The sequence below is a fragment of the Opisthocomus hoazin genome, chromosome Z, assembly GCF_030867145.1.
Source record: "Opisthocomus hoazin isolate bOpiHoa1 chromosome Z, bOpiHoa1.hap1, whole genome shotgun sequence".
Classification (NCBI taxonomy): Eukaryota; Metazoa; Chordata; class Aves; order Opisthocomiformes; family Opisthocomidae; genus Opisthocomus; species Opisthocomus hoazin.
The window spans coordinates 10,625,140-10,728,796 of record NC_134454.1 but is presented as its reverse complement, the minus strand read 5'-3'; the positions used below and the strand labels follow the sequence as shown (position 1 = coordinate 10,728,796).

The window sequence follows — 103,657 nt, the reverse complement described above, 5'->3', positions numbered from 1 at the left end:
GGCAGTGTTCAAGCCCAGGTTGGATGGGGCTCTGAGCCAAGCCAGTCTAGGGGAAGGTGTCCCTGCCCATGGCAGGGGGGTTGGACTAGGTGATCTTTAAAGGTCCCTTCCAACCCAAACCACTCTGTGATTCTAAGAGTCTTTATTTGGCTGTTGAGGATCTCCGCAGATACTGGTGCCAAGATTTAGATCTTCTTTTTTTTGTGCAGGCTCTGGCTAGGATGGAATTACTTGTCTTCGCAGCAGCCTGTACAGGGCTGTGTTCTGGATTTGTGACTAGCAGTGTTGACAGCACACCAGTGTTGTGGCTGTTGTTGAGATGGGTTTACCAGTATCAAGGGCTTTTTTGTGCTTCTTTCTCCCCTGTGCCCCCTGCGAGTGAGTAGGCTGGAGCGGCCAAGAGGCTGGGAGGGGACACAGCATACAGCTGACCCCGGCTGACCACAGGGATATTCCACACCGTATGGCACTGTGCTCAGCACTAGAAGCTCAGGGAAAGAATGAGAAAGGGGAAGGCGTTTGTGGTTACGGCCTTTGTCTTCCCAAGTAACTGTTAGTGCACCAAGGCCCTGCCTGCCCCAGGGAAGTAGGGAATAAATTCCTTATTTTGCTTTGTGTGCACAGCTTCACTTTACCTGTTAAACAGTCTTCATCTCCATCCACAAGGTTTCTCACTTTTACCCTTCCAGTTCTCTCCCCCATCCTGCTGGGGTGGGGTAAGCAAGCAGCTGGGTGAACCTGCCACGTTTTTCTAGATCACCTGAGTCCCAGTGGGAACGCTGCTGGTTTCCATAACTGGAGAAGAACCTATGAAAGCTGGGGCTAAAGCCCCCAGTGACCCCCTGGGTAGATTAAGCAGCAGACTGAACACAAACCAGGGGTTAAGATGGGACACTAGGTAATTTTGCGTTGTGTAACCGACTGCAAAAGCCCCTGAGCGCTGTGGATATAAGGTTAGCTGCAGCAGCAGGTCTCCTGCCAGAGGCTGGTACACCATGGTAGGCCTGGGGCCAGCAGTGATCTCCGGGCGGCAAGATAAAGTACAGAACTGTCAGTGCTCAGGGTTTCACTGGATGCACAGCACTGTCATTGCCTTACGTGTAAGGCAAGACGCCTCTGCCAGGAACAGGAGCTTCCCCCGAGGCAACAGGGTGGATCTGTGGAGCACAGAAACTGTTACTGCAACGAGGACGCTGCCTGAAGCCCAAACCATCATCTCGTTTCGGCAGGTGTCAACGCCAAAGGGAGAGCAGCAAGAGGACACAACCTCAAAAATAAGTTATGTCCCCATAAAGGTGGAGATGATGCTGTATCTTCAAAGCACTGTGAGTAGTAAGAGCTCTCACTCCAGCCCAAAAGGCAGCTGAAGGGAGTGGGTGGATTGACCACCTACCACAACTTTTCCCAGAGCTGTGTTCACCTTACAAGCAGGGTTCACGCCAAGGATGACAATTGTCCAGACAGTGCTGTGTCTAAACGCGCCTGGACACACTTGAACGCTCCCCTGGGAAAGCAGGCGGGCTCTCAGCTGTCCTCTCTTCTGGGCACCGTTGTGCCAGCTCTGCAGTGCCCACGCAGGGGCCCTTGCTGGCACACCCCCCCGTCCCAGCGCCAGGCTGCTGGTGTCTGCGTAAGCAGAAGCTGCTCTTCCCGTCAGGAAGATTAGGTAAGACACATCTGAAGCCATCTCACTACACAGGATTTTCAGCGTGTATGCAGGGAAACACCAGCCCTTCAGTTCCCTGAATGTTCTCACACATACGAAAGGGTAACCTCCGCTTCTGGTACAAAACCTGTAGTTCGGAGGAGACGGAAAAAAAATGCACACTGCAATGTACATCCCGTTGTAGACTGATGGACATTACCAAGGCCAGTCATGGAAGATGGACTACGGGTGACGAAAAGAGGGGGGAGAGGGAAGTTTTTTACACCTTTCCAGGATTTGTAGTGGGGTACTGACTACAGGCTTAACCACTTTGCTGTTAACCTGCACTATGATATTAAAAGCACTGGTAGGAATTTGAAATAGTTCTTGATGTGGTACTGATGGGTTCTTTCACTCTTCCAGCTTAACCTGTCTTGCAAGAATATACAGTACTGTATATTTTGATAAAACCACATTTTCTGGTGAAAGCAGTGTTTGAAGTTCAGGTAGCAAGTTCAGAGATTAAAAAGCACCTTTGAAACTTTGGTTTTGGTGGACATGTGAGAAACTGCCAGAAGTATAATTCAACAGTTTTCTGGAGACAGGAGAAATGCCCCAGCAGGGGGCTGCAGTGAATTAGTTCTCCTGCTTGGGCAAACTGCATAATTCAGCTTTGAGGAGAACGGAGTACAGGCTTCTGCAAACAAGGCGGGGAAGGCCCGGTGTCACAACCCCACTGTGTTCAGTACTGTAGGCCAGTCGTCCTTCCCTTAACCCTCTTATGTTGCCTGCTAAGGTATGTCACTAAGTCGTGAAGTGAGCTTAAAATATCACAATTAAGCCAATACGTTTTCCATTGTTTTACTGAAACTGAAAAAGTAGCTCTGTACCAAAATGTACACAATTCAGTAATAATACAAAATGTTAATTCTGCAAGACAGAATGTCAGTGAAATCCACCAAAATGAACACTGACCCACCATTTATTGCCAGATCAGCGTTACTTTAAATAAGATCACTGAATGAACATAGAAACAAAGTAATTCCAACTTTCCTTAAATAAAATGGTAGCTATTAGCAACAATACTGCAGGAACATAAACATTCATATTTACATGCTATCATAACATATCTAGCATGTAGTATGTCTTCATGCTTGCACATTAGCTTTATGAGCTCATTACAATGATATTAATGTATTGATGTACTACAAAACAACTCATCATAATTTATATCAAATTAGCACATCAGAGGAGCACCTCTGCTGATCACCCCTTTAGGAATGCCGCCGCATTCCTGTAAGAAACACAGTCCAATCCACTGACTGTCTCCCCCCCCAACAAACAAAAAACCCCAAACCAAACAATCCCCATCATCAAGCATATTAACAATTCTCCTCCTGTGATTAACTAGGCAGGGTGATGCATTTAGCAATATTGCCAAAGGTGAATCAACCAGAATACACCTGGGTTTTCTGTATTACATTAAGAACACCTGAGACTGCTTCACTGGTCCAAGTACAGTATTTTAATACAAAAACTGCCTGTTGCAATAACATGTCATTTCACTGAATCCCCTTAATTAGTACTTTTCATTGAAAAAAAGGATAAGATTTCTTCTTAAAATAAATATCCCCCCCTCAAAAAGAAAGTTTAAAAGGTATTAAACCATAAAAAAACCCCTAGTGTTAAAGAACAGTGTGATTTTCTGGCTTCATTTTATCTCAACTTAAGCAGTGGATACACACCTAATTCCTGGGAAATAAGTGTCAAACACTTAAAAAAAAAAATAATGAGGAATATACAAACACACTGTACCTTAAGAGACATCTTCTAAAAGAAGTGTAAACATTTGTTCTTGAGTCCTGCTGTTTGAATGCACTCCTATCACAAAAAGTTTGAGAAACTGCATTTGCTTAAAATTGCTGGCTTGTCTGACACATAATTGTTTTCGGAGTTAGCAGTTTCAAAATCTATTTTTTCTACCTGAACAAAATAACAGAACAGTTCAAGACACTGTTTTTCCCTGCTTCAGTACAGATCATATTTAACAGTTCAGAATTTTATAGGTCACAAGTTTTTTGAAAAGGAATAACCTAAATTGTGGAGTTAAAACTGTGAATGCTGCTTAGCTGCTTCATTAAGTACTAGACAGAGACAGATGTTTCTAGAAAACTAGTATGATTCAATAATATTCTTATAGCCTAAGACTTAAGTTTTACATGTGAACAAAATTAAAATTTGGAGTTCATGGAAAGTGTTAGGCTTTCCAGCACTTTAAAAAAACATGCTTGTCTAACCAGAAAACAAAGATGGCAAGGACCAGTGCATTCAAGCCAAGTTTAGACCATCTTTTTTTTTTTTTTTTTCATGTACAAAGTACAGTACATCACTTTTCACCTTGGTAGTTACCAGGAGCTTACCAGTCAAAACAATCTCAGCTGTAAAAACGTAAGACTGACCCTTCAGAAAATGATGTGTAAGAGTAAGAATTCCAAAGCCATATTCCAGTCATCTGACCGGACTTCTTTCATGAAGCCATCTCTAACCACTCAAGAAGGGCAAAGGCGTAAGTAGTCTGATGCAAGTCCGTTGATCTGTCAGTCTGTCTTACATAGACATGACTGAGTTGAAAGTGACTTTCATTCTAAACTTCACAGTTTTGGTTTCTTTTTACCCCCCTGTGCACCTGGTCAGTTGCTGGAACAATTCTTCATTTCAAAGCCGTTTCAGTATTCAAGCCGCCTTCTTAGTGCAAGTCCCTTGAAGATCTTGTAGATTTATTTTTGACCTAATAAGAACAGTAAGATGACTACACTGGATAGTTAAAACATTACACTGCTATTATATGTTGCAATTATCCATGTAATTATTATTGAATTTTGTGTACTTTGAAGAAGGGCAAAACAGCAGAGAAAGACAAGAATTTTTCCATTTCCTACCTGTTGTGGATCATGTGGCTTTTGACTAGATGCCCAGCTGCAAGAGCTGCCATTAGTGATAATTCCCCTGCCATCACTGTAGCACAAACAATTTTAGCAAGCTGACGGGCATTTTCACCAGGGTTATCCTGGCTTGCACCTTGAACCCCTAACATCTGGAGAGAAAAATATGCAACATTATGCTATGAAATCTAAGTAAATTTACGCTAAATTTAGTACTAAAGTAATTCTTTCCAAGTTATCTCCAATCAACTAGCTTTAAGTCTCTTTAATATTAAACACCTTAAGCTTTAGAAAGTAGATACGTGGAAACAATTCAGTAGGTAATTCTAAAATTTTCATTTGAAATCCACCAAGTTTCACGAGGCCCCATTCCCACAACATTACTCAGACACAACATACACAACATGAAAGCAAGCTTTCATTTAAGAAGCTAAAGTGCTTTAAAATTTCTGATTTATACCTGCAAACAGGCCTGCTGTGGGAGCAAGTTAGTGCCTCCTCCAACCGTTCCTATTTCTATAGAAGGCATTGTGCAGCTGATGTACAGGTCTTCATTGGTGGAACCAGTTCGCTCCATCAAAGTGATGCAATTAGAGCTGCCCACGTTCTGTGCAGCATCCTTCAGATCAGGAAAGACAAGCAAAACAAAACCAGAACAGTCAACTAAGTGCTCGGTTAAGAATTACTGAACTAAGTAAAACCTGAAATGGTGTAAAACAAACCTACCTGACCACAGGCAATGTAGATAGCTGTCACGATGTTTGCTGCATGTGCATTGTAGCCACCTATGCTACCAGCCATCGCAGAACCCACCAAATTTTTGTTTATGTTGACTTCAACTATATCTTCTGTAGTTGTCTTCAATACCTAGACAAAGTGATACACTTAGTGCACGTTCCTCAGGCAGGAGTAGAAATACTCTGTTTGCAGTTAATAAGACCTTGCCCCTTGTCTGCTTCCACACGGAATTTGACTCAGTCATTGTCCTAGATACCTATTTCTATTTTTGTTCAAAAGGACTCCTTTCAAATGCAAGCTGCGTTGTCCAGGTAACAATGAGAAGTCAGTGCGAAGGGTCTGGACTTGCACACGCCTTTAAGAAAAACTCACCAGCTACCTTCTTCATTTCAAATTCTCACTTATTTTCAGAATGAAACAAACAAGATCAACTTGGCAGAAATAGTCTATTAATTCACCTTGACATGATAGCAACATTCCTCCCAAGTTGCTCCAGACACTAAATCCTTCCCAGTTTTGCTCTGCATAAGAATACGGAGCTAAACTGAGGAGTTCAAACAGAAACCACCGTGCTACGTTGGTAAAACACTGTGCACAGTAATATCAAATGAAGTAGCACATTTATACTACACGGACTATATTTTGAAACCTTCAGATAAGATATTTACACTGAGTTTAGTATAAAAATGATCAAAGAAAACAAACATAGCACTATGCACATAATTTGAGATATTCCAGTGTAGTAGGAATAGCAACTGATCACAGAGAGCTGCACAAAAAGTCCACAACATTGACAAAAATTTTAAACTTTATGTATTAAGAGCTCAATGTAAGCAAATGTAGTGATGTGTGTGGTTGGGGAAAAACATCCCAAATTTAGCTAAAAACTACCCATGCCCGTTACGAAAGGGTTGGCTTCCCATTACTACTCTTGAATATGCATCACTAAGTAGATGCACATTATGCCAGAAGAGACAATGAAAGGAAAAAATATCCACCGTCTCAGGAAAAATGGCTTATCCTACAGCAGTATCTGAAAACACATCGGAATTACCCTTAACTGGAAAACAACTTCCAGTTAATATTTATGATGCAAGATGAGTTTGGTAAAATGTATGTATTTTTATAAACAAGTAAAAGAAAGCAAACACTTACTTCTCTAACAACCTTGGCTGGAATGACTGCTTCGCAGACAACAGACTTCCCTCTTCCTTCTATCCAGTTTATAGCAGCAGGTTTTTTGTCTGTACAATAGTTACCACTAATAGCTATAACCTGGAGATCAGGAAACTCTTCGTTCAACCTTGACAGCGCTTTTTCAGTACCCTGTTAGAACAGAAACAGATAAAAGGCGAGTATTTCATTATGCCTGCAAAATAAGTTACTCAAGCACAGTGGAATAGCAAGATTAGGTTAAATCTAATCAGATCATCAGTTACAGCTGAAGAAAAGAACATAAACTCAAGAAGGAACCTGAAACAGGACCCACAACCCAATTACCACTATCTTTTTTTCTAACCACTTTGGGAATTCTATGTCGAATAACTGGTTCTTCCCAGCACATAGGGACTCCCTGGATACATTCTAGGTGAATGGGCATATGCTTACCATACTGAAGATACAACATCAACCAAAGTCAACACTGCAGGCATGAAATGGATTTATTTTGGATGCAGTGGAAAAAGCTTCTCTACTCTACAAAATCAGACAAAAGGTCTACTATAATTTAGGACCTGACTATGACTAGACCCATTTATGTTATGGTTCTGATAGACTTAAATTTTATATAGAATAGGCAACTGTTATTACCCTCAAGCAGCACAATGCTTCCCCCCATCTATGGGTCATCTCTCCTTCCACGTTTGCATAAAAAAAAAAAAAAACAAACAAAACTAGAGAACACCCTTCTGTTGCCATTGACTAGATTCCTAATCCTTCATTTACAAGGAAGTGATAAACAAAGTAATAGATTAATTACTGCTGGACAAAATCCTTGGCCCAAAGCAACAGAGCAACCAGCTTAACTTCCATATTATCAAGAACAATTTCTTTAAATAATAATAATAAAAAATTAAACTACACGGTTGTTTTTTTCTTTCATTGTTCTCATCTTATTCTTGTTTACACTTGACAAGGTGAAACATTTTTATTGTTTTATAGCACTGCAAACAGGACTATGTCTTACCTTTCTGTCTTCACATGCCACGTAGGCTGTAATTTATTTATTTTTAAAAGAAATACACATTTATTAAAAAGACTTAAGGGGACAGGTCCTTACTTTTGAAATCATATTCATTCCCATTGCATCCCCTGTTCCAGACTGAAAACGGATATAAAGGTTACGACCAGCCAAACTGATAAGAAGTTTTTGTAGGCGGGCAAACCTGCAAGAAAATGTAACTACTACTTATGGTCCTCAAAGGAAAAGATTGAATTAATTTTAAACAGCAAAATGACAGTAAATCATTCCAGACAGTGCTATTAACTACACTCTGTTCCTCCTCCCTCAACACAGGAAAAAAAACCTTCAGCTACCATGCGCATAGTTCTCTTGAGTAAACACTTTAAAAATGTTGACTGTAAAACTGTTCACTGCCTTTTTAAGTTTTCTGTTGCTGGACTTTATGAAATAAAGTACCCTGAAGTGCTAACATAAATTTAACTCATTTTTGTTCCTTAAAACATCTGACTACCAGGTATAAACCAAAAATAAGACATTTGGAAATTATTATGTCAGTTTTACATCAAGGCAAAACCCACACTATCTTCAACAACAGCACAAGCTCCACGAGTCAAACAAAAAACAAGAAATACTGCATTTAAACAGCTGCATGAGTTGATTCTGGCCGAAATATACATATATCCTTGACTGACACTTGTAAGACTGCAAGAAACAAAACTGGTAAGGAAAACTCTCTCTGAATCTTCCTAAATAAAGCAGGCAATCATAAGTCTTAGAAAAAAAAGACCCTAGGGCTTGAAATAGATTTATTCTTAATACTGTTTTACGTCTTTTAGCATTTCGGTTCTAGCATTAGTTTATCCTATATTCTCTGGAACCTCACAAATTAATTATTAACATTAGTAATATTATCTGAAAGGCTAGATTACTTTTTGCATAGCAACTACTAAAAATCCAAATAAGCTTTTATGTTGATTTTTAAATGCTTAGACAAAATAAATAATGTATTAAGTATTATGCAATGGTAATGTATTTGTTGCTAAGATAAAGTTGTTTACCACTTATCACTGGAAAACATTTATGACTAGCCTTGGTACATAGCCAGGGTGACTTCCGTTCTTTTAGATTCACACTACATGGAATAGCCAAAATGAATATGTAACATCCTGTATTGCAGTATGCGAAAAAAAAACAATTAGGAGCTTTCTATAATCCACAGAAGTCTTATATCAGGAAATAAGGCTGGAATAGCCATTGTACTAACCTACTTGTGCTGTCAAAAGCTTCCTTCATTATTGTAAAGCCTTCAGGGCTTTCAAGCCAAACTTTCACTTCTGCGGCCTGGCAGGCAGTGGGCAGCCTCACCACAGGTCCTCGAGTCATCCCATCTGCCAGAATGCGGCTACTTGCTCCTCCACCAAGCTAAAAAATCAAAGCAGAAGAGAAACAAAGTAAGATTACTGAAAGTGAATTTTAATTTTTAAAAAGTCAAAAACATGCCTTCTATCTCGCCAACTATGTTTTATAATATAGAAAGTTTTTCAAGCCAGTCAAACAAGACTTACACATATTGCTCTACATCCTCTGTTTGTGCTTGCTACAAGACATCCTTCTGTTGTTGCCATTGGCACCTGAAACTCCTTGTTATCCAAAAACAGTGGTCCTGCTACGCCTACGGGAATGGGCATATATCCAATCACGTTTTCACAGCAAGCTCCCATAACCTTACAAAAACAACACAGAAGGTATCATTAAGGTTACACTACAGTGATATGGTAAAGCACATTACATACTATGCCTGTGACTACAAGAAGTCATCTTAGCAAAAAACCCACAACCCTACCCACAGAGCAACCCATCCCCTCCTCAAAAAGTTAACAGCTACGGCTACCAACAGTTAATACTGTTCAAGTCTAGTATTTGGCACATGTATTAAATATTATTAAGTCTCAAACACTATTAAAAAAAAAATAAGTTAAATAAACTTCCATTTTAACTTGAGCTCAAGGTAATATTATCATTCAGCTGAACTCAGGCTCCATATTATTAGAGTTCTGCATTTTGGAGATAAGGCAGCTGCATACGTTGGTAGGAAATATTTTCTGGATGAGCTACAAAACTTACCCACCTCCCTAGGCTTAAAAACATCAAGAGCAATAAAAGGTACTGCCTTACGTTTGCCATTTTTGCTTTTTCCCTTCTACATCAGTTTTGACCAAGCTCATTGTTAATACCTATGTATCACTTGAGCATGTATTTCATGTATTTGGAAAATGGTTTTACAGTGAGTTTTGCTTGCCTGCCTTTTACTTACCAAAGAATAATTGTAATTCCTATAAGGAAGATATTGCAATGATGAAGGTTCAGGGAGTCTCTTAGACAACATCTGTCTGCGAATGGACACACCTCGCTCCTGAGTTTCCATCAGGGTTTCCAGTTTGTAAGCAGGAATATGTTTAGCATTAACTAAGCTGATAACCTCAGCATCAGTAAGGAATTTTGCTCCCTTCTGGAAATGGAAAGGGTGGTGAGAGAAAGTACAGATTCTTTTGGTGAAAATCCTTTTAAATGTTTCCAGGCAAAAAAGGGTTAACAACTTTTATTTGACATTATCAGAGTACATCTCAAGGAACCAACTGCCAATGTCAGGTTTTACAGTAGGCCAGGATATGATAGAAAACTTCTTATTCAGACATCCACTTATACATGTACACGATGAAGCTCCAGTGACTCGGTATGTCACGAATGATGAAACTGCTCCCCCACCCCCTCCGCCCTGCCTGACTGGAGAAGTCACTTAGGAAAGTTTTGGTTTAGTCATGACTCCCCATCCAAGTTAATAAAGCCATATAATTTTCTGAACAATTACATTACAATCAATATGATCATTTAAAAGCTGGAAAATCAACTGTAAGAATTCTTAAAACAGATGTTGCAGTACAGGTTAAAAAAAAACCCCAAAGCTATTTTTCCATACCTCTGCATTTCCAAGTATACGAACACACTCCTCAACAGAACGTGGTTCTTTAGGTAACTCAATTTCTTCCTCTTTTCCACTAAGAAATGAAGAACTTTCAAAAAGGTTGCAACTGCCAACTACAAACGTGGGCTTGGTTGATGACTCTGCTAATACAGGTTTTATGACTTCGGCTGCATAAAGACAATTAAAATGAATTTTGGTTTACAAAATTCTTAAGTTATTATTCCAATTACAACATGCTAACGCAGATTTCACTATTTGTTCTGTATATTTAGGAACAGGTTCAGACTTTAAAAAGCTAAAAATTACCATTTCCGTCTTTGGGAACTAAAGCTTCTTCTACTGTGTTAGATTTCTGATGGTTTTTCAGAAGTCCAGACTGCTTCCTGCAACAATTCTCAGGGACTTTTTTCTGGACCATCACTGGAGATGTTATGGGATTTTTCAGTGAGAGTGTGGATTCAGTCTCTGCTTGCTCAAAGAAAATATATTTCACAGCAAGGAGAAAGGCTAATCCAAGAGTGATTACTTGTTCAATGTCCATACTGGCCATTCTAGAATAGAAAAATGAAATGGTAAATACATGGTATATACAATTTGTTGTTTATAACAGCATTCAGACATCCCTTTGCTTTAGAAAGGGTAGTAGTTTCATCATCATTTATACAGAAATTCCATTCAAAAGACCTTTTCTACCAGGACACTCAAGTATGCTACATCAGGGTAGAGAAATCATTCTTTCTATTATTAACAACATAAGAATTTTCACATCATTAATATTTACTAAATCTCAGCAAAAACGCAGTTCCGGTAAGAGAAATTACTGTAAAATAATTACCATGTAAAAGCTACATCAAATTGATTTAACACCTAACTGTCAACGATGAAGCAGAAAGTTTCAATTATCATCCTCTCTACCTATAGCAACTACTATGATGCAAGCTGAGCTGCTAAGGTGGGAGGGGGGGGAACTAAAACAGACAGTTTGAGTTTTCAGAAGTAACACGGAACCACAGGTGCCACTAACTTCGATTGAGCTGCAGGAAAAGCAAAAGTGCACTTTTATGTGAATGGTCAGAAGTTCTGCATAAATAATCAGGGCAGTCAGAAAATTTATTTTCCAGTGTGCTCTGAAAGGTGTCTGAGAGCTAAAGAGTTGGGCAGAGAGGAACCTGATTAAGTTTAACAAGAGCAAGCACAGGGTCCTGCATCTGGGGAGGAACAACCCTATGCACCAGTACAGGCTTGGGGCGGACCTGCTGGAGAGCAGCTCTGCGGAGAAGGACCTGGGTGTGCTGGTGGATGACAGGTTAACCATGAGCCAGCAGTGTGCCCTGGCTGCCAAGAAGGGCAGTGGGACCTGGGGTGCATTAGGAGGAGTGTGGCCAGCAGGTCGAAAGAGGTTCTCCTTCCCCTCTACTCAGCCCTAGTGAGGCCTCATCTGGAGTCCAGTGCTGGGCTCCCCAGTTCAAGAAAGATGAGGAGCTACTGGAGAGAGTCCAGCGGAGGGCTACAAGGATGGTGAGGGGACTGGAGCATCTCTCCTATGAGGAGGCGCTGAGGGAGCTGGGCTTGTTCAGCCTGAAGAAGAGAAGGCTGCAAGGGGACCTAATATATACTTACAAATATCTGAAGGGTGGGTGTCAGGAGGATGGGGCCAAGCTCTTTTCAGTGGTGCCCAGCGACAGGACAAGGGGCAATGGGCACAAACTGAAGCAGAGGAAGTTCCGTCTGAACATGAGGAAGAACTTCTTCCCTCTGAGGGTGACGGAGCCCTGGCACAGGCTGCCCAGGGAGGTTGTGGAGTCTCCTTCTCTGGAGATATTCAAGACCCACCTGGACAAGGTCCTGTGCAGCCTGCTGTAGGTGACCCTACTTCGGCAGGGGGGTTGGACTAGATGACCCACAGAGGTCTCTTCCAATGCCTACTGTTCTGTGATTCTGTGTCAGTGCTAGTGGGAAAAGGCAGTATTTTGGTGCATATAGGACAGCTGGCTCCTGATCATGTTCTTGATTACTTCAACGAGATTAGACAAATGGCATGATATCAAAAAATTTCTTATGAAATGTCATCTCTGGTTCCAGGAAATCCTAGATTGGTCAGATCTGCAAGTCTGCAAGTGTTGTACCCTAGGACGATAGGTTGGCAGCACTGGAGAATACACCCCAGTCAAGGCAACGCACTCTTCTTCTGTGAAATCGCCTACCGAGAAAGGTAGAACTGCCATAACGAAACATTAGGTTCAATTCTCTTCGGTGCATTCTCATCCAATCCCACTGAATTTTCTAGCGTACTGTTTTGAGCAGCTGGTTCCGCTATCCAACGACTGTGGGCGTGAACAAGAACCAAACCCAGTGACTGCATTAAAAACACAAAACAACACAACAAGTATTAATTTTTCAACAGTAACTAGGTGTCTAACCTACTAAGACTAAACATTTTCTTTTGTCTGTTCGGTTTTTTGGGGTCCTTTTTGTTTCCCATGCCTCAAATGTCTACAGTCAAAGACTGATTTTCCACACCTCTCATTAACACTCTTTCTGGCCTGTCAGAACACTCATAGTTTTGAACCCATCCTACCACATCCCTCCTCTTGCTCAAGTACTCAGCAAAGGACGATCAGGGTACTGTAGGGGTAAGAGGGAGGGAAATAGTACACATGAGAACGCCCTGAGTGTTTGGAACAGCACTGGCACAGGCAGGAAGACTTTAGGGGTAGATGCAGGGGATGTTACTAAAAATTACCATGGTGAACTATATTAATGGGATGCAGAATACAAGTCTATGGAAAACAAAAGCTTTATTCATTGCACCAGAACACCTTACTGATTGCATAACCACAGGTGAAAGAGAGACACAAACCATAATCATTTTGACCCGCTGTGTTACAGGATTTGGTTTATTTTCTTCTTCTTCCAGAACACGAGCAAAATGGCTAAGCTGCCATATAGGGCGCCCTTCACGACTCTCTCTCGAAAGCTGCAAAAGTAACAAAATTTAAGAATGGGTCTTATTTAGTACACATTAGAAGAACCAAGAAGTGAGCTTCAACATTGTACTTTTATTTGGTCATTAAGAAATTACTACCAAAGGAGTTAGCCTGCAGTCTACTGTTTAGCCAACATTATACTTTAAATAGTGAAAAGCCCTGGAAAGCCAGTAATTTACAATATAATTCATTTACTTTGCTTTACAACACAACTCATACTGTAGAGTGTGACTCATTTACAGTGGCATTAACAAGTTACTGTTATCAGCTCAGCCACCATAACTCTTTTTATGCATTCCTTCTGTTCACTTTGTGAGGAAGACAAACATGCTGGCCTTTAACTCCGTGAAGAAAATGTATAGCCTACACGCAGCACAGGTCTGCATACTAAGCTTGACGCTGTCTTGAAGTTGCTCTTACCTCTAATACCAAGGACACACAAGCTGGAAAGAAGGTCATGAAGACAAAGTAGTTGGCAAGAACAGACATACAGCCAAAGCAGCACATAATTTCAAGCTGTCGTACACCTACATAAAAAAGAATTTTTTTTACATTTGAATATGGAATGGACTCTCTATATACTTGAGGAATTGCTGCAGAAGTAAGAAAGAAACTGTTACAGTGACACTGCAGATTACAGAAGGAACTCTCTAGATTAATGAAAAAAAGGCATGTTAAGCCATAGTCATTGTGTACTAGCTTATTCTATGGTATGGCATTTACAGAAAACTTTTAAAGTCTCATTGTAAACAAATACAAATTATTACAATTCACCAAGACTTTATAGCTTCACACTGAAAGCTTGAAACTCCTCACTTACGTAAGCAAAGAACAATTATCCGACATTATGCATTGAAATCCCTTCTGGAAGATAGCCAATTACATGTTCAGGCAGTAAGAAACAGTATATACCCCACCTGCTCTTTCACAAGCTTGGTATCCAGAAAAGGTCAAATAGCCATGTCACGCATGCACTACAGAACTGCTTTAGTAAACATGGAAGAGCTAACAGTATAAATAATTAAAAAAAAAAAAACCAACAAAAAAGCTACACCTAAAATGAGAGGTTTCTTCCTAGATGTGAGCAGGAAAACAGCTTATTAATACACAATAGCCTGAAAAGGTCCAAAACAATTTGAAAAGCAAATGCTTTGAAAGATCCCTTTAAAGCATGCAAGATAGTTCAAAAAAACACCCACAAGACGTTAGCAGGAATAACGGGAATGACAGAAGGTCTCAATTTTACAAAAGCAGCTGCACAGGAGCCTGTTCCTACCACACAATGCTCGAGGAAAATTATTATCTTTATTTCAAATGTCTCTTCAACACGTACATATTATTCATATCTGCAAAATACTAGTAATATAGGCTAGTAAGGAAGGTAAATAAATACCTAAATAAATAGATTAAGTCACTCCACTCTCATGGGTAACACCCATTATCTGAAGCTCTCAATATCCCAATGTCTTTTAAATAATCTTTTTTAACTGGAAGGATTTAGATCCTGGGACTGTATTTCTTACCTGACATAGTACCAACACCAATCACAAGACACTCCACAAGTGCATCTAGTGTAAAAGTAGGGCCTAAAATTGCCATTCCACGTGAGATATTTTCTCTTACTTCATCCTAAAAAGAAAGATTTCTGTACATTACCATAAGGACAAAAATCAAATTAAAGAAGTACATGTAACACAATTAGTACAAGATCAAATTGAGTAATATTATGGTGATAAGGCCTTATAAAACATACACTGAAAATTAACTATGAGAGGATACATTCTTTAATTGCTTTATTTCCCATAATTGCTTTATTTTCCCATATTTTGACAGTCTTTATTTACACAAGATTATTTATTTTGACTCATTTCACTACCTTTGGCTCATCAGTATTCCAAGCTCCTACAACACTGATGCGCCCAGACTAATTAAGTACATTCAGAAGCCACTTATGTCATGGCATTTCAAAAGTTCTCGCAACCACATATCTGTACCCTACCTTCTATTATTTTTTTAATTTGATTATTTAACTCTCTAGAGTCAGCTGACAGAAAAGAGGACATAAAAGACACTAAAACTTTCCCTGAGGGGGGAGGGAGGGGATGTCACCCAGAAACCAGGCATGACAAACTCTACAGGGTCTTGCTGCTGTTTTTTTGTTGGCAGTGGTTTTGGGGGGAGAGAAGCTATAGGGAAAAATGATTTGTGAAATACTTTCTTGAACATGAATAAAAAACTCTGTACTTGCAACTATAAAACAACATACAGCACACTATAATATTATTGCATATATAGAGAATGTGCAATATACTCTCATACACAATATATTAAAATATAATATACAATATTTTTGTCACAATTAGTACGCTCAATTACCCTATGCAGTATTTTGCAGGTATACATTAATTTCACTAAGTGTATTTGTATTTCACAACTTAGAATATTAGGAAGAAACCATGACAGTGTATGACAAGCAAGATGTCCTGCCAATCCTTCCTGTTGTGCTGTGTTAATCGCACTAGAGCATGAATGCTTCTGTCTACACATATGCTATGTTTGTTCTGCTAATATTTTGTCTAGAAATATGCTTTTTCCAGTATCAGCATTTAACATTAGATATTTCTTTATATGCTGCTCCTGAGTCCTCGAAATGAACTTTCTTCTGTCAAGAGGTCTTCCAGGGAAGACTTTGGTCTGGGAGCTCTAGCCTCCTTAACACAGCTATAAGTACTGCTGGTTTGAAGTTCTGACTCTATGAAGTACTCATACATACAATTCACTTAGTTCATCTGATTATTCACACTAATTTTACACTATTATTATTCTCTTGAACACCCATCTGGATTGAAGACAAGAGAACACAGAATCTGGATAAAATTTGATCCTTTTTATGTATCAACAATATGGTATTCACCTGTATGTCCCTCCTGCATTATTATACAACGGTTTGCCTTGGAAGGAACCTTAAAGATCATATAGTTTGAAACCCCCCTGCCTTGGGATAATGTTCATCCTTGATCATTAAATTCAAAAGGTCCATTACAAAAAAAACCCCAAACCAAAAACAAAAACGCAAACAAACAAACAAAAAAAACAACCCCCCTGACCTGTGAGTTGGAACTGAGCGCAAATTTGGCTAACGCACTTGCTCTTGACAGATCAATCAGGAGCAGGAAGAATGGTAAAGCTTCACTGAAAAGAAACAGAAGTATGTTAAAATTTAAAGTTTATTGTACAGGAAAAAAAATTCAAGGAAGAAATCCAGAATAACAAATCATTACTTACTTTAAACCTGTCAGTTCTTTATCCAAGAAGTGAATTACTACTGTACTAAAAACAAAACTTGAGAAGATTGTGAAGAGGCCAGCAATACCTTTAAAAAAAAGAGAATTGGAAATTTTTGTTTTCTATATATATATACATATATATATATATATATAAGGGGACGGGGGGGAATAAAAAAATGTATTCTTGGGTCAATCCTAGAGCAAACAAATAACAATTCTCATCTGTCAGAGTGCATTAACAGCAGTTGAGAGACAAACTGAAGTACACAGTATTTTTCTACAGATGTTTAAATCTAAAATTTGTACTGCATTCAAAGATTCTAAGAAATAAAAGCCACAAATCTTCTCATTCATTATCAGCAAAAATTAAAACTGGCTTAAACTGCTCTGTATTTTAAGTGTTTCACACAATAAACAATTATTTCCAAGAATTACATTTCCACTGTTTATATAATCCTAAAGAATCTGTCTTAAAAAAAATGCACTTTGATCTATGCAGAACATTTATTCTGCTATCTAGCAAATAATTAAAATAACTCTGTTCTGTACATAAGTATTAAAATTCTAGTTTTATGAACAATTTATATTTAAAAAAAAACACTATTAAAATTCATACAGCAAATACAAAAAATCACATACAGTACCTAAAATGTATTTTGACCCAAGCTGCCTTAGGTTCTGAAACTGGAAATATATATAAAGGATTGCTATACAGCGCGTGATTGTCAGGATGATGATGTCACTGCTTAAAACATCCTGTTTGAAATACAAAATGATTTAGTTAGCTTTTACATTAAGTAGTGACTTTTTGTTAAGTTTCAGCAAAAAAAAAAAAATCCATCATCAGCTGCACTAGAAAACGAAGTTTCAGAATAAAATAACTACCACTGCTAGTCTGCCTTAAAAAATTAAAATACTGCAAACAGCATTAATATAAAACCCTTGTTCATTAAATACTGTGCAACTGGAAGTTAGATTTAATGAAAACCTGTAGTGCATCACTGCTTGCATACAGTTTTGAGATCCACAACAGGAAAAGAAAGCAACAAAGAAGTTTCTGCACGGTTACTCTACCCCCAACATCACAACCCAATCTTATTCTGCAGAAAACCCTGGCTCTACTGATTTAACAGTAAGTACTATAACATGAATGTAAATTCTTACTTCTTCAAGTTTGGGGCACTCATAATTCCAGCCACAGATCTTATCATTCCCAGTGAACATCTTCATGGACATCATAGAGATGGTGAGGGTCACTGTTCCCACAATGACTTCCCATGGATGAGAGGCTACAAAAAGGCCATGCATTCGAAAGAGTCTGGACAACATTTTCAAGACTGTTTTTCTACAATTAGAGAACCTGCAACAGAAGAATATTTTGTATAAGCAAGTACGAGATTCAGGGAAGAAAAAGACAGAGCTCTATAAATTTCCGCAAGTCATGCCTCAGAAAAAAACACCCAAAACCAGTTAAGTAACAGATGAGTAAGGAAACTAATCTTCACCTTTCAACCTTCCACATAAAACACACTTCCTTCTAAACTTCTGAAATATAATACTATCTGCTCCTGCATTCTCATTTTTTTTTAATACACATCTCCCTTGTTTCTTCAAGGTCTTACTAGTAAGTCTCCATCACCCTCACAACGTCTCTTAGTATCTTCCTGTCACACAATTTTGATACCACTATGACTCCAGCTTTTTGTTTTCACCACCTACGTAAGCACTTACTAAATTCTGTTCCTTTCTTCTGCTCACTATTCCTATAAAAAATATTAACTTGATTTTAACCATATAAATTACCAGCTAACCATCGTTGGTTATGCTCAGCTTCAACAGCAGGAATTGCAATGTTATGTTCCTCTGACTGTCTTCTCTACTTTCTGCTCAATACTCATCAGTGGTTCAATTTAATCACCCTCAAAACACTTCCTTCTTCACCTCAAGCACGAGTCCTTCTCACATACAGTATTCTGCGACAGATCTCTTGTGCCCAGAACAAAGTCCCAAGTTATCGAAGCATTTCATCACCCGCTTTGCTTTCAACAGGCACCAAACATTGAACAGAAAAACCTCACGCCTCTCTTTCACATAACTGAGAATGCGGATGTGCTGCACGTCCTTCAGTTACTAAAACCACATCCTACTCTGTCTGCTCTCTACCTTCACACAAGTTCATCAAGGCTGTTCATCTATGTTCCATACCACAGAAACAAAATGCCATAAAATTATCTCTTAAATACATTAGTACTGGGATTTTGCTTTTCTCATTGCACAAAAATCAACAGCTTATAAAACTCTGTGATGAATGTTAACTACGTAACAATATCGTAAAGTTCAAAAGATGCTTGAATAGTAGCCTGGCCTTTCAGTATTTACACGTATAAACCTAGCACTGTAAAGATTCCCATAGAGGACTGAGGGCTCTACACACTGTCACTTCAAAGTGGATAAAATAATTCCTTCATGTTGCCCTAAAAGTAACAATCCACCCATCAGGCTCCCAGGAAGACAGTCTTTTCAGTATTATTTATTTTGCTTGGACGTTCAAAAATGAAGCTCATTCAATGGAGAAGGTAACAGACAAGGCAAATCTACCTGCTTAGTGTTCCTGAAGACACCAGAATCATCTTGGTTTCCTATCAGCGCCACTGTCAATCACACAAGCACCACCTATAGATTTCTCTTTATACTCCCACAGCGAAGGTGTGGCAGGATTGTCGTGGCTCATGGAACCAAATGGGGAAAATTACTGAGAGGACTGCCTTCCTTATCAACAGATTATTTCATTTCCTGACAGAAAGCTTTTTTTATTTAAAAAAAAAAAAAACAACAAAACCCAAAACACCAAAAAATACCACAATAAAAACACTTGTTTTAAAGTCAACATGACCTTCTGTTTTTCCCTGTGTAATACAACCTACATACTGTTCTGTAAATTTATGTTCTTGCAGAACTGTTGCAAAGTGGTATTAGTTTTTCCTCAGCAGAATGGAAGATATCTTCTAACTAGGAAAACTAAAATAAGACACAGCCAGAGGAGTACCTCAGTGTCAAAGATTTTGAAACAACAACAAAAAAAAATAGAAAAGGCATAGCAGCGTCCTATGAAAATATGAATACTTTTGAATACCACACTGTTCCAGGAAAATAAGAATTATTACTCACTACATGACTATTATATAGAATCCTACCAGTGCTAAAACTAGTAATACAACTCCTAAATTCTGACAGTTTGAATTCTTATCTAGGCAATTAACACATCGTTAGCAGAGCTAGAAAGATTTCAAAAACCTTTCTTCATATACTACTTTTCACATTTCTGAGCAAAATCAGTAAGTGCAAAATGCCTTCACATAAATCCATTAGGGAAAAAAGCATGAACTTGATTATGAAAATACTTATCCATAACACCGACTATTAACCAAAGCTTTATAATTAACTGCTGCTATGAAATACAGGATGCCTTACTGCTGATCTTGGGTTAACTGAGTGCCAGTAACGCCTAGCCTAAAAGGATTCTTTAAAGGCTTCCTGTTTATTTAACCTGCCTGAAGTGCATGGGGGTTTTTGCTATGCAAATTGACATTTCTGGAAAATATTGATGGAAGATTGCATATGCTGATTCTGCATTACTGAGTGCTGTAAAAAAAAAATCAATGCATATAATGAGTTCACATTTCTAGTTCTGTTTAAAATATCTGTATGGTTACACAGACTCACAGCTTGAAATTAGTAAGACGTAGCATTAAACATAAAGCTTATTAGTAATGTGATTTTGTTAAATTTTGAAATGGTGGTTCAGAAGGGATGCTTTGTAAATTCTCTCCATGCCCTGTTTGCCTTTGCTTCCTGTCAGAACTTTCCAGGGGACCACTAAGGAAAGCAACGCGTTCCGGGAACCAAAACAAAACGCGAACAGAACGACCGCGGCCCCTTCAAAAACCTCCCCCGCCTGTCAGAGGCGAACCCGCCCGGCCGTGCGCGCTGCTCGGGCCGCTGACCTGCCACCCACCTGCTCCAACGCCCGGGGCTCGCCACCCGCGCCCCCGCCCTCCCCAGCCGGCCCCGGAGACGGCCCGCGCTGCGCCCACCCGAGGACCGCCCGGCAGCACCCGGCGCCAGTCACGCCGCCTTCCCCGGCCAGCGCCCGGCGTGCTCGGCAGGCTGGCGGCTCCCCCCCCCCGCCACCGGCGCAGGCCCTCAGACGGCCCAGGGAAGGCCGAGCTCCTCCCGGCGGCCGCAGAGGCCCCGGCGGGCGGCAGGGCACCCGGCCCGGCCCGGCCCGGCCCACGCCGCGGGGCCGCGCCTTCCGGCGCCCATGAGGCACCGAGACGGCGGCTCTGACCTCCCCCGCCCGCAACCAGCGCGGCCGCCGCTCCCCGGCCGACCTCCGCGGCCGCAGCCCGTCCCCTGCCCGCGGAGTACCGGCGTCGCCACGGCGGGCTGCCCGCGCCGCGCCTGCCCGGAACGCGCCCCCCCCGCCCCCGCTCACCGTCCCGGCACCGCCCCGCCGCCCGCGTCCGAGACCCGGCTCCTTCCCGCCGCGCCGCGCACTGCGCCGGCCGCTCCGCTCCCTGCAAGGACACCCGGGGCGCGACGCGCCAGCCGCCGCCATCGCCCGATCCCGCAGCCAATGGCGAGCGCCCGGCACGCCCAGCCCGCGGCGCGTCACTCTCCGCGTCGCCGCGATAACCGCCCTCCGAGCGCCGCGCGGCTCGGCTCTCGATCAGGAGCGGGGAACACGCCATCTCGCCACGGCCTTGCCCGCCAATGGGCCGCCGCGCTCCCCTCTCCGCGTCTCCCGATTGGCCGCCGCCATGCGCCTCGTTTGCATACGCCGATCGACCGATAGGCCCGCCGCGCCCCCGCCGCCACGCGGCCTCCCCTCAGGGCTGGGGGCGCGCTCGGGGTCGCGGTGACCCGGCGGGCTGCGGCCCTGCCCCGGGGCTGACGGCCCTGTCGCGGGGACTGGCGGCGGCGACGGGCCGCTGCCCCGGTGCGCTTTACCACGGCCTCAGGAAAACGGCGCAGTAATTCACAGCGCTCCCGCCCGCGGAGGGCGGCGGTGCTTGCGGCCGTCGGCCGAGCGCTGGGTTCTGCTCTTTGAGGCGCGGGGGGTCCTCACTGTGTTGGGGCGCTGAGGTGCGGCACGCTTATCCTTGGCCGCAGCACCTTGCTCCAGTTCTGCGCGGCCATTTTGTGCTTGTGGGTCTGAGCTACTGCGGGCCGGTGCGTTTAAATGCAAAGAAAATGCCGACCGCAGGGATTTGGCTGCGGATGATCCGCAGCCCGGCTTTTCCAAGGCTGCTTCTCACTCCTGCCATTGCGTCCAGACACATGTGTGATAGCTCCACGTGGTACTGCGCTGCGAAGCCTTCACAGAATCACAGAATGGTAGAGGTTGGAAGAGACCTCTGTGGGTCATCCAGTCCAACCCCCCTGCCGAAGCAGGGTCACCTACAGCAGGCTGCACAGGACCTTGTCCAGGTGGGTCTTGAATATCTCCAGAGAAGGAGACTCCACAGCCTCTCTGGGCAGCCTGTGCCAGGGCTCCGTCACCCTCAGAGGGAAGAAGTTCTTCCTCGTGTTCAGATGGAACTTCCTGTGCTTCAGTTTGTGCCCGTTGCCCCTTGTCCTGTCGCTGGGCACCACTGAAAAGAGCTTGGCCCCATCCTCCTGACACCCACCCTTCAGATATTTATAAGCATTTATAAGGTCGCCTCGCAGCCTTCTCCAGGCTGAACAAGCCCAGCTCCCTCAGCCTCTCCTTGTAGGACAGATGCTCCAGTCCTGTCATCATCCTTGTAGCCCTCCGCTGGACACTCTCCAGTAGTTCCTCACCTCTCTTGAACTGGAGAGCCCAGAACTGGACACAGCACTCCAGATGAGGCCTCACTAGGGCTGAGTAGAGGGGGAGGAGAACCTCCCTCGTCCTGCTGGCCACACTCCTCCTCATGCACCCCAGGTCCCACTGCCCTTCTTGGCAGCCAGGGCACACTGCTGGCTCATGGTCAACCTGTCATCCACCAGGACACCCAGGTCCCTCTCCACAGAGCTGCTCTGCAGCAGGTCCGCCCCAAGCCTGTACTGGTGCATAGGGTTGTTCCTCCCCAGGTGCAGGACCCTGCACTGGTCCTTGTTGAATTTCATCAGGTTCCTCTCTGCCCAGCTCTCCAGCCTGTCCAGGTCCTCCTTAACGGGAGTCTCAAAAGGTAAGCTGATGAAAATGTTTCCTAAGAACTCCACTCCAAAGTAGCTGTTGTCAATGACAAAACCATTCATGCCAGCTCGGTCTTTTAGTGTGTTGAATACATTTTTCATTCTCGTTTTCAGTGTGGTGCTCACACATCCTGGTAACTTACTACTGTCTGTCCTCCTTCCCTGCCAGCTCCTTTCTTAACACTCACGTTATCTGGAGTATCTCACCTTTATTACCCAGAAAGAGTAAAGTATTACCAGTGAGATTTCTGGAGTCATTTCATACTATGCACAGCAATTGCTATAATTGCGTATGGATATGACCAAGTCAAAGCAAAATACCAATCTGTGTACAGCTGCAACCATTATGCATAACTGATACATAATTTGATGTTTAGCATCTTGCTCTGTTTTCCACACTTTGTTGCACAGCAGTGGGTGATGAACACGATTCGGCAAGTACTAAAAATGCGAATTTTATCACCCAGTTCACCAGCAGCAGGGGTCACGACGACAGTTTGGAATTTGCAGTCTGTTGCATGTACACGGCGTCACCCTTTCTGCCACCAGGTGCTGGTACCCGTGGCAGCTGCCAGGCCGCAGCCTGGCTCCCTGCCGCTGCAGCCCAGGGCAGCCGTGCTGTCTCCACCGTGGTGTCCCCACCACGGAGTCCCTGCTGTGGTGTCCTGTCCCCGCCGCGGCAGGGGCGGAAGGCGAAGCTACCGCAGAACGGCTCTGCCTGAGGGAAACGCTGCGATCAACAGACGATCACCGGGTTATGTGCAGGAGTGCTACTGCGAAACACCGTGAAAACAGTGGCGACTAATAATTCGCTGATCTCAGACACGTTCCTGCTCCTGAGCGCGTGAACCGTTCGTGGTGCCCCGGACAGCAGGTGACGTTGGCCGCTTAAACATGGCCGTGGAAGTACACGGACCGGGAAAGGGCAGCGGTTTTACGTGGCGGGCAGGTCAGTGCGTGAAGCGCTCTGCGGCTCGGCGGGGTGACGGCTGCGACGGGGCCAGAACCGGGAGCCCAGGAGCCCAGCACCAGCGAGGAGCCGCAAACCCCGTCCAGGAGCGCGGGCACGGCACGGCCGCGCCACGCAGGCCGAGGCCGGCCGGACTGACGGAGTCTCATCCCCGCGGCGCCGAAGGGAGAGCTGCCTGCAACGCCGGCCCGCGCTGCCCCTGCCGCCGCCGCCCTCTCCTCTCCCGCGCCGCCGCTCCCTGACCCCGCAGAGGCGGAGGGAGGCGCCGCGGGGCTCAGGTCTCCACAAGATGGCCGCCTGCGCTGAGGGGAGCCGCGCCGCAGGCTGTGGGGAGGGCCGGTCGCCGGCGGGGAGCGGAGCGGAGCGGGGCGGCGGCGGCAGCGACAGCGACGAGACCATCGTGGAGGACTCGGTGGCGGGGAGCGATGTGGAGGAAGAGGCGTTTTGGAGGAGGAGATGGTAACGCGGCGCGGCTGCGAGCTGCGGCGGCCGGACTGAGCAGAGCCCGGGCTGCCCCCGGCCGGCCCCGCCATGGGCGGGATCTGCTCAGCAGAACGGCAGCCACGACCAGAAACCATCCCCTCCTTCCTCCGACATGCCGCAGCTGCTCGATTATTTCATAAATACGTATTTCTGGGTGTTTTGGTGTGGTGGTTTTTTTTTTTTTTTTTTTTTTTTTTTTTTTTTTTTTTTGTGGTGTTTCTTTTTTTTTTCTCTTTCTGTTCAGATTGCCGTTAGACTCAGTGTTCTCAGCTGTGGAAATGGCCCCACTGATTTTACACACACCTTGTGGGTCTCCGGGTTTGTGCCTCCAGACGTTTTGGTCAGTGGGAGTGTTAATATACCAGAAACCGACTCGTAAACACTGTGAAATGCGATTGCTGCTGATGTTACGTCTCCGTAACTCTAACTTGATACCATTTTCATGACATTGCCTCTTGTATCCTATGGCAAAGAATTCAAACTGCCAAGCAGCTGCATTCCTTTGTACTGGCTTTCTGGCCCAGTATCGCTTGGAATACGTAAAGCGGTGATGTACCTCCCTCCCAAGGTTTTCTGTGCACAGGATCGGGTATATCCTCGCAGTTCGGGAGTCCTAATGTGGTGGTGTCGGCGTTAGGTGGCTCGCCTGGTGTGCGGTTAGCAGCGTCCCGACAGCATGCAGGCAGAGAAGGGTGCCCTCGGCTGCCCTCAGCCCCCCTTTGGGTTTATGGGACTGAAAAGCAGAGCATACAACTATTTAACAGCCTTGTATATGTATATATTTTTTTTTCTTATTTTGCAAAGGTTGTCTTTTCTTAATGAGGACATGGCTGTAACAACTGAAATAAGAGCTACGGAAGGTAGGACAGATTCTTTTTTCAGTCTGTGTTGTTTTTTTCTGTGAACTGTTGCTGTGGATGTTGCCCAAGTTCACGTGAGTTAAACTTCAGTGTTGCGTGAAGTTCTTTCTTATGAACTGTGTGTGCTCTCTTATTATATCCATAGCTCATATTTTAGAATAATGTTCAGCATATTTTTAGTGTTTGAAAGATAGGTGTCCTCTTAATTTCTCCATTCTTCCTGTGTACTATAACTGAGAACACCTGGCGTGGGAAGTATTTGAACTATATATAGGGATGTCCTTTTCATGTAGATACACGTATTGTGTTTGAGCAAAATAAAATAAATGTAATCTAAACACATGATAGTCTTATAAATGGAATCTGTACATATAATAGTCATATGTAACTATGGTTAGACTTAAAAAAACCCCTTTGGTATTGTTAATATATCCATTCTCTTTAAATTTAAGATACAAAATTTGGGCAGTGATATTGAAGTGCATGCTTTTAAGTGTATTATTCAATTACTTTAAATATAAATGCATGCATACTCATTTAAAGCCTTAAAATCTTCCCTGATAGTTCCCTTAGGGCAGGTTGCATGAGCAAGCATGTTGTAGTTACGTAATAGTTTTACTGGTACCTCCCTGGCATTTTAATGTAATCCGTTTGACTTGCATCCTGTACATTTTATTCCAGCAGTACAGAGACTGCCTATTGGTTAAGGGACACTAGATGCTCTTGGTGTTCTTCCAGATTATTTTTTTGTTTGTCCGTTTGCCAATTTGGAAACCTGAGTGGATTATCGGTTTTTATCCACTTACTCTGAGTTAATGTAAATCATATCTACAGCCCATTTAAATCTGCAGAAACTTGTGGCTCTGATTTCCTGATGCTGAATGTTTCATAGTTGCTCAATAGTTTTATCTGAGGAAAGACGCATCATCCCGTTTTGAATTTACTTGTGGTTATCCACTGCAGTTACAGTCTGGCAACATTCAACATACATGGTTTAAGGCATGTTTATTGGACTCATTGTTCAGTTTGCGAAGTGAGGATTTGTCTGAGGGTTGGGTGGGCGTTTTTTTTGTCTCTCTAAGTGTAATAGATTATGATATTTTTACCATTCTGCAGGTGACATTTTATGTTCAGTAAGTTGGAAATCGTATTTCATCATTCATGTATTTGTGCTTACTTGTATAGTAGCAATTTGGTGTTGAGATGTATAAAATAAAGATTAATTTGATGGTATTTTATTAATGTCGGTAGGAACATTTTAGTTTTGAAACTAAAGGGTCCAGCCTTAAGGGTTTCTCGTTTCTCTCCTTTTTTTTTCCCCAGAGAGAAGTTCTTCCCTTCCATAGTCATTAACGAAAGTATTCCATATAGGAGTACAAATACTTTTAGTCAGGTAGATCAGGCAGCTTACCAAAACTCCAGTTGTTAGTTTAAAAAATAAGAGGAAAGAGCTAATCTCCAGTATGAACTCAGGGAGGGTTCCAGAATACTGAGTGAAATAATTTTTCCCCTCAGCTGGTTTTGTTAATTTCTGGCCTCTCCTACATTGCAGTTTCAAAGTCTAGTTATACACTGTTGAGCCACTTCAGTCCATTGCATATCAGAAGCTTTGATACATATACCTCAGTTACTGAGTTGTGTAGAAATTTATGGAGTTACGAAAGTTATGTAGAAATTAAGTCTGTTAAAAATTCCTTTGATGACTGTATTTTTCTTTTGTTTTGTGTTTGTTTGTTGTTTTTTTTTACAGGAGCTCCCTCTCCAGAAATCTGTTTTATACAGAAGTATTATGATCACACAAATAGTCAGAAGGAAAACCAGATAAATCCAGTAGGTATAGAAATGATACATCTCCTGCTACACATCTCTGACTGTTCATTATTAATAAACTCACTGGGCCTCCCATTCTTTATGGGCAAAAGAGCGTGGTGGCGTGCAGCTGAAATGAATTTTATGGCAAGACAGTTGTCACGTGTGTAGCACATTCTCTCCCAAGAATGTATCAAAGTCTCTTCCCTGGTATTTCATGAGGTATAACCTTTTGAATTTGAGGAACAAACCCATGACAAAGATGAAGAAGTCGTGGAGCACAAACTTTTTAGTATGTTCCCTTCAGGATCTGAAAGATAACCATCTGGGTTAACCATGCCAGAATACACCCTTGGTAACTTATTATGAGATTAGCTGTGATCCAGCGATTGGACAGTTATTTCTTTAAAAAGAAAGAGATAGTAATCCAAAATGCAGAATAAAATGGCCGCTTACATGATGATGGGGTAATTTTTCTACTCTGTGGGTAATTCTGCATTCCCTAAGGTACTAATTGCTGTACCTTTTAGTGTATTTGCCACAGTTAGTAGCTAGCCCATAAACTTCCGTTCAACTGAGCAGCTTTCCACCTGTGTATGACATGCTCATGAAACAATTAGAAATGAACAGGTGCCTGTTTATCTGAGATTGTTTTAAAACCTGTGACTGTTGCACAGTCTTTAGCACTGTGGATTCACCAGCCCAAAGACCACTATCTGTGTATCCTTATTCCAGTATAAGAGTGTTTCTTAAAAGAACTGAACTGCTTCCTAGATGACAAAAACTACACTGAAAAAAAGACACTTCTTCTACTGAAGTGAATGTTTTTAAAATTGCAAATAAATTTGTCTCAACTGACAGTGTGGGAAACAGTGAACAAAATCAAAGATACTGTCATTTCAAAGGCTTTTCTGTGTAAGTTTGTTTTGCTGCTTGCGTGTCCCAGGGTTTTCTTGACTGAAGTTTATCGGAGTTTTCGAAAGACAGGGGGAATGAAGGGAAGAGCCAGTTTACTCTCTGCCTTACTCCTCTGGGAGCTGACCTGTCTGTCTGCTGCCTAACATAAATCTTTGTCTTCATGGCTCTCACCAGAGTAGCTAGTCTGCAATCCCAGTAAGGAATTCTTCCAGGTCTAAGGATAAATCCCCTGTCCGCAAAAGGAAGGGTCAGAAGAGCAAAGAAGTCTAGAGCTTTTCACCAAATAGGTTGTGCAGCTCACTACTTTTTTCTTTTTTTTTTTGTGAGGCCTGTATAGCATGTCACTGGCAGCTTAGTCGTGGACAGCACAGGGACAGTATAGAATTTAAATCTTTACTGAATGCTGTAAGGAATGGTATTGGCCTGTTATCCTTGATACTTGCATGTATAGATGTCACTAGTGTGGCTCTTCAGCCACTCTGACAGCCAACAAGCAAAGTGCTTACATAGAAGCTTTCCCTTCTACTGTGTCCTCGGAAATGATCTTATGTGAATACAGCATCTTGATGCGATGTGGTATGAAGGTTGTGCAGCCCAAAGTGTCCATGAATTTTTTCAGGAAATGCAACATCTGTTCCAGTTGTTCCAAAGAGTTTTTGCTTTCTTTATACTTCAGGTGGATTGAGGAGGGCTTGGGATATGCAAGTGCTATCTTTGATTACGCTGTGTAAGAGATTGTAAGTAAGACTTCTTCTACCAGAGGTGCCATAGATACACAGACAGATTTTGGAGGATTCAGGTTCTTTCCAGCTAGCAAGTCGTTTCAATTAATACCCTATTCCATGGCTTGCTCAGGCAGGCTTCATGGTAGCAGGTTTGTGCTTTCATCTTTTTCAGGTTTTTTTTTCCTTTCCCAGTTTGGTGAAGTACACCTAAAGTTGTTAGGTGGCACTTACAGCTTTTAAGCAGTAGTCATTTTTTTGGAACACATCCACAGAATCACAGAATCACAGAATAGTAGGGGTTGGAAGGGACCTCTGTGGGTCATCTAGTCCAACCCCCCTGCCGAAGCAGGGTCACCTACAGCAGGCTGCACAGGACCTTGTCCAGGTGGGTCTTGAATATCTCCAGAGAAGGAGACTCCACAACCTCCCTGGGCAGCCTGTGCCAGTGCTCCGTCACCCTCAGAGGGAAGAAGTTCTTCCTCATGTTCAGACGGAACTTCCTGTGCCTCAGTTTGTGCCCATTGCCCCTTGTCCTGTCACTGGGCACCACTGAAAAGAGCTTGGCCCCATCCTCCTGACACCCACCCTTCAGATATTTGTAAGCATTTATAAGGTCCCCTCGCAGCCTTCTCTTCTTCAGGCTGAACAAGCCCAGTTCCCTCAACCTCTCCTCGTAGGGGAGATGTTCCAGTCCCCTCATCATCCTTGTAGCCCTCCGCTGGACACTCTCCAGTAGCTCTTCATCTTTCTTGAACTGGGGACCCCAGCACTGGACACAGGACTCCAGATGAGGCCTCCCTAGGGCAGTGTAGAGGGGAAGGAGAACCTCCCTCGTCCTGCTGGCCACACTCTTCTTGATGCACCCCAGGATCCCATTGGCTTTCTTGGCAGCCAGGGCACACTGCTGGCTCATGGTTAACCTGTCGTCCACCAGGACACCCAGGTCCCTCTCCGCAGAGCTGCTCTCCAGCAGGTCCACCCCAAGCCTGTACTGGTGCATGAGGTTGTTCCTCCCCAGGTGCAGGACCCTGCATTTGGCTTTGTTGAACCTCATCAGGTTCCTCTCTGCCCAGCTTTCCAGCCTATCCAGGTCATGCTGAATGGCAGCACAGCCTTCTGGTGTATCTACCACACCTCCCAGTTTTGTGTCATCAGCAAACTTGCTGAGGGTACATTCTAACTCTTCATCCAGGTCATTGGTGAAGAAGTTGAACAAGACTGGGCCCAGTACTGACCCCTGGGGGACACCACTTGTCACCAGCCTCCAACTAGACTCAGCGCCGCTGATGACAGCCCTCTGAGTTCTGCCATTCAGACAGTTCTCAATCCACTTCACCGACCACTCATCCAGCCCACACTTCCTCAGCTTCCCTAGGACGATATCATGGGAGACTGTGTCGAAAGCCTTGCTGAAGTCCAGGTAGACAACATCCACGGCTCTCCCTTCGTCTACCCAGCCAGTCACGTCATCGTAGAAAGCTATTAGATTGGTCAGGCATGATTTCGCCTTGGTGAATCCAGAGTCTCCTCAGATAGTAGGCTGTATTAATAAATGCTCAAGTGAGAAAAAACGGTGGAATTTTGCAGGAATTTCCTTACCAAAAGCAAGAGAGAAGGACAAAGACTGTTCCCAGTATTTGCAGTCAGTGGCCACAAATACAATTTGTGTAACTTCTGTGATTTGAGGAGACCTCTCCACCGATCAGCAATACACCAGTTTTGCTTAGAACCTATTTTTTTTAGCAGACAAAATAGCTCCTCCTTCTTCTGAGTTATAATGGTAGTTCTCTGAGCTTTAAGCATCTATCTCAACAATGTTAGCTAGTCAGAGAGGTTTAGTAGTTGTTCTGCTATCCTCCTGACCTCGCTTGGCCTCTAGGTAATGTTCTGTGTAAATACCCAGGCTGATTCATACAAAGGATGTGTTTAACAAAGTCAATAACTTTCTGCCAACTATCCCATTGCCATATTTTGGAACTACATCAGTCAAGAATTAGTGCACAAACTGTTTTTAAAAAATCTGTTCTGTTCGAGGGAGCCTACTACTGGCCAATCTCCACCTGTTGCTCTTCCAGCCATGGCTAAAATGGTTGTTCTTACTGTGTTGCCAATACCTTGTGCAAGCCAAGTCGTCACTTGGTGTTCACACCAAGGTGTTCTTTCTCAGAGTTTTCCCAGGGCTGTGGATGTACTCCAATGTATGTCAAGGATTTGTTTAAAATTGCAGCTAGTGTGCCAATAGTCCAGTAGTAATTGCTGATCTTTAGCTTATCTGGAAGAAAGCCATTCTGCAGTTCACTTACCTGTGTTAATGGTTCCTAGGTTGCCTTAGACTTTACATAAAGGCTTTTTTTTTTCCATACTAAAGGAGATGTCTCCCTTATGTACAGTCAGAGGCACGAAAAGCAGATCCAAGGTTCTTCTACTAAAGAGTTTGAATTCGTCTCCTGCTCTGACATGAGGTCTTTCCTTATCCACATGCCCTTTCCTCTGTCAGCATGTGGCAGCCCTGGCACTTAGAGCTTTCTGATGTGCAGGTCTTGGCAGCTAAGTTCCTTAATTCTGCATTTTTCAGGGATATTGAGAGTTGTGTACTAATCTCCACAGTCGCTGGAGCAGCACCCTGTCGTATTTAATTAAAAGAGGGATAGGTACCAAAAAAGATCAAAACTGGGAGTTGAAAAAAAAAAAATCTGGAGTTTTGGTCTTTTGTTGTATAAAACTCCTGAAGTTTAAAGCAATCATATCTTACTTGCATACGTATGTTTTCCTTCTGGGTGAGTGTTGTCTTTCATAGTCTTGATTTATTTTTCGACATCTTTCTCTAACAGCACAAATAAAAAAAGATTTAAGTAGAAAGGCTTTTGTATCTTACTAGGAATGTGTGTAAAGATCAGATCTAAAAATTCCATTTCCCCGCTCAGTTACAGAAGGAAGAAGATAAGCATGTAGTAAAGTTGAGAAAATAAATAATGAAGTACTTTGTTTACTAACTTGCTATTTTTTTTTCCATTCAGATGCCTCAAGAGGCATATGCATCTGACCAGTCTCAGTCTCTACTGCAGTGAGTATAATCTGTGTATAACACAGGAATTCCAGTCAGGCATACTGTAATTAAACAATTCCATTATGCCTCCATTTGTACGCTGTTTTATTCTCGGTGTTCTATTGTGAAGCAGTTTTCTTGTTTACTTAGTGAAAGATCTATATTTATGTCAGAGGTAATTCTGTGTCAAATATGGGTCAAACTGACCCATATTTGTTTTTATTGATGATATTATCTTTAATGGTATACGGGAGTAAGCAGTGGGAATGACAGTAAACTACTTGGGGAAAGCCATTAGATAAATAAGCAATAATTTGTAATAAATAATAGTAGACCTGTTGTTTGTCAAAGCTATGGAAGGATTTCAGTAGAAGATGTGTTTAGAACAAAAATACAGAAGTAATTAAATATATGAAGGGGTTTTGTTTTTTTTTTACATAGAGAATGAAAGTACAAACATAGCTAGCTCCACTTAGGATATCTGGAAGTCTTAGTTACTGCATGTCATTGTAAAGAGAAGTATGCCTCTAAAATAACTGCAGTTGTTTCCACAAATAGTTTGTGGAACATACTATGTCCAACTGCATAAATAAACTCAAAGTACTGTAGAAATTTTCTGAAGCTGAGCAGATTACAGTTCTTTCTGAATAAGATTTTTTTTATTGTATTATTTAATTCTAGGGAATGGATAAACTTTCCATCACTTACTGGAAATGATTCTAAGCCTGTTTTTTCACTGAATGCTGTAATAGAGGGACAGCAAAATAATTCTGTAGGTATGTTGTATTTTGTGCAAAACTGAAAGTTGCTCTAGCTGTGCCAAAATAATTTGAGAAGCTGAAGAGGAGTGTCCATGTAGGTTTGTCTAAAATCTGACCGTATGTGGCCTTCACAACAGTGGTTTACTTTTCATAGTTGTCTTGGACTACAAGACATGTATTTGTGAACATCATGTTTGGATTGTTTGAAGAAAGAACTGTTTTCCCAAGACAGTGGTGTAAAATTATTTCGTTGCTATGGTATTTTCTGACAAAAGTTACAGGCTACATAGTACTCAAGTGCCACATGGACATGTAAGGTAAGCACGGTTGTCACAGTCATTGAGAATTCCTACGTGCTTCTTACAAACATATCCAAGAATCAAAGACGTGTAAGAAAGGAGAAGCAAAAATGCTGCTGGTCATTCCACAGATCTATCTGTCACCTGCTGCTCCTGCTGTTGTAGTTCTGTTCCTCTGTGCTCCCAGCAGTGCAGCACTGCCCTGTCTATTTTGCTGTCTCCCTGTTTGAGCTGATCGTTGCTAACCTGATAGAAAATGATTCACTTTATTTCTGATTAGGAAATGCCGAGGGAGTCACATGAATCTCAAAACATGGTGATGGGAGCAGAGGGGGTGGGACCAGCCCTTTTCAGAGGCAGTAAATTATTGGATTGTTTCATCTGTATTGTCTAATTGCATTTTAATTACAGAGGGCAAGGGATAGGTCTCATCCTGTGGAATGCGCAGCAGTTCCATCTGCTGATAGTCTTTGGAAACACAGGCCTCTAAACCAGAGTGAAGAAATGTGTCAAAATAGCCCTGAAATATAATTTGGTGACTAACAGACCCTAACTAGATTTATTGTCAGTTCCAGTTAGGGAACGTGACTGCAGTAATTTTCAAGAATGTTTGAAACTAGACTTAGTCAGGAAGTGAGGCCGTTTTATTAGAGATTAGAACTTTCAGAAGTGGAATTCAGTGACAGTACAACTGAAATATTTGTTTACTCTCCTAAATTTAGATATCAAACTGAATGGATTTCCGAAAGATTCAGAAGAACAGGTTAGTGTATTTTTACAACCGAATGTATAATTAATTTAATTAGTATTAGGGAATATTTGACTGAAAAATAGCTGGTTCTTTCATTTTAAAAAGCAGACATGTACTTGTTGAAATTGACACTGAGCTCATTGGGTGAAAATGGCTTAAGAGCTAACCTTTATTTTCTGCTTTTTGGGTAGGAACTACAGTACAAAGCTTGCAGGGCACAAGAGTAGAAGCATAGCAGTAACAGTGAAGTAGGGAAGACGTCAGTATGACACAGAATCTACAAGGGCTGTTACTTAAGCTAAAGTAATGAAGACTTTTAGTAGCTTAAGGCATGTTTCCTGCCAATGAAAATTACGGGAGAGGCATTAGGAAGGTCTTTGAGGAGGAACAAAGTATGTGTAAGTGTCCTTCTGTTTGGGAGTAATGACTGACTTGTAGCGAAAAACAGCTAGTACCAGTCTCTTTGATATATCTCTTTGGTAATCCTGAAGCTGCTAATGAGGGACAGGTTTCACTGCTGATGAGGTTAAAGTTAGGGAATAGCTTTGGAGCTACCTTTCCCCCTGTTTGTCAGCTCCTTTCTCAGCAATACTGAATCAAGGATGATTCCACTCTTGTGTCAGTCTATCTGCTCGGATGTTGCAAGATACTGCCTGTTTTCTCTACCATGCGTTTCTGCTGCTTCCTTTGGGCAACGGTGGCATCTGTTTGACCCCCACCATGAAGCAGGTTTTGGGGAATAACTGTCAAATGCTGTTCAGTTTTTTTTAGTTGCCTTAGTTTTCAGCCAGGCAATTTTTTCAGTCCAGTTCCCCTGGAACTGAGGATTAGATGAGTGCTGGTGCAGCATGAGAGAGGGTGTGGAAATGCATAGCTGAAGGCACGTGGAAGGATGGGGACTGTACCAACACTATTTTAGCTAAGCTTAATACAGTCTGAATGTTTGGAGTGTAGCTCACAAATAATACTGGTTATTTTAGTAACTATCTGCTTGCAAGCACTGCTTTTGCACGTAAAACAAAGAAAAGCTTGGAGAGAAGAAGGAATTCCCTGAGACCTTCCAGAAAACACAGTAGCAAAAATTCACCAATATATCCACATGAACCATTTAACCCAGAAATACCTTGAGCAAGAGTTGAAGGTTCTGCAGCCAGCAGGTCGATGGAGGTTCTCCTCCCCCTCTACTCAGCCCTAGTGAGGCCCCATCTGGAGTCCTGTGTCCAGTTCTGGGCTCCCCAGTTCAAGAAAGATGAGGAGCTACTGGAGAGAGTCCAGCGGAGGGCTACGAGGATGGTGCGGGGACTGGAGCATCTGTCCTGTGAGGAGAGGCTGAGGGAGCTGGGCTTGTTCAGCCTGAAGAAGAGAAGGTTGTGAGGGGACCTAATAAATGCTTATAAATATCTGAAGGGTGGGTATCAGGAGGATGGGGCCAGACTCTTTTCAGTGGTGCCCAGTGACAGGACATGGGGCAATGGGTACAAACTGAGGCACAGGAAGTTCTGTCTGAACATGAGGAAAAAATTCTTCCTTCTGAGGGTGACGGAGCCCTGGCACAGGCTGCCCAGGGAGGTTGTGGAGTCTCCTTCTCTGGAGATACTGAAGACCCGCCTGGACAAGGTCCTGTGCAGCCTGCTGTAGGTGACCCTGCTTCGGCAGGGGGGTTGGACTAGATGACCCACAGAGGTCCCTTCCAACCCCTACCATTCTGTGATTCTGTGATCCTGATGGACAATAAGCTGGCCGTGAGCCAGCAATACATCCTTGGGGCAAAGGAGGTGAACCATGTCATGGACTGGATTAGGAGTAGGGTTGCCAGCAAGTCAAGGGAGGTGATCCTGTGCTTAGAACTGGCAAGGCTACCTTGAGAATACTGTGTCCAGTTCTGGGTCCTCAGTACCAGAAAGGTATGCACACATTGGAGCAAGTTCAGCACAGGGCCACGAAGATGATTAAAGGACTGATGCATCTTTCATAGGGGGACAGGCTGAGAGAGCTGAGACCGTTTAACCTAGAGAAGAGAAGGCTTGAGGGGGTCTTGCCAGTTGGTATGAACACTTGGCAGGAGGGAATTAAGATGAGGGATCCAGACTTCTCAGTAGTGCCCACTGATAGGACAAGAGGCAATGGACACAAAATTAAATCCCATCTCAGCACATAAAACTACATTTTAACTGCGAGGGTGGTCAGACACTGGAACAATTCCCCAGAGAGGCAGTGAATTCTCTGCCTGTGGAGGTACTCAGAACCTGACTGGACATGGTCCTGGGCAACCTACTGCAGCTGACGCTGCTTGAGTAGTGAGGTTGGACTACGTGATCTCAAGAGCTCCCTACCAACCACAACTGTTCTGTTACGCTCTGTGCATCCCTCATGTCCCAGTATATTGCAGTAATCTTCAGTTCAGAGTTCTCACCGTAGCTGGTAATGCTGAGCCTTCTGAAGCCTTCACTCTTTTACAGTGATATACATGTGTGTGTTGAAAGGCTGAACCTCTCTGCTGTTGTTTGACTCAGAGCTGGCAGATACAGGAGTCCATTAAACATTTCCATTCCACTGTTATTATGAATACTTTGGTATTATTCCGTCTGGTTTTGTCTTGTAACATTTTCAAGCCACAGTCTGTGACACCAAGTAGCTACCAATTTCTTGATAACTTCTGAATTGTTCTGAAACACATGGAGAAAAAATTCTTGCACGCAGTGGTTCACTGAGGTGATGTGAAGGCTCTGCTATCTGCTGGAATGAACTGACCAGCCAGATTTAAGCTTGCATGGGGAGAGGTAGGCATCAAAGGCTTGTCTAAGCCTGTCTTGCTCACTGGCCTTTGGTGCAGTGAGTTTATTAACACACAGTTTTTATATCCACGGTCAAGGAAGTTTTTTTTTTAGATGAGACCTCTGCTTGACTTCCCTGCCCTTCTGCTGGTGCAAGGTCCTGAATCAGCCAAGACTGGAGTTGACTGTGGCCATGCTTAGCTGTTTCCCCGTCTGTGCTTAATGGTTAAGATGAGGAGAGGAGATTCTGGGCTGATGCTAGATGGTCAGCGGGTTTTGTGCCTTGATTTGTGTTTGTACTGGGAGTAATTGAGACGTGAGGGTACTGAGATTTAAATCAAGACTTCTGAAGTAGTGTGCTCATGCTCAGTGGAAGAGATGCACAGATGCCATGAGATCGTTGGCATTCAGACCCTAAAAAGAACTAACAGCCTTATGCCAAAGAGATACCTTTTTCTCTTTGGCATTCTTCCATAGGAACCCCTTTTTGAAATGAGTTGCTTGAAGCATAGCTTTTCTGGTGGAGGATGGACCTAAACCTGCGTTTACCACAATGTTGATACTTTACTGCTGAGCTACTGACTGAGCAGGAATCCTGCTCCTCCTTTGAGGGAAACTTACATGTATTCAGACCATGTTTACCAGCCCAGGGTCCACAGGAGAGAGAACTCCCTGTTTCGGTCCGGTTCCCAGCTGGCTCAACCCTGCTCATTCAGCAGCTCCTCTGTTCGTTTTCAGCAGACGATTGAAGGTGCAGGGACCTAAGGCAGTGGGGCTTTGAGTGCCTTTATGGATGAGTGGCAGCAGGGGATGGGTTTTGGGAAGGGAAGATTTCGACTTTTATTTTGTTCTGCAGATTTTAATTACTTGTAGAGTAAGTCCCACAAGAAACGAGTGCTAAAGAAATTTAGGTATTGGCTGGGGGAGGGGTTGTGAACACCAGTCACATGCAGCTGTTGGATTTCAGTTGGCATGTGGGTTTTTAGGGTATTGCAAAATTAGTCATTTATGCCTGCCTGATCCTTCCCCGTAAATATAAAGAAGTTTCATCTGCACTTCAGCAAATGCACCAAGCCTTTTTCTTAGTAAATTTGTGATATACATGCACACTGTTTCTACCACAGTTCTTCGAGTATAGAAGGTGATGCCACTAGGCTTTTTCCCTAATTGTTTAAAGTCTGCGCAAATCAGAGAAGTGGTCTAAAAGGAAACTGTAATTGAATACAGCAAAGTAAAACTAGTCAGTACTTAAAAAGGAACAATTAGCTGCTCTAGTATAAGATAGGAAGCAATGCACAGAGGAATAATTTTTCAACAAAGAATGGCTTACACAACACAACAATAATGGCTTACAAAATGTACGTGAGTCAGTGCTGTCAGATTTCTGCTCTTTCTGTTTTATTCTGTGTGAGCTTTATCAAAATTATGTTAGCAGTGTTTAAAGGATTCTTGCACTGCCCAGTATTGCCACTTGCTGGCAGCAAGAGTCTAAAAATACATTGAAAGAGGTTGTTTTAAGACTCAGTATTACCAAGCAACACCACTATTATATACAAATGTTACACAGAAAAAAAAATGTTTTAGGTCTGCTGAAGCATCTCATTTTCTCCTGCAGAAGCATTTGAAACCAAGATAGGAAAAAAAATTAGAAAGTTATTAGTTGGTATGAAAGTGGGTGCGTCTGTTGAAAGTGGCTCAAAGTGAATAGAAAAACAGTAGCAGTATTGCTTTTCCAAGAACCATTATGATTTTGTGGTTCTGTATCCAGTGTGTAAAGTCAAACTTGCAGCCTCCAAACATACTCCTAAGGTTTTGAACTGAAGCTTGTGAGGCTCAAATGCTCCATACCTGTGTGGGATCCACGTAACCACATAATCAAGACTTGCATGTTGTGTTTCACAAACTATGCTTTTTGCGTTATTGTGAATGTATTCAGTTTCGTTGTTTCTGGGTGACAGAAATTTTTAATGCCTTCCTTTTAAAGCCCTTTAACACCCTCAGGTCATTGGCAATGGCATAATATGTTTGACATTGTAACAGATTTAGTCTCTCTTACTCTGGATTTTCGCTGCAAGGGAATTCAGCAGCTGAAGTGCTCTAGTTGTGAAACTGAGACCTCAGTCTAACCCTTGTTAAGAAATTGTATGAGTTCTTAGGGAAGGATATGATTGTTGTAGTTTATGCAAAAAATGCAAATAAAATGTATGTTTATATATGGATGACTTCTAAAGTGCAATACTAATTAAATGCTTTTTAGAATTAGTTGTTCCATTCCTTCTTGTAAACATTTTTTTTAATGTTTAGATTTCACAGAAGTTAAGTAATGAAGATCTGACTCCAGAAATAAGCCTCTGTCTAGATACCCTTCTGGAGGATGGAATAGCGGTTCCAAAGGAGCAGACACCACAGGATATATTTCCACATGGTTTAGAAGACTGCCAGAGAACCTGCATGACCGTTATTGACACAGATAACGAAGTAAAAGAACATTCCCCTAACAATGATACAGATCTTTCACGGACATCCTCAGAGAAGATATGCTTGGAAGCATTCACTGAACAGAATGTAGAGACTGGTGAATTTGAAACCAGTGATTTGTTGAGATCCCTCAGTGATACTGAGAGTCTTAAAATGATAAACTCATTGTCTGACCAGTTAGAGTGTCAGAGTCATGCCTGTTCCATTGATCCCTCAGCAGATGAGAGCAGCGATGCCCTGCCAGTACAGCTTGTGACAGCTCTGGATTCCTTGTCAGGATCTGTGGTACAACCTGTCAGTCCTGTAGTACCGAGTGAGAGACAGCTTAGCACTGGGGGAGAGCAGTTGAATTCAGAACCGAGTATTCCACAGTTAGATGATGACTGTACGCAGATAACAAACGTGATTGAGCCTCAACTTGCTACAGTTCAGGTGGAAGAAGTAAAAGCCTTAACAGGATCTATCTTGCAGAGGACAACAAATGAGCAAGTATATACACAGTTTAATTACATTTGAAAATCAGTGTTTATCTTAAAATATTTTATAGAATAACCAAATTGTGGCTAAGATGTGAATCTTGGCTAAGATGTGAATCTTAGGGAACAATAATTTACATATTTAATGCATTTCAGTTGTTTTTGTTTTCAAAGTCCCGTAGTGTTTTTCTGTTTTGGTATATCCGTGTTATGAAAATGGCTGAGCTTGCTGGGATGGGAAATCCTAGTAAAGTCAATTCACTGACTGACATGGAAATCTAGAATCAGTGTGGGAGTTTCAAAAACTCCTGGCCACCGTGTACATCTTCTATGTCTAGTGTTCCCTCCAAGGCGAGTTCCAAAACACTGTTCTATTATTTCATTGTAGCACACTGGCATATACCAGCCAATTTCAACTGTAGGTTCCTACCCCTGCTGGTTCTGTTTTCTCTTCAGACTATAGTATGCCATTTTCTGTTATCATATTCTGTTATCACTGTAGCATACAAATACTTAGCAGATATTACAAAGAAATTATAGCTATGTCTTTTCTGTAGACTTGAAAGGTTACTGATGGGGATTTTTCACACGTATATTTAGAAGTGCATTCATTTTGTTTAGTTCTGCTGATGTGAGACTTACTGAAAAAACTGAGGCATGGTTTTATGTTCATGTCCTCCCCTGAAGAAGCCAGTATATATGGATACAACGTGTGATCCTTCTTTCTGTTTTCTTTTACCCTGTGCTGTTCTCACCACGATGTTGCATCCTGTGCTGTAAAGGTGATCTGGAACAGGTCATTTGGATTCAACAACACGAACACAGAAATCTGGAGAGAAACATAAAGGGAAAGCAACGCTATAGTCTCTTCTTGTTTAGACTATAATAAGGGAAAGAGAAAGACAGAGAATGTGAGACGTATGTTTATTCTATTGAGTGTAGTAGACATCCCTTGTAAACCTGGAATCAGATTATCTGCGCTGTGTTTTCTCTGAATAATCTGGAACTGCAAATCAATGATCAGCCACATATAAATAGCTGTTTAAGGTGGTTTTACAGCCACTTTGCTTCCCCACAATGGCATAAATCATCCAAACGCTAGGAATTAATTCCCTCTTTTGCTGGTAGTATTGACTGAATATACCAGTACTTAATAAAATGTGCCACAAAGGTAGCTAATTTCAGGGTGCCAAAATGTCTCTAGGCTAATTGTCTCAGAACAATAGCAACTCACAAAGCTCTTTCAGTGAAGTGTTGATTTCTTAAATTTGTAGCACAGCAGTGTGAAGCTTAATGTATAGATTTACTCGATATTGAGGTTAAGATTGTGAAGCAGGGTCCTGTGGGAATGGGGATCTAGAATCTCCTGTCGATCAAGAATTGATTTGAGTGGGTTTTGTGCCTCCTTCTGTTCTTGAAGGCAGAAAGTAGCGAGGCAGTCTAATGGGGAAAAAATCCCAGTTAATTTTTTAGTAACTGTTGTGTTCTAACAGTATATTGTTCACAATAGTCTTTTCTCATCCTGGTTTCTTCAGAATATCCTTGCTGTGGTGAAACAAGTGCTCATATGAGGAGAGCCTGTACTGTCCTGTAGATACAATCAGGATGCTAGATAGCCCATTTATTTTAATATATGTTCGTTTATAAAGCAAGTGGCTTTTTTTTCTCTTTGAAGTGTTTTCTTCTTTTTTCTAGCCTTCCTCCCATAGCAGGTGTAATGCATAGAAAGTACTGCATTGATAGTTTTGTAAACTGAAATATTTGGTTTTCCCCAAGTGCCATGTTAATGTCTCTTGACCTGGAGGGACCACTTCTAGGAATGCAGTTCACCTCTTCAGTAGCATCTCTGCTGAATATGTAAATTAAAAAACTTAAGCAGCAAATCTTCCGCTTCCATTTGTATCCCAAGAAAGGACTAACAAATTCTCCCACATCAGTGTGGAAGAATTTGTATACATGTGTGCTGAGGGTGTGTCCTAAGAGCTTTCGGCATTAGTCAAGTGTGCAATAATCCAGTGAGTACACAGGTTTCACCAACTGGAGTGACACTCAGCAGCACGTCAGACTCACTTGACAAAAACAGTGAATAAACTCAAGTAACTCAAATTAACTGCTATGTGGTTACATATCTTTAGGGTGGGATTTCTCTCCCTTACTGTTAGGGGTAAGCCTCTGATACACACCAGTCATTTAGGTTGCCTTTTGCACAACTTAGGGCGAGGTGAATCACCATCGTCTCTGATAGTAGCTCTTCCTCTTTGCTGGTGGTAGGAGTAAAGAGGATGCCTAGTGTCATGTAGATGCCTGGCTTTTAGAAGGCTGAAGGTAGTTGAAGTGTATCATCTGTGGTGGCTGTAGCTCATGGATGGTATGTCTTTAGAAATAACTTCTCAGCTGGGAGTTACTGAACCTCGGGTGAAACATGGTTCTTGATCTTGTGCACATTTCATAGAATCATAGAATCATAGAAAGTTTTGGGTCGGAAGGGACCCCTAGAGGTCATCTAGTCCAACCCCCCCGCAGCGAGCAGGGACACCACTAACTAGATCAGGTTGCTCAGAGCCCTGTCCAACCTGGTCTTGAATGTTTCCAGGCATGGGGCCTCCACTGCCTCTTTGGGCAACCCGTTCCAGTGTTTCACAACCCTCATTGTAAAGAATTTCTTCCTTATATCCAGCCTAAACCTACCCTGTTTCAGTTTAAAACCATTACCCCTCGTCCTGTCACTGCTGTCTCTACTAAAAAGATTGTCCCCATCTTTCCTATAGGCTCCCTTTAAGTACTGGAAGGCTGCAATCAGGTCTCCCCGCAGCCTTCTCTTCTCCAGGCTGAACAAGCCCAACTCTCTCAGCCTGTCCTCATAGGAGAGGTGCTCCAGCCCTTGGATCATTTTTGTAGCCCTCCTTTGGACCCGCTCCAACAGTTCCATGTCCTTCTTGTGCTGAGGGCTCCAGAGCTGAACGCAGGACTCCAGGTGAGGTCTCATCAGAGCAGAGTAGAGGGGCAGTGCAAGAGTGAGAGAAGATGGGCTAGCTTCAGACATCTTAAACATGACTTTGTTTTTTAGGACAGGACCTTGTGTCCATAGAAGACTGAAGTGAATCTGTTAAGTCATTGAATATGTCTGACCAACGAACTTTCAGATAGTAACAAGTTTTGTTTACCATCAGCCAGCCTAGGTTTATTATTCAAGTTGTGATACCTAGTATCCTAATTCACTTGGCTAATCCTGCCAGGAGCAGGTCGTGTGGCCTACTACTTTAGGAGTGCCTCTCCTTTGGCAGCCTCTGTCACTCGTCTCTGTTGAATTCGAGTTACTCACTTAAGGAGTGCCTCTCCATTGTCTGTGAGCACATGTAATTTCTAAGACTTTTCTTGGAGAGGTTGCATATAGAGCCCTTGTTCTAACTGCATGCTTACCTGTTGCTTATAATATTACTTTTTTGTTACAGCTTGTAGGTGATCAGCAGAGAGAGAAAGAAGTAATTTCAGATTACTGGGGTGCCACCTCTGGTGAAAAGCAAAGTGGGGAGAGAAGTTCACATTCAGTGAAGGCTGCAGCATGTGCAGAAACAGCCCAAACAACATCAAGGAGAGCAATGCAGTTAAGAGAGACCTCCTCAAGAAAGTGCAGAGATCATGTTTCCAGTCATCACAAAATACTAGAAGACACTCAACAGATGATGTCTCACAGTGGCAAAACAACAAGAAACAAAGCTAAGGATTCAGAGTATGACAAAATCATGCATAATAATCTTAAATTATTGTTTTAAATTATTTTAGCAAATACCATGCATACAGAGTACTCATTCCTCATGTAAATGACTTTAAATGGTCAGAAAGTAAAGGTTTTAGCTTTTACTTAAAGATCTGAAAGTCAGTTTCTCTCCTGATTTACTCTTTATTCAGTACTACCTATGTTAGCCTATATACTTTCATGCTATTATAGACTTTGTTTTAAAATCAGATATGTTCACATTCTTAGCTCTAGTAGAAACATCAATTTATATAGAGAAGAGTATTTTTGTTGATTCTAAGCAAATCTGTTGCCAGTAAATTTCAGAAATCTACTTCTAAGGACAAGCAAGATCTAGAAACCAACATATGCCAAGAAAGAAGTCTGGATGAGGATAGGAAAACTGAGCAGAGAAGAAGGAGCAAGAGAATCAAAAACAAGCAGAGTAAGATATTTTCTCATGTTTATCGTACAGCTTATTTTTTTGTTTTAATAACTACACTGAATAAAATATAATTCATAACATATCCAATATATTGTGGCATATATTTCCTTTAAAATGATGTTATAAACATGGAATTTAGTAATTAAAAATTATTGATATTTTCCCTCACTTGTTTAAACCTACATATTAACAACTGAACAGTTGACTCATTTGTATAAACTCATTAAGAATCATGAGAATTTTTCCATTTTTTATCACAGTGTTATGTATGAAAAAATTATGGTGTGTTCTGAAAGGCAGAAGAAGAATGTTTTCATGCAGGGTAAAAATGTAGATCTTGGTGTGCATTTATATATCCTTCTATAATCTAGTATTCTGTGTGCAACATCATTCTGAGGGCAGTGCCGTACCCCAGAATTGACCCATACAAAATAGTTTATTCTGTTCTGAATGCCTGCTGCTGTTATCCTGTCTGTTTTAAATATAGCATTATAGGGCCTTCACTGCCACAGTCATGCAGCACACTTTGAAGTATTTTTCCTTGCAGTGTGCTTTGTCAGAGAGAAAGATTGCTTTTTTGTCCTTTGAAGATGCATACAGAGAAATTCTTTGCCTTGCAGAGGAAGTGCAGAAGAGAATAAATAATTTCCTCACTTCAGTGCTCACTCCAGCACCTTTAAGATTGGGGTCTTAAAAGTTTTAGATGGTTTTGTTTTGTTTTGTTTGTTTTGTTTTGTTTTGTTTTGTTTTGTTTTGTTTTGTTTAAGCCACCTCAGTCTGGGTTTATCTGTGCACCTACAATCATTTAAACAGCTTACAAAGTTTGGAAATATTTCAACTGTATCAGCTACTTTCTAGATCATAGAAAATATGTATCATTCTACCTCCAATTAACAACCCTTCTCTTTTTCAAAGTTTGAATTATTCCCAGTGGAAGCACTGTTTTTATGAGATTTAAAGTTGTATGGCTAACTGCTCATCTGCTTCAGATTGACTGACTAGTTTCCACTCAAAAACTGAGGTTTTTTTTTAGCATGATTTCTGCAGAAAGAGTTGCACTGCCTATAGAGGTAGCTTCGTGTTAATCCAATCTGGCAAGTTTACCTCACTTTTGCATCAGACCTAGCAATCAAGAGTCTCTGAGTCATCTTAGTTTGGTAATTCACTGAAAAAACAGTCCCACGAAAAGTTTCAGTGTAGATTAGCAGACATCACCTGTTTTGCACAAGGTCAGACACAAGGAAGGTGGTAGGAAAGGCAAAGTAGAAGTGATGGGAAATAGTTCCTCTTGGAAGTGACAGGTTAAATCGGATTAAACATAACATGACACTGCACCTTGTTCTGTGTATGGCAGTCCAATTTAATCCCTCCTGAACTGCTTGGCTAGTTTAAACCGTATTTGACTAGGGACTGCAGTATCTTAAATGATTAAGGTCTTTCAAGGCTGGACAGGTAGAGTAGAGGGACTGTCTGTGTGCTCACCTGAGGGAAGGTCCTGGGTAAACTCATATCTGTTAGATTTGAAAAATGTGCAGAGTCAGTTATGTAAGAAGGCTGGGAATTAGTCTGAGCTACGGTATATCACTGTGCACAAAACAGCAGAGACATCAGGCTTTGTGAGTTACAGCTCTGGGAGAAATGTGCGTTTTAAGGTCATACTTAAAATGTCTGTTCCTGACACACAGATGGAGTTTTAGGGCTGGTGAGCAACATCTCCTGCAGCTGGTGGAGAGGAGCAGTGTATAGAGACTGCTGTCCCTGCAAACCCAAGGTTTTTCATTAGTAGATCAGTTAGTGGCCTAGGCCATGCGTTGTGCTTTCCTGCAGGCAATCTTTCTGTCCTTTCCAGCCTCCCTTCTTTCTTCCCTCCCTGTTTTACAGAAGAGACAGTAGCCAGGATGTTCTTCACCACAGTGTGAAGGGATGCTGGGATGGCACTGCTGGTGAAGTACAGAACAGCTCATCTATGTATTGGAAATAGTTTCACCCAAGCTGAAAAGAGTAATGAGTGCGTAAGGGGAGATAGCAGTTATTTTGTAACATAATAAACTAAAAATTAAAACTAGCATATTTTACATTTTTACATTTAGGTCTTGTATTCCCAACCAAGTGTTCAACTTGCACTCATTGCAGAAGTGGCTGAGCTGGTTTTGAAGTAATCTGAGGGAGCTAATCTCAATCACTATCCTAGTGTAAATACTCCTTGCTCACAAAGTGGAGATTTTAAAACATAAATGAGTACAAAAGAACTGCTGATAAATTTGACTTTTAAGAAAAGAGAAATTACTGAGTAACTGACTAGCTATTGAAATGCTCATCTTGTGATGAATTGTAACCTAGAATAGCAGTTTTATCATCTAGTGGGAAACAATGCACTTTGCAAAAATGCCATTAGAAAGGAAAAAGTCTAAACTTAACACACTTTCACAAAGTCGTATTCCTGTGTGTTGAATTCCAGTTGGAGTTTTGTTATGGAATTCACTATGGCATCTTTTGTTGAATGGTATTATTATTTAGTAGATAGTGCATTTTTTGAGATCACAGAATCACAGAATGGTAGGGGTTGGAAGGGACCTCTGTGGGTCATCTAGTCCAACCCTCCTGCCGAAGCAGGGTCACCTGCAGTAGGCTGTAGAGGACCTTGTCCAGAGATGCTTGTTTCTACTAGATGGAATGAGCATTTTTTCTCTAGAAAGCCTATTTACTAACTGTAATGCCAAGAGAAGCCAAAGTAAAAGCGGAAAGATACTTTTCTGTTCAACAGGTCTTTTACATTATTTTTCAGGACAAGAAGCCTTTGGTAGGAATTCTGTAAATCCTGTGCGCCCCATTCTACTTTCAGTGATCAATAGGAGGAATATTTATGGTGAGACCTTACTGCATAGAGCTGTTGTAGGTCAAGACCTAGACCTTGTATGTAACATAATAAAAGCTGGCGGAAATGTAAATGTTCAGGATTATGCTGGTAAGTTGCAATTATATTATAATACTATTTTCAAAGCAAGTATCTACATATAACTAACAAAAATGCATATTATGAGTTTGTGCAGTGGTCTGCTAGTTAGTAGATTATTAAATTTTCATTGGTTTAACTTGGTAGTTGTTCATGAGAAAATATATAGATATGTGTATAAAAGTACATTAAAAAAGCAAATTTTGTGGAAAAAGTAAGCACTTGAAGAATTACAAAGTGATGCAATTAAGTTTCCTTAGCCTTGTTGAACAATCTTGTGCACGCTTATCACAAAACAGTCTTTTAATTAAATAATCAGTATGATGGTTTTTAAAGATTTGGGTTTTGATCCATTTCAGTGGCCAATTTGAGACGCCTGGACTCTGATTTTGCCCCTTTCATCTTAAAAGAATTTGTAGCTGCATAATTTAGCACTATTTTGATTTTGTAGAGTTGTATGTACTAGCAATTCACATTATCCAACTTCATGTGTGATAGTCTGTGTCAAAGACTTTGCCACACCCTAAAGTATGAATTGATTGTTTCAAACATAAGACTGTTCCTTATTTTGTAGTTCCTTGTCTCATTGTTTGGGCTCTGATAAACTCCCATAAGAAAAGAGGGAATGGTTTCACAGACAGCTGCCTGTTTTGTTAGAAAACTTTAATTCATTCTTAGAGTGTTTCCATCCTGTGCAGTGGCTTGGATTTCACAGCTGTTCTGTGGGAATGAAAAACAAATGTGTTCTGCAGTGAAAGGCTATTGCATAATGCAGGCATATAACAAACCAATATTAAGGTAGAGTTTCTCTGTCTTCTGCAATGTACTGAGGGATAGATTGGGTCAGCAGCAAATTTCAAACTTTTACAGTATAGGACTCTGGCATTTGAGGTAACAGAGTGACTCGTAATGTGTGTCAACTTGTGCTAGAGGGTGGGTGAGAAAGTATTTTTTAGTTTGGTTTAAAAGCCACCTGCTGACAACAGAGAAAACTTCATAGTGTTGAGTTCAACTGCAGCCTCTGTGGGCAAGTGTACTAAAATTGGCACGTTTTGCCAGACCACTCCTTCTTCATCCACCAGACTCTGACTGCTATTTTTTAGTGTGAAAGGAGTACAACTGCACAAGTTATGTTTTACTTGAACTCCTTGAAGAGATGTGAGGCCATGCTTTTTCTTTTTGAGTGAGGGAGATGTGATCAGAAAGAAGTAGAGTTGTTAGACCTGTGCCATTTTGAAATGCACTTTCATCTCAGTCTCTTTGGGAATCATTGTTCTGATGATTATATTCTTCTTCTATGCCTTTTCTCTTCCTTTAAAACCCTCCACCAGTAATTATCCATGTCTTAGCCCAGTATTTTTCCTTCTTCCTGTGCTTCAGTACTCTGCTTCAGTACCTTACTGAGTTCTTGGGTTCTAGGTTTTTTTCCTCCTTTTTATTTCCTGGACATCAGCACGTAGGATATGGATAGCAGTTTGAGTCTTGATTCACAGTGCCTTGAGGGAGCTGACAAACAGTTGCAATGAAACTTGTATTTCTCCTTGGTCTGGAGCATGCACAGTGTCCTTGGAGAATCATGTTGCTAAACTCTAATGATTATCAGTTGAACATGTTGCAGGTTCAATTTTTCAAGGGCTTAGTAGTGTATCAGATACTTTTTACTGAGGGAGAATTAGGTGCTTTCTCCTAAGTGAACATTTTTTGTCCTCCACTTAACAGATTTCAAGCTTTTGCTCCAGAATATGGAGTTACTAGAGTTTCTTAATGGAATAGGCTTTATAAAATGCAAGTAAAATGTTTTACAGATGATACTGTTAAAAAAAATTAATCTTGAAGCGCTGTCAACGTTAGGCAATGTAGTTGAAACTTAGTTGAGTTTCAAGCATTCAGGAACAAAGCCTAAAGGCACAAAATATTTGGAGAACGTGATGCAACATCCTGTGCCCATAATAAACCAATTCAGTACACATATACAATGTTCTGGGTTAGGTGGTGTGTAAGAGAGCCTCAAGAGTTTCTCTTTCCAAAGAAGCCAAGATTATTTTGCTCAATGGCAGCAGAACAGTCTTAATAAGCTTAATTCACATATTAATTCACGTACTTAGTGTGTAAATTAGACCCAGACAACTTTCTAATGTTGGAAGATGGTTGTAGAGTAAGGCTGTCCATCAAAATGGCCTTCCGGAGGGAATCCTGTTTTGAGAGCTGGAAGATAGGAAGTGGAAGATCCTCTGACTTTTTGCTTTACATTTCTCGCTCTGCAAAAAACTCACATACTGAGTATTGAAGGAACTGATGCAAGGCTATGCTAAACCCACTTCAAACGCTTACATTCCATCTTTTATTTTTCCTGAACACCTCCTTCAGGGGGTAGAATTGTTCTGTGGATCGTGAAGCTTATAGCTTGGTTTATTTAATATAGCTGGGAATGGATATGGGGTGTCAGTAAGGATTTTTCATTGCTTTAGTTGGAAATTCCAACCATCCTTGAATAGTCTCAAAAAACATTTTTGTCTGGCAATAAAGACTCCCAAGGTTTTAATTTGTCTCTTCTTTCTTACTTAACCCTCTTTAGCATGGCTGTGTAAATTACAGTGCCACGAAAAATTATCTTGTTCTTAAAATAGCAAATATGTTCTGTTCGGGAAGAAATTACTAAGATATGGGTAGAAGAATTTTTATTCTTTCATAGCAGAACTATCAAATCAAAGACTAATGTTGTTACAGCAGCACCTGGTTCTTCAGCAAGTGCAAATTTTGACCAAAGAGTGAGATCTCCAAACCCTTGTGACTTTTTCATAAATATTTCTTCATACAATGTATTGTAAAATGTGTTGGTTTTTACCTTTTCAGTATAGTCTCTGAAGTATATATCAAATAGACAACTTAAAACTTTTTATAAATTGTTTCACCAAAATGTGAAATACAGGCTTTTCTTTTTCATAGGCTGGACTGCACTACATGGAGCAAGTGTGGAAGGCTTTTATGGGATAGCGAGTGAGCTTTTAAAAGCAGGAGCTGATGTTAATGCTAGAGGAAATGAGCAGATAACACCTCTGCAAGATGCAGTTAAAGAAGGCCATTATAAGGTACATTCCAAATTGAAGGCAAATTATGGCTTAGGAGTACAAATGATTGTAGTTGGGTCCAGAAGGTCATGTAATCTTTTTGTAAGCGGCTGGTCTTTTCAGATTACGAGTAAGTTCAGGAACTTGCAAGTCCTTTCTTCCCAATTTCTGTTAAAACCATTCCGTGCTTCAGAAGATTTGTCGAAAAGCAGAAACTATTTTTCTGTTTGGGAGAATGGCCACAGTACTGAGGATTGGATTGCTACTGTTTAATACTACTTGTTCTACTTATTTTGTGATCACTTTGCAGAAGAATTTGTGACCTGAGCAGTCTTCTCTATATAATCGTAGAATCATTAAGGTTGGAAAAGACATCTAAGATCATCAAGTCCAACTGTCCACACGTCACCACCATGCCTACTAAACCATATCCTGAAGTGCCACATCTGCACGTTTTTTGAACACCTCCAGGGATGGTGACTCCACCACTTCCCTGGGCAGCCTGTTACAGTGCTTGGCAGCTCTTTCAGTAAAGAAAGTTTTCCGAATACCTAATCTAAACCTCCCCTGATGCAACTTAAGGCCATTCCCTCTTGTCCTATCACTGGTTACTTGGGAGAAGAGACCAACATCTGCCTCACTGCGACCTCCTTTCAGGTAGTCGTAGAGAGCAATAAGGTCTTCCCTCAACTTCTGCTTCTCCAGACTAAACAACCCCAGCTCCCTCAGCTGCCCCTCATAAGCCTGGTTCTCCAGACCCTTCACCAGCCTCTTTCCCCTTCTCTGGACGTGCTCCAGCAGCTCAATGTCTTTCTTCTAGTGAGGGGCCCAAAACTGAACACAGTACTTGTGGTGCGGCTTCACCAGTGCTGAGTACAGGGGCACGATCACCTCCCTGCTCCTGCTGGCCTGATCCAAGCCAGGATGCTGTTGGCCTTCTTGGCCACCTGGGCACACTGCTGGCTCATGTTCAGCCAGCTGTCGACCAACACCCCCAGGTCCTTTTCCTTCAGGCAGCTTTCCAGCCACTCCTCCCCAAGCCCCTAGCGCTGCATGGGGTTGTTGTGACCCAAGTGCAGGACCCAGCACTTGGCCTGGTTGAACCACATACAGTTGGCCTCGGCCCATCGATCCAGTCTGTCCAGGTCCCTCTGCAGAGCCTTCCTACCCTCGAGCAGATCAACACTCCCGCCCAGCTTGGTGTCACCTGCAAACTTACTGAGGGAGCACTCAATCCCCTCATCCAGATCATTGATAAAGATGTTAAACAAGACTGGCCCCAAAGCTGAGCCCTGGGGAACACCACTTGTGACCAGCCACCGGCTGGATTTAACTCCATTCACCACCACTCTCTGTGCTCGGACATTCAGCCAGTTCTTTATCCAGCGAAGAGTACACCCATCCAAACCATGAGAAGCTAGGTTCTCCAGGAAGATGCTGTGGGGAACAGTGTCAAAGGCCTTACTAAAGCCAAGGCAGACAACATCCACAGCCTTTCCCTCATCTACTAGGCGGGTCACCTGGTCATAGAAGGAGATCAGGTTAGTCAAGGAGGACCTGCCTTTCATGAACCCATGCTGGCTGGGCCTGATCCCCTGGTTGTCCTTCACGTGCCTGGTGAGCAGACTCAGGATGAATTACTCCATAATATTCCCCAGCACCGAGGTCAGGCTGACAGGCTTGTAGTTCCTGGGGTCCTACTTCCGGCCCTTCTTGTAGATGGGCGTCACATTAGGAGGTCTCTAGTCATCTGGGACCTCCCCTGTTAGCCAGGACTGCTGATAGATGGTGGAGAGTGTCTTGGCCATCTCCTCCACCAGCTCCCTCAGTACTCTTGGGTGGATCTGATTTGGCTGCTTAGACTTGTGAGTGTCCAGGTGGCATAGCAGATTGTTAACTGCTTCCTCCTGGATTATGGGAGGTTTGTTCTGCTCTCCTTCGCGGTCCTCCAGCTCTGGGGGCTGAATACGCTGGGAATAACCGGTCTGATTTAGTAAGCATGCATGTATGGTGAGCAGCTGCAGCCATGCACAGACATTTTTTGTGTGTTAACATAGCATGGAGAGTTGTGAAGACAAGGCTTTATATTTTGTATGCTCTTAAACAGAAAGTCAGATGAATAGTCAATCTGAATTAATTGTAAGTTTTGTTGCCAAATGCTGTGGTTTCATAAGCCTGTGTTTGAACTGTGGATCCTCTTTCAGTCTGGCCTCCACTTGTCTGTTTGTGCATGTTCCTGGGGTGGCCCACATCTGTATAGGAGTTCTGCATGTCCCCTTTACCTGCTTGCTGTTTCTTTCTCTAGAAGGGCATGTATGCTGACTAGTACTTACTGATTTACAAGATTTCTTTTTTTTTTTTTTGTGGGATGTAGTATATTTTGCCTGTAAACATTTGCTTGCTTTCTGTTTCACAACTGAGATAAGACTTAATCTGTTTCTCACCGAGTCTCCCTGGAGCAAACAGGAAGAGTGGACTTTAGGTTAATAATTTTCTCTGGAGAGTTGAGAGCCGCAAGCTTGATTTTCAGCTTGTGTTTCACAGACTCTTGCAGGTTCTTGAAATATTTCTGAGTTTTGTGAAAGTATCTAGGACACAATGTCTGTGGTTATGCATGAAGGACTCTGTACCTCCGCAAGTAATATTTAGAGGTCAGCAACTTGAAGGATGTTGGAAGAACACTGATCTCCGCTAGGTCACTTGAGGCACGCCAACATCATTCAACATGGAGCTGTGTTAGAGTGATGTGAGCTGATGTATCCACAGGGAATGGTACTGCATGGTAACGCTGAATTTACTCAGGAGCGGTATAGCTGTATCACTGCAGTGGTCTGTCAGGCTTAATTTTTCTTGCTTTGGCCTGGCAACAAAATAGCGATAGTCATTCAGTAGTACGACTTTTGGTAACATGGTATTTGGAGCTGTTTCTTTAAAAGCTCTGCGTGAAGTTACTATTATTATTAACACACCTTTTGACTGCTTTATCCCTTTCTCTGTCTGCAATGTGGCAAAACTGATTTCTTATGTCAGAAAAATGGTTAGTATCTGAAAGATTTTCTAATTGTACAGTTGAGGGGGAGAGCATACAAATGTGATGTGTAGCTGGAGACCTCATTAATGAAGAAGAGTTCTCAACATTCCTCGTTTAAAAAAATCTGTAGATTTGGGACAACTTGTGACACCCAAGAGGATTTTTGCTGTATATTGGCACCTTTTTTATTCGCTCTCTTGTTAGGAGAATGTATGGATTGAGAAAACTTCACTAGCAATTTCCTCAGCAGCAATCTAGTTAGAAGTAATGAGGGACTTTAAACACATGGGTGAAGGAAGTGAGTCAAGCTCAATCTAAAATGTTAACAGATGCTGAAGAGAGAAAGGCAGAGGTACAAGTAAAACTACACTAGTGCTGGAATAAGATTGCAGGATTACCTACAGAAAGGAAATCATCAGATTGTAAACTTCCCATGTCTTAGAAAAGTATTCTACAAAGATAGATGAAACATTTTGCTAAAGTCATAATTTCTTGAAAAACAACAGAATCAGGCTTTACATTTGTATGGAAATCGTAATGTTGGTAAGACCCTCAGAGTGGGTTTCATTTGACCAGGTGTTTGTTGTAACATCTGAAATAGCTGTCAAAACCTCCCTTTGAAGTCACAGTAGACACACCTAGAGCACAATTTATTTCCTCCTAAAGTAGATATCCTAAATAGGTAATCTGACTCATACCCTAAAATCACCTGTTATTTTCCACCAATTAAGAGCTATGGAGGGATGAATCCTACCCTGTATTTTGGCAGATCTTGGCTATAATGACATCAGGTTTAACAACTGGAATGAGTTTATAAAAATGAAAATAATAAGACTATAGGATAATGGTGCATCTAGGGGAATGCCTGGGGTATATTAACTACAATAGAGAGGGATTGTTTGTTGTAGGCCTTAGATTTGGTTTTAGTTGCTAATATTGTCGAGTACAAGAGACAGAAGCCTGTATGAGGAAGGAGTATGGAAAATACTGTCAGAAAAGAAACAATCTGTAAAACTTCTTTTTCTAGATGGCAGAACTATTACTTTCATATGGAGCAGATCCCTTATTAAAAAATGAGTTGGGAAGGTGTGCATTAGAAGAAGCTTCTGACCCGTCTATGAGGAAACTACTTGAAAGCTATGTAGCGAAATCCAGTACATATTCAGTATCAGGTAGGAGAGAATTATTCTAACATATCATCACTGGTAAATGAAGAAATTCAGAACATCTTTTACGCTGTATTTTGCTAATTACTGCTAGTGATTCTGTGTGCTGTCTGAGTACCAGTGAACACTTCTTACCCAGCACAATTGCTGTACATTGGTAAAGTGTAAAAGACAATGATGTCCAACTTTTTCTTAGTCTGGAGCTACCTTTAAATTTGAAGTGAAGATATGAAGCACAGTAAGTAGTTGTTTCGTATCTAAACGTAAGACGGAGCATGGCTGGACTTGGTGATGGTTGAGGTATGGGTTAGACCTAGGGAGAAGAGTGCTGGTCACTCTTTAAACATCACTTCCTCCATGCTCAGGAGCGATGCATCCCCCTGAGAAAGAAATCTAGCAAAGGAGGCAGGAGACCAGCATGGTTGAGCAAGGACCTTCTAGCGGAGACCAGGTGGAAGAGAAAGGTCCATGGAATGTGGAAAGAGGGGCAGGCCACTTGGGAAGAATACAGGAATGTGATCAGAGCATGCACGCATGCGACGAGGAAGGCCAAAGCCCACCTGGAATTGAAGCTGGCAAGGGATGTCAAAAACAACAAGAAGGGCTTCTTCAACTACATCAGCAGCAAAAGGAAGGCTAGGGACAATGTGGGGCCGCTGCTGAATGAGGCGGGTGTCCTGGTGACGGAGGATACAGAGAAGGCAGAGCTACTGAATGCCTTCTTTGCTTCAGTCTTCAGTGCCAAGGCAGGTCCTCAGGAATCCCAGGCCCTGGTGGGAAGAGAAGAAGGCCACAGAGAGGATGACTTTCCCTTGGTCGAGGAGGACTGTGTGAGGGATCGCTTAAGCGATCTGGACATCCACAAATCCACGGGCCCCGATGGAATGCACCCACGAGTGCTGAGGGATATGGCGGATGTCATTGCTGAGCCACTCTCCATCATCTTTGAGAGGTCCTGGAGGACAGGAGAGGTGCCCGAGGACTGGAGAAAGGCCAATGTCACACCAATCTTCAAAAAGGGCAAGAAGGAGGACCCAAGGAACTACAGGCCAGTCAGCCTCCCCTCCATCCCGGGAAAGGTGATGGAGCAGCTCATCCTGGAGATCATCATCAAGCAAGTGGAGGAAAAGAAGGTTATCAGGAGTAGTCAACATGGATTCACCACGGGGAAGTCATGCCTGACCAATCTGATGGCTTTCTACGATGACATGACTGGCTGGGTAGACGAAGGGAGAGCCGTGGATGTTGTCTACCTAGACTTCAGCAAGGCTTTCAACACTGTCTCCCAAAACATCCTCCTGGGAAGCTCAGGAAGTGTGGGCTGGATGAGTGGTCGGTGAAGTGGATTGAGAACTGGCTGAATGGCAGAACTCAGAGGATTGTCATCAGCGGCACTGAGTCTAGTTGGAGGCCGGTAACTGTTGGTGTCCCCCAGGGGTCAGTACTGGGCCCAGCCTTGTTTAACTTCTTCATCAATGACCTGGATGAAGAGTTAGAATGTACCCTCAGCAAGTTTGCTGATGACACAAAACTGGGAGGTGTGGTAGATACACCAGCAGGCTGTGCTGCCATTCAGCGTGACCTGGACAGGCTGGAAAGCTGGGCAGAGAGGAACCTGATGAGGTTCAACAAGGGCAAGTGCAGGGTCCTGCACCTGAGGAGGAACAACCCCATGCACCAGTACAGGCTTGGCGCGGACCTGCTGGAGAGCAGCTCTGCGGAGAGGGACCTGGGTGTCCTGGTGGATGACAGGTTGACCATGAGCCAGCAGTGTGCCCTGGCTGCCAAGAAGGACAATGGCATTCTGGGGTGCATTAGGAGGAGTGTGGCCAGCAGGTCGATGGAAGTTCTCCTCGCCCTCTACTCAGCCCTAATGAGGCCCCATCTGGAGTCCTGTGTCGAGTGCTGGGGTCCCCACTTCAAGAAAGATGAAGAGCTACTGGAGAGAGTCCAGCGGAGGGCTACAAGGATGATGAGGGCACTGGAGCATCTCTCCTATGAGGAGAGGCTGAGGGAGCTGGGCTTTTTGAGCCTGAAGAAGAGAAGGCTGCGAGGGGACCTAATATATGCTTACAAATATCTGAAGGGTGGGTGTCAGGAGGATGGGGCCAAACTCTTTTCAGTGGTGCCCAGCGACAGGACAAGGGGCAATGGGCACAAACTGAAGCACAGGAAGTTCCATCTGAACATGAGGAAGAACTTCTTCCCTCTGAGGGTGACGGAGCACTGGAACAGGCTGCCCAGGGAGGTTGTGGAGTCTCCTTCTCTGGAGATATTCAAGACCCGCCTGGACAAGGTCCTGTGCAGCCTGCTGTAGGTGACCCTGCTTCAGCAGGGGGGTTGGACTAGATGACCCACAGAGATCCCTTCCAGCCCCTACCATTCTGTGATTCTGTGATTCTGTTCTAAACCTGCACATAGGCTGAATTTTGCAGGGTCGATAAGATTAAAAATGGAGCATCTGTGATTAGATCTAGGTATAAGAGGCTGCCGAGCCTTAACTGCTTATCCTTAACTACTAGTGTTAGTGCTGGGACTAGAGAAATACTGCTGTAGGTAATAGCTAGTGAGTTTTAAGGGGTTGGTATGGGAACATTTTGGCTAAGGTGAGAGTTGGATGTTGTACAGTCTTAGTAACTGAGTTGAGAAGAAGGTTTTGAAGAGGCTGCTTGTTGAGGGACAGATACAAAAAAGGGCCACAAGGTAAGCCTTGATTAGAGTTATAATTAGTACTATTTGACACAGTGGGGCAGTGTGGGCTTTGGTGTGTTTAAATCTAGAAGGAGTCCTCAGCCCTCATACTATTACCCATTATTGCTCTTCCATGTGGGTGTTGATGAAACCACAATGCCTAGTCCGAGGGCAATGAAGAGAGACTTCAGGACTTTGGGACAGTTAGTAAGGGAATCTGGTGCACAGGTAATTTTTTTCCTCTGTTCTTCCAGTTGTGGGCAGCAACATTGGAAGAAACAGACAGACCCAGTCTATTAATACATGGCTCTGTGGCTGGTGTCACCACCACAATTTGGGGTTTTTCAGCAGTGGAATAGTCTACATGGCACCAGGCCTGCTGGTGTTGAATGGGGTTCAGCTTTCTCAAAGGGGAAAGAGGGTCTTTGCTCACAAGCTCAGGGGACTTTTTGACAGAGCTTTAAACTAGGCTTGAAGGGGGAGGGCAATAATATCAGGCTTGCCTGTGAAAAGCTGTGGGATGACGTGCCAAGGTTAAAGGCGCAAGGTGCTAGCGAGGGCCCTCGGCCTGTTGCTCTGAGACGTGCTGGGTATGCTGCAGCACACCTGAAGTCTGACGGAGATGAGCCAGGGGCTTTTGAAGTAATAGGAGCAAACAGGGAAACACCAGTGAAATACCTCAAAGGAATGAAGGTGTGCTCCTCTAAGAAGGTGACATGGCCGACAGTCCAGCTGAAGTGGCTGTGCACCAATGCATGCAGCACGGGCAGCAAACAGGAGGAGAAACCACCGTGCTGCTGGAAAGCCACAACCTAGTTGCCCTTACTGAAACTTGGTAGGACGAATCCGATGACTGGAGTGCGGCTATCAATGTCTACAGGCTGTTCAGAAGGCATAACTGACGAAGGAGGGGTGGAAGGGTTGCCCTCGACATCAAGAAATAGATTGTGAAGAGCTGTCTCTGAAGAACAGCCACAAGCAGGTCAAAAGCTTATGGATAAGAATTAGAGACTGAGACAACAAAGGGAACCTTGTGGTTGCTGTTTACTGCAGGCCGCCCGATCAAGGGGAGCCTGTTGATGAAACCTTACCCCAGCTGCGGGAGGCTTCACGCTCGCAGGTTCTTGTGCTGCTGGGGGATTTCAACCACCCCGACATCTGCTGGACAAGTAGCATGATGAGCTGTAGGCAGTCCAGGTGACTCCTAGAGTCTATGGATGATAACTTCTGAAGCCAGATAATAGCCTTACCAGAGGGGATGCAATACTGGACCTGTTGGTCACCAACCCAAGGGAGATAAATCGGTGACATTAAGATTGGAGGCAGCCTGGGCTGCAGTGGTCACGCATTGGTGGGGTTTGCAGTCCCGAGGGATATGGGTCAGGTGAAGAGTAAAAGTCAGGACCCTGAATTTTAGGAAAGCAAACTTCCAGCTCTGCAAGGAGCGGGTCAGTAGGACCCCCTGGGAAACTGCCCTCGGGACAAGGAAGCAGAATAGAGCTGGCAGATCTTTAAGGATGTTTACCATACAGCGCAAGAGCTCTTGATACCCAGGTGTAAGAAATCAGTCAAGGAAGGCAAGAGACCAGCATGGGTGAGTCGAGCCCTGCTGGTTGAACTAAAGGGTAGGAAGGAAATGCACAGGCAGTGGAAGCAGGGACAAGTGTCCTGGGAAGAACATAGGGATGCTGCCTGGTTGTGTAGGGGTGAGGTCAGGAAGGCCAAGGGGCAGCTGGACCTGAACTTTGCAAGGGATACAAAGAATAACAAGAAGGGCTTCTACAGGTATGCCAGCCAAAAGAGGAAGGTTAGAGAAAGTGTACCCCGGCTGATGAACATGACTGGCAAACTGGTAACAACAGACGAGGAGAAGGCTGAGGTACTAAACAAATTTTTTGCCTCAGTCTTCACTGGCAACCTCTCTTCCCACACCTTTCAGAGGGACTGCAAGAATGGGACTGGGGGAGCAAAGTCACTCCCAGTGTAAGAGACGATAAGGTTCATGACCACCTGAGGAACCTGAACATACATAAGTCTGTGGGACCTGACGAGATGCATCCCAGAGTCCTGAGGGAACTGGCTGATGTAGTTGCCAAGCCACTGTCCATCATATCTGAAAAGTCATGGCAGTCAGGTGAAGTCCCAAGTGACTGGAAAAAGGGAAACTTCACACCCATTTTTAAGAAGGGTAGAAAGGAGGACCCTGGGAACTACCGACCTGTCAGCCTCTCCTCTGTGCTTGGGAAAATCACGGAACAGATCCTCGTGGAAGCTATGCTAAGGCCCATGGAGGACAGGGAGCTGATATGAGACAGCCAGCATGGCTTCACCAAGGGCAAGTCCTGCCTGACCAACCTAGTGGCCTTCTATGGTAGAGTGACTACATCAGTGGACAAGGAAAGAGCTGTGGATGTTGTCTATCTGGACTTCTGTAAGGCCTTTGACACAGCCTGCCACAACATCCTTCTCTCTAGATTGGAGAGATATGGATTTGATGGGTGGACTGTTCGGTGGATGAGGAATTGTTTGGATGGTCACAACCAGAGGGTAGCAGTCAACGTCTCAATGTGCAGGTGGAGACCAGTGACAAGTGGTGTCTCTCAGAGGTCTGTACTGGGGCCAGTACTGTTTATCAGTGACATACACAGTGCAATTGAGTGCACCCTCAGCAAGTTTGCAGAGAACACCAAGCTGAGTGGTGCAGTTGACACGCCTGAGGGATGGGATGTCATCCAGGAGGACCTGGACAAGGTTGAGGAGTGGGCCCAGGTGAACCTCATGAGGTTCAACAAGGCCGAGTGCAAGGTCCTGCATGTGTGTCGGGACAACCTCCAGTATCAGTACAGGCTGGGGGGATGAAGGGCTTGAGAGCAGCACTGCCGAGAAGGACTTGGGGATATTGGTGCATGAAAAGCTGCACATGAGCCAACAGTGTGCTCTCACAGCCCAGAAAGCTGGCTGTATCCTGGGCTGCATCAAAAGCAGTGTGGCCAGCAAGTCAAGGGTGGTGATTCTGACCCTCTACCCCACTTTGATGAGGCCCCACCTGGAGTCCTGCATCCAGCTCTGGAGCCCTCAGCGCAGGATAGACATGGACCTCTTGGAGTGGGTTCAGAGGAGGCCACAGAAATGATCAGAGGGCTGGAGCACCTCCCCTGTGAGGAAAGGCTGAGAGCATTGGGGTTGTTAAGCCTGGAGAAGAGAAGGCTCTGGGAAGACCTTATTGTGGCCTTTCAACACTTACAGGGAGCCTACAAAAAAGCTGGGGAGGGACTTTTTACAAGGACATAGGGCAAGAGGTAATAGCTTTAAACTGAAAGAGGGTAGATTCAGACTAGATAAAAGGAAGAAATTTTTTATGATGAGGGTGGTGAAACACTGGAACAGGTTGCCCAGAGAGGTGGTAGATGCCCCATCCCTGGAAATAGTCAAGGTCAGGTTGGACAGGGCGCTGAGCCTGTAGTTGAAGATATCCCTGCTCATTCCGGAGAGGTTGGACTAAATGACCTTTAAAGGTCCTTTTCAACCCAAACTATTCTATGATTCTGCAAGTTTAGAGTCAGGGCAGTAGGAGCAGGCAGGAGTTACTGGCTTAAAATGTGAGTGAAACCAAGGTTAATGCTACTGTAAGAGATAAGTCTGACAGGGACTGCTGTGTTTGGGAGATCCCATGATTAGAGGTTAGGGCTGCAGCCACCAAAGGTCATCTAGATATTCTGAGCCTTGTAAGGATTGGTGGGCTAAAAAAGCGTTCAAAATTATGGTTTGGATTAGGATTTGACTTAATCAATAGCTGGGCCATTGGGTTTAATTTAGGACTAAGTGGACTAATGGTGATGCTAGGGCTAGGGTTAACATCTGGAATGCCAGATTCCCTGAAGTGGTGAGGAAGAGTTGCTGTGGTGTGAAATGTCTGTTAAATTTAAGGCTGGTGCTAGCATGGGTTGTTGGGTGAATCTTAGGGCTAGGCTTGGGGCTCATATTGCAGTACGAAATATCAGGGTGGTGAGCTAGATTTTTTTCAATATGGTGTGGCTAGTCTGGGTTTAAGAGCAAATTGGCCAGAAGTAGATGCATAGAGTTGTATGGATTAAGTAAGTGTATTAATATTTAGGGTAAGATCTTGGTAGTTGCTGTATTCTTTTTATGCCATTTTGTCAGCATGAAGGGAGGCTGGAAAGCAAAAGCAAAACACCAAGCAAGGCACTGAGTTGGTGCTGGGGAATATCCCTGCCTGTTTTGACACCAGTGGCTCGACTTTAGCTACTCCATCCCTTTCCCTGCCCAAACATGCTGTACAGGGAAAGATGTAATCTAGGCTAGCATCCCACCATCACTGGCTTCAGAAAAGTCTTTTGGGGAGCAGGGAGACCTGTTAGAAGTTAGGGAAATGTAATAGCTCCTGTAAGTTTCAAAAACAATTGCTCATGTCACTAATCTTCAAAAAAATTTGAAAGCCTAATGTCATGCTTCAATCTCACCTGTCCTGTTTTTTACAAGATGCAGTCTGCAACAAAGATCAAACTCCAAGATTTTCATATATATGTAATATATTGATATGTTTTAGATTCTAATAAAACCCTTATGGCTTGATAATTTTTCTGGATAGCTAAATGTGGTAAGTACTGTTACACACATGATTGTGGACACTAGATGCTATAAATGCAAAGTAAAAAATTAAGGTTTCTTTTTGTCTTTTATTTTCATTTCAGGTGGAGATGATTCAAAGAAAGTGTTAACTACTCAAAGGGTAGAAGATACAAATCTGCACCAGGTACATCTTTACAAAGAATCCTGATGTTAGTTTGGTGCTGTACTGTTAAGGGCTTGCTAGAAGTCTTCAGTAAACGAAAGCAGATGACTATTCCTGAAATGTGTTTCAAACCCAGCACATAATTAGATGCCTCAGACCCATCAGGGACTGAAACAGAGTGATATTCAATGTTATGCAAATTCTTTGGCAAGTAGTTGCTGATCCTTACTGGTACTTGGGATAAGCTGCAGCCTCATGAAGGTGCAAGACAGAGGCAATCAGCTGCCTGTCACAGACAGTGGTTCTTGCTGAGTTTTTGGAAGGTCTGCAGAGGTAATTTACAAGCAGCATGGTACGTCAGTGCCTCTTTGTGCTTGCAGAAGCCTGACTCAAACCGCAAAATGTTGACAGGCTTGTAGCAGCAGGATAGCTGCTGCTTGCCCCTGTGTGGTAGGTTGTGTTTGGTTTTGATAGGAAAGGGTTGGGAAGCCACTGCCTTGTACAGAGGTCACACAGTTATGACGTGAGACCTCAGTAAGATGTGGGAGCTAGTGCCTCACATGAGGACAAGGCACCATAATGAGTCGCTTGGGTCATTGTTTGCCTATAGCACAACAGCTTTTGGCATTAAAAACTGTCCTCTCCCGCTCGCGTTTTCTCCCCATTGAACAACGGTAACTGGTAGTATCTGATACATACAGTGCAGTGTGCACAGACACTTTGTTCTTACTTCCTGAAGTTTTATGCGGTTGTGATAACTGCCCTTGTTACTCACAGTACTGCAGTCTGTGGTGTCCTTAGACATGGTCTGCTGTAACAGCATTCATGGTGTATACTTGTAGATTACACTTTAATATATTAGTTGACTCATGAAGGGTATTCTACGAGTAGAAGGTGTTGTAAGCATTTCATTGGGAAAACCTATTATTTTACCAGGCTGTGTAACTGACAATTTCAGTAGTGTGTGAGTTGTTACAGTGTTTGTGTTCTGCTTCTATCTCCAGATACGAAGTCATCAACAGGATAATTCTAGTTAGTCATTGGGCCTTTGGAGCAGTTTTGTTGTGAGATTACCATGAGTTCATTCTGTGTGGTTTTGCTGTGTTATTACCCTTTCTTTGTAATTTCTTAGTATCATTGCAGACAGGTTTGCCAGAAATGTGAAACTGTTGCTCTGGTGTAGGACGACAGGAGCAACGTAGTTTTAATTCTTAAAGGCAGTGCATTAATTCAAAAACAGTTCAATTTTCAGAAATGAATAGAAGTGTGAAGCACTTCAGTAATATTTATCATTGGATTTCACCCATTAATTTTTACACTTTTATACATATATTTCTTAGTTCCTTAATTTCTTTGTCCTGCTGTCATAAAAAGCTGCATAGACAGAGGAAATCAGTTAATTTCACAGTAGTACAGTTTTATTTTAGTATATAAGAGAGCAATTTATCAGAAGATGAAATTAAGTATATGGCCTGTTTTGTAGAGATAATTAAATGCAGGTGGGACGGTTCAACATGATAATACTAAAGCATCAAAGGAAGTTTTGCTAAAAATGAGCAAAGCAGAAGAACAAATTTGTCAAAATACAAAAAAAATAAAGTCCTTTGGGATTCTGAAGGCAGCAAACCGAATGAAAAAAAACCTGAAGTCAAAAAAGACAAATAGATCTTCCATTGTTAAAGCAGAGGTTACAGCCAAGAGTAAAACTATTAAAAGTGATATATCACATTAGATGGACCTCATGTTTAGGTCTGCTTGGCAGACCAAGGAACAGTTAAATTACAGAAAATGTATTTCCCTGCTACTGGACCCAACGAAATGGGGCACAATGTTGCTGTTCTAATTGTAATTAATGCATCCCAGTTGGAAAACTGAGCTAAGTCAAACAGAATTGCGACAGGAATGTGAATTCAACAGTGGTAACAGTGAAAGCGGTACACCACATTGGTGGAAGCTCAGCAACTGCTGTTGCAACAGGGGAGGAGATCACCAGTTTGCGTTGCCCCACATCAGTGGTTTCTGGAGAAAAAATGTCTGCACAGCGTTCTCAGACTACTGATTTAACAGAACTTGATTCTCTGTCAATACTTACCTGCTTTGACTTCCTCTCACAGTGTCTCTGTTTTAAAGTTACAGCAGGAAGTAAAGAGTTACGACAGTGATCAGCATAGTCTCAAGTAGAGTAAGAGTAGTAATTTGAGTGACAGGAATCTAAATACTGATACGAGAATACCTTCAGAACAAATTATTTCTTTGCAAAACTTGACAAATCATATTAAATCTGATGTTGATGGAAACAAAGTTAATGGAGAGGCTTTAAGTTTAAAACTCCCTTTGCCTTTGTTTGAATAGATTTCCTTACAGACAGATGAGTCAGAACCAGCATGCGCAAATCTTACAGGCTCAGACAGCATGGATGTGCTGCAACAGGCTATTGTAAATGAGGTACAAAACATTTATACTAATATATCTGAAGATGGAGCCAGCTGCACTGAACAGACACTTCAAGAAAAAGCACATGAGCTTTTAGCAGCTGCTAATGGAGAGAGTGTTTCTGAAAGTCCTTATAAAGCTACCAGAAGCGTACTAAGCGCCACTGAACAAAAGGCCCTGCAGTCAGAGAAAGGAGGGAGGATCCTACTTGATGCAGAAGAAAGTGTTGAAGGATGTCACATTGAAACTGAAAATGTTAGTAATTTAGAGGTTGAGCCTACAGCTTTACAACTCCATGAAAAGGACAAACTTCAAATTAGACGAAAGAGAGACGATCTTCAGGAGACCAACTCTAAAGCAGATTGGCATTTTGGTGTTAATGCAGGCAGCAGGTCTCCTTATTCATCTCAGATTATGGAAAATGTGCAGAAAGAAATCTCCCAGAAAACAGGTGCCATGTTGTGTTTGAAAATAATTATTTTACGAGTTTGTTGTAAACATTCTATGTCTTTTATTAGAAAAAGCCAGCTGTGGATCTCCAAAGAATATATTTTGCCATAAATATATAGCAGACACATGAAATGTGTTGTGGTACAGTCCACTATGCCAGATAAACTATTTACTTGTTTTTGCTTTATATTTTGGGGGCTGTTTTATATCCAAGTCCCCATTGGATTTGCCGAAATGTGACTGCAATGTCATTACAATAATTAGAAGGAATTTCTTAAATACCTTGTTTTTTTAAATACCAAAGAATCAATAGAGATCATATTTTCACAAAAGAATCTTTGAATTGTTTTGGATTCAATCCTAGTACGTTAACATACAGTGAATAGTGGATAAGGATTTATTATGTTAAAGTATTTTCAAAAATTGAGTGAGTTACTGCTGGCATTTTTAAATCTAGACGAGGTGGTCATTTTGACATTCATTTTAATATCAGTTATAATTTCTGAGATTACTGTTATGCCACGGATACTCCAAGTTCTTTTGTTAAGCCAACAGGTGAAGAAGTGTTTGCTGGAGTAAGTGGAACAGAAAGCACTGAAAAAGAAGAAGAAGGAAATGCAAAGACCAACATGCTTTCACAGTTTGCTGAAACAGAAGTAGTCCAAAGTAAAAGAGTAAGATTAGACCCTCAGGAGACAAGCCAAAAGGCAGCCTCGTATTCCAGTAGCAGCAAAACCAAGCTTTCGTCTGAACAAACACAAATCAGTCAAGCATCAGAACAGAAAACATCCAAGAAATCAGGTGAAAAGTTAATGTTTTGTAAAAATGGTGGGGGTTTATTCCCAGACATATGCAAAAAAGACTTTTAGTAGTACATGAAGCTAAGTTTGGAAACATATGTATAGCACATTAAGGAAATACTCTAGTTAAGAGTTCCAGATACTTGAAACATTTCCAGATCTTGTGGATCCATTTTACACAATGCACATACTTCGTCTGTTTTGTTTATGTTACATTCATCAGTCTTTCAGTGTTATGATTGAGGGGATGCAGGATCATAACTGAGAGCTTAAAATAAAATTAAATTGATCCTCAGTTAACTATGTTACATAACTGATAGTTTAAAATAACACTAAATTGGTCCTCAGTTCACTATTTTACATATCACAGATCAAAGAAGAAAACCTGGCTTTCCATATATTTGGCACACATACGTCCACTTATATTTTATAGACTATATCCTCATCAGGCATATATCAGCATAGGCTCTGATTGTAGCAGTACGTTTGGTTTTAGCTGTGGTGTAGAAACAAACCTACTTACATGAGGATAAGGATCTGGCGTCCTCCAGTGGTTATATTCTCTTCAGTCTATATGTACAGCTTTCTGTTTAGCAGTTTCATCCCATGTCTAAAACTTACATTTACCTTGTAGCCTCACCATCCCAACAGAGCTCTGGTCCAACTGGTCATGCATCATAACCCCCAAGTATTTTTCATTTACTGCTCTTTTGGTAAAGCTGGCAGTCATCTTGTGTATTGTGGTTCTTTGTTTCTCTTGAAGAGAGGAGGGGTCCCATCTGGTTCTTTCTGGAACCAGAGAACCATAGCACTCAATACTTACTAAAAGCAAAACCTAGTAGTTGAGATGGGATCCCTCCTCTCTTAAAACTTTCAAATGTGATATACATGGACTGCGGATTCAAAAAGGTTTATCCTCATATAATTTGGCAAACTTCTTAACTTGTGTTGAAATCAAATGCACTGTGTCATTAGATGATAGGAATTTCTTGTGTAGCTTTGCCTTGATATGGAATAGATAGAATATTTGTCTTTTCTGATTATCTTAGACAATCCTGTCATTTCTCTCTAGTAATGAAGAGTTTGGGAATTATTTTTTCTGGTTTTGATAGATTTTAAAATACTGCCTTCTTAGGACTGAAGTTGTCTGTGGCTATCTCTTTGTATTTTTTTGTTTTCCACAGCAGTTTTCTACACTCCTGTTTATATTTGTTACCATTCACTTCCCATATTTTCATTTCTCATTAACTATTGCTCTCTAATTCCTTTCCTACGCCAGGTTTTTTTTTGAATCAGTGCAGCTTTTCATTTTGAGTGTGAGAGATGTTGTGAAATATTTCCTAGCTGTTATTCCTATTTTTCTGTTGACATTTTTTCTTCACACTGTTTCTTATTTATAAATGTTTCCAACTCTGTGAAACTCCCTTTCAAATAACTACCGTATCAGAGTAAATGTATGCTTTGTATATACATACATAAGAAAAGGTGGGGTTTTGTGTCTATAGGTTTATAGAAATATGTGTTAATGCATGTGTATTTGTATGTGGATATAACATTTGACTCATTTTTTCCAAGTGTGTGCAGCAGAAAATTTTAGTTTCTTCCTTGGGTTGCAGTTATGTGTTTCTGTAGTCTGCTGGTCAAACTTCGGTTGCCTTTGAGTGGGATGTAACTAAATGCTCATAGATCATATATATTTTGAAAATCGATGGGATTCATGCTCCTACATCCATTAAATGTTTTTAAAACCAGTGTACATAAGAGCATGTATACTTAAAATAATATGTATAACAAGTATAGACGCCCACCTGTACACGCACAGACAGTATGGACAAATACATCTGCACACATACTATCAACATACTAATTTGTTTACCTCTTTTTGTTCTTTGCTTAGTACCCTCCTTCTCTTTGGAGACCTCATCTGGAAGCTCACTGGTCTTGTAAGTTGATTTAAGGAGTCATCAGCCAATCTTTGCAAGGGCCTGTAACACATGACAAAAAACATCCAGAAAACTATGTGAAGCTCCTGCTGATCTTTTTCTCCTAGATCGTCACAGACGTCTTGTCCTGTTCTGTCTTCAGCTGTACAGAATACTATCTCTTCTTCCCATCTCAGGTGGCTGCTAGTTTTCAACCCATCCTAAGTTCATGCTCTCTTGATTTTCTGGACTGCAAGGTCGTGTTTTCTTGTGGAAGTTGGAAGGAGAAGGAGTGGACTAGGTGTTTCTTGTTACTTACTGCTCTCCAGTATTTGGCAGTGTCAGTACTTAGCTTTCCTGTCTCCAAATCGGTGCCTCCTCTTGTAGGAATGCCTTTTCACTTCATTCTGGCAAAAAATCCATGGCGTATTTGGTACATGTCATCATCCACTGCTGATTAGTGGAATAATAAACATTGAACATAGAAATGATTCATTTCCCTATAGGTGTCCCTTTTTGTAGCTCCTGTATTCTTGCTCAGTCTTTCTAATACAGTCTATGTGCAGTAATACATTTCTGGATTTTTCCTTTGTTTTTTGCCTCCTATGTACAATTATGGTTTTAAAAAAAAATTTATTCCAAACGTGTCTTACATTTTGTTCTCCTCTGGAATAGCATTTCACAGATTGCTTTTTCCCCAAAAGAGATTCTTCAGGTAATATTTTATTCAGCTAAAATTTAATTATTTCCTTCATCCCAGGAAAATGTTGCTGTTTGAGAGGTGATATGAGAAAGTATACCTCTTTGTACAGTTGAAGGCATTAATAGCTTTGGAGACTGGGAGAATGGCATTCAGATTGCAGTAGGAAAAAGTGGAAGATGGAGAGTTTTCTGACGTGGGGGGTTTTCAGATTTTTTGCTGTCTCATGCCTCTTCTTCATTAACTGGCTTTTACATCTCATCTGATTGGTCATGGTCTTCTTTATATTGAATAAAAATCTTTCCTTTCTAAATGACGCAGTGTCACTTTCATCTGCAGTCAGTCACTAGGGTCTCAACATTCCTATTCTGCCTGCACAGAAGGAAGGTACTAACAGCTTGCTGCTTTTCTTATAGTTCAGCCTGTGGAAAGAATTACTCATAGATCAATGTTGGAGTATTCAAATGTCTTTTTGACGGAGGATATCCTTGAAGTTGTTGCGGTATGGCAGCCTAATCTAGTCTGATTGCTGGGTACTGTAATGTCTTCATCTTATCTTCGTACGTGTCCTGTGCATGACTCACTCAGCAATGCATTCCACAGAGAACCAGTATTTTGTGATTCACATACCAATGTCTCATTGTGCTTTTGCAAATGTTTCCTAACAGCGATGAAGAAAACTGTTGTGCATGACAACTTAACTGGAAAACTGCAATTATTTCTGTTCACTTGCAGCTGATATTGCTAAGGGTCATTAGCTTAATGGGCGATTGTATGCCTTTTTTTCCTCCCGTGTCCCTAAAGAGTCCCTAGGACATTCTCCCATGAATCAAAGAGAAGGAGAAGGAAGAACCAGAAAGCAGATGATTGCTTTGGGAGTTCAGACCCAGAAGCTTTTAGACAAAACACAATACATTATCTTACATAAAAGTAAATCTCAGATCGGAGGAGTATTTCGATAATGTGACTTCTCAGTGTGCTCTAGCATCTTAGTTTTCATTTAAAAAAGAAACTCTTTAGCTCTTCTGGTTGCCAATATGGTGTGGTCCAAGCACCCCCAATGCAGAGGACCGCCTGAGTGCTTTCTGACAGATCAGAATAGCCTACAGTGAGCTTCATGCTACCATGGTCTGGCTGCAGGAGTGCCTGAACAAGTTAGTTTAAAATGAGTATGGATATATCCTAACTGTATGTCTATCTTTAATATAGTTGCAGTATGTCTTTCATGTTCTTCCAAACAGTCTTGGGTGACAAGTTTAGTTGTTTACCTTAAAGAAAACTTGGGAAAAGCAGATTTTCCAGAAGGCAGGAGGAGCCTGAGGAAAGGCAGCTGTCAAATCATGGAAGATGTTTGACAGCAATTGGTACTGATAACTGAAAATACTTGAGAAGAAAGCTTGTCTGATGAGAGGAGGAAATGATTAGGATGCAGCAACTGATTGTTCATAGAAAAAAATTTGAAAAAACATGGTTATGAGTTGCAAAATGCTTATTTAAAACCTTACACTTCCCTTTTTTTTGACAAATTACAGATTTCCAAGAAATCAGAGAAAGAACAGTGTGAACTTCTAAAAAACCCGATAGCACAGTATTATAACAGTAGGAACAGGAGTTTAAAAAAATGCATGGTAGAGCTTTTGAAAATTTATGCATCCTGTCTTTTTCCTAGCAGTTTTGGGGGGAGGGGGCTGTCCTTACTCTACAGGCAGAATCAGTACTTTTAAAATCTGTTTTTTCCTTTATATCTCATACAATTTGGTATGTCTGTTACCTGAAGCCTCAGAATTGGGATATGTCGGATGATCACATGATATAATGTAAATCATGAGTCCAGTCCTGCACAGGTTTAATTAAAAGGCAGTTCAGCTATGTCAGTAGACGTTAATCAAAGATTTGTAATCAGTCTGCAGAATCTTTTCGTGTCACAGCTGCAAAAATACCATATGTAGAAGCCGATCTCTTCCCTGATACAGAATCAGAAATGGAAAAGAGGTGATGGTACAGTCTTCACTTTTATATGGTTTCTTAAATACCTTCATGTGTGTACTTTATGTATTTAGCAGGCATGCCTGGTAACTTGAAAGCAGTCCATGGAGAAATGTAACATACTCCCTACCTCTCTGTAGTATATAACTTCAACCTTGTTACCTTTTTTGTTGATCCCTGATCCATTGTACCCGTTTAAGTCATCTAGATTTGAACTGTAAATTCTTTTGCATAGGGTCTATTTATTATCTGAACTGTTACACAGTACCTTCTAACTTTTTGATGTAGTCATCTGATGTTACTGAATAATTAAGGCAATGGTATTTCACACATTTACAGTAATCCAAATGAGTTATGAAGCATGATTCTTTGTTTATAATGAAACATTTTTTGTGGTTCCTAATAAACACCCAATATGTGTTTAGAATCTTCCCTATCTACCAGAAAAGAAGCTGTAATTTTACGTGGTACCTATAATACAAGAACTAGGAGAAAGATAAAGAGAAATGCCAAAGGGGAAACTCAACTGCATATTGCTGCTATGAGGGGAGATTTGTCTTTAGTGAAAACTCTAATATCATCTGGAGTTTGTGTCAATGAACAGGATTATGCAGGTTTGAATATTACTCTCTTATGGGCTTGATTTATGATACAATTTCAAGTAATTTATAGTGTATATGTTTTTATATAATTTGTATAATTTTAATACAATTCTGGATTCTTGATTTATAATATCATTGTGAGGAGGAAAGTAATTCAAGAAGTGCAAGCACAGTCAGTGAACCCCTGAATTTTGTGTCTGAGTGTGGTGCAGTTTTTTCATAGCAGGGGCGTTAATTAGGTCTTGCTCCTCTGCTGGAGAGCACATTTTCAGAGATATGTACGGAAAGTGGACATGAAAGTTCAGCGGGAGGACTAATGCTTACACACGTGTATATATACATGGGTGAAGCACATTCACATAAATCTCATTTTCTTAAGAAATGAGGACAAAGACGACAAGATTATTTTTTTCTTTTTTTCTACTTAAATGTATAATGCATTTCTGTTTTTGTAGTCTCAGAATGGATGATACTCTATTCTGGATGCCTAGCAGACTTGATATGATAAAATGCCACTGGGATTAGAAATCAGACTATTAATGTTATGCTTCTGAGTTTTCTAGAGTCTTTCTACTCTATTGTTTTGTTTCTTTTATTATTTTTAGTAGTGTAGTGGAAAAGTAAGCAGTATTTGTCTGGTTAGTACTGGATAAATTTTTCTCTAAACTGAGTTACACAGGAAATAATTTACCTTGGCATTTCAATGTGATTTTTAGTATAAGGTTTACCTTAAAGAGAGTAGTTCATTGCTTGTAGTACAGCAAACACCGCAAAATGTATAATCACTGATTAGTGATCTATGTGGATGTCTTCAAATCAGATGCATGCTCTATGTGTCATCTTGCTTTTATTAGGTTGGACAGCAATTCATGAAGCTTCCAATAGGGGATTTACTGAAGTGGTCTTAGAATTATTGAAAGCTGGTGCTAATGTTAACAGCAGAAGTCTGAATGGTACTTTGCCAATACATGATGCAGTTTCTGGCAATTATTTGGAGGTACATTCTTCTTTTACAAGAGTTTCCTAAGCCTCATTTCCAGCAGAGGATCAGCAAAGCAAAATCCCGATTTAAATAAGAAAAGTCAGAGTTACAAATACAATTGTAGTGTAGATTTGCACATAGGAAATTAATCAGTATGCTTTAAAATGATCAAAATTAGAGAAAGAAATATTTTTCAATAGTGACAGTTGAAATTGTATGGTTAGTTGTCTTTTTCATTCCAGTGGACAAATCAGAAAAATGCAGAAGCTCCCTATGGTTCTCTCCCACATATTGGGGTTTTTAAAAATAATACTGAAATTAAGCATTCTCACTTTGATATCTAGCCTAGCCCCAGTGCTGTGGGCGGGGACATCTTTCATTAGATCGACTTGCCCAAAGCTCTGTCCAACCTGACTGTGAACGCTTTCAGTGATGGAGCGTCTACAACTGGATGGGCCACCTGTTCCAGTGTTTCACCACCATTATTGTAAAATATTTCTTTCTTGTAAAGAAAAAAAATTAGGCCTACTGTTTAAAACTCAACCATTTTTTTGTTAACTCATCCTTTCTAACCCAAACCATTCTATGGGTCTATGATTCTACATTATTTAAAGTCAGGGGTAGCTGGACTGAAGTGAAAGAAGTATCACAATAACAAAAGAAAATATTGGATTTAAAATTTTTAAAACACATTCAGTTATAATTCTTTCCCTTTTGTAAATGTTTCTGAACCATAGATGTTTTCTTTGTTCCTTGTTTAAAAATACTTTGATTTAATGTTAAGGAAATCCATCTCAACTTAAATTTTATTCTGTGAGCGTGGAGATTGTAAAGTATTTTCAGCAGTCAAAGAAAGGGGTACATTTCTAAGAGCACTAAGATTGCATGCATCAGTCACCTGCTGGTGGCCTCTCTCAGGATTGTGAGTGGTTGTTTCTAAAAAGCCAAGAGTCAAAAAATATTTATGCAACAGTTGCCGTAACAAGGTAACACTGCATGGGGGAATCTTACTGATGGTGTCTTGCAGCTCTATGTAGTTTGTGTGATCTTCCTTCATTTCAGTGAGAACATGACAAAATTACATTAGCACAAGAATGAGAGAAAATCACTCTATAAATAAACACTGCATCTGATACATTTTACCTGCGTTAAAAGCTGGGGGATTTCAGCGGCGCTCAGAAAGCTCACGAAAGTCCAGCATTTATGCAAGTGAAAGCAGTCAGACAACGAGCAAGGAGGTAGGATCAGAAAGACATGACTGCCAGCAGAACAGCTCATGGATGATTTGATGTCTTGAAGGACATCCCGTAGTTTAGTGTGTCTGGGCCATGGTACCTGTGCTGACCAGTTCACCTAGGTGATGGCTTGACTTTTACCAACATACTTCCTTTGGAAGAGTCACCTCATCCTGAACCTCAGTCTGAAGGCATGCAAAGGTACAAAGCAGTAGACTGCATAAGTTTGCAGAGCTATGTTATCTGGGGAAACCAGAAACAGTACGTTAAAACATTGCTAGAAATAACAGTTGGGTCATCCCTTATATGCCTAGTCTACACTGCAAGGCTAGTGCCTGTAGGCAGGCTTGAAAGTAAGGTAAAGCTGAAACTAGCATGCTTTCTGTCTCTACTCTTGGATGATGACCAGTTTAAATCAGCCCTAAATAATCCATACTCTGCTGAGAAAAAAAAAAATCAAAATGTGATGATTAGCTGGACTGTTCAGCATTTTGTCAATCTGTGCCCAGTCCATCCAGACCCCAAAATAAGGTCATGAGTCCTGTGCGTAGACAGCTAGGCTGAGGCTCCATTAACACTTAGAGGCCGTCTGTCCCAAATGCTGCAGTCCTCAGTCCCGTGCCTGGACATGTGAGCTTACCTCCTTTCTTGCGTTGTCTTGAGCATTTCAGTGGTCACAGATAAAACTAGCTCAGGGAGCTGAAGAGATGGAAGATGAATCCTACAAAAGCAAGGCTTTGTTTGGAACAGCCACTTGAGCCCACGTAAGAGCAGTGCTAGTGTAAGTGAAGGAATGGGCCTGGGTGGCCCATTGTGGATGCTGTAGGATTAAGGTGGCCTCAGCACAGGTGGTCATAGGTAGCTGTGGAACTGTGACCTGGGTCCCCAGATGTAGAGTGGCACTTGCTCTAAAACATGGGTTTGGGGTTTCTGATAAACCTGGCGAGAAAATTGAAGTCACAAAAGCACCTTTAAATCTGTGCTTATGTGAGAAATGCACCGCTCAAGCTCAGCCAAATGTCTGCCTTTTATTTGAATGAAGAAATAAATAAAATGTTGTTTTGGCACAGTGAGTTCCATGGAACTGAGCCTAAAAAGGTGATGCCAGATTGGCTCAAAGATACTGCTTCTATTCCTGTCAGAAGAGCTGATACTTCATCACATTTACCTTTTCTCTGAGCAAACGTGAAATGAAGGGGATGATTTCACATGCCTGGTGCCAAACTATCAGTAGGGGTTTTGAAAGCATGGAAGCTATTACTCAGTACTGTGGAGGAAAACCAGTGGAGAAGATTCTGAACTTCTGTAGAGTATTCCCTTTCTGGTACTTTCTGATAGCGAAGAGCGCTCTGAATGTAAGAAAGAACAAGAAATGCTAGAGTTGAGAAATGATATGTGTGAAAATTCTCTACCATCCAAGCTCTGACCTCGTCAGCACTTTCGTATGAGCTGAATTTTAGTGGGCAGATGATTCCGCTGATGCTACTAGTCTTATTTCCACATTTTACAATTAAGCAGACTTGCAAGTGATTTAGAATTAGGAAAAAAATCATCAGTGCGTGTAACTGAAAAACAAAGCCACTTTTAAATACATAAAGAAAAAAATCCGCTTATTTTCTGCACTTAGGTCTTAATACAATTGACCAGTTCCTTTTAATTTAGATATATGAAGTTTTTTAATTGCTCTCTTTAACAATACCATAAAGATGGTAGGTTTAATGACAAGTTGTGAATTATTTGTGTTGATAATATCCAATTAAACTTGTTTGTTTAATTGGGATTGCACATGTAACAGGTTTTAGAGTATCTTATTTGTATCTTTATTATTTGTAACTTATGATAGATACAACATATATAGATGTATTATAATTCCGCAATAAGAATGATTACAGTACAAATAATAATAATATGTATATAATAGACAGTCAGGATTCTACTACAGCATGGAGCAGATACTTGTGAGAGGGATGATTCAGGAAAAAGTGCTTTGGATGCAGCTTGTGATGATGAAATGAAAGAACTGCTGAAGTCTTACAGTGCTGTGGAATCTGTACTTGCTGCTGAGACTACTGAAGTTACAGGTGTGTTGGTTTTGTAATGTACATCATAGGATTACCTTGTGGTCTTAAGGAAAAACCTGTACATTAGAATGCTGCTGATTTGCAGAGCTGCAGATTGCCTGACACTGATATTTTTAGCTCAGTTAACTACTGCATTTTTATTTATTCATTTATTTTCAGAAATTAGGATAAATGAGGTAGGGTTTTTTTCCTGAGAGAATGAGGTGTAAGGAGATATTTGGGTCTTCAGATTTTTTTATTCATATTTCTGTGCTGGTTTTGGCTGGGGTACAGTTAATTTTCTTCATAGGAGCAGGTATGGGGCTACGTTTTGGATTTGTGCTGAAAACAGTGTTGGTAACACAGGGACGTTTTAGTTGTTGCTGAGCAGTGCTTACACAGAGTCCAGACCACTTCTGCTCCTCAGACCACCCCACCAGCGAGCAGGCTGGGGGTGCACAAGAAGCTGGGAGGGGACACAGCCAGGACAGCTGGCCCCCCCCGACCGCAGGGATATCCCATGCCATATGCATCACGCTCAGCACATTAAGCAGGGGGGGGAAGGAAGGGGAGGACATTCAGAGTGATGGCGTTTGTCTTCCCAAGTCACCGTCACACGTGACGCAGCCCTGCTGTCCTGGGGATGGCTGAGCACCTGTCTGCTGATGGGAAGGACTGAATGAATTCCTTGTTTTGCTCTGCTTGTGCACGTGGTTTTTGCTTTACTTCTCACACTGGTTTGATGTCAACCCGTGTATTTTACCACTTTTACTCTTCTGATTGTCTCCTCTATCCTACTGGGGGATAGTGGGTGAATGGCTGTGTGGTGCTTAGTTGCTGGCTGGGATTAAACCACAACAATTTCCATTTACAGTAACCTTGTGTTTTTGGAAGTGGTAGCTTTAAAGATTTATTTCCTTATGCTGCCTAAAGATGATCTCATTTGCATGTACAAGATTTTTTTAATTATGTGATCTGCCATTGCATCTTTGTAACGTATATTAGCTAATGTAACCTATTATACTCCTGTAAATTCATATTAAATTCTATTTATTTTTTCTTATTTGTGGAGCGAGGAGATACCCTTCTAGGTCAAGAAGAAGAGCAAATTGTTGTTACAACTACTGTAGAAATGATGATGTAGCTTTGGAGCCACAACATGAGAAATACAGTGTGGTAAGTATAGATAATAGAGTTTTGTTAAACTGCTTTGTAGTGTACTCCATAGTGTTATTTACCGAAATAATAACATAAAAATGTCATTTAAATAATTAAGCCTTTAGAATATGTGTAAAAAACAGCATCATGCAGAGGCTTACAGTATACAATCTGTGGCTTACAGTATGTAAGTGTATATATTATCAATTGTCTCTGTTTGTGATTCCTGTGCGCTTGCACTTATTGGGCAGACAGTAGTCAATACTTCTATATATTTCTTACTGCCTATATCAATAGAAAAAAGTCAGGAATCTTGAAACTTTTCATCATATTTCCAAAATGGCTTTTTGAAAGAGTAATGATTTTTCTTCATGACAATGAAGTTATTTAGAAATTGTTTAAGCTTAATTTAAAACACCCAAGAAGATTTTTGCACAAGTTGTATGTTAGGAGAGCTCTTGCTTGGTATCTGTCATCTGTATCTACATTGTCTAGGTGATTCTGTCGTGGTGAAATTCACTGTCTAATCCCTGTGGTGCGCTCAAAGGTGAGGCTCTGAGCATGGGCTAGTTTGAATGCCAGGGCAAAACCAGGCTGTGACAGCCCCTTGCAGAGCATACCCTTGGCACTGCGTACATCTATCCTACCAGTGCCCCCATTGCCTTTACACAGTAATTCTCTGTCTATGATTACTTCAGTCCACCGATACTTATCCTGCAGGCCATGCATCATGGCCTGTGTTTTGTACAATGCACTTGGCTCTACTGCTTACTATTGTTTATATATTTATTAACAGGAATCTGTTGCTGCCATACAAGATGCAGAAGAGAAGCAAAAAGAACTGTTGCTACTTGAATTGAGAACTTGCAAAGATGCAGGTAGGCGTAAATTCAAATTGTTTCACTTTTTCTTTCTGTAAATAACTTTGGTAATATAACTGTTGTTAAAATAGTATGGCACATAATATATTTTAATATCTCCTCTGGAAAATACAGCTTCAGAGAATAAGATTTTAATAACAGCTCCCAGGTAAGTGCACTTCCTGAACTACTTCCAGTTTTCATAGGAATGAAGATGATGACGAAAAAGGGAAGCAAGCCACTTGGAGGCATGTGTTTCAAGTCAGTGTAGTCATTAGGGATAATCAAAAGGGATTATTAGATAAGAATGCACACTGTTGGCAACATTATTCAGTTACGAGTATATGAGATTCTTTTGGAGCCCCTCTGTGATCAAGAACAGCTATGTCTCTCTGCAGAGTAACAGATGCAGCATTTTCATTGTAGTGTGGCCGGACTTTCAGGAGCCTAAAATAATTTATGAGGGGAAAAAAGGGAAATCTTTAAAGCAGACACTGTGGATGATGGGCAGTTTCAGAAAGTCTGGTGCCTGGAGGTGTAATTTGTCTTAGGCTGTCAAATATCATTTCAGATTAATCTCAAGAGCCTACTAAGTGACACTGACTTCCCAGGACATCACGATGCTGGTGCTGTGTAGCGGTTTGAGTCTATTGTGTCTGTGCCATGACTGTTCAAGTGGCAAAGCTTGCTGCAGGAGCTCATTTGACCAAAGTCTCTCTCCCCAGCTGCCCTTGATGTCTAGGCTGTTTACTTTGGAGCAGCTGATGCCCGTGAAACAGTTTTGCTTCCTGACGGAAAGGAAAGGGGTTTTTAAAATTTACTTTCCTGAATATAGGGTGGAGCTTTCGAATTTTATTTAAAATAGTCAATTTATTCCTTTAAAAATAAATGTGAAATACGGAATTATGCAGATATATATATCTTCCAGCTCAAATTTGTGGTCTATGACCTGTTAATTAAAATGGATGTGTTTTCTTGAAAAATGTCTGACAAACAGGTAGGTGATATAATAAACAGAAGCCTATAGACAGATATCAGTGCAATTTCATAAATGAGCAAAATAATACTATCAGATTTTTCCTGTGTAGGAGCATGAGAGAAAAGAACATGGTAATCTGTTACCAATACTGACAAAAGCATTAGTAATTGAGCACCTCTTAAACTAAATCATATTTATTACTTGTGAAGAGACACAAGAATTTGCAGGAACATAGAGGTACACTGACAAACTTAAAACATAGAATAAAATCCTAAAGGTATTTGCTTTCAGTACAACCTACTGTAAATAATAGATTCAAATTCCTTATTAAGCTGCCTTAATGAGAGCAATATTTTAATATTTTTTCTACTTTAGTAAGTAGGTAAATACTGGTAGATACTATGAAACAAGTTTGGGGAAACATTTTATAAACGCCATTTTTAATCCTGTAGTTTCCCATTTTCCATGGATATGGACAGCTTGTACTTCCGCTTTTTAGAATTTCAAGAATTAGATTACATATTTAGCTTATTATTGCTGTGATATCTGCTGGTCATGACTTCTGAGCTGTCCCTTACGCTATATGGCTAAGAAATAGGGCATAAAAAGAATAATTTATAATTGCTTCTCTTACTTTATACAAATACAGCTAACAAAAAGGGAGAACTTAAAATTAATTTTATTCCATGATATGGATTTGAACGTATGTGACACTATGATACATATGTTTTTACCATTATATGTAACTTGGAACAGTCTGAGCTCTTTAGGCTGTTTTATAATACTTCAAACATAAAGGTTTTAGCCACCTTCTTAAGATTGTGTAACTTCTGCACTTAGCCTCACATAAAATCATGATGTTATGCAGCTCCTTGCAACACAAAGAACTTTAAAAGTTTCAGTGCTTATCATCCATAAGACAGTTCTTTAATCTGTCCTATTCTCTTAGTAATTTCCTAGACAAGGCACTTGCATTTCAATATTTTCCAGTACTTGGACTATGTCCTTTTAAGTTAAACTTGTATTTAATTCTTTCTATGAAGAATTTCATTAAAAGTACTGAACCTGTAAAGAGTTATCAATATGTATGACAGTATAAACTAGTGCTGTAACAATATTCTCATACTTTGGCTGTATATTTGCTACATGTAAAATGTTATTACTATGATTATTTTCTACTGCTTATTACCATTGTCATTTTGATTATATCAAAATGTTGAACAGGGATGTATGTCCAGAGGCTGTCTCAGGTGCAAGTTACTTTGAATGAAATGCTTGCAAAACAGAAAACAGAAAGGGATACCCTTGCTAAAAAATACAGGTAAGTAAAATAGAAGGATCGTATTTATAGGAGGTTATTCTTTATAGCAGTAGTTGATAGATGTTGTGAGAAGGTTATAATACAGTAGCATGAAAGTAAAACTATGTGGGTTTTATTCAAATTTTGCAGAAGTGTGACCTGTATTGACTTCAGTTACCTCCAGTAAGAGTTTACATCAAGGACGGACTTCAGGATTTAGCTAACGCATACTAGGTAGTTACTGTGTACACAGTGAGCACTGGAATTAGGTAGTGAACATACAAAAGGTGTGAAAAAATACCTAAGCAAAAATTAGGAAGTGTGGGTACTGAGAAATTAGATTACTTTTGGAGCATCGTGGAGGAAAGGAATAGCAACTCAGACACTACTTTAGTGTCTCTGCCTCCAGTTTTGTTTCTTTAGTATCACTAGAATGGGAGTGTTCAATCAGCTACAACAGCCATTTAGAGCAAAGGCTTGAAGCATGCTTGTAGATGTTCTTTTTTGTGAGGACACCTCACATGTGAGCTGGGAGTGCTCACCTCAGTGTGAGCATGGACTGTGTGAATTGTCAGCTTCCTGCTGCTAGCTCTCATGAGGCCTCTCTCTGCTTCCTTCTGAGAGGGACTACCTGAATGATGGCCAAGTGGTGAGTGCTCAGCTAACAATGTAACATCGTGTTCAATGGATGCTTTTAGAACGTCTGATGACCATGTCTAGAATCATAGAATCACAGAACCATAGGATGCTTTGGGTTGGAAGGCACCTTTAGAGGTCGTGTAACCCAGCCCCCCTGCAGTGAACAGGGATGTCTTCAACTAGACCAGGTTGCTCAGAGCCCTGTCCAATCTGGCCTTGAATGTTTCCAGGGAGGGGCTCCACTACCTCTCTGGACAACTCATTCCAGTGTTTCACCACCCTGATGGTAAAAATTTCTTCCTTCTATCTAGTCTAAATCTGCCCTCCCTTAGTTTAAAACCATTACTCCTTGTCCTATTACAACAGGCCTTGCTAAAAAGATTGTCTCCATCTTTGCTATAGGCTCCCTTCAGGTACTGGAAGGCTGCTATAAGGTCTCTCCGGAGCCTTCTCTTCTGCAGGCTGAACAGCCCCAACTCTCTCAGCCTGTCCTTATAGGCGAGGTGTTCCATCCCTCGGATCATTTTTGTGGCCCTTCTCTGGTCCCGCTCCAAAAGGTCCATGTCTTTCCTGTACTGGGGGCAATAAAACAACAAAAATTCCCTAAAGAAGCACTGCTAGAAAAGTGTGTGGAGCCTCACTGGCCAATGTAGAAGTCTGTAGTTGTCAAGGCTTACTCTTATCAACTATGTGCTGGTACACTGATCGTATCATGGATTCTAAACACATGTGATAGCAAGCTATGTCACAGTACGGACACCAATACTGTCACTCTGGGGTTTGGTTGTCCGTGTTCTGTATCAAGTAGTCTTGCTGTAGCTCTGTCCTGATCCTCTCAACGGTGTCTCTCTTCCAAGACTGGGGTGGTTTTACTTGCATGATTCCACCTTTGCTGTGAGTGGAGTTAAAAGCAAACCACGCTGCTATTCCTCTTCCCACACCTTGTGGTACTCCCCTGTCTTCGCAGCATGGTGCCAGAGTGGTAGTGCAATCACTTGCCACGTGAGGGGGAATTAGGAGGAAAGAGTGTTACGCTGGGCTGGTGACTCTTGTGCCAAAGAAACTGAGGAAAATGAGGAATTCCCTTCCAGCAGGAAGGAGTCTCACAGGGAGACCAGCTCAGCTAGAGAGCAGGGTCTGATTAAGGGAGAGACATTCCCAAACTAACACAGAACATCCTAAACTGCTCTTTTCTTAATGGTTGGGGTATTATTACACTTGTGGCTTCACAAAATGCTTTGTTGTGTACAATGTCTGATAGTAGGATTCTTCAGTAACTCATCCAGAGCCAATTTTAAGAGGCTCCTCATTAGAGCTGCAAAGGCATTGGATTCAGTGAACTATTGTGATTAGTGGTGACAAAAGAGCAGCCAATGATAATACACACCCAATTTCAGTTGTGTGAATTAAGGGTGGTATAGGAGGATAAGGCTATTACTGAAGTTTTGGTGCTTTGCATCCTAATTCTAGACAGGATTCTACATTTTATTGTACATAAGCCTGGGGTTTGAACTATAAACTTCATACATGATGAAAAGGTTGTTCAAATTTTAGGTATTGGCAGAGTCCTTTGAAACGTATTCCTATTCTTAGTGGATTACGTCTATTGAACTGTTTTTATTTTGTTTTTACAATAACTGGTGTCCTTATTATTACTTTTTTTATTTCCTGTAGGGCTTCGGTGGAGTCTTTTGAAAAAGGAGCACTGAGGAAACAATTAGCTAAACTTGCTTCTAGGCAAAAGAGTCTGTTGACTATTGCCCAAACCCAGGAAGAATTAGTCCAGAAAATACAAAATTACAGAAAAACAAAGCAAGTGTTCAGTGCATTGTGTTCAGAGAAGCAAATCTCAAACATAGTTATTTCCCATGGAAATGATAAAAGACTAAGTGCTGATGAAATCATGTGTCCTGATGTAGTTACATTTAGTATGGGGCTTGGTGCCAGCATGCCTAATGGAAGCAGTGTAGAAGCACATCGCTCTTTAGAAAATAGATTTTCAGCTGAAGAGTGCAGCCAACATCCACACATCTGCTTGAATGAGACAGGAGCAAATGAAGAAGCAATTAGAAGCAAAGAGGCTTCTGATCATGCTTTGGCATCTGAAAACAGGGTAAGAGAATATCCCTGTGACAACATGTCAAAACTGACAAATGCTGTAGAAGTGGTGACACTGCCTTCAGAACCTACTGTTTCCACTGCTAAAGCAGAGTGCTCACAGCAAAAAGACATTGATTATGTAGCAATTCCAGAACAAGGAAACAGGTCTTTAAATCCCACTTCAGTGACCAATGCATTAAATACTGTAGAACCCCGAAACACTGTTGTCAATGTCTTTCAGCCAGCCAGTGACTGCCAGCAGATTCTTACAGATAAGGACCTACACAGATATGCAGATAAGAAAAAAGCTCTCCAGCAGCAGCAGCAGCAAGTGATTTTGTCAACATCTACAAAGAAAGTTCCTAATGCTCTGCAGAAAATGATCTGTTGGAGTAGTGAGAAGTCATTTAATGCCAACTCAGTGCTTACAAATCTTACCTCAAATACAGATTATCCAGTAAACCTCAGTGAGAAATTTTCCCAGAGCTGTAGTAATCAGGAGTGTGAACAAAAGCGAATGAGATATGGAAGAAGAAACAGGAAGAAGCTTCAACTGATAGATCTGCTTGAATTAGGAAGGATTAAACCGGGTGAAAATGTGTTAGAATTCAGACTGCAGGTAAATGTTGAGATATAATAATGTTAATATTAGCATATAATGAGAAAAACCCCACTAAAATGGGGAAACAGCATTCTCATGGTTTAGCCTGCATCTTCAGCACTTAATATTGAAAATTTTTATTCACTGGTTACAGATAATCTTTTATGAGTTTTAAAGGAAAATGCTATGCGTTGTGTCTTCTGTTAGCCCATAATTTGAACACCCAGAATACTGCATATGTAAAATTTGTGCTTAACTTTGCGTTATCAGTTTGTTAACATTTGCTATCGCTAGAACCAGAGTGGAATCATTTGTTGGTCAACATTGTGTAGTATCTGATTTTCATATTGGAAGGAGGAGGAAGGTTAGCATTCTTACGACTTAAGGTTATTCTTGGAAGCAACTATCAAGTCCCTCAAATACAGAAATGTGACATCAGGGGTTTCATTAGTGCTGTGATAGACATGAATATATGCAAAATTATTTGTTTACGTGCCGGACGGTTCTGTAGTTTACAGTCTGGTATGAACCATATTTGAAAAAAGAATAAAACAACAACCAACCAAAATAACTCTTCTTTTTCAATACAAAAACATGCCCCTGTGCCTCCAAATACAGAGCAGATTTGCAGTGCAGCTGCTGGGGGACTGGCTTGGTATTGAGCAAATGATGGAATTATTGACTGAATTCCCAGCTGCGAGCTAGTTAATTTCCAGGGCGACATATTTATTAAAACATGAAAGGTGTAGTTGATGCAGGAAAGACTCCTTTTTCTGCACCTATTATCTGCTTGGGAATGCTTTTCTGCTGAGAGTGGTCATTTCATGTGGTCCTGTGTTTTGTAACATAAGGCAGTGTAAGTCACAAGCCTCTATGTTGGGCCGTGTCATAGGTACATACACATGCTTCTTTTCTTCAAAGGACACGTGATATTCCTCTGAACCTCAAGATGACTAAATAGAAGGATGAAGGATTCAGTATGCTTAGTGTCATTTCTCAAGACTGTTAATTGTAATACCATCTTGATGCATGTGGATCTTGGGAATTATAACCCTGCACTGAAATGCTGATGTTTGGAGTGTAGAGAAGTCAGTGGTTTTTACTAGAATAAAAATGACACTGATTTATGTCTCGGAAGACAGTGCTATAGAGATTGAAGTTTAGAACCCAGTGTCAGTTGCGCTGCGAAGAGGAGATGATCAGTAAAGTTTCCATCTTTATCATTGTAGAGATGTACATGATAACAACATACAGCTAATACATAGTCCTTACTTAAGGTTAGCTTTGGGCAGGCAGGATGCAGTTTTTAAATGCTGTAGACCTAAGCGGAGAAACTGTGAACTGGATTGAGTGTTCATCAGAATATTTGGGTTAAACATCTCAGTTTAGATTCTTAGAGACACCCTAAGCCAGTGGATGTGGTTCAGTATTTGCTGGTGGATCATTCACTTGTTCTGATTGTTTAACCTCTCACATGCTAATCAACCTTACTAAGATCTAACATGGTTTATCAACAGCTAATTTTTGCATTTTTTATCTGTGTTAGCCTGAGACCAGTATAACAAAACCGTAATTTACTGAACTATAAACAACTATAAGCTATACTTCTGGAGGTGAATATATGTTTGCGGAACTGGGCTGTATTAACATTATCGAAGAGGCAGTAACAACAAATTATTCTATACTTAATTTTGCAGAAGACAAGGCTTTCAGGTTCCTCCTAAAACATGTCAGTGATGTCACTTGACATCAGTGAAGTTTTTATGCAAATATGTTTCATCTTTGAATCACTACTGGTATTCCACAGTGACATGTATTTGTCCCACACATATAAGGCAGATTGCGTTTGAGTAACAGTTTCTTGGTGCACTTTGCCTCTTGTGAGTTCCTGAGTTCACTGTTGGACATTAATTTATTCACAGCCTTGTTGTGTCTAAGAGGAACTAAGATGCAAATAGAGTTCTGATAAACACACAGGGAGATTTGTCCTCTGACAGTGGTGTCTTTGTGGCCAAAACATCTTATTCGGGTGGAATAAATCCTCTTATATTATGTATCACGGTTTATGATAGTGGCATTAAAGTCTTTAACTTTTTGTCAGAGAAAAACAGAGTTAGCTGCAACTTTTTAGCTATATTGTTCTTCAGCATTTTTTAAATATTTTAAAGGTGTTAATTCACATTGGTTAACTTAGTTGAAAATTATTTCTTGATTTTTGTTTTTTAGGAATTTGGTCATAAAGCTACGCTCTTAAACAATGGCAAGATCAGAACCAGTAAGAGACAAATACTGCAGAATCCAGTTCAGTGGGTTGAGGACCTACTAGGAAGTGATATTTCTGTGACATGGAAGTATGCATGGAATAAGGTAGGCCTGATTTTACTCCCCAGAATAGCAATAATAAATGTCAATAACAAATTTTACGAATCTGAATCTCCTTACTGTTCTTAAACCAAGAGAGGGTGCAATCCTAAATTTTAGAAAGTCTTCTTCCTCTTCAGCTGTAAGAAGCAAAGAAAGAGCCACATAGCTGTAGCTGTACAGTGATGAACTAGTCACAAGTGTTGAGAGAATGTGGAATGCCCACTCTGTAAGCTGTCCATTCTGTGCTTTGAAAGAGTAGTTTTAAAGATGATTAAGAGACTGAAAGACAAAGCTGAAAAGTTGTTAGAATAAAAAGGAGCAAGCTTACTGAAATGTCGGGGTGTCAGGGACAAATTTTTTTTTTTTCCCAAAAATACCAGCACAGTTTAGATGGCTTTGCAGATGGGTTGTATTAGGCTTTTCTTCATTTAGAATTCCAGTTAGCAAAATTTCTGCTTGATCTTGACATACAGAGATTAGACTGTTAAGTACATAAACTCGGTTTTATAAGAAAAGTTAAATTTTTACATGTATCAGAAAAATTAAAATGGCCCGTTATCCATTTAGATTTGTTTTTACAGGTTACATATCTTGGGACACCATTGTCAGAATTTCTTGCTGAAGACGTGTCAGTTTCTAGTGACCTGGAATTGCCATCACAATTGCTTTTGGGTGTGTACCACGTAAAATCTAATATTCACCATAACTGAAAGCAGCAGAAAATGATTCCTAAAGAGCTTAAATTCCAAAATTCCTGTACTGCTTTCTGATTTTTTTTCTGGGCTACGTGCTTGTCACAGATCTTGCGCTTGAAAAATAAATAGAGCCAGAACTTACACATGATCTCTAAAGAAGTATGCTTCTTTTCTTCCATAAATTGGTTGTGTGAAGAGAGTAATTACTAATGACTTAGTTGCTACAGAAAAAATACTTATGTAACATTTTACAGTAAAAATATTTACTCTATAAAGTGAATTTTTTAATAAGCTAATTTAATACTTTTTTATTCTGTTGGAAACTCAGGCACACTAGCCTAAGTTTTAACTGCATCTGCATCTTAAAATCACATTTAATAATCTGTGTTGGTGGAAATCCCAGTATGTCCAAGTAAGAGTAATAACCAGGAGGATATTTTATTCTCTAAAAAGAGACAGTCATAAGAAACAGAGTGCATTGGTATGATGAAATGACATTGAACAATATTTTCAGAACTGCCCGGCAGACTTAAGAAATACAGTCTAATTTTGAGAAGTAATGTGTTCCCAGGGAAACCCAAGTCTCTTTGACAGACAGTTGCACTTGGAGTCTGAAAAGCTTCTGAGATTTTGTGATTGGTTCTGTTAATTTGGTGAGACACTGCACCTCATGTGAACTGCAATACCAGACTTGGTCTGTTGTTTATATGCTAAAAGTAAATTAAAAGATAATAAATTAAAATAACTAATTCAAAATTCACACTACCATCCCCTATTCATATTTGCTTCAGGCTAAGTGCATCCAGATGATGAGTCTACATTGCTCTCCTCCAGTAACTTAAGTTTATACCCAGTGTAAGTGACTTTAAAATGGATTTAGTCTCCTAACTTTTTAATAGACTTTTGAATATTTCACTAGTTCTTGTAAATTATTCCTCTTGTGGAAAATTTATCGTAAACATTGTAACTTCTAAAACAGAGAAATCTGTTAAAAAAATATTTGTGACAAACAGAAGTCAGCATGAAGATCAGTACGTGTTTTTTTCCCTGTTTTTCACAAATAGCCCAGGCTAATCTGGGAAAGAGTATTTAAAGAAGTTTTTATGTCACGTATAATTGAATATCACTGTAATGGCTGACCATTAGGACTAGGTGAGTAATGGAGGGAGGGAAAGACAAAGTGTGCTCAGTTTCAGTTCCATTTCAGATACTGTATTGCCAGATATATAGCAGGAAGTTAAACAGTGCCTTAAATCATTCCAGAAGAGGATTAACCTCCACTGTTGTAATGTGAGAACAGTTGTGGGCACTAGGAAGCTCCCGAGTGGTTTCCAGGTCCAGTTCAGGAGTTAGCTTGTTCCAAGGGCTGTTCCCAGCTGGCACTTTGCCTGCAGCCAGCCTGCTCAAAAGCGCAGGAAAGTTTGCTGGTGTGGATGTGAGCTATGCTGTGCCAGTTGCCTGGGGACATTCCCAGGTACTCCTCTATCTTTCCGATATACTTACGGCCTGTGTGTATTTCACAGTAGAAGCTTATCCTGCTTTTGTAAAGAATAAATCTGCTTTTTTCTTTCTGTATTAATGAATTTAATTCTTTCTATGCATCCCAGAGCATCATTAAAAAAGAAGGCTGGGGCCTGAGAATTTAAGCATTTTTGGAAGAGGATGCTATTATTTTAAATACCCCTCTCCTACACTTCTTCCAGCTTCCCACTAAGAGGATGGGGAAGTAGGAAGAAAATTATACAGGCAGTGGCTGTATCTAGCCATCTTTTAACAGAAAGAAACGGCTACCACTGATCTTTGTACAGAGCCTGGTTTAGGAAGCGTGTCCTAAGAACCTCTACCACATCGATGTCCCTAGGCAAGGCAGGGGAAGGAGTTGCTGTTCTGTGGCTGCCAGTGTAAGAAATGTCCCAGCTTTTCAGCTTGGTTGAGATTAAGGTGCTTCCAGGTTTGTATAGAAGCAGGCTTTTAGGTACCTGAGGAATGTTAATGCAAAAAACTTGAAGAGCCCGTGAAGTAAAGCAGTCCCACACCAAAGTAGCTATTTAACAGAAACTTTAAAGACTGCAGTTTTGGAATTAGTCATCTAAAGCCTAACTAAATTTCACTCTCTGTCCCTTCTTTGAGTCTGAGGCTTTAGTCTCTTCTAGGATCATGCTAGCAGAAAGCAGGAATTACTGTATTCAAATCTGAGTGAGAACTAAACATTAAGAAAATCAACAGCACTTTTAGACTATCTGTATGTAGGAAAACAGAAGAAACAGTGACTACATGGCTTGGAATTTATTCCTCTGTGCTTTCTGATACATGCAATGATGATGTAATGCTTGCTAAAAATGACCAAGAATAACAAGGATTCAGAAGCAGATGTCAGCTGAAGAGCAGATGTCAGTTGCAGAGCAGATGTTGGTGTTAGATATTTCACATTGAAATTCCAGTAAAGGGGCTTAAAATAAAAGCATATCTAGTTGTTATGGTAAGCATGATATGTACATTCATTTTGCAGATTGCTATTTCAGGAAGATCGTCTTTGGAAGACGGCATGATTAGTACAATTCTTGTGCTCTGGCAATCCCTTACTGCCTTTAATAACTGTTAGCCATCTGTAAAGATCAGGGAAATTCTTGCTCACCTTTAGTTCATGAGAGACCCCAAAGTTGTGTGGAATAAAAGATGTTTTCAAGGGAATCCAGTTTCTTAATGGCCGAACCATGGGAGCTGTTTCAGAAGGTTTGTGTTAGTGTTACTTCAGGTATTTAGCATAAAATGAGCAGCAGAGATTAGTAAGGTTTCATGAAAGCAAATGAGAATAGTTTTGCTGTGATCATACGTGACATTGTATGTTTCTGTTTTTCTTGAGGCAAGCAGTGAAACACACATATTTATTGAGCTACCTTTCAAGTTAAATTTGCATGGCATCTAAGGTAGTTTTGCCAAGGAAGACAAAGAAAGAGAATGCCGCAATCACCTTACAGCAGCTACAGCTCGCCTGATAGAGGGACAGAGGAAAGTCTGCCCTTACATGTGGTCGTTGGTGTAGGACTAAGTGAAAATTTCAGCAATTACCTTTAAGAATGTCATGGTTAAACCCCAGCCAGCAACTAAGCACCACACAGCCACTTGCTCAGTACCCGTAGTGGGGTTGGAGAGTGGAAGTGACAAAACAGATGGGTTGACATAAACCCAGTGTAAGAAGTAAAGCAAAAACCACGTGCACAAGCAGAGCAAAACAAGGAATTCATTCAGTCCTTCCCATCAGCAGACAGGTGCTCAGCCATCCCCAGGACAGCAGGGCTGCGTCACGTGTGACGGTGACTTGAGAAAACGAACACCATCACTCTCAATGTCATCCCCTTCCTTCCCCCCCCTGCTTAATGTGCTGAGCGTGATGTCATATGGCATGGGATATCCCTGGGGTCGGGGGGGGGCCAGCTGTCCCGGCTGTGTCCCCTCCCAGCTTCTTGTGCACCCCCAGCCTGCTCGCTGGTGGGGTGGTCTGAGGAGCAGAAGTGGTCTGGACTCTGTGTAAGCACTGCTCAGCAGTAACTAAAACGTCCCTGTGTTACCAACACTGTTTTCAGCACAAATCCAAAACACAGGCCCATACCTGCTACTATGAAGAAAATTAACTGTACCCCAGCCAAAACTAGCACAGAAAGAAATATAAAAAGCATAAGTGGTCTGTCCATTTAACCATTAAACCACCAGTGTTAAATGATACTGTTTGTTCTTAGAAAAAAACTGTCAATCTTTTTATGTTCTCAGGAAGGAATGTAAGGAGGGGCCCCAGCAACCACAGCCAGTGCCAGCAGAGTCCTGGTACTGTCTCCATTTCTCAGCCTCTTGGGAGCTTTGACCAGAGCAATATGCAGCCAGATACCCAATCCTTGCCACAGACAGAAGTTGTGAAAACATTGCTATGCCCTGAAAGAGAAGCAGCTGTTACCAGAGGATCTGAGAGTAAGATACTTTTTTAACTGTTTAAAAAACCTAATGGTGGATGCAAGGGCTATACAACAGGTAGAAAAAGAAGAAGAAAGTAGCTGGCATGGAATTGATTTGTGTGTGGGTGAGAAAGACTGCTGGAGAAAAATGATGACTGCTGGTGGATTGGATTAATCTAAATGACCCAATAATGAAGTTTTTCAGAGCTCAGTATACTCAACTCTCCTGTATCCAAGTTAGAACCATTTTGTTATTTTAAAGTAGCTAACAAAATAACTCTGTATCATTTTAAGTACTCAGTTAAAAGTCTCCACAAAATAATATGATAGACAAATGTCTTCTGGATTGAGATGGAGAAATATGATACAAAAGCATTGCTGAATAATCATGGAAATGTTCCTGAAGATACTCTGACCTTTGTGGAGTTGACTGAGCTTGTAACTTTGTGTTTTCAATATTCCATTTTTACGCTGCTTACACATTAAACCCAATGCATAATATTCATGCAATTTGAACAGCGCTTACTGCACTTTGACCTAGTATTTTTGCCTCTACCACCTTTGATCACACCGCAGAGGGATGACGCTCACTGACCACATTGCAAAGTCAGAGTGGTCAGCTCAGAACTCGACTGTGCCCAAAGTCAGGTAACACTTTGCACTGAAGTGGGTAACAGTGGTGAGTCAGGTCTGCTCTGGGGGACAAGAAGAAAATCAGAGGTGAGTGCCTAGTCAGTGTCGGCCATTGTAAACTGGAAGTGTATCCACACTGTAAAGCAATTCCTTATGCTTCTGCAAGTCTATGAATAGGCTGTGCAGCTAAAGTAGTGGCTCATCATCACCATCAATAATGGCATTAATAATATGGAACAGGAGAAGTACTTGGAAGTGTTAACCCCCCCCCCAACAAACCACAAAAAAACCCCAAAGCAAAAAACACAAAAACTCAACAAAACCAAAACCCTAGCATCTAATATATGTGTTTTCCTCATGGCCTGTAACAGAATATTCATCAGCTACACAACGTCCCCACTTCTGTGACTGTAAAAAACAGGCAGAGAAACTATATATTCTTCGCATTTTGTACTTTGGAAGCAAAGTGAGATTGTAGTCAAGTACTTCTATCCATAATCTTTTTCCATCTCAGGGGTGCACCTGTTATACTGTTTTCTTTATGGCTTACAGACAAAATATTTGAAACTATTTTCCAGTACTTTAAAGTTCCAGGCATTTGCTTCAGGTAGTTACATACTTTACAAAGAAACACATAGTTCTGTCGGCAGTTTACAAAGCTAGATTTTCTAGAAACTTTGCATACTGTGACCGAAGTATAGGTTTCCTTCGTCTGCACACCCTTCCTTTCCAGAATCCTCTGCCTGCTCTTGTTTGACTGTCAGCAAGGAAGAAGGTAGAATGTTACATGACTGACACAAAGTTGAGTTATGTGGCCAAACAAAACTCATTTTTTAGGAGGCCAAAAAGTAAAACCAAAAAAAACAAGCAGCTCTCAAGGACTACGTGCCATGGAGCCAATTCTGGAATTTAGCGTGTGTGTTTCTTATCTGTCAAGTCAGGTTTTCCTGAAAATGGCAAATCACTTCAAAAGTAACTAGGTGACAGTGTGTGATTGCACAGAACCATAGAATAATGTAAGTTAGGTGGGGCCTCTGGAGGTCTCTAGTTCAACCTCCTGTTTGAACTAAGACTAACTTCCAAGTTAGATATGGTCGCTCAGTGCCTTGTCGAGTCAAATTCTGAATATCTTCAAGGATGGACATTCCCCAGCATCTCTGTACAACATATTCATGTGCTTAACCAGAATCATGGTTAATTTTTTTCCCCATGTATCTAGTTAGAATCTTGCTTGTTAAAATATGTGACCATTGCCTCTTTTTGTTGCATGCAGAAACCTTGTTTGCTTAAGAAGCCTGGCTAAAAGTAAGTAAGCTGACTCCTAATCAAGAGCTTTAAACACTGGCTTTCTCACCATTTTGCGTTGTGAAGCAAGTGGAAAAGAAATCCTGTGATAACTGACCTGTCTTCTTAATTAATCAGCTGCACTATATAATTTTTGTCTGCTTTTGGTGGTCCCCTGGAGACTAAGAGAAGAAGAAGACAAACAGAGCTGTTGTAAATAATTGTCCTAGAACGCATCTATGTTTTCATATCTTACTTATGAGAGTAATAAATGAAAGGCAATATGATAAACAGCGAACTTCAAGAGACAGTGGCTTCAGATATTGCATTGCTTGAAACGTAGGAGACAGACTCTTTTGACACCATACTCTGGTAATGTCAGATGTAACCCTTTAGGAGACTACCTGGTGATCTTACCTTGGTGAGCATTCAGATTGTATCGTGCTGCTTTTTTTTCAGGAGTGACTTTTTAGCAAAGTTAAGACAAAGTTTCTAAACAAAACAATACAGTCTTTAAATCACCACGTGATAATAGCTGATGAGAAGGCTCTAGAAGTTGTTCTGAGGTTGTATGTAAAACCCACCGAATGAGTGTCAGCTCCTGTAGATTTTGCCAGTGCATGAAAAACATGAGCTATTGTGTTTTTTTCTATCAAAGAGCTGTGCTGACCTGAGCTGAAACTTGATTTATACTTTGTCTTCTGTTTCTTCCAATCTGCATCTCAGTGTGCTATAAACGGCAAGAATTTTAAAGTGTTGTGTTTTCAATTACCCAAGGTTGGCCCTGGAACTGCTTCTTACCCAGTAAATTCAGGTTCTCTAAAATGGTTAGAAGTAATTTTAGAGAACCATATATTTTCCTTACAAATGACTATACAAGTGAATCATTATATAATCAAGTACACAATAAGAACTCAATAAGTTTAAAAAGAAGGAAACGTATGGTGGGAACCTGCACCCTGCTAGTCGTACCAAGAAATAGTCTCCTATGAATCGTTTAGTGCCTTTTAATAAAGGATACTGGTGTATGCATTTGTTGTTGAACTTGACCTCAGTAATTTTACATTTTAAATAGTGTTTGATTTAATCCAGAAACTGAAAGGCCAGATGTTTAAAAATATTTTTGTGAGAAAAACGGAATCAGCCATTATGTTTTCTTTTAAAAGTACATATTTTATTGTATTTTGTTTCTTTAAAAATTCAGTCTTGAATATAGATTCTTTTATGGGAGACAGTATATGTTTCTTGATGGGTATTTGCCTGTATGTCAGTCGTACCTCTCTCACCTTTTGAGGAAAAAATCATGTTACAGCTGTACTGAAAAAGGTAGGAGCCACTGAGATTTAAATTGTTCTCTTGTTTCTCTGATAGGTTATTGTAACATTGATGGATTTCTGTAATAGATTGGAGGTGTGGAGTTCCCCACATTGCTAAATAAAAAACAGTATCTTAATACACCAGTCCAAGGACCCTGAGTAGTAATGACTCAGAATGTGTCATATCTTGTAAAGTATTTGTTACTCGTTAATAGGTATATACCAAATGTGTCTAGGAGGAGAGAAAAAAACAGTTGCTGTGTAGGATTATGATGTAGGCAAAAGTTTTATTGGAGAATAATATGTTGTATTTCTATCACTTATATAGGCAATGCTTGCAAGAAAGTGATAAAGTGTTAATAATATTGTACATTTTTCTGACATTTAGAAACAGAAAGCTTTACTATTAACTACCTCTTGAAAAAGTATAACATCTTCAGGTCTGCGTTATGGGAACAATACTTTCTGCTACACGAAACATAAAATAATTAAAGAGATTTCAGCAGAAACCTTGAAACTGATGCTTTAGAGTAAAAGGCATGATTTCTTGACCTTTAATCATGCCTGCAAGTCACTTTTCCATGCAGATACAGAGTGTAACAAGAAAGGCCAGTGTTATAAAATCCTTTCAAAAAAGAGTATTTCTAGATACCTAATCTTTTTTTCTGCTTCATGACGTTGCTTTTGCCAACCTCACTGGAGGACGAAAAGAAAGAATGATATTCTGAGGAATACTATTTATTGTGTGGAGGAAGAAATGTTAGTTTCTCAAATGTATCATTTTAACTAGAAGGAACAGAATAGAGTAGTGAATTGTGAAAGTATAGTTTTGCTATACAAATTCTAGTTACAGGCAAATGATGAACTGAACCTACAGATAGTCCATGATGAGTCATGTCTGAACTGTGAAGGAAAGAACTGTGGGCTAAGGGACTATCAGAAGGTACTCTTAAGTCCTTCTGGTGCTGTTATAGCTGTGCTGTGAAGTGTCTGGTCATTATAGTCCATTAGATGGCTTCCAAACTGAAATTATTTATTTATTGTATAAGATGTTATAAATAACCTTCAGGTTTTTTCAAAGGGTTGTGACTACCAATGCAAAAAATGCAGCATGCTTAATTTAGGATCACTTGATAAATTAACTCTTCAGGAAAAAGTACTTGCAAAATCAGAACAGGCGTGGACACAGAGGATCACAAAGCAATTAGCCAAAATCTCTGCTGGCCTGTGTCAGGGGATGGACACCTGAACTTCAGGTATCTGACTGGTATGGTATGGCTGATTGTTAGATCACTCCTTACTGATTGATTTGTAAAGGCAGAGACCTTGGACTCTAGCATTCACAGGAGGAAGAAAGAATTAGAATCTATATCACATGAAGCAAATCACAGAATCGTAGAACGGTTTGGGTTGGAAGGGACCTTGGAGATCATCTGGTTCCACCACCCCTGCCATAGGCAGGGACACCTTCCACTAGACCAGTCTGCTCAAACCCCATCCAACTTGGGCTTGAACACTTGCAGAAAGGGTGCATCCACAGCTTCTCTGGGCAACCTGTGCCAGTGCCTCACTACCCTCATTGTAAAAAACTTTCTTCATTATATCTGATCTAAATTTACCCTTTTTCATGTTAAAGCCATTCCCCCTTGTCCTATCACTACGTGTCCTTGTAAAACACCCCTCCCCAGATTTCTTGTAGGGCCCCTTCAGGTACTCAAAGGCCGCAAAAAGGTCTCCCCGGAGCCTTCTCTTCTCCAGGCTGAACAGCCCCAACTCTCTCAGCCTTTCCTCACAGGAGAGGTGTTCCAGGCCTGTGATCATTTCTGTGGCCTCCTCTGGACCTGCTGCAACAGCTCCCTGTGTTTTCTGTGCTGAGGGCTCCAGAGCTGGATGCAGAACTCCAGGTGCGGTCTCACCAGAGCGGAGTGGAGGGGAATAAAGAACTGTGGAGAGACGTGGAAAAAAGCAAAGGCATTTTGGGGGCTGGGGGGAGGGGAGGAATTAAAAGCAAAGCATCGAATTTTGTCAGAGAAAGATCTAGTCTTACAATGACAGTCTGTCCTCAGACATCTGTTTTTCCAAGGTACCAGGTCTTGATCAGCTGAAAGAAAAGTTGTTTTCAAAATGGCCACTAGCGTGGGCAGAATTCATGTGCCTCAATTCAGCAGCAGCCTTTTAAAGAGTCAGGGAATCCAAAAATGTTGTTTATGCGAGGTGCTGGCTGTCATTTCCAAGGCCTTACTTGGTCTGAATGGACAACACCTCCTTGGACTCCTGGATTGTGACTGGTCTTGTGACTGTTTCTAAGCTCGACAGGAGTGTGGATAAGGCCCAAGAAACTTGAAAACTCTTAAGACAGATTTTTGTTCTAAATACTCCCTTGTGATGCTCTAGGTCAAATGCTGTCACCTTTAAGCGTGTTGTTGTTAGATCTTCTCTTTGCTTACGCATCTGAAACCCATGTCTAGACTAGCTGCACTGAACCAGATCTGTTTGAGTCAGAAGAATAGGATCTTCTGTGACTTTGCCACAGATACTGCAAATAAGTTCATCTTGCCCTCAGATGTGATACTAATCTTTACCTGTTTTACAGAAGTATTGAAACTGGATTTACTGATCCCTGTAAATTGACTCAAGTATGTTGCTTAAACTGCAAGAGTATTTAAATTCGTTTTACAAATAATTTGCACAGGTAAAATAGTTACAAAACGCTTAGCCATATCTCTGGATAGTTCCAGCACTTTCTTGTTTGCAAAAATTAAGGAGCATACTGGTGGGACAGACGTTTCTAAAATATTTTAGGGGCTATTTGAATGATCATAGAGTGGTGACTCTGCACAGAAGTGGCAGTCTTTGGTGATCTTTACGCACCTAAAGGTTCTGGTCTGACATTTGTATAGTTTCACCAGTAACGGAATTTCTCCTAAAGTACAGTTTTCAGGTTCTTGGCTGCCACAGAGACAAGATCTTGTAAAGCTGTAACAAAATAGGAACACAAGTTGAAACATATTTAGAATGGTTTCCAAACTATAAAGCTAACGTAGAAGCCAGCAGAGACAGAAAAGCTGTTGGCAAGCAGGGTGGGTGAAGTACCAAGAGACAACTTGTGTTTTCCGCAGGTTGATCAAAATAAAACTCATTCTGATACTGATACTGATACTGATTGATACTTTATCTTGTAGTTCATGAATATAGCAGAAAACTGAGAGCACCCAGCAGGACAGCAGGGGTAGGAAAGCAGAGAAAGACCCTGCCTGTGTGTCTTACCTTACTAAGCTTTCTATTGTACCTGAGGCGCTACAATGAGTTTTGGATAACAGCATGGGAGCCTTTCTCCACTGCTTATAGACTGTAAGCTGCTGGTCTTTTGTAATGGGGTGAGAGCTAACAGACAGCAAAAGGGAGAAAGGAAACATCAAAGCGGGTATTAAAAGATTAAAAATTATAGTAAGCAGAGGGCTAGAAAAAAGAGAAAATGATAAAAGAAGAATGGAAATGGGAAGGACATTAGTCAGCTGTGTCAGAATACAGAGGAAGAAACACAGGGACTAAATGTTCAAATACTGGTCCATCCCTACTGGGGGAAAAAAATGATTTTCTATGGGTATAGACACTTTGATCTCAAACAGCGATGTAAGAACTGAGGAGGACAGCTTTTGGGATGTATAAATTCCTGTGCTTGTGCTAACTGTTGACTGTTACCTAAAATTACTGAGAAGTAGAGATTAGAGAAAGTAGCGAGTTTAATTATTCACTCAGGTAAAGATGTATTTATGGTAGAATGCTAATATGTAATGTACAAACTCTTCGTCCTGTAGGTAGAACATTAGCTTTACCCAAAGGAACCAAAAAAGCAAGCTGTCAACTGCTGAAATAAGTTATTTCAATAGATTTATTTGGTCACAACTTTATTACACTTTCAAATTTGAGTTGAGAATTTTGGTGTTAGAATATTGTGGTGGAGAGTGCTGAGAGGATCATTTTCAAAGTAAGAAAGGAATGTCTTTTCTCCGATTATGATCTCTCAAAATGGGATTGTAAATGAACTTCAGACTTTGCCAAGAACTTTTCATGTACTTAAGTACAAGAAGTGGGCATTTCAGAATGAAAAAGATTTTTTCAAGAAATCAAAACAAGCTGAAGTCATGCCTGTCTTGTCACTGTAGGCTCAGTATTAATGTTTCAGCTCAGTTTCTGACAGTTTATTTTATAAAAAGATTTCCAGACTTACCTTTAAGGTCATTTTTACCTGAATTTGTCCTTAACACTATTTTGTGACTTCACACCCAAGCATTCCTGTTTATGGTCTTTGAAACATCACTGCTGGGTGAGTCAGTAAGTTGGCTTCTTCTAGTGTGACTGACAGCTGCTTCATAAGCAAGGAGGACTGTGTGAGGAGGGTTGTGATGTAACTTCCTGGGTGGGACTTGTATTCAGCACGCACATATTTGTTGTAGTCCGAGGTACTTACGTGCACCCTAGGCATCAGATCATGCTTGTTGTTGTGTTATGTGCTGGGATGTGACATGAGCGTACTGAAGATGCACTGAGGGTGTAAGGTGCCAAATGCAGTCCTGTTCTCACCTGGAGTCAGAGGTTCTGCTGTGGATGTCATGGCTGCGGAACAACACACATCCTCACGCACAAGGCTCTGGGTCTGCGTTTCTGAACACAGACCTCTCGCTTCTAATAGCGGTTTGCCACTTCGCTGCTTTGGGTGGTGAGCTCATGGAAACCAGGAAACAGCAGGGAAATCCTCACCGAGACATGGAGTTAAAAGGTCTTGGTACCAACAAGATGCACTGACAGTTTTAGCATTGGGACCTACCGATGTTGTCAGTTCAGTGAATAGGTGTTGCATTTTGGAATTGGTATAGGTGACATAGCTGGAAAACTCTGGTGACAGAGAAAGACAAACTCTTGGGATGGCACATGCTAGTCCAGAACTAAGTGCAAGCTATGTGATGGACTTGTGTCACTTCAAACATGTTTTCTCTGCATTTTGACAAGGACTTATTTTGACTGATCTAATCACCCTGCAATACCTATCCTGTTTTGCTTCTCGAGACACTTCAGTGGTGTGTAAACACTGGATTTTGTTGGTTTTGTGGGTTTTGGTGGTTTTTTTTTTTTTTCAAACAGAGGCCATACCTACTTCCTTGACAGCCCTCCCTCTCTTGATAACATCTGCTACATGTGATAGTTCTGCCCTCGTTGGCAGTTTCTGCGTTGGGCTGGTTGTGACAGCTGAATAGCTCTGATATTTTGTGCGAGGATACCAAAGGGAGAAAGTGTGGGCAAGTGACGCTGAAAACTATGGTTCCAAGTGCATTTTGGAGTCTGTGCTGTTATGGAGAAAATGTCTTGTAACATTTCTTAGTGCTTACTGTGTTACTCTGTTACTGTGAAACAGTGAAAACTGAAAGTTCAGTTTCTCCTGTGCCGACACAAGTCCCTTAAGTTTATGCGTTGCAATAGTTGCTTCGGTCCAGCAGGTATTTAAATATTGCACATACCCATTGCTCAGTCCTGCAATCTCTTGTATACAGGAGTCCACTTTCCTTTTTATATAGCCCTTTTGGCTCAGGGATTTCTCGATTTTGGGGAAGTACACAAAGCTTACCCCTTTGTGGACACAGTGTGTGACATTCAAGCAATGCCGGCGAACAACTGCGTTTCCCTGTTCTATAACTGGAAATATATATTAAAGACATTCCTGCTCACTGCAGGGGGGTTGGGCTAGGTGACCTCTGAAGGTCCCTTCCAACGCGAAGCATTCTATGGTTCTATGAAATGGCCGGGGCAGTTGACTTCTCACCCTAAGCACCACGAAGTGTAGTACGGCCCTTGCCTCACTGAAACCTGGGTGCAGGTGAGAGCTACGGATCAGATGGCTGGGGTCTTACGGTGCAAGTTTCCTAGGACACACATCAGGTTCCTTGGGATCTCTAACGCTTACGTGGTGCTAGTGAGCTGTTAACTCCTCTCCAGATGACAAAGCCAGTGATTGCTTTCCATTACTCTAATACACACTCTGTAATCGTTTGCATTCATTTTGAACAGGCTCTTTTGTCCAGTTCGACTCGGTGGAAAGTCTGACACGTTTTCTTCAGTTCCGTGAGGTATTGCTGGTACCTAAAGAGGAGCTTCTGCCATGGCCTGTAATGGAAAAGCACTGGAATTTCTACAAAGGATGTGAAGATTTTGGATTCTGAAGACTTCTTGAGGGCTGACATTTTTTTCTTCATCGTCACTTAAAAGTAAACATTTGAGCTTTTAGAACTAAGTGCTTTGTTACTGTAATTTTGATAGATCATTTGCCCAGCACTTGGAATGGACTGAAAGATTGTTGGGCAGATGAGGAATGGGAGTACTTTGTAGCAGGTGAGGCGAACTGTTAATATTGAATTTTGCACAGTAAGATTAAGAAATGGGGAAGTAGATAAGAACTGTTACACACTAGTGCTTGTTGGGAATTACACTCCAGGCTGATAACTTTGTATGAAATTCCACTGATTCCAGTGGCTGCCTGTGCTTGATGAGGCTGCATGGAACCAGATAGGTACCAACGCTAATAGTCACTTCCTACGCCTAAACCTAGAACCTCTCCGCCTGAGCGTGTGCTATCAGAAATGGCTGCACATGTTTGTGTAATAACATAAGCTATTAGCTTAGGTGAAAAATCAAGATGGGCAGCTTTGAAAATTACCAGCAGCTTTGTTTTACGTGGCGTGGGTATCTGCAAACATTTGAGAAGTGGGCAGGTGCTGGGAGAAGTTAAAAGAGGACTCTTAGCCGTTGGAAGTGCTCGGGGAAATTCCGTTCATGTTCCAGCCAAGTGTTTCTGATAGGCAGAAAACATGCTGGCGTATGGCGGGGAGTGCAGTTAGCCCCTTTGTGGAATGTAATTTTTCCATCTAACAACATCTTAGATCTTTACTCCGATATCTGGAGGATTTCTGTTTGTTTCAGTTTTACACTGTGTGAATCTGCCTGAGTAGCTCATTTATAACACATTTGACTGTCATGAGAGTTATCTGCATTCAAATGGCATTCTTGCTCTTTCGCTCTCTGGATTATAAGAAGAGATGAAATAATAGCACCCACTACTCCTGACTCCAGTGAGTGGGATGAGGAATATCTCCTGTTGATACATAACAACCTCAGCTAGCTATGTGGAGTGCTGAGAGCTGTTCTGCAGAGATTTGGTTAGTGTCCTAAACAGAGGGTGGTTTAGGGAAGAGAGGGGGGTCTGGTGTGCCGAGAGCGAATACTGTGCCCTGGGACGCGTGAGCAGTCGTAGCCTGGTGGGCTGTAAGGGTGAAGGAATGCAAACTGCCTGGAAGCTGGAAAAGTTAAAGGCTGCTGAGGGACAGGTATTTTGTGAAGGTCACTTTCCCCTCAGAAAGAAAATGGAGCGGTCTCACAGCTGCAGCAGCAAAACAAACTTGAAGGCACGTTGGTTTAAAGGAAATGTTTGTTCAAATACTGCACTTCCACTTTCACTGCAAAGTGAGAGACTTTTGACTGTTAAAATGAGAACTGAATTATTTACATGTTGTTGGACGTTTTTTTTCTTTGTTACAAGATGTCTAATAAAATTAATGTGTAAAAACTGGGAGGATTTGACAGTAATACTTTTCGTCCGTGATACTAATGTGATTACATGACCTAAGGCAATGGTAAGATACGGTGACAAAAAATCTGATTGATTCAAGCTGGGCAAAGAGGTAAGAATGCAAAGTGTTATGTGAAAACCATTGTCTCTTACTGACTATGTTAAAGTGAGCTACCAGGGTCTTTTTTTAATATATTTATATTGTATTTAAGCATCTTAAGGAAGGTGTTAGCCTGACAAGATCTGTTCTAATATGACTACCAAATGTAGGATTCTGCTTCCCAAATCTTCTCACAGCTGTGTGTTTTCCCTGTTCTCCCTTCTGGAATCTTTTTCTTAATGTAAACATCGAGTAAGAGATGGCAAAAAGTTATACCATCATGAATAGGGCATTTTGTTTTCTCTTTTTAAATTTATGCTATTTAAGTTTACTTTTGCAAAAAAAAATAGAAGCAATTACCACAGGCCAAAGGCAGGCAGCTATTAGAGATCCTGACTGCAGCAGAGGAGCAGAGCTGCTGCTCACAAGCGGCAAACGGACACAGTTCGTCCTCCCAGCCCCTCCCGCTCCCTTCGTGATTCAGTTCTTGTGTTTAGGAAACCCCTTCTCCGCTCCTGGGCTGTGAGTGAGCACAAACTTTGTGTGGCGCAGGCTAAAGTGAAAAGGACACAAAATGGAAAGAATACAAAACCCCCGGCATTCTGCCTGCTGTTAATATTCAGATGGGGAATAAGAAGAGAAAGAGACGATGCGGTGAACAAAAGCCACAAATTCAGGTTTGTATTTCCACATATTTGTTTATTACCAGGATGGAGTTAAAAAAATGTCAGTGGGAAGATGAACACCAGTGAGGAAGGATGCAAGGCGCGAAACAGAAGGAGGGGAATGAGGAGGAAGATAAGGGAGGCAGACGATGCAGGGCAAGATGCGCAGATCGCAAGGCCAGCAGGGACGGGCGTGGTGGCTGACCCCGCGAGCGGCACAGGCCAGGGGTTGTGGGGAGCCCTTGGCAAGGGAGGCGCCGGCGACGGGAAGAGAAGCCGAGACAAAGACGCGGACAGAGCTCAACTCGCTCTGGGCTGAGAGGATCGGCACAACCCGTTGGCCCTGCTAGCTGGGCAAAGCTGAGCTGTGACCAGCGGGAGCGGCTAGGAGAAACGTGGGGTGGAGGCCAGCTTGGGAAAGGTGTTGAACGTACGGTAGGGCACGGAGGCACCTCGGGTCTGCGATGGTGGAAATGCGGCTGGGGGGGCAGAAGCGATGCCGGAGCAATGTTGCCGTAGGAATTTGGGTCAGTTCTTGGAGCAGTGGCAGTCGGCAAGTGTTTTGTTGTGACCCTGAGGCAAAGGCTCTCTTTCTGTTTTTCAAGCGGAGAAAAACACCCCGTTTAAATTACCAGGAGAACGAAGAACTGCATGCGTGAGACTCAGGGCCATTTTGTGGCCACCAGTAACCAGTAGCAAATCGCCTATAGGCGGTCTGGAATTTGAATTATTAAATTGACGGCCATGTCAAGGAATGATGAGATTTCTGGCCATGGCACAGGACGAGAGCAGAGCATGTCAAGGACGGAACAGGCTTCGAAGCACTCTTAAGCCTTTCCTATTTATATATATAGGGATGGGGTTTTTTTTGGGGGGGTGGTTATTGGGGGGGGTGGTTGGGGGGGGGGGGGGGGGGGCTGTTGTTGCTGCGGCTCCGGGAGAAAAGTTTTACCGCTCCCCCGAGCCTTATCGCCGCCGAGTAACCCCTCAGGTGAGGCGTCCTTCGGGGTGCCGCCCGCGGGAGGAGCTGGGGCGCACGGACACCGCGGCGCCGGCCTCCCGCGGCCCAGCCCGGCCCGGCTGCGGCGCCTGCCGAGGGGCCGCCGCCCGCCTCGCAACCTGGCGGGCTCCTGGAGGAGGCCAGGTTGCGGGGCGGGCGGCGGCCCCTCCTTTTTCCCCTCACGTCACGGGGTGCCGTTGCCGCTCACGCCGCCGGGCTGAGGGGGTGGGCGCGTCCCGGGACGGGGGGGGGACAGGGCCCGAACTTTTTCGCGGCTCCCGCCTCAGGCGCGGTGCTCGGCGGCTCGGCCGCGGCGGCGGAGTTTGGGAGGGGAGGAGGAGGAGGAGGAGGAAGGGGCGGCGGGTGCGCGGGGCGGCGCTGCGCGGGGGCGGGCGGGCCGGGAGCGGCTGCAGCAGGAGGAGGAGGAGGAGGAGGAGGAAGAGTGGTGTTGCCGGTGCCGCCGGGGAGCTCCGGTAAGAAGGCGCCGCGCGTCTTAAAAGTTACTGTCGGGGGGACGGCGCGGCCCGGGACCCGGCGGCAGCGGGGGGGGGGGGGGGGCACGCACCTGCCCGCGGCCCGGAGGGGGACCCCCGGCCCCGTACCCTCGGGCTGCTCCGGGGCAGCGGCGGCTGCGCCAGCCCAGCTTGCGGTTCGGCGGCGGGAACCGGGTTTGTCGTGCTGTTGGCTGAAGTCTCTCGTGGGGTCGGTCTGGGATTTTTTGGGTTTTTTTTTTTTTTGCCTTTTACTAAATCGCTGAAAACGTACGCGTTAGTCTTTGGCCGCGTTTACTTCGCCGAGCGCACCTACGAACTTCTCTAATATGGGAAGAGGCTCTTTTTTTCCCTGTGAGGAAACAAAAAGCAGCAGAACAGCAAGGATCTGTCAGAAAAAGAACGTGTGTTTTATTTTTTCCCCGAGGGGGGACAGTGGCAGTTCCTCCCTCTCGGCAGGGTGAGCTGACTGACCGACCTCAGAGCGGGGCTTGGCGAGGGACACCCTAGCGAGAACTTCTCCTGAGGGAGAACTTCTCCTGAGGCTAACTCGCCCGCCGTGTCCCACCTGAGGATCTGCTCCCTCAAACATCCTCCAGCTTGTGCCAAAGAGCTCGTCCGTAAACCGGCCCGTTTCATTTTCAGTCAGGCAAATTCCCTTAATGCCAAACTTCTAAAACAAATTAACTTCCTCGATAATAAATAATCTTTTCACGTTTGGCAGCCTGGGAGAGGAGCAGCTGAGGGGCAGAGACAGCAAGGTGAACTAGTGATTGGAGTGGAGGCGGTGAACAGCAAAGGGCTGCTTGCTGTCTCTCAGGCCAAGAACTACAACAGTCGAATGATGCTGGGAGGTGAAAGATTGAAAACATGTAACAGAAAGTGAGTTTTTACACAAGGCTCGGGTCAGCTGTGGAGTGTTTTGTTGCCTTGTTCCTCCCCCCCCCATCTACTGGATGTCAGAAAACTTCTGTAGGTTCAAAAGTGACTGGGTGGAAGAAGTCAAAATTTTGTGAGAAGTACAAAGTTTTAACCCCTGGGTTTGGAAACTTGCTGAGCTGTAAGGGAATGGTAACTGAAACGACAAGAGGAGAAGACAGTGGAGAGTGCTTGTTCTCCTTCTGCTTCTCCTCTTTCCCAGCACCTGCTTTTCGGTACTGTGAGGCAACGTCCTGGGCTGGATGGGTCCTGTGGATGTGATGTGGTGTGTCTGGTCTTCCATGCACGTAGCTCTTCTGAGTTGTGCGTAGAAAGGGAAGTGAAATGCTACTCTCTGTTTGTGCATCTGTGGTTTTTGATCTTAAATATCTGATACTGGTGGGTTTTGGTCCTGTTCTTGTGCATTGTTCTGTGTGCTGCCCAGCTATAAATGCATTTAAAGATCACTAACAACTCTGGCCGATGCTTTTTGACACATGATTCACATAAATGAGCAATTCTTAAGCATGACAACTTTTTGAAAAGCGGTGATGGTGGTAAGCGATACTCAGCTACTGGTGATAAGGGACACGTTCAGGTTTGAATCGCTTGTGTGGGCACAACCCTCGTGCTGGGGTTA

The 103,657-nt window shown here is 41.8% G+C and overlaps 2 protein-coding genes across 2 annotated transcripts; one reads left to right on the top strand and one right to left on the bottom strand.

The window, feature by feature from the left end:
• Positions 1 to 2,490: 2,490 nt before the first annotated feature.
• HMGCR (3-hydroxy-3-methylglutaryl-CoA reductase) lies at positions 2,491 to 21,383 on the bottom strand. The gene is made up of 20 exons (XM_075447070.1): positions 21,260 to 21,383; positions 17,929 to 18,124; positions 17,409 to 17,520; positions 16,763 to 16,850; positions 16,585 to 16,669; positions 15,001 to 15,106; positions 13,898 to 14,004; positions 13,351 to 13,467; positions 12,695 to 12,846; positions 10,797 to 11,041; positions 10,485 to 10,657; positions 9,822 to 10,016; positions 9,073 to 9,231; positions 8,772 to 8,929; positions 7,604 to 7,709; positions 6,481 to 6,651; positions 5,314 to 5,454; positions 5,048 to 5,206; positions 4,585 to 4,739; positions 2,491 to 4,433 (listed from the first exon to the last, which is right to left on the bottom strand). The coding sequence occupies exons 2-20, from the start codon at positions 18,091 to 18,093 to the stop codon at positions 4,379 to 4,381; spliced, it is 2,649 nt and encodes an 882-aa protein (XP_075303185.1). The 5' UTR covers positions 18,094 to 18,124; positions 21,260 to 21,383; the 3' UTR covers positions 2,491 to 4,378.
• A 2,239-nt stretch (positions 21,384 to 23,622) lies between these two features.
• ANKRD31 (ankyrin repeat domain 31) lies at positions 23,623 to 99,836 on the top strand. The gene is made up of 26 exons (XM_075411855.1): positions 23,623 to 24,415; positions 25,244 to 25,299; positions 27,050 to 27,129; positions 31,769 to 31,815; positions 32,479 to 32,573; positions 33,580 to 33,620; positions 38,687 to 39,349; positions 42,789 to 43,066; positions 43,390 to 43,517; positions 46,303 to 46,482; positions 49,417 to 49,559; positions 53,597 to 53,741; positions 61,139 to 61,200; positions 63,532 to 64,063; positions 64,618 to 64,863; positions 69,896 to 70,084; positions 70,927 to 71,069; positions 74,211 to 74,370; positions 75,422 to 75,525; positions 76,304 to 76,385; positions 78,571 to 78,667; positions 80,960 to 82,004; positions 84,213 to 84,353; positions 84,932 to 85,022; positions 88,814 to 89,008; positions 98,289 to 99,836. Exons 1-26 carry the CDS (start codon positions 24,246 to 24,248, stop codon positions 98,438 to 98,440), a joined length of 5,265 nt encoding a protein of 1,754 aa, XP_075267970.1. The 5' UTR covers positions 23,623 to 24,245; the 3' UTR covers positions 98,441 to 99,836.
• The last annotated feature ends 3,821 nt before the right edge of the window (positions 99,837 to 103,657 follow it).

Excerpts from the sequence above, each read along its gene's own strand:
- HMGCR (XM_075447070.1), bottom strand. The coding sequence starts at position 18,093 with ATGTTGTCCAGACTCTTTCGAATGCATGGCCTTTTTGTAGCCTCTCAT. Across the intron at positions 13,468-13,897 it reads GTGTGTCCTTGGTATTAGAG|CTTTCGAGAGAGAGTCGTGA; the intron begins GTAAGAGCAACT and ends TTACTTTTGCAG. Across the intron at positions 12,847-13,350 it reads AGCGGGTCAAAATGATTATG|TCACTGGGTTTGGTTCTTGT; the intron begins GTTTGTGTCTCT and ends TTTTTAATGCAG.
- ANKRD31 (XM_075411855.1), top strand. The coding sequence starts at position 24,246 with ATGGCCGCCTGCGCTGAGGGGAGCCGCGCCGCAGGCTGTGGGGAGGGC. Across the intron at positions 32,574-33,579 it reads ACAGCAAAATAATTCTGTAG|ATATCAAACTGAATGGATTT; the intron begins GTATGTTGTATT and ends TCCTAAATTTAG. Across the intron at positions 75,526-76,303 it reads AACATGAGAAATACAGTGTG|GAATCTGTTGCTGCCATACA; the intron begins GTAAGTATAGAT and ends ATTTATTAACAG.